This window comes from Lissotriton helveticus, chromosome 5_1 (genome assembly GCF_964261635.1).
Source record: "Lissotriton helveticus chromosome 5_1, aLisHel1.1, whole genome shotgun sequence".
Classification (NCBI taxonomy): Eukaryota; Metazoa; Chordata; class Amphibia; order Caudata; family Salamandridae; genus Lissotriton; species Lissotriton helveticus.
Window position 1 is genome coordinate 1,573,398,947 of NC_136065.1, and position 144,179 is coordinate 1,573,543,125.

At 45.2% G+C, this 144,179-nt stretch overlaps 1 pseudogene; it reads left to right on the forward strand.

Moving 5' to 3' along the window:
* Window positions 1-49,408: 49,408 nt before the first annotated feature.
* LOC144752698 (uncharacterized) lies at window positions 49,409-98,351 on the forward strand (annotated as a pseudogene).
* Window positions 98,352-144,179: the final 45,828 nt, after the last annotated feature.

A 144,179-nucleotide genomic window follows, 5' to 3' on the forward strand; every position in this document is an offset into this window, starting at 1 on the left:
TCTTCGGAAATTAGTGCCCGTTCCTCTGTGTGCGGACCCAGCTGGTGATATCCGCTTCCCATGTGGTAACCAGAGGAGGAGTCTTAGCCTTCAAATGGAGCGCAATTCTCCTTTTGGCCAGGAGGTAGGCCAGATCTACAAACCTGTGCCCCAACTTGCAGGACTTCAGTCTCGGAAAAAGGCCCAAAAGACAGACCTCCGGGCCGCAAGACAAAGTGCGAGACAGCACTTTATTGACCAAATCTACAATCCTGTTCCAATAATCGGACAGGACAAGATCATATGGCCTACGTCTGCGTCTCCTAATAGGCACCTAGTGCAGACCTGATCGTTTAACCTATATGGTGTGAGGTAAGTCCTATGAAATATGTTGAACTAAAGGGCCTTAAAGGCTGTATTTCTTGAGACCTTTTTCGGGCTCGCTAGGACTCTCTGCTATTCTTTATCCATCAATGGTCATGACAACAGTCCTTCCCACCTAACCCGGAGACCCGACAACGTCTTGGGCGTCAGTTCCCTTAGGGCCAAATAAAGTCAGCCCAACAGGTGTCCTGCGGAACCCAGAGTTACCACCGCTTCCAGTGCCAGATGAGTGTCCGGCTCGCCTGTGGCCGCACCCCAGAGTTCCGACACAGCACCTCAGAGATTATGATAGTTCAAGAATTGACCCGGGGGGGAGCTCATGATACATAAGAAAATCAGCCAATGGGAGCCATTCTTTGTCTCTGTAGCAATCACCCACCGTACACACTCCTGCCTCTACCCAGCCCTGCAAGTGTCGCTTCGTAAGGGGAGGGCCCAGTCCCGCCTGGGGGATGCCCACAAGCGGAAGGCTTGGGGCGTAGAGCAGTCTCTCCCGGGAGCGGGCTGCAGACCTGCCCCAGCACTTCGCCACCACTGAAATCAATGCTTCCCATATGTAGTATCTTCTGGCGACGGTCAAGAATCCTGGGGAGTAGCGTTCTAAACAATGCCCCGTCGGAAAGGGAGAGTGTAGTTAAATCTCTGCCGTCTAATCATCTCGCCAACCATAGGAGTTGAGCCGCCAAATAATACGGTTCAAAATCTGGGGCCCCCACACCTCCTTCTGTTAGCAGGAGACGCATGGTCTGCAGTGACACTATTATGACCGCCATCCCACATGAGATCGCTAAGAAGCCCGTCCAACGTCTTAAACCACAATTTCGGAATCAATACTTGGAGATTAACAAAATAATACAACACGATAGCGCTAGTGGAGCCATAAGTGGCAGCTGGAGGCTCACCAGAAGGTCACTTGTGATCGCAAAGCCCTTGAGGTGCCTCCAAGTTTCCCATAGAACAGGTCTGCCTGAGTGTGGTAGATTAGTATCCCCAGATATTTGACCGATACTGGTGCCCACAGCAGGGTAGCCGGAAGACTCAGAGGCCTAGGCATGGTGTGGTGCAATGGGAACACAAATGTTTTTTTCCCATTCACCCGTAGGCCTTACAGCACTGCAAATTCATCCAGGATGTCCAACACTAGATGGACTCCCGAAGTCCTGTTTCACAGATAGATCGGCACATCATCCGCGTAAAGCGAAACGATATGGGGAATCCCCTCAAGTGACACCCCCAACCTTTCGCATTCTCTCCACGCCCTCGCGTTCCATGGCAAGGGCGAAAATCAGTGGGGACAAGGGGCACCCCTGCCGGGTCCACCTGTAAATGGGATAGGACGCCGAGATCGTGGTCCCCGTTTGCATAGAGCAGTTGGATCCACTGCAACCACCCATCTCCCAGCTGTATGGTGCCCATGACCGCTAATAAAAAAGTCCCAGTGAGTGAAAGGCTTTTTTCAAATCGATTGCCACCACTACCGCATCAGAATAGTCACGCAGGTCAGGATGAAACATAACAGGATACAATCTTTTAAGATTGCTGGAAGTGGAACGTGAGGGGATAAAACCGCTCTGGTCATCATGCACCAGGTGGCGCATATGGGGTAGGAGTCTCAGGGCAAGTGCTTTACATAAAATGATTAAATCCATATTTAACATGGACAGTGGCATGAATTCTGTTAAACTGGGATGGGCCACTTTAGATTTGGGCAACGGGATCACTAACGCTTCCCTGAGTGAGGGCAGTAGGCACGAATCGCGGAGGGCGGCAGCATACATATGTTCCCGGTGCGGGTCAGAATGTCCATATAGGCACTCTAAAATTCGGGTGGGAGGCCATCCGGCCTAGGTGTTTTACCCCCATCCATTTCTCTAATAGCTGCTCTAATCTCTCCCGCCCTGCCAGCCTGTCCCGGGCCTCTTGGTTCAATTGCACCAGTCGTTGTTCATCTAAGTAGACCTGTAGCTCTTCCCCCTGGGATGGCCCTGGAGGACCGTATAGGGATTCATAGTAGGCCCAAAATGCGTCATTGCTGGACCTCGGGAGGAGAGAACTTGGCTCTGAAAATCTGTGACACTCACTATGTGTGAACCTCTACTCTCGGGTCTGATTAACCAGGCCAGTAGTCTACCAGCCCTGCCCCCCGTTTGTGTGCTGTGTGGCATGATATTGTTTAATATCTAGGGTTCTCAGTCTGACCCAGGTGGCACTGTATAGGATTTTCACTTCCGCTAATTTCTCCAGGTTCTGGATCTTCTCAGCAGTATCCCTATCTAGAGCCAGGGCCTCCAAGTCCGTCAGTTCCTGGGTGACAATCGTCGAGCACCAACAGTCTTGCCCAGGCAATACCCTGTGTCACTAATTTAAATGTCTCCCATTCCACCAGCGGGGAACCAGCGGTTCCCTGGTTGACGGAGAAATAGTCGGTCAAGGCGTCAGAAAGACCTTGGCGGAACCCATCGTCGTCCAGAAGCAATGGTTCCAGCCGCCAACGCCGCATCAGTGGTTGCTCCGGGACCAGGACTTACCCCGCAATTAAAGGGCTATGATCAAAAAGGTATCTGCCGAGGTATTCAGCGCCAGTCATCATGGGTGATAAAGAGGCAGAGCAAAAGAACATGTCCAGGCGTGTATGCAGATCATAAATATGTTAATAATAAGAATATTCTCAGTGTCCATCGTAATGTAATCGCCACACCTCATGCAGGGCCCAACCCGTGACCCAGGCTCGTAATCCCTTAGCGGTGGGAGCCCCCACAGTGCCCCGCAGGGGAGGGGTGGATCTATCTTGCTGGATTTCAAAAACACAGTTGAAGTCCTCGTGGGAAAACCCCACCAACACCCCAGATAGACGAGGCTTTCTGCTAGGACCGTACACACTGCCGAATGTAATCTCTCTGCCCAGCAGAGTGCCCGCAACCATTACAGAGTTCCCCTCAGGGTCGAGCATTTTCATGATAAGTCGGAAGGGCATCCCCGGTCTGATCCATATCAGCATCCCCCGGGAGAAGGCGGAAAATGTCGTAGCAAGGATTTGGCCCCGCCATCTGCGCTTCAGGCGAGAAATCTCCCCTTCGGTGAGGTGAGTCTCCTGCAGAAAAATCACTTGCGCTCCCCTTCTCTTGATATAATTATAAACATGATAACGCTAAGCTGGTGACCCCATGCCCCTAATGTTCCAGGTCATAATCCTAATCCCGTTAGGGCTACCTGCGGATTCAGCCATCATCCCTGCATACATACCCCCCCCACACCCTCCAACGCCCATCCCCCTCTCACACTGAAACCCCCTCCTGGCATAAAACAACAAAGCCCCTCAAAACGACTCTCCTTCCCAAGAGCGGTCTGACAAAGGCCAGCTGCCCAAACACACAAGCGAAATGCACCAAATCTGGAAGATCCAGGGCCAACAGCACTAGGATCTACGAGAGGCACAGCGCATCAGAGAACCCAACACATCATTAAAAAGACAATCATCATATGGTAGCAGCCGTAATAGGCCGCTCCAACCTGTACCCTGGAGTGCCTGCCTCGGGAGCCTACACCCCCCCCCCTTCCCCTTGATACACCCACAACATTTTAGCAAGGACCTGAGTACTTTCAAGAAATAATCTCGCCCAGCTACATTGCAAACGATATAAACAACCATACAAACAGGCTGGTGAGAGGAAGCAAGGATAAATCCACCCCTCAGTCTCCAGGGTTGCCAGTCTTACATATCATTAGAAAGCTGCAGAGTCACTATGGGCAGGGAGCCACCAGTGATCAGGGAGGCATCCGGATCAGTTCCTTCTTCACCATATTTCACTTCAGTCTGTCCCTGTAGAGGAGACCCCAGATCGCACCATGAGGGAAAACAGCCTCCAGCACTGCGGCTCTCTCCCTCGCCATCTGGGACGGCCTCGGGTTTTTGAGGTTAGTTTTCCTTCGGCGTTTCTGTAATCGCCTCCCAGGGCATTCCCCCCAAGGCGGTTGCCTCTGTGAAGGACCCCCCCCACGTGGTAGGACTCAACCCTGTCTCAGGCTGCTTTCGGGTCTTTGCAGAAATAGGTCGCCCCATCAGTATGATCTTGAGCAGGGCTGGAAACATCAGCGAGTATTGTATCCCCTCTACCCGCAAAGCTTTCTTAACTTCCAGGAAGCAGGTCAGGGGGAGACCAACCTGGTTTCCCCGCAGCTTCCCCATGGCTAGTTCCCCTCCGTCCAGCTGCCTGCCCAGCTGGTAACCACCACTCCAGGTTTGTGCACCGCCTGACAGGTCTTCCTGGTGCTTTTCCGCGGTGTACAGTGTAGGCCAGAGCTCAGTATAGACGGCTCCAAGCTCCACTCTGGGCCAACAATTATGGGGCAGGCGCCATCAGTTACTGCCAGGAAGGGCACTCGCAGGCCTCACAGCATCCAAAGAGGGCCAAGCCTCTGCTCCTCGGCACCCCTCTGGTTAGCCCAACTGCGTCAAACCCCAGCAACTCAGGAGCAACACACACCATTCTCTTTGCAGATTTAACTCTGGCGACCCTCTCATTATGTGATATAGAAGGCAGCCGAGCCAGAGTTTCCAGGAACCCCCAGCCACACTTCAGAAGCGCCACTCCCAAAAGGAATCGTGCCCGGTCCAAAGAACATAGGTCAGCACTCCTGCTGTTCCAGCTGCCTTCGTAGCCTCCTCCAGCCCAGAGACAGCGCTCAGAGGCAACGGGGTACAATCGTCAGTAGAGGAACAACTGGGCCAGTATTCTTCATAGTGCTACCCCATTGCAGGGATGACTCATTGCAGCGATCACAATCCCTCACCACACAGTCTCTGGTATCTCAGCCAGGCATCCCCCACTTCTCCTCACCTCACCCACAGGTGCATGGGACCCAGAGCAGCACACGTTTTGGTACGTCAAAGGGCTCACTGCATCTCGCTCTGTCAGAACTCCCAGCTACGCCCCTGCATGAGGCCGTGGCACTCAGTATGGCGTCCCCCACGGTCTAGGTCCAGCCCCAAGAGCTCCGAGGGGAACCCGCATTTCTCCGGACAGGATCAGCGCCTCAGGATGTCTGATCCAGCGGGCGTAGCACTACGGTGAGGTCTGCCACAGCAACGACGCAGGTCCATACCTGCACTCCAGCCACCAACTTTCCTCTGTCCCGTACACCGCTTCACTGTGTGTATTGGGGATTCCTGCAGGTGTTCCGGCCCCAAAAGGCGGCACCAGCGGCTTCAGTAGTCGCGCTCAAGGAGGGTAACCGAAGAAGCCCCCGAGCACCGACAGAATCACTGTTTGACAGGAGAAATTACTCGGCTGGTGCAGAGCTCCCAGCTCATATGTCCGCCATTGTTGGCCTCTTAGCCACGCCCCCTACTCGTATGTGCTTTGATATAATCCATCGCCACTTTGGGAGTTGTGAACATTTTTAACTTACCCCCTGGGTCAATTTGCATTCACATCGGTATCTTCTCTCCCTGCCGTTTCTTTTTCACTACCGTGAATTCTCTGCAGGCCCCTTGAACTGTTGCTGTAAAATCTGGAAAGGAGGAGACCTTGTTGCCCTGGTATTGTATTGTTTGCTTCTCTCTCGCTAGCCACAGCACAGCGTCTCGATCTCTGTAGTTTAAAAGCTTAGCCACAATTGGCCGCTGTGGCGCACCTGGTGGCGGAAGTGACATTATTATTTTGTGCGCTCTTTTGACAATCATGACTGTAGACAGTTGCTGAGTCCAAATATGACTTGCAGCATGTTTCTACATACTGTTCCATCTTGGCTATCTTCAGCTGTTGACAGCCGCTTCTCTGCCTCTCCAATTCTGTCCCCTTTTTTATAAAGTTTGGTCGACTTGTTGTCCATGAGCATATTTAACGCATCAATTTTTCCATCTATTGATTTCAGACTTTGCTGCATTGCTAGTAATGTTGCTTCTAGTGTCATCGTTCCCTGAGCCGGGGGGGCTTGCTCAGAGTCCGAATGGGAGTGCTGAGGAGTTTTGGCAAGTCTTTTGGTCTTGAATGCGAGCCGTGATTGCTGTTTCTCCACTTTCCCCATGTCTGATTGTGTGAACAGCTTCCCGCGTTCAGATTTCGTCCCCCTGAGCGTTAGCAGTACCAAGCTCTTCTGTCCCTCCTGTCCATGATGTTTATAGCCTGGCTTCACTTATGGCAGTTTCTTCCGAGGCTTAGCTGACCTTGCCTCAGGTTTTCTCAGATGGATCACAGTGGGCCTCTAGTCTCTCTTGCCTCAAAACTAGTGACAGTGTGTAGGAATTTTGGGGACATATGTAGGTAAAATAGAATTTGCGATTCAGAAATAGCAATTTTCCGCGAAACACAAATTCAGATGTAGGTAAAATATCCACAAAAAATTGCGATTACCAAAAATGTACAGAATCACATAGCGATTACTCAAAATGTGATTCCTTAATTGCGTAATCGCTATTAAGGAATCGCAATTCCGGGAATCAGCAATTCAGGTGCAGAATGATGACATCACAACCAGGAAGTGTGACTGTCCATGCTGCACCTGATTGCCAGCAGCTGTGGAAGAGTCAGAAGCAGAGAGCCTGTGTGCAGGGTTGGAGGTTTTTGCTCAGCAACTGAAAGCAGGAGTAATGGAGTCCCAGGGGAGTGAGAAGCAGCAGGAAGAAAATCCAAGAAAGAGAAAACTAAAATTTAGTGTGAGGGAGCTGTAGGGTCCTCACCCAGGAAATATTAAGCCAACATGAGCTCCTTTTTGGGAAAAATTTGCTACGTGTGCCAGAGGCAATAAAAATAAAAATATGGAGAGACATCCAGGAAAATGTGAATGCAATTGGCATCACACACCGCACAGTCGAAGACCTAAGAAAAAGGTGGTATGATATGCGGCAAAGGTTGAAGGAGAGGGTGGCCACAAGAAGCCAAAAAGACCGGAGGTGGGACATCGACAGCACCAGACCCAACGCCCCTGGAGGAGCTGGTGGAGGGCACCCTTCAGCCTGAAAGTGTGAGTGGCGTGGCTGACCTGGACAGCTCTGAACACACGGACACCACACAAGGTAAGATGCATGCTAAAACCCCCAAAACATAACCAGCCCACTCACACCCCCAGACACCCAACCTAAGTGCAACTCCAGAATTGCATTATGGGAGATGTAGTCACATGCACTTATACCTGGACCAGTGAGACATAGCAAGGGAGAATAGGGAGGACTCATTCAAGCAATGTTTAAAACAGACAGATAGTACTAATGTGAATAGGAAATTGTAAACTTTAATGCATTACAAATGGTAGACAGGACACAAAATGAATGTGTGCATTTTAATTCACAGCAACACCGACAACACAGGAAACCGTGGGAAAAGGAGTGGAAACACCAGGAAATGAGGACGAAGCAGGGCAGGAGGAGCAGGGCGCAGCAAGACAGGCAGACCCTGCGCCAGGCAGATTGCGCAACATAGTGTCACCACTACCACTGCTGAAGGCAGAGGCAACAGATACAGCATAAAAGGCACAGCCAGTCCAGAGGCAGCATTCAGGACAACACCACCGTCCACTGTATAACTTAGAGATGGGAGTGGGTCAGGACGCAGGGAACGGCCCTCCACCAGCAATGCTCCTTCCGATGAAGAGACGGTGTTCGAAAGCCTTGAAGGCAGTATGCTGAAAGCACAGTGCCTGCAAGTGAAAGGCATAAGGTCAATACAGCGCTAAGTAGCAGCACACAATCACAACATGGCAGAGTTGCGGCTTGGTGTAATGGCCATGACAGGTGCATTGGAAGGACTGTGCAGGGAGATAAGGAAAGACAGGGCAGCCAGGCGCAGGGAGAAACATCATCTACACACCCAGCTGGACTTGTACACAAGAGCTGTCAACGGCCAGACAACCGCCACATACAGGCCAGCTATGGTGGGAAGTCCTAGTGGCATTGTGGGCCTGTTTAAATAGGTAGCACCTGGTTACCACCTGCTCAGATTGGTGGTAATTGAGAAGTGCAAAATTGCGATTTTTTGCTACATCTCAAACTGCGAATTCGCATTTAGCGGGAAAGGTATTTGCGATTATCGCAAATACTGTGCTGCAGACTGCGAATTCGCAATATTATTTGCAGAATCGTTACGCAAAAATGTAATCGCTAAATTAGCGATTCCCATTTTTGCGCTGCGGAAATCTTTCCTACATCGGAACAGTCTGTTTTGCGATCGCATACACCCTGATTTTTGCGAATCGCTGTGTTTGCGATCGCAAAACAGCTTCCTACATATGGCCCTTGGTGTCTCTCTGCATCCACCATGCCCCAGTGGGCCAAGCAGATGGCCTTAGTTTATGCCCTTTCCTGCGCCTTAGTTTCTAATGCTTTGATCTTGCTGACGGCAATCTTGGATGCCTTTTATAGGGGGTGAGTACCTCATATTCCAGTGCAGTCTAGACTTAGTGCTATTTGATCTATTATAGCCTCTGATGTTTATTTGTCCCTCTTTATTATATCAACTGTTTATCTTTTTGTTCTTTTCCCCATTCGACTGTGTTCATGTGTGCTGCCCAGGTCTACTTGTGGCAAAGGCCCGGTCCGATAAACCAGCCTCTATCGGTGCCACACGCTCATTACGATTGTGGTCGGGCCTCCTCCCCAACTGGCTGCCGCCGCTGTTCCGCGTTTCGCTCACCTGCTGTCAGCTCCAGCGCCGGCTGACCTGTGCCGATTTCTGACAGACGTTCAGGCCCTATCGGTATCACGTTCTCTTTGCGGTGGTCCCCGCCACTGTCTTCGCTCGCCTTGACCGGGTCTTCCCCCCTAGCTCTGTGCGGCCCAGCTGTGATGTTTCTCAGGTGTTCTTGTTCTGTCCGTGAGTGGCGCAGCGCTTTCTCTCTGTCTCTACGGTTGTAATCTGGGTACCTGGGGTTGGGCTCCAAAGCAGCAACCGGCACCAGTTATCAACCCTCGTGAGCGGGCGCTCTGTTTCGCCGCATTCACGGACTTGCCTGGTTTATAGTTGATATTCAAAATCGTCTCACAAAGGTGGAGCTTTGGTAGTGATGGATAGAAGCTTCTATTTGATGAAAGTACAAGAACATGTTAAGGACACTTCAACATATATCTGAGCAACAGAAATGGAATGGATTTCCCCAACTACGCGCAGTTTTCTCACAGCACCATATCATCGGCGTCTTCGGTTATACATGTTGCCAAAGGTACACAAGGATTTACACAACCCTCCATTCAGGCCAATAGTTTCAGAATGTGATTCTTTATTTGAACCTCTCTGCAAATACGTACATCATTTTCTGCAACCATTTGCCCAAAAATGGAAATCCTACATAAAAGACAAAATGCACCTTTTACAGCTCTTGCAAGAACTTGACTATGGAAATCATAAACACTGAAATTTTTGCCCTATTGATGTAACATCCTTGAATACATCCATTCACTTACAAGAAGGGGTTGAGGCATTTATCTACAAATCAGTGGTACATCAATGGGTTTTGCCAGTACACACGTTATATCAAATTGTGAAGGACTTCACTAAACCAGCGGCTCTTAGCCATCCTATTAAATCCAGTCAAGAGCTATGTGAAGGTCTCTCCGACTTCTTTCATGAACAAATTATTGCCATCTTTTCCTCCTTTAATTCCGCTGAAAGGTCCGGCGAGGAGACCTCACCCCCAGCTCCGCATCCCCTCTAGCGAAAAGATGTTTTGCACCTTTAAAACAAACTCACTGGACATGGCCCTGCAAAAAATGCAGCGGTGTAAGTCAGGATCCCCTCTAGACCCTGTTCCCGCCCAGGTGTTCACGTCCGTGGCACCGATTATTATTCAACCTCTAATTGCAATATGGAATGCCTCCCTTCTTTCTGGCCACTTCCCTGCAGCGTGGAAACAAGCCACATTGATCCCTCTTCTAAAAAAGCCAGAGGCTGACCCTGCAGTGTACAGTAATTATCGACCCATATCGCTTCTCCCCAAACCAGCAAAGATACTAGAAAAAATCATACAAGAACAACTGACCGACTATCTGGAGACCAATGATCTTCTGCATGACTCACAATCTGGATTTAGGTCCGGATATAGTACGGAGACAGCACTACTGGAAGGCACGGAGACCATAAGGGAGAGCGTGGACAGAGGCAGGGTAGCCATGTTGGTGCTCCTCCACCTGTCTGCGGCTTTTGATACCGTCTCCCACTGAATACTGCTGGATAGACTCCATAATATAGGGACTTGTGACACTCCTCTGGCCTGCATAAAATCATTCCTAACGGACAGAACACAACAGGTGTGGTGTCGACCCTTTATGTCCAAAGATAAAAAACCCTTAGCTGTGGAGTCCCTCAAGGGTCGGCTCTCAGCCCCCTTTTCTTCAATGTCTACCTAGCACCTCTGGCAAAGGTTATAGAGGCATTTGGAGTCAGAGTGATCTCATATGCTGATGATACACAGCTAATTTTTATAATTTAGAGACCACTCTGACCATGGACTCGAAAACTTTAAAGCTTCTCTCTCCAACATCGTATCTTGGATGACTGTTAACACCTTGAAGCTAAACACCGACAAAACGGAGGTGCTATTTTTCAACCAGGCAGCCCCCTACAGCCATCCAAGTGGTGGCCGTTAGAGCTGAATCCGCACCCATACCCTGTTAAAGCTGCTCGTAATCTGGGCTTTCAAATTGATAATGAATTATCCAGACCCTCCAGGATATCGCGATTTCGCGATTTGCAAAAAAATCACGAAATCAGCAGTTTTGTAAAAATGCCGCGATTTTTACAAAACCGCCCGCGAAATCCGGCACTTTCTATTGGCTCCATGGCTCTCATCACCACGGAGCCAATGAAAAGGGGTCAGGGGTCAGGTCAAAGGGTCTCTCTCATCCCATGCGCCTGCATTACCCCCCCTCACCTGCTCCTGCTGCTCCTCTGGCTGCTGCCTCGCCTCCCTCCCAGGATTTTGCATCGCGGGGCTGGCTCTCCTCCTCTCGTCGGCTCTCCTCTCTGTAAGCAGGGTGGGTCATGCAAGGGTCAAGCAAGTTTTGATGTGGGGGCACGCGGCGGGCCACGGGGGCCATATTTCAAAAATAAATAGCTTTGCCTCGGGTCCCGCCGCGTGCCCTGTGTGCGGCGGGCCCGGGGCTACATTCTGTGGGGGCCCGCCGCACATGGGGCACGCGGCGGGCCCCGGGGGCCATATTTTTAAAAAAAATTGCTTTGCCTCGGGTCCCGCCGCGTGCCCTGTGTGCGGTGGGCCCGGGGCCACATTCTGTGGGGCCCCGCCGCACATGGGGCACGCCCCAGGGGCCATATTTTTAAAAAAGATTGCTTTGCCTCGGGTCCCGCCGCGTGCCCTGTGTGCGGCGGGCCCTGGGCCACATTCTGTGGGGGCCCGCCGCACATGGGGCACGCAGCGGGCCCCAGGGGCCATATTTTAAAAAATAATTGCTTTGCCTCGGGTCCCGCCGCGTGCCCTGTGTGCGGCGGGCCAGGGGCCACATTCTGTGGGGGCCCGCCCCACACAGGGCACGCGGCGGGCCCCGGGGGCCATATTTTAAAAAAGAATTGCTTTGCCTCGGGTCCCGCCGCGTGCCCTGTGTGCGGCGGGCCCTGGGCCACATTCTGTCGGGGCCCGCCGCACATGGGGCATGCGGCGGGCCCCGGGGGCCATATTTTAAGAAATAATTGCTTTGCCTCGGGTCCCGCCGCGTGCCCTGTGTGCGGCGGGCCCGGGGCCACATTCTGTGGGGGGTCCTGAATCTTGACCCTTTGTCATGAATTTTTACTTGCACTGTACTGAATTTTTTTCCTGAATCTTGACCCTTTGTCTTGAATTTTTACTTGCACTGTACTGAATTTTTTTCCTGAATCTTGACCCTTTTTCATGAATTTTTACTTGCACTGTACTGAATTTTTGTCCTGAATCTTGACCCTTTGGCATGAATTTTTACTTGCCATTGGGCCAGGTGCCGCAGCACACTGGTAAGTTTGGGGTTCTGAGTCCCTCTGGTGTGTTTCCTAACTCTTTATTTTGGTTCTTTTGCAAAGCATCACAGGGAAGAATCTGCTGTTGCAAGAGCCAATTGGGACAGCTGCCGCAGCGCACTGGTTAGTTTGGGGTTCTGAGCACATGTGGGGAATTTCATAATTGTTTTTTGGTTTTGGGCAATTGTTGTGTTCTCTGTGGGGAAAGGAACTGCAGTTTCACGAGCCATTGGCCCAGGTGCCGCAGCGCACTGGTAAGTTTGGGGTTCTGGGCACCTAGTGAGTTTCCTTACTCTTTATTTTGGTTCTTTTGCAAAGCATCACAGGGAAGAATCTGCTGTTGCAAGAGCCAATTGGGACAGCTGCCGCAGCGCACTGGTTAGTTTGGGGTTCTGAGCACATGTGGGGAATTTCATAATTGTTTGTTTTGGTTTTGGGCAATTGTTGTGTTCTCTGTGGGGAAAGGAACTGCAGTTTCACGAGCCATTGGCCCAGGTGCCGCAGCGCACTGGTAAGTTTGGGGTTCTGGGCACCTAGTGAGTTTCCTTACTCTTTATTTTGGTTCTTTTGCAGAGCATCACAGGGAAGAATCTGCTGTTGCAAGAGCCAATTGGGACAGCTGCCGCAGCGCACTGGTAAGTTTGGGGTTCTGAGCACCTGTGGGGAATTTCATAATCGTTTGTTTTGGTTTTGGGTAATTGTTGTGTTCTCTGCGGGGAAAGGAACTGCAGTTTCACGAGCCATTGGCCCAGGTGCCGCAGCGCACTGGTAAGTTTGGGGTTCTGGGCACCTGGTGAGTTTCCTAACTCTTTATTTTGGTTCTTTTGCAGAGCATCACAGGGAAGAATCTGCTGTTGCAAGAGCCAATTGGGACAGCTGCCGCAGCGCACTGGTAAGTTTGGGGTTCTGAGCACCTGTGGGGAATTTCATAATTGTTTGTTTTGGTTTTGGGCAATTGTTGTGTTCTCTGTGGGGAAAGGAACTGCAGTTTCAAGAGCCATTGGCTCAGGTGCCACAGCGCGCTGGTAGGTTTGGGGTTCTGGGCACCTGGTGAGTTTCCCAACTCTTTATTTTGGTTCTTTTGGAGAGCATCACAGGGAAGAATCTGCTGTTGCAAGAGCCAATTGGGACAGCTGCCGCAGCGCACTGGTAAGTTTGGGGTTCTGAGCAGTGGTCGAAGTGGGAAAACAAAAGTAGGGGAACTGTGGGTGGAGAATCAGGGGGCGGGAATAACCAAAGATTGGATCAGTGGGCGGAGTCAGGGGTGTGGCTAGAAATAGCAAAACATACCAATTTTTTGTACGTTTAGCATTTCACTGACCAGTTACAGCTTATAACATTATATAATTAAAAGAATGGATATGTTTATTTGAGGTTTAATTCAGGAAAAAGCAAACACGCATAGGGAATACAGGTTTATGTAAAGCATGTGAAATATAAGCAGGAACAACATGTAGCCTTAATGCTTTTACTCTCATTGTTCAGAAATCCATGATTATTTTTTGTCTCAAACATTGAGGACATGAATACAGGGCATCTCCTGTACACATGTGTTAAGCAGGGCATAGAAGAGAAAGGGACTCTTCAGGAGAATCTAGACTCAAGGAAACCCACAAAGGCTCCTTCATATTCATGCCAGCCAGCTAGCTGCTCAATCATAATATAGCAAAAAGAACAACTGGTGGACAGAATCCAGAACAATGTCATACATTCACCCCAGTACAGAGATCTGGGCCTAAATCCATTGTTTCTTTGCTCACCATGCCATTCCAGTTTGGACCCAGCCATATGCAAATCAGTCTTGATACTGCACCCAATGAGAACAGTCCAGCCCGAACTGCCAGGCCAGGTCCTCCCTGGACCGGAATCAAGCATCCTAGGACCGGTTTCGGGCTTTCAGCCCTCATCAGCCAAGATAGCTTGATTCCAGTGGCATGGAGAGCACGGGACTATTATCTGAGCATACCCGTCCCACTCGGAGGGACAAATGCAAAAAGAACAATTGATGGACAGAAGGCAGAACAATGTCATACATTCACCCCAGTACAGAGATCTGGGCTTAAACCCATCGTTTTGTGCTCACCATGCCATTCCAGTTTGGACCCAGCCATATGCAAATCAGTCTTGATCCTGCGCCCAATGTGAACAGTCCAGCCCGAACTGCCAGGCCATATGTATTCAAGTGTCCTTTCATTCGGGAAGTGAACACAAAGCAGTACCCACTGAACTATGCACGTAACATATTGCTCTTTGATATGCATGGTACATGTTCTTTGCAGCAGGCATATTACCACTCTGCACTACCTTAGATGAGTAAAACAGCCACTAGACAAAACATGCTCCCATCTCTCTCCAGCAGGTACATTGATCACCAAAGTTATCTTGGCACTTGTATTGTTGACCAAAACCTGCTGAATATACAAAGAACTTTGCAGTGTTTTTAAAACTCCTGCACTTGTACAAAACCGGTCCCCCCAAACTAAACTGGCCCCCTACCCTTCTAGTCGCCCTGGGAAACGCCTGCTCCTGCCCTTTCACTGCTCCTGTCCAGTCAGTACTCCTGCTCATGCTTGATCAACACTCCTGCTTCGTCAATTCCCCTGCCCCCTCCCTTTTCCTGGCCCCTCCCTTCTCCTGGCCCGTCACTTCTCCTGGCCTGTCAGTTCTACTGGCCTGTTTCCTTCTCCTGCCCTGTTCCCTTCTCCTGCCCTGTTCACCGCTCCTGCCCTGTTCACCGCTCCTGCCCTGTTCACCGCTCCTGCCCTGTTCACCGCTCCTGCCCTGTTCACCGCTTCTGTCCTTTCACCGCTCCTGTCCTTTCACCGCTCCTGTCCTTTCACCGCTCCTGTCCTTTCACCGCTCCTGTCCTTTCACCGCTCACGCCCGGTTACTGCTCTAGCTCATGCCCCGTCACTTCTCCTGCCCCGTCACTTCTCCTGCCCCATCACCTCTCCTGCCCCGTCACTTCTCCTGCCCCGTCACCTCTCCTGCCCCGTCACCTCTCCTGCCCCGTCACCTCTCCTGCCCCGTCACCTCTCCTGCCCCGTCACCTCTCCTGCCCCGTCACCTCTCCTGCCCCGTCACCTCTCCTGCCCCGTCACCTCTCCTGCCCCGTCACCTCTCCTGCCCCGTCACCTCTCCTGCCCCGTCACCTCCCCTGCCCCGTCACCTCTCCTGCCCCGTCACCGCTCCTGCCTCGTTCACTGCTCCTGCTTCGTTCACTGCTCCTGCCTCGTTCACTGCTCCTGCCCCGTTCACTGCTCCTGCCCCGTTCACTGCTCCTGCCCCGTTCACTGCTCCTGTCCTGTTCACCGCTCCTGCCCCATTCACTGCCCCTTTCCTTTCACCGCTCCTGTTCTTTCACCGCTCACGCCCGGTTACTGCTCTAGCTCATGCCACGTCACCTCCCCTGCTCCGTCACCTCCCCTGCCCCGTCACCTCCCCTGCCCAGTCACCTCTCCTGTCCGGTCACCTCTCCTGCCCCGTCACCTCTCCTGCCCCGCCACCTCTCCTGCCCCGCCACCTCTCCTGCCCCGTCACCGCTCCTGCCCCGTCACTGCTCCTGCCCCGTCACCTCTCCTGCCCCGTCACCTCTCCTGCCCCGCCACCTCTCCTGCCCCGCCACCTCTCCTGCCCGTCACCGCTCCTGCCCCGTCACTGCTCCTGCCCCGTTCACTGCTCCTGCCTCGTTCACTGCTCCTGCCCCGTTCACCGCTTCTGTCCTTTCACCGCTTCTGTCCTTTCACCGCTCCTGTCCTTTCACCGCTCACGCCCCGTTACTGCTCTAGCTCATGCCCGTCACCTCTCCTGCCCCGTCACCTCTCCTGCCCCGGCACCTCTCCTGCCCCGGCACCTCCCCTGCCCCGTCACCTCTCCTGCCTCGTCGCCTCTCCTGCCCCGTCGCCTCTCCTGCCCCGTCGCCTCTCCTGCCCCGTCGCCTCTCCTATCACGTCTCCTCTCCTGCCCCGTCTCCTCTCCTGCCCCGTCTCCTCTCCTGCCCCGTCGCCTCTCCTGCCCCGTCGCCTCTCCTGCCCCGTCGCCTCTCCTGCCCCGTCACTTCTCCTGCCCCGTCACTTCTCCTGCCCCAGTCACTGCTCTTGCCCCAGTCACTGCTCCTGCCCCGTTCACTGCTCCTGCCCCGTTCACTGCTCCTGTCCCGTTCACTGCTCCTGTCCCGTTCACTGCTCCTGTCCCGTTCACTGCTCCTGTCCCGTTCACTGCTCCTGTCCCGTTCACTGCTCCTGTCCCGTTCACTGCTCCTGTCCCGTTCACTGCTCCTGTCCCGTTCACTGCTCCTGTCCCGTTCACTGCTCCTGTCCCGTTCACTGCTCCTGTCCCGTTCACTGCTCCTGTCCCATTCACTGCTCCTGTACTGTTCCCTGCTCCTGTCCTGTTCCCTGCTCCTGTCCTGTTCCCTGCTCCTGTCCTGTTCCCTGCTCCTGTCCTGTTCCCTGCTGCTGTCCTGTTCCCTGCTCCTGTCCTGTTCCCTGCTCCTGTCCTGTTCCCTGCTCCTGTCCTGTTCCCTGCTGCTGTCCTGTTCCCTGCTCCGGTCCTGTTCCCTGCTCCTGTCCTGTTCTCTGCTCCTGTCCTGTTCACTGCTCCTGCCCCGTTCACCGCTTCTGTCTCCTTTCACCGCTCCTGGTCCTTTCACCGCTCCTGGTCCTTTCACCGCTCCTGGTCCTTTCACCGCGCCTGGTCCTTTCACCGCGCCTGGTCCTTTCACCGCTGCCCCGTCACCTGCCCTGCCCCATCACCTCCCCTGCCCCATCACCTCTCCTGCCCCGTCACCTCTCCTGCCCCGTCACCTCTCCTGCCCTGTCAATTCTCCTGCCCCGACACCTCCCCTGCCCCGACACCTCCCCTGCCCCGTCACCTCTCCTGCCCCGTCACCTCTCCTGCCCCGTCACCTCCCCTGCCCCGTCACCTCTCCTGCCCCGTCACCTCCCCTGCCCCGTCACCTCTCCTGCCCCGTCACCTCTCCTGCCCCGTCACCTCTCCTGCCCGTCACATCCCCTGCCCCGTCATCTCCCCTGCCCCGTCATCTCCCCTGCCCCGTCATCTCCCCTGCCCCGTCACCTCCCCTGCCCCGTCACCTCTCGTGCCCGTCACCTCTCGTGCCCGTCACCTCCCCTGCCCCGTCACCTCCCCTGCCCCGTCACCTCTCCTGCCCCGTCACCTCTCCTGCCCCGTCACCTCTCCTGCCCCGCCACCTCTCCTGCCCCGTCACCTCTCCTGCCCCGTCGCCTCCCCTGCCCTGTCACCTCTCCTGCCCTGTCAATTCTCCTGCCCGACACCTCCCCTGCCCCGTCACCTCTCCTGCCCCGTCACCTCTCCTGCCCCATCACCTCTACTGCCCCGTCACCTCTCGTGCCCGTCACCTCCCCTGCCCCGTCACCTCTCCTGCCCAGTCATCTCCCCTTCCCCGTCATCTCCCCTGCCCCGTCACCTCTCCTGCCCCGTCACCTCTCCTGCCCGTCACCTCCCCTGCCCCGTCACCTGCCCTGCCCCTTGTCACCTCCCCTGCCCCGTCACCTCTCGTGCCCGTCACCTCCCCTGCCCCGTCACCTCCCCTGCCCCGTCACCTCCCCTGCCCCCTCTCCTGCCCCGTCACCTCTCCTGCCCTGTCAATTCTCCTGCCCCGACACCTCTCCTGCCCTAGTACCTCTCCTTTCCTGTCGCCTCTTCTGTCTGGTCACTGTGGTCACTGCTCCTGCCCAGTTCACTTCACTCCGTGTACAACATTGACAAAGGTGTCAAGTTCCCCACAGTACTCTGCTTGGGGAAAGCTCCTCTCTAATCAACTCCGATCTCAGGGGCACTTGATATGTTAAAGGCAGAGGGCGGCCGCATTGTCATTCTAAAGGGGCTAATCTGCCTCAATCGGAATGACAATGGCCTGCCCTCTGTCTGTGCGAGCTCAGGGGGTCGGGGGCTGCTGCAGCCTCTGGAGTACAACAGAGAAGTGCGAGCAGCCCCTGGAAGCGGAAAGAAAAAATCATTTTAAAGTTGGACTATTCTTGCCGTCCGGGACGCTTTTTTGAAAGCAGAAGTAGGGGAACGGACTGAACAATTTTTTAGAAGTAGGGGCACGCCGTGCCCTTCCGTCCCCGCCCACTTCTATCACTGGTTCTGAGCACCTGTGGGGAATTTCATAATTGTTTGTTTTGGGCAATTGTTGTGTTCTCTGTGGGGAAAGGAACTGCAGTTTCACAAGCCATTGCCCCAGGTGCCGCAGCGCACTGGTAAGTTTGGGGTTCCCGGCACCTGGTGAGTTTCCTAACTCTTTATTTTGGTTCTTTTGCAGAGCATCACAGGGAAGAATCTGCTGTTGCAAGAGCCAATTGGGACAGCTGCCGCATCGCACTGGTAAGTTTGGGGTTCTGAGCACCTGTGGGGAATTTCATAATTGTTTGTTTTGGTTTTGGGCAATTGTTGTGTTCTCTGTGGGGAAAAGAACTGCAGTTTCAAGAGCCATTGGCTCAGGTGCCGCAGCGCGCTGGTAAGTTTGGGGTTCTGGACACCTGGTGAGTTTCCTAACTCTTTATTTTAGTTCTTTTGCAGAGCATCACAGGGAAGAATCTGCTGTTGCAAGAGCCAATTGGGACAGCTGCCGCAGCGCACTGGTAAGTTTGGGGTCCTGAGCACCTGTGGGGAATTTCATAATTGTTTGTTTTGGTTTTGGGCAATTGTTGTGTTCTCTGTGGTGAAAGGAACTGCAGTTTCACGAGCCATTGGCCCAGGTGCCGCAGCGCACTGGTAAGTTTGGGGTTCTGGGCACCTGGTGAGTTTCCTAACTCTTTATTTTGGTTCTTTTGCAGAGCATCACAGGGAAGAATCTGCTGTTGCAAGAGCCAATTGGGACAGCTGCCGCAGCGCACTGGTAAGTTTGGGGTTCTGAGCACCTGTGGGGAATTTCATAATTGTTTGTTTTGGTTTTGGGCAATTGTTGTGTTCTCTGTGGGGAAAGGAACTGCAGTTTCAAGAGCCATTGGCTCAGGTGCCGCAGCGCGCTGGTAAGTTTGGGGTTCTGAGCACCTGTGGGGAATTTCATAATTGTTTGTTTTGGTTTTGGGCAATTCTTTCACTTTCTTTGCACGTGGCTGACCGGGCACATTTTGGTCCAATTTGTCTGTCTGTTTGCTCAACGCCGTTCGGGGACTGGCATTTACCATTGCAGTTATGGCCCAACAAGTTTGTCACTTTACTTGTGCTTCAGGGTTACATGCATTTCTTATCATTGAGCACCGGCGCTTTCTGAACTTCCCATTCAACAATTGCCTTTCCCCCCTTTGAGATGCATTTAGTAATACCAACTATCTTTGTAGGTGAGTTAACTGACTGCGCCACACCAAGAAAAGCAGAATGGAGAAGTTTCTGCAGCCTGCAAAGGGTGTGAAGCACAGATCACATCTGCCCACCCAGATAACCGCAGCAGATCGGGCCAGAGACTACAGCACCGTGATGCACGCTGACGGTGGGGTGCTGTTTTGCAGTGTGTGCAATGTGGCGGTGGACCACATCCGGAAACACACTGTGGATATGCATGTGCGGTCCCAAAAACACTTGAAGCGCTGTTCAGATGATACTGACCTTCAATCCTCGCCAAAACGTGCACGCCAGATGACTGTGAACTCGCTATTCACAAAGAGTACTGCTGCCGGTGCCGCAAACCATGAAATGATAAGTGAGTGGGTTATCGTCTGCACCGCTTTGAACATTCCGCTGAGCAAAACCGACCACCCTGTGTTGCGCAAATTCCTACACGAGCGAGTACAGAATGGTGGAGCGATACCTGGGAGTCATCAGCTGCAAGAACGTTATCTCCCAGAGAAATATATAAGTGCCAAGAACGAGCTGAAAGAGCTATTGAAAGATCAGAAGATCAGTGTCATCTTTGATGAAACACCAGATGTCGAAGGGCGGTGTGTTTTGAATGTGCTAGTTGCCGTAGCCTCTCCGCAGGGTGCCTGTCAGATCCATACCCACCTGGTGGACACAGTCTTCCTATCACAGTGCAACCATGGGACTGTAGCGCAAGCTGTTGTAAAGGTGCTCACAGAGTACAGCATAGACTTCCAGAACGTTATTTCCTTTAACACTGACAACGCGGCATACATGCTCAAGGCCTACAACGCGGTGTTGAGGAATCTGTATACAAACTCCATACACATCACCTGCTTGGCACACATCATGAATCTTGTTGGAGAGTCATTTAGGAAGCCCTTTGTGGAGCTAAATGCTTTCCTTCTGTACTCCTCCCGCATTTTTTACATGGCCGATAGCAGAAAGAGAAGGTACCTGCACCATCTTGCTGAGAACCATGGGATGAAAGTACGGGTGGCACCTGTCCCTTGCAGTACCCGCTGGAATTCTTGGTTTGCAGCTGTCCAGTACCACTGCAAGCACTTTGAGGCCTATGCTGGGTTTGTGGAGTCTGAGATGCAACTCAGCAAGTCGCCCCCAGATTCCCTTGAAAATCTACAGAAGATTTTGCACAGCGACCAAAGGGAGTGCATTAAAGTCCAATTGGACATTGTATCATAAAAGTGCAAAACCATTTTAAACCTGATGGAGTTATTCCAGAGTCAGACACCAGTGACCATGAAGGTATATGATTATTTGGAGGACCTCCACATGAACCTTACCAACAATTCAGTCCTCACTGTGGAGTCACTGCAGCCATTTCTACAGACCACTGCAGGGGCAAAATTAGGTCTGGCACAGAAAAAAAGGATAACCGCCCAGCTTAATGACGCTTTTCAACATTCACTAGAAAAGGTGGGCAAATACATGGGGGAGGCCCAGCCAGGCATACAATTCTTGAAACAAGTGCGCATTTTTAATCCTGCGCGACTCTGCATCCTGCCTAATGAGAAGAGTGCCTATTCAGCCATCCCTGGAATGAGCGAAGTTCCCGATCAGGAGCTTTGCCTCTACTTTAAAAATGTAGGCCCAGAAGCAGTGCAGGCATCTGTTTCTGGAGTGATTGACACTGACCTCTTTTGGTGTGGGCTGGCTGACCGCATTCCAGCTCTTTCCCAACTTGCAGCTGTATACAAGGACTGTGTGACCAGTTCTGCAGATGCTGAAAGGAACAACAGCATCTACAAAATTATTCTCTCATCCAGACGACGGTCCCTTTCAGAGCAATCGATCCGGGCATTATTGTTTTTACATTATAACCAGCAGCACTGCTGCCCCGTCACTGCTCCTGCCCCGTTCACTGCTCCTGCCTCGTTCACTGCTCCTGCCCCGTTCACCGCTTCTGTCCTTTCACCGCTTCTGTCCTTTCACCGCTCCTGTCCGTTCACCGCTCACGCCCCGTTACTGCTCTAGCTCATGCCCGTCACCTCTCCTGCCCCGGCACCTCTCCTGCCCCGGCACCTCTCCTGCCCCGGCACCTCCCCTGCCTCGTCGCCTCTCCTGCCCCGTCGCCTCTCCTGCCCCGTCGCCTCTCCTGCCCCGTCGCCTCTCCTGCCCCGTCGCCTCTCCTGCCCCGTCTCCTCTCCTGCCCCGTCTCCTCTCCTGCCCCGTCTCCTCTCCTGCCCCGTCTCCTCTCCTGCCCCGTCTCCTCTCCTGCCCCGTCTCCTCTCCTGCCCCGTCGCTTCTCCTGCCCCGTCGCTTCTCCTGCCCCAGTCACTGCTCCTGCCCCAGTCACTGCTCCTGTCCCGTTCACTGCTCCTGTCCCGTTCACTGCTCCTGTCCCGTTCATTGCTCTTGTCCCGTTCACCGCTCCTGTCCCGTTCACTGCTCCTGTCCCGTTCACTGCTCCTGTCCCGTTCACTGCTTCTGCCCCTTCACTGCTCCTGTCCTGTTCCCTGCTCCTGTCCTGTTCCCTGCTCCTGTCCTGTTCCCTGCTGCTGTCCTGTTCCCTGCTGCTGTCCTGTTCCCTGCTCCTGTCCTGTTCCCTGCTCCTGTCCTGTTCCCTGCTGCTGTCCTGTTCCCTGCTCCTGTCCTGTTCCCTGCTCCTGTCCTGTTCCCTGCTCCTGTCCTGTTCACTGCTCCTGCCCCGTTCACCGCTTCTGTCTCCTTTCACCGCTCCTGGTCCTTTCACCGCGCCTGGTCCTTTCACCGCGCCTGGTCCTTTCACCGCGCCTGGTCCTTTCACCGCGCCTGGTCCTTTCACCGCGCCTGGTCCTTTCACCGCGCCTGGTCCTTTCACCGCGCCTGGTCCTTTCACCGCTGCCCCGTCACCTGCCCTGCCCCATCACCTCCCCTGCCCCGTCACCTCCCCTGCCCCGTCACCTCTCCTGCCCCGTCACCTCTCCTGCCCCGTCACCTCTCCTGCCCCGTCACCTCTCCTGCCCCGTCACCTCTCCTGCCCTGTCAATTCTCCTGCCCCGACACCTCCCCTGCCCCGACACCTCCCCTGCCCCGTCACCTCTCCTGCCCCGTCACCTCTCCTGCCCCGTCACCTCCCCTGCCCCGTCACCTCTCCTGCCCCGTCACCTCTCCTGCCCCGTCACCTCTCCTGCCCCGTCACCTCTCCTGCCCCGTCACCTCTCCTGCCCGTCACATCCCTGCCCCGTCATCTCCCCTGCCCCGTCATCTCCCCTGCCCCGTCACCTCTCCTGCCCCGTCACCTCTCGTGCCCGTCACCTCCCCTGCCCCGTCACCTCCCCTGCCCCGTCACCTCTCCTGCCCCGTCACCTCTCCTGCCCCGTCACCTCTCCTGCCCCGTTGCCTCCCCTGCCCTGTCACCTCTCCTGCCCTGTCAATTCTCCTGCCCGACACCTCCCCTGCCCCGTCACCTCTCCTGCCCCGTCACCTCTCCTGCCCCGTCACCTCTACTGCCCCGTCACCTCTCGTGCCCGTCACCTCCCCTGCCCCGTCACCTCTCCTGCCCAGTCATCTCCCCTTCCCCGTCATCTCCCCTGCCCCGTCACCTCTCCTGCCCCGTCACCTCTCCTGCCCCGTCACCTCTCCTGCCCCGTCACCTCTCCTGCCCCGTCACCTGCCCTGCCCCTTGTCACCTCCCCTGCCCCGTCACCTCCCCTGCCCCGTCACCTCTCGTGCCCATCACCTCCCCTGCCCCGTCACCTCCCCTGCCCCGTCACCTCCCCTGCCCCCTCTCCTGCCCCGTCACCTCTCCTGCCCTGTCAATTCTCCTGCCCCGACACCTCTCCTGCCCTAGTACCTCTCCTTTCCTGTCGCCTCTTCTGTCTGGTCACTGTGGTCACTGCTCCTGCCCAGTTCACTTCACTCCGTGTACAACATTGACAAAGGTGTCAAGTTCCCCACAGTACTCTGCTTGGGGAAAGCTCCTCTCTAATCAACTCCGATCTCAGGGGCACTTGATATGTTAAAGGCAGAGGGCGGCCGCATTGTCATTCTAAAGTGGCTAATCTGCCTCAATCGGAATGACAATGGCCTGCCCTCTGTCTGTGCGAGCTCAGGGGGGGCGGGGGCTGCTGCAGCCTCTGGAGTACAACAGAGAAGTGCGAGCAGCCCCTGGAAGCGGAAAGAAAAAATCATTTTAAAGTTGGACTATTCTTGCCGTCCGGGACGCTTTTTTGAAAGCAGAAGTAGGGGAACGGACTGAACAATTTTTTAGAAGTAGGGGCACGCCGTGCCCTTCCGTCCCCGCCCACTTCTATCACTGGTTCTGAGCACCTGTGGGGAATTTCATAATTGTTTGTTTTGGGCAATTGTTGTGTTCTCTGTGGGGAAAGGAACTGCAGTTTCACAAGCCATTGCCCCAGGTGCCGCAGCGCACTGGTAAGTTTGGGGTTCCCGGCACCTGGTGAGTTTCCTAACTCTTTATTTTGGTTCTTTTGCAGAGCATCACAGGGAAGAATCTGCTGTTGCAAGAGCCAATTGGGACAGCTGCCGCAGCGCACTGGTAAGTTTGGGGTTCTGAGCACCTGTGGGGAATTTCATAATTGTTAGTTTTGGTATTGGGCAATTGTTGTGTTCTCTGTGGGGAAAGGAACTGCAGTTTCAAGAGCCATTGGCTCAGGTGCCGCAGCGCGCTGGTAAGTTTGGGGTTCTGGGCACCTGGTGAGTTTCCTAACTCTTTATTTTAGTTCTTTTGCAGAGCATCACAGGGAAGAATCTGCTGTTGCAAGAGCCAATTGGGACAGCTGCCGCAGCGCACTGGTAAGTTTGGGGTCCTGAGCACCTGTGGGGAATTTCATAATTGTTTGTTTTGGTTTTGGGCAATTGTTGTGTTCTCTGTGGTGAAAGGAACTGCAGTTTCACGAGCCATTGGCCCAGGTGCCGCAGCGCACTGGTAAGTTTGGGGTTCTGGGCACCTGGTGAGTTTCCTAACTCTTTATTTTGGTTCTTTTGCAGAGCATCACAGGGAAGAATCTGCTGTTGCAAGAGCCAATTGGGACAGCTGCCGCAGTGCACTGGTAAGTTTGGGGTTCTGAGCACCTGTGGGGAATTTCATAATTGTTTGTTTTGGTTTTGGGCAATTGTTGTGTTCTCTGTGGGGAAAGGAACTGCAGTTTCAAGAGCCATTGGCTCAGGTGCCGCAGCGCGCTGGTAAGTTTGGGGTTCTGAGCACCTGTGGGGAATTTCATAATTGTTTGTTTTGGTTTTGGGCAATTCTTTCACTTTCTTTGCACGTGGCTGACCGGGCACATTTTGGTCCAATTTGTCTGTCTGTTTGCTCAACGCCGTTCGGGGACTGGCATTTACCATTGCAGTTATGGCCCAACAAGTTTGTCACTTTACTTGTGCTTCAGGGTTACATGCATTTCTTATCATTGAGCACCGGCGCTTTCTGAACTTCCCATTCAACAATTGCCTTTCCCCCCTTTGAAATGCATTTAGTAATACCAACTATCTTTGTAGGTGAGTTAACTGACTGCGCCACACCAAGAAAAGCAGAATGGAGAAGTTTCTGCAGCCTGCAAAGGGTGTGAAGCACAGATCACATCTGCCCACCCAGATAACCGCAGCAGATCGGGCCAGAGACTACAGCACCGTGATGCACGCTGACGGTGGGGTGCTGTTTTGCAGTGTGTGCAATGTGGCGGTGGACCACATCCGGAAACACACTGTGGATATGCATGTGCGGTCCCAAAAACACTTGAAGCGCTGTTCAGATGATCCTGACCTTCAATCCTCGCCAAAACGTGCACGCCAGATGACTGTGAACTCGCTATTCACAAAGAGTACTGCTGCCGGTGCCGCAAACCATGAAATGATAAGTGAGTGGGTTAACGTCTGCACCGCTTTGAACATTCCGCTGAGCAAAACCGACCACCCTGTGTTGCGCAAATTCCTACACGAGCGAGTACAGAATGGTGGAGCGATACCTGGGAGTCATCAGCTGCAAGAACGTTATCTCCCAGAGAGATATATAAGTGCCAAGAACGAGCTGAAAGAGCTATTGAAAGATCAGAAGATCAGTGTCATCTTTGATGAAACACCAGATGTCGAAGGGCGGTGTGTTTTGAATGTGCTAGTTGCAGTAGTCTCCCCGCAGGGTGCCTGTCAGATCCATACCCACCTGGTGGACACAGTCTTCCTATCACAGTGCAACCATGGGACTGTAGCGCAAGCTGTTGTAAAGGTGCTCACAGAGTACAGCATAGACTTCCAGAACGTTATTTCCTTTAACACTGACAACGCGGCATACATGCTCAAGGCCTACAACGCGGTGTTGAGGAATCTGTATACAAACTCCATACACATCACCTGCTTGGCACACATCATGAATCTTGTTGGAGAGTCATTTAGGAAGCCCTTTGTGGAGCTAAATGCTTTCCTTCTGTACTCCTCCCGCATTTTTTACATGGCCGATAGCAGAAAGAGAAGGTACCTGCACCATCTTGCTGAGAACCATGGGATGAAAGTACGGGTGGCACCTGTCCCTTGCAGTACCCGCTGGAATTCTTGGTTTGCAGCTGTCCAGTACCACTGCAAGCACTTTGAGGCCTATGCTGGGTTTGTGGAGTCTGAGATGCAACTCAGCAAGTCGCCCCCAGATTCCCTTGAAAATCTACAGAAGATTTTGCACAGCGACCAAAGGGAGTGCATTAAAGTCCAATTGGACATTGTATCATAAAAGTGCAAAACCATTTTAAACCTGATGGAGTTATTCCAGAGTCAGACACCAGTGACCATGAAGGTATATGATTATTTGGAGGACCTCCACATGAACCTTACCAACAATTCAGTCCTCACTGTGGAGTCACTGCAGCCATTTCTACAGACCACTGCAGGGGCAAAATTAGGTCTGGCACAGAAAAAAAGGATAACCGCCCAGCTTAATGACGCTTTTCAACATTCACTAGAAAAGGTGGGCAAATACATGGGGGAGGCCCAGCCAGGCATACAATTCTTGATACAAGTGCGCATTTTTAATCCTGCGCGACTCTGCATCCTGCCTAATGAGAAGAGTGCCTATTCAGCCATCCCTGGAATGAGCGAAGTTCCCGATCAGGAGCTTTGCCTCTACTTTAAAAATGTAGGCCCAGAAGCAGTGCAGGCATCTGTTTCTGGAGTGATTGACACTGACCTCTTTTGGTGTGGGCTGGCTGACCGCATTCCAGCTCTTTCCCAACTTGCAGCTGTATACAAGGACTGTGTGACCAGTTCTGCAGATGCTGAAAGGAACAACAGCATCTACAAAATTATTCTCTCATCCAGACGACGGTCCCTTTCAGAGCAATCGATCCGGGCATTATTGTTTTTACATTATAACCAGCAGCACAATACTGGTCTAGATTTGGAGTGCTCGGAAGAACTGAACGTACATGGTCAAGATTAACATGCCTTTTAACCAAAACAAATGGGCTGAATTGTAAATAAACAAAATGTACATCGCTCCATGTTGTAAAATAACTCAAACAATAAGATATCTGTGTTTGTTGTAAAAAAATAATAATAATAAATAAAATGCCGCTAAATTTCCTTTTTTGTGCCGCTAAATTTTCATTTTTGTGCCGCTAAATTTGCCAATCCATGCCGCTATATCCTGGGGGGTCTGATTATCCTACAAGACCCAAATTCATAAAGTGACTTCTGCCTGCTTTGGCAAACTGCGTATGATAAAAAAGATCTCCCCCTACCTGCCCATGGACTCTATGAAGGCTATAGTCCATGCCCTCATTACAGCACACTTGGACTATTCTAACAGTCTATATGTGGGAGTTCCAGCCTATCTCCTACAATGGTTGCAGATCGTTCAGAATGCTGCGGCCAGGCTGATCTGCAAGGTCCCATACCGCCATTCCATCTCCCCTCATTTGAAGAACCTTCACTCATTGCCAATATCCTCCCGAATCCAGTTTAAAGCCTTGGTACTTACCTTCAGGGCTCTGAACGGGAAAGGTCCGGGGTATCTCAGATGAAGGTTGAAGATAGTCCATTCATCACAAGCTCTTAGATCTAACCACCTCGGTCTCCTGCTCCCCCCCGCTTCCATCGAGCTAGAAAAGGTGGTAGAGTTTTTGCGGTGGTTACTTCCAAACTTTGAAATTCACTTCCAGTAAATCTTCACCTGGCTGAATCAGAATCGCAGTTCAGATGTAAACTGAAGACATTGCTATTTTCCAGCTGCTAACTTTAGGTTCTACGTCATTGCTGTCCGCAGCGCTGGGACACCCCGTGGGGGTAGCCGCGCGATTAACAAATGTCATAAATAAATAATAAATAATATGCAATGTTTTACATGTCCAAATTTGAGTAAGAACACATTTTAACGGACCCAAAATGGAAATCAAACTTGATATTTTATTGTTGCTTAATTGACAATATTTTTCTGATCTGGACCAATACCCAAGAAAAACTGGAAATGAAAATAAAGGAGTTGAACCAGAAAAATATTTGCATACAATTTACTCATGATACTAGCACAAAGAGTATACCTTTTCTAGATGTACAAATTACAAAAACAGACATAGTGCTAGAAACTTCTGTTTATCAAAAGAAAACAGACGAGAACAATTTATTAGCATTCAACAGTTTTTATCCCCCCCAACCTCACTCAGAATTTACCTTTCTCTCAAATACTCAGGATCAAGATAATTTCTTCTTCTCAAGACACATGTATGACAGCACAAGAAAGACAAAAGAGTAATTTTAAACAAAGGGGGTATCCTGAGACTGTAATAAACAAGGCAGTAGACAGAGCAGCTTCAATCATGAGGAACAAACTATTAAAGACCAAACCTAAAACGGATCAGGCACGGATGGTTTTTGTCTCCAGATATTCAACCAAATCTGTGATCATCAAAATGATCATCAATAAACGCTGGGAACTCCTCCAGCATGAACCTGACTTAAACAACTTATTCATAAATAAGCCTTTATTTGCTTATACCAGAAGTTGCAACATCAAAGAAAGCTGAACTAATTTGAAACCACAACTAAGCAATACTGAAACATGCTAACAAAATTTCATAATTGCATTCACTGTAATAACATTTTTCTGGGAAACTTAACAACGCACTCACTAACAGACAAACCAATCAAATTATGACATTCAACTGATTGCAATTCGGCATTAGTGATTTATTACATTAAATGCCAATGTGGCTTAATGTACATAGGGAAAACTGAACGTAAAATAAAAATCAGAATAACCGAACAGCACAATCAGAAATAAAAATGTCAAGTCCAATCTGGCAGCACATTGGATAACCTAAGAAACACAACATCCCTCAATTGAGGTACTTGATCCTAGAGAAACGACAAACTAGTCCGGACAAAGATAACTCATAAACTACTATCACAGAACGAAATATGGTGGATTAAAAAATTCAACACCATGATGACATCAGGACTAAATGACAAAATCGACATGAGTTGCTTTTTATAATTCCGGTACATCGTTCAAGGGCAATAACATATAGGCCTGTACATGATAGCTACACTTTTTCAAGGTGGGGCTAATCCACTGATGTCAACATAACAGTGACAGAATATCAGCAAAATTTGAGCAATATCGTTTTTAAACAAGTGTACATTTCTTTTTTTGACTTGCTCTCATCTAGCTCTTTTCTCCTTATTATCAACATAAACACTTGAATATGCACCAACTGAGTACTTGAGCACTCTTGATTTCATGATCACAACTAGGGCTGGGCGTAGTTTGCGAAATAGCGCTTCTCGAAGCAAGGCGAAGTGCACTTCGCACTACACGAGCTTCACGTAGCACTACGCGAACTGCGTAGTAGCATGTTCGCACTGTGCAAGATGCCGTTTTCAATGATTGCACAGTGCGGACAAGCATCCGGCATTGTGCAATAATTGAAAACGGCATCTTGCACAGTGCAGGCTGTAGTTTTCTGCCGCTAGAGGAGATTTTTCCTCGAGCTGCAGCTTCTCAACGCGGACTGGTAGTTTCTCATCGCGACCACTCGCAATGAGAAAACAGACTTCCCCGCGTTGAGAATTTCGCAGGGAAATGTATTTTCCACGCTCGCGATCGCCAACTTGATTTTGCTGATCGGGAACGAGGAAAAAGTCTCATCAAGATGTCATTTTGCTTGCTCACGGTCGGCAACTTGTTGTTGAGGACCGCGAGCAAGCAAAAAATTACCGCTACGCGTGTTCGCACTGTGCTACGTGCAGCGCGCGTAGTGCGAAGTTGCGCAAACTTCGCAAACTACGCGAGCGTAGCGTAGGGCTTCGCCCAGGCCTAATCACAACACTTTTTACTGACATCTGTCTCATTTGTCTGACTGTCATTCTTCTATTCTAACAGCAATGTCTTCTTTTTCCGGTTTTTGGAGTAACTTTGCATTCAGTACCGCAACTTACGAGTTTTTAGTTGTTGACAAGAATTATTCGCAATTGCATAAGTGGTACATAACACTGCCACTCATATCCAGCATTCTTTGTATTATTACTTTACAACATGGCTGCTATCTTTCAGCTAGTAGACAGTTTCGCAGGAGCATTTTGATTTCCATTTTCTCATACATCACTACCCCTCAATTTCCGGTGAGGTGTTTGATATTTATAGTTTACAGGTTGCGAAGCATTCTGTAGTTTACTTCATCCCTTAGATGTGATACTAAGGCTGTGAAACATGTTTTTAAACAATTTTTATTATTTTATGAAGCAAACACAGGGCACAAATTAAGCATACAGTGCATACTTAGAGAACGGTAATGAAATCATTCAATCATAAATACACATGATAGAAATATGTACAGTAAGGATTGCATAATGTCCCCATACCCAATCCTTGTTCACTCAGAGTCTTCCTCACTATCCAACATCGGCGGTTCGCATAATTACCCTCTGTATTCATTCCATGCCCCCCAAAGCCTGACCCATTTCCGGGCTGTGAAACATTTTTAATCATCTAGCACTATTCAGGGATGAACGTGTTTGCAAATTATAATTTTTTCTGTTTGAGCTATTTACTCGTACATTTTTTCATTTGCAATTTCCTGTTATTGGATCTTGATAGGAGCTAGTGATTTCAGTGTAGGTGTTGCACACTCGGCACACTTTTTTGGACAGTCATCAGTCTATACTTTCACCACACTATTTAACGACCAGTCCTATTTCTTTGTTCATTTCTTTAATACTAGTCTTAGTCTTCGGGTCAGCGTCCGCCTTGCACACTATACAGACATCGAGCACCATGTAGCTGATTTCCTTACATTGAGCTTTTCCGCGTTGTCCACGGACAGTCGTATTTCAACTTTTTTAACCCATTTCTGAGCCTTCGATAATTGGCAACAATTACCGAAACTTTGGATATAGATGGGGGAGACAGCTTGTGAAGTTTTGTACTATTCGGTTTAAATTGGCTGCTGAAAGTCGAAGGTACAGCGTGTTTCACTGAATAGTTCTTAACTATTGGCTTGAGTTGGTCACATCTAAGCATGGAGATTGTCATTTTCACATTTATTTTGATTAGCAGGTCGTGTTGATGTTTTAAGCATACCAAGCTAGCTGAAGTTTCTCTCAGTTAGTGGTTTAGTTACATACAGTTTTGGTGAATATATATTTTTGTATTTGATGGGAACATCTTTTGCCTCTGGGTTACATCTCAACTGATAACTTCAGCACATTCTTTCACTGCATCCAGCACTGTCATGCATGTTGTACACGAGTGGGTCTTTTTGCAGTATGCTTGGTGTAGGCACTTATACATGCATGTATATACGGGGCTCTATTGGTGAATGCCTTTTACAATGACTTTTTCCAATCATATTGTAAATCTGATTAACGGGTTCCTTCCTGTATATGTAATTTGTTTATTTTCTGATTACGTTTTCAGTACCCCTGAAGAAGGGATTGCTTATCCCAAAATGCATTGGGACCATTGTTGAGAGAAGATGAATGTTGTCTACATATGGAATATTGAATATACCATGTGTCAATTTTGTATTTGTTGTTTTGAAGTTATTTTATGAAACACAAATTTTGATTGTGAACCAGTGGAGAGGGATCTACAAAAATAAAAAGAAGAATATGTAACAGGATTAATAATGTGTGTGAAAGTATATACAATGAAGTAGAATTGTTGGTCGAATTTTGTGTGATCTTCTTTGAACAATCAAGGTAGCTGTGCGGCGATGTGTCAAGTGTATTGTCACACTTGCAATTTAGTCATTAGTTTACATGTGGCAGGCATCATCATTCCTGACTAGCACGCTAAAAAGTCAACCATAGTGACAAGCATCTGAGTTACAATACCACAGCGTAGAAATGTAGGTGTGCGCAACAACTTCATGTTTTGGTTCTATTGCTTGCCAACACCATTGCTGCTGCACCCACAGATAAACATGTCTTTCGAAGCCATTTCAAATCATACGGACAACCGTGCGGAGACGAAAACTTGTACATTAGCACAAGCAACTGATATTTATGCATTAATACAGGACACCCAATCTTTTAATATACAGAGAGGATCCAAAACAACTTAGGCAACTTGAATTCATATCCAGGAGAGTTTTAAATCAAAACCTGCATGCTTCCACACTTCTACAATATCATTACGTACTAAGAATTCTAAGAGGATTGGAATTACCCACTTAACCAATGCGGTTCAGATTTCAATTCAATAAAGTCTTTATGGAGAAATGGTACGCCATTTCAAACAAATGTTCATTGGACCTCATTCTCCTCTTAGTAGAGGAGCTCTCTCGTACAATCAAGGAATTGGAGGAAGAGATTGAAACTATTTATTATGATCCAAGCACAAGATGTGAACCAGAATTTTAGAAAATAACCCTCAATGAGTTGAATGAAAAATTGGACAGATATGGAAAAGAGATTCAAGAACGCAAGCTGAGAAAATTCAAACGCGACACTATAGATTACAAATGAATTGAGGTATACACCTGGGCCGAGGTATACGCCCACAGGAGAACCACCCCGAAACCAGCGACTTCACTACAGGAGAGTATCATATTAGATCAATAGCTAGCTAGCAACCAACCGAACATTGAGGCAGAAACAGCACATCATGAATCACAGGAAGCAAACAACTCTAATGCACAGCTGATGTCTTTTTTAGGCAGAGGCCAAATATCAGGAGACCCACCAGACTCAAGCGGACACAGAAAACACGTAGAGGGCCAGCAAAAAGACAAAATCAGGAAAAATCTCCAGAGCAAACCCAAAACTCAATTATAAACATATCATCAATCGCCTTAACTACACAAATAAAATAATTTTGAACAAAGGAAAATCGTTGGTTTCAAAACACAACACAAACACTTTGGAACTGGATGTGTCGGTGTATAAATTCATGAGAAAGTTAAGGCTACAACATTTTTTCACGAATACATTACCAGCTATGCAGAGGGGAGAACAGTCAGTAGCTGAATTACCTATATCAGAACAAGATGAGATGACATACAAAGAATTCAAGCCTCGCAGCACGTACACTGCACCAGTGTCCCACAAGGTGCTCGACGTGTTTGAAATTCTCCTGAAAAACAGTAGATCAAACAAAAGTGAATTTACAATCGAACCGATGATCAAATTTGACTAAACATGAATATCGAATTCTTTGGGAATTGTCCAACAACCAACAGTTGACATTCCAATTGGCTGACAAAGGTGGAGCTTTGGTAGTGATGAAAAGAAGCATCTATTTGATGAAAGTACATGTGAAGGATACTTCAACATATCTACAACTGGAACAAGATCCCACAGTTGAAATCAAGTAGACATTAAGTAAGATTTTAGAAAACCAACAGGAATGGATTTCTCCAACTGCGCACAGATTTCTCACAACACCATATCCTAGACGCCCTCGGTTATACATGTTGCCAAAGGTACACAAGGATTTACACAACCCTTCATTCAGGTCAATACTTTCAGGATGTGATTCTTTATTTGAACCTCTCGGCAAATACGTAGATCATTTTCTGCAAACATTTGTCCAAAAAAGGAAATCCTACATAAAAGACACAACACATCTTTTACAGCTCTTGCAAGAGCTTTACTTTGGAAATCATGAACTGGATACTTTGTACTATTGATGTAACATCCCTAAATACATCCATTCATTTAAAGGAAGGGGTGTGGCATGTGAATGGGTGTTACTGCTGCAGCCAGCAATGGGAGCAAACAAAGCTTTCATTCTGGAATTACTCCAGTTTTGTCTACAACATATCTATTTCCAGTGAAAGGATGAATTGTATCCAAAAATCAATGGTACATCGGGATGGTCAGAGCGGCAAGATGGCGTCCGACCCGGACGTTTGAGTTTGTTGCTCCTGCCGGACCCCACAGCAATGGTCATTGCGGCGAGAATAAACTGCGATTAAAGAGTTTATAAATCCTTTAACATAGTTTTTGTACCTGTGCACTGGACTCCTAGGGTGGTACAAGGAGTAGTATCTACCTGGGCGTGGCAGCGGTTCCTTCAGCGGCTTGGTCAGCGAGTACACAGCACTCGGCTACTGCCCCGGATTAGCTCTCTAACTCTGCGCACCTGGTGGAAGGCGGTTTCCCGCTTGCAGCAGGACAGAGCGGCTTCCGACATCACGGAGTCTGCGGCTGCAGTGTTAAACGTGGAGAGAGCTGCTGCTTCCAGATTACATGAGATGCGGCCGAAGGGAAGGAGAGCGCGAGGTCAAGGCGCTATTGCTGAAGCGGCAGGGAAAACGCCTGGGAAAACGCCAGAGACTACGGCAGTGAATACCATTGAGATTGACATTGCTGGAGGAACTCCCCCCCCCCCCTCTCCTACAGTGAGTACGAGCAGTGCAGGGCTGGTGCAATCAAAGGGGAGAGAGGGGGAGTTAAGTGTGCGCAAAAAAATACCTCAAATGTTCAGTGCTTTGAAGACAAAAGCGGGTGATTTAATTGTTTCCCAAAACTTGTGTGATTCAAATACTACACGCGCAGCTGCTACAGAAATGGAGGCTTTGACAACTGGGTCCGGAGAAGAGGCTTTTGACGTTAGCCAGGCTCCAAGTTTAAGAGTGGTGGCGGAGGTGTTGGGAAATGAGCATGGGCCTGTGGCAGATTCTAATACCCCTGTGAATACCGGTGCAGCTTTGAATGCAACAGGAGCGGCCGCACAAACACAGGCACAATTACTGGCACAGGCACAGGTGAACGAAGGGCTTCTATGTGAAGGGATACATGAGAAAGCAGGCTGTGTCGAGGCGACTCACTTAATGGCTGTAGACAATGAATCTGCGGATTTCTTTTCTTTATCGGAGCATTCTATGTCTTCATCTGAAAGCCTGGTCGAGTTGTATGCAAATCGAATGAGCATGGAGGATGAGGGCCCGGACGATGAGGTGGATGAAGAACTTGGCTGTAGTCTTAACAGTAGCCCGGGGGAGAATATGGATAAAGAGTCCACTGGCGCAAGCACTGTTCGAAGGCTTAGACTGGACAAAAATGATAAAGAGCTGCATCTAGGAGACACTGTCAGTGGTAATAAAGATGGAGAGCGCTCTGAGGATATATCATTAGATTTGATATATCAGACCATGATGTTACATAGGGAGGAGAACCGAGAGGACAGCATGAAGGTTCAAAGCTCATGCAAGAAATTACAAAATTCGGTCAGGAGGCTGGTTAAGTCACATAATGAATTTCTTACTAGAGCAACTGAAGCTGAAGCACGTATATCTTCACTGGAAGATGAGATGGGTCAACAGCGGAAAACGATTGAAACACAACTAGCAACCAAACAAGATATTAATTGGAAACTGACGGATATTGAAAACAGAGCCCGCAGAAACAATTTAAGATTTTTGCAAATTGAAGAAGGAAAGGAGGGCTCTGATACACGTGGTTTTATAGTTGCATTGTTAAAATCTGTTATGCTGCAATCTGAGAGATGGGATTGGGATAGGGAGGTCGAAAGGGCCCACCGATTCCCATTTAGGGTGAATCCCAGAGATAAAAAACCACGTGCAATTCTAGTAGCGTTTAATAGTTTTCAAGCCAGGGAGGAGATTTTTTTAAAGGCTCGCCCAGATAAAAAATGTAAAGGTCTTGACTGTGAATTTTTTGTTAGGCCTGATTTGTGTAAGCAGTCTGTGGAATTACGGTGGCAGTTTCGACAGCTTATAGCTCAGTTTCAAAGCAAGGGTGCGTTGGCTTATCTGATGTTCCCCGCAAAACTTAAGGTTACGCACAAGGAACGCACTAGATTTTTTACCACTGAGTCTGCCGCCAAAGAATTTCTGCTTTCAATTTGATATTGGGATATGAGTTGCAAAATGGCTAAATAATTTTGCTTGTCTGGATTTATGCCACTGGTAGTACTATCTGCAGTATTGATTAGTACTTTCCTATACTGTCGTGTATTTCTATAGGTTCTGATTCGATCCCCCTATTCCTGACCCTATTCTGGTTAAACTTACTAGCTAGTTAACTAACAGTCAGCCCATGAGGCAAGAAATCCCCCATGATGCAGATACCGTTATCTGACGCAGTCACACTACGGCACAGGAACGTGTTATCTGATTAGGTCATAACGCTTGAGATCTAATTAGACAAGCGATATTCCTCCAGCCCCTGATAAGGCATACGACGTTCTCATAACAAATCAAACCTATGACAACCTGGATAATCCGTGCGGCCATTGTTTTGATTTCACAGAGAACTTTAGTAAAGAATGTGCTAACGAGCAAGTCGTATGACATCTTTATTGACGTACCTATGTCCATCCTTACGTCAATCTCGGCACCTTTAAGGTATAAATATTGCCGACCTTGCCCTATGCAAACACACGCGTGGTGACAAGACGGAGCAGCCATACTTGCCGAAGCCGAGAGCAGAAGCAGACCCCGCAGGCAGCAGCCCCGCCTTCCTGACGCGCTGAGAGACGCGCTGCTATCTCAAGCCGAGAGACCCAGCACCGGCGCTTCTGGGCAGCCCTCGCAGGCAGCCTGGAATATCGAGAGCAGAGAAAGAGATACCATTCCTCATTCATCCTAAATTCCAGGTACAGAACTGAATAACCCCTCCTAGAGAATTCTTTAGTTATTCACTTGGCAAAAACAAACTTAAACTAAACTGTAACTTTCTATTCCCGCCCACGCATTAGACTTAGGTCAGGTACACGGGGTAGGCGTATTTAGAAACACCAGTTGAGTACGTTTAGTCAAATGTATATGTGTATGTAAATATATTTTAATCATTTTAAACATCATATGGCTCAGAAACCATATCAATGTTTTTACAGTATTATTTTATACTATTGCTTCTAATGTATGCACTTTACTTAACTATAAGTATTGCAATAATATCGATCCATTTCTCTTGTACGAGAAAAGAGACTGATCAATAAATAACATCTTTTATTGAACACGCCCGTCTCTTCCTTTTCTCTACATTCTGATGAGACTAAGAATGCACGTACTGACTGAGTAAAATAATTGCCTTGTGCTCACACGACTCTCGAGATTGACTCTTGATTAGGGGAGAGCAAAGTTGTCATGTTCTATGGTTGTCAGAAACTAAATCCCTTCTTGTCTAATCAGGGGAGTTCATCCTTCCTTGAACATTCGAGAAAGTTTCTAGCGAACTCTGAGCTTAGCTGGCAAACCCAAAAATTAAGTCTAGTTTCGACAGTAGTAGACCTAGTTAACGTCTGGCCTAGGCCTTTACTGCTGTAGGTACTATTCCAATGCGCAGAGCCTATTGGGAAAATAGGAGCTACACTACATGGCGCCCAACGTGTTTGGAAAGGGCGATAAAACTAACGTAAGACATTTAGAGTAACTCAGTCGTGCTTTCTCACTCAGACCCCTTCTCCCAAATACTCCAAAGACGTCTGGAGTGGGTGAAAGGTTATTATATCCTCCAAAACCTCGCAGGAGGGAACTCCTATGTATGGTTCTTGGTCTAGTCAACGTTGAAGGATAAAACAGTTCCAAAATATTGTGCACCTAATCTCTGTTTCCATAAAGAAACCTGATCTGCAAATAAAAATAATACCATCCTGTCAGTAAAATGGGAGACAGTGATGGAGAAAGAGAGGCAATTAGATTAGCTACTGAAATAGCAGATGCTGATGCTACCATGCAAACAGCAGACCCGGATATAATACTCATCCAGGTCGCCAAAAGGAGATCTATAACCTTAAAACTTATAGAAAATGGACTGACACCTAGAGGTGGCACAGTCATATTCGTAATTGAGGCACACGAATATCGGCAGACAGAGGTATACTATACATGGATACATTTTCCAGCAGCAAATGCTGTAACAAAGTACTTCCACTATTACAAAGTAGAGGAACCTCCTGAAACGTACACTCCTTTCGAGGAGGTGGAAGTACCACTCAAATTCCAAGAGCATTTGCTCTTATTTGATGGCGCCCTAAAACATAATAATCACACTACATAATCACATTACAAGGCTCGGTCCTTTAGGAAGACCAGGAGCAACGTGGCCGGTCTTAGCCGGATACACACCACATCCAGACATCGACGAGATGACTGCACCAGAGCTATTAATACAGCTAAAACAACTACTAAAAATTCACAGACAATTAGTTCAGTATGTAATGCGGACTTCAACAATTCAGCCAGCGATTAAAATTCCACAGCTGACCCCTCACCAGGGGAACACAAATAAAATCACACCACAGAACATCCAATCCTGCCTAGGTAAAGTTCCAGCTAAACGGGAACAGATACCATTCTGGTTGGCACAGAAAATCACCCAAATAGAGGCGGTGTTTCCTGACACCACCCCATTAGAAAAGCACAGGATTCTGACTATATGTCTCCCAATGGGAATCGCACCACACATTGAGGACTGTGACACTTGGGGTACGGTCTTTGCTTCAATCTACACAAAAACGCACGGTGTTCCATCCATTTCGGTAATACCAGATGTGCTAAAACAAATTCAAGATGAATATGGTCCAGAACCTGCTTTAACTCTTGGTATGAAATTACTGAAAGACTTCAAGCAGGTCTCGGCTATATTACTAGCCAACATAAAGGGTGAAGCAGCAAACGTGGCGATCCGCCAGAGGTTAAAAGAGACAGATATAGCAGACCAACCAGCTGAAATTGCCAGAATCATAGAAAAATCCTATGAAGAACTAGGCAGAGATAGTCTAGGTGGAATACCAGTAAAACCGCAACTGACTACAAGTCCAGAAAAAATATTTTTTAATAATAATTCACCAAAAAAGAACTGGGATGGAAATAAACAATCCAATCCTAAAGAAAAGAAATTCCAGTCCAGAGGAAGGTCTCCTAGGCGAAGAGAGAAATCTCCAAACCCGAGACAAAGGTCACCTCAGAGTGAACCCTCTGGGAATAGATATAACCTTAGAAATAGGGATAATATTAAAAAACCTGATAGATATCAAGACATTGATACACGTCCGTCTCAATCTTTTCAGAATTCCTCGCAGAAATCGGAAAGAAGAGGACGATCAGAAGAGCACGCCAAGTCCAAAGACAAGGAACCTGCTCAACTGAAAAAGAAATCACAATTTCCAAAAAAGAAGGTAGCCAGTATCAAGGTAGTTAACAATGCCGAGAATACTGAGGACACAACTGAAAAACGGAGAATGGGCTCAGACAATGCTAGACAGCGCAGCAGAGGTGAGCATAGCTCGCAAAGTCCTTATGAATCATCTGGAGACAGTGGACACGAATGAATACCTTCAAGTGGAAACTGCAGATACCAGAGTTAGCAAGCCCCACAAAATATACGAGATAACATTACGTATAGAGGGAGATAAGACTAGGAAAATAAGGGGACTATTTTGGGATAACCTATCCAAGGGCTATGACATCCTTCTAGCTGAAAAAGACTGGCCACCGGAGTTTGTCAGGGAGTGCCCTCATGGCGAAGAAGTAATTATGCCTGCCTTCTCGAATCAAATACCGATTCATAAAAAATACACACTTGCTAGAAAGTGGGCAGTGGCCTTAGCACCTGCTTTATATAAAAATCACGTAGGATGGGATGAGGATTCTCCTCCTCACAAAGTCCAGTTAAAATCACAACCTACTGCACAAAGGCAGTACCCAATTAAGCAAGAAGCTAAAAAACAAGTAAATGAAATACTAGATCAGCTAGAATACCAGGGGGTGATTGAAACTTGCACCTCACAAATGAACAATCCTTTGTTTCCGGTCTCCAAACCAGACAATTCGTACCGTCTAGTTTTGGATTACCGACACCTTAACACATGTTGCAAAACTTTTGCAGTGCAAAACTCACACAGTGCTGCACTAATGAATAACATAGTGCGCAAAAAATACAAAACAACCTTGGACATCTCCAACGGATTCTTTTGTCAAAACATAGCACCAGAGAGCAGATATTTAACTGCATTTTCAGTAAATGGCACTCAAAAACAATTCTGTCGGTTAGCCCAGGGGTACAAGAACAGCCCGGGGGTATTCTCAGCGAGAGTAACAGAATTACTACAACTATATGATGATGAAGCATTATCTTATGTCGATGACATTTACTTAACAGATGATGACTTGGAGACTCACTTGAAAAGAGTGAACACCATAATACTTGGTTTCGCTGCAGAGGGTTACAAATTCAACTTCAAAAAGTCCAGAATTGCCCATCTGACGGTCCTATTCTTAGGATATGAGTTATCAAGTGAAGGCAAAAGCCTGGCAGACAATTTCCTAGAGAAATGTGCCGTAATCCAAGCTCCTAAAACACTAAAAAACCTACAGTCAATTCTAGGCTTCCTAAATTTCGGAAGAACTTACATTGCAAATTACGCAGAAAGGGTCAAACCCCTTTACGATCTAATTAAACCAGACTTTAAAAGATCCAGTTGGACTCAAGCACACACAGAAATTTTGAGATCCTTACAAACAGACATGCTAATTAAAACAAAATTAGAAACCCGTGATAATACACGCAACCTTGTGATCCGAGTCATCCCAGGGAGATACGGATTCACATACCTAACCTCTAATGAGGGAGATAAGGTACCAATTGCATTCAAATCACATTTGTACACAAAAGCTGAACAGAGATTCAACAACAAAGGAAAAATTGTTCAAGCAGTTCAAACCGCAATAGCTAGAGAAAAAGACATAGCTGACGGTAGACATATCACAGTCAGAACAGCAGAATCAGCCTTTGAGGCATTAACAACACCGTGTACTTTACCAACAACAACATTGGATCCAGAATGGTTACAATGGGTAAATTCAATCACAACGGACAAAGTATATTACTTCTTTGATCCAGAACTAGAAGAATTAAAAAATCTAAAATATGAAAAAACGTATCCTCTGCCAATCGACATTCTGCCTCTACGACATTACGCCTGTGTAATCTATACAGACGGACATGCTCAACCCTCCGTTTGGGGAGAACATGCATACAATCCCACATGTGAGATTACAAAAGAAGTGTGGCACGGAGGTAAACTAAGACCTCTATTAACAAAATCACACTCAGTAGAAACTAATTCAGAACTACAAACTGAAATATTAGCTTTGAAAATGGCGCTAGATAATGCGGATCGCGAATTCCCGACACTTATAGTGTCAGATTCATATTTCTGCGTCAAAGCATATAACAAGGATTTGCAGACCTGGATTCAGAACGATTACAAAGATGACACGGATGCACCAATAAAGCAGAGACTGCTCTGGGAACAGGTAGCTCTTTTGAAAAAAGAACTACCAAAGACTCACGTGACACACTCACTGAGTCACCAGCGTGATGGCGTTCACGTTGTAGGGAATTCATTGGCTGAAACAGCCGCAGCGGCAGCCAGTAAACCGGCTCCCGTAGATCGAAAAAAGCGTACATTAAAATACATTGACGGCGAAACAGTGCTGGCAGTAAAAACGTCATCAAAAGGCGACTGCTCGGCGTTACCGATCAACTATCCACTCAATTACACATACATCATAGATGCAAACTCCATTCCTTTTGCTCGAATCCCTGGAGTGGGGGATAGAGTGATTCCAAACATGGACAGGAGAAACTTGTTAATCGCAGACGCACACATGGGCGAGGGTCTCAGACACCTTAAATTAAAAGATTCTCTGGAAGAATTACAATCACGGTACTGGTGGCCAGGCATGAGCCTGCACTACACCATGTTTGTAAAAAACTGCCCAAACTGCAACAGAGATCGCAGTGGGGAGAGAAGCAGTTTAATACCTCGTCGTATCAAGGCAGATAACATCACCACTAAAAAGAATGGCTTGCGATTAACATATACAGGCTAGTTCCCACTTATAATGTAGATCCACAGCACTCGGCTGACGTCCGGACTGTTATACAAGATTTGCGAGTCTAAATGGCATATACGCTAAGAGCATGCTACGTTCGACCATTTTTTTTTCTTTTTCTCAGGCAATCCAGCCTGGGGGGGGGAAAGAATGGCCAAATGAGCACAGCCCAGCGGGAATCTTCTCACTTCCTTCCTGAGGGTATGGGATGGTGTAAAGAAAAAACCAAGACAGAAAGCAATCTATAATAGAAAGGATATTAGGTTCGGGAGCTGGGTGGGTCAAACATCTAATAAGTGTCCAACGTAGTCTAAATAACTTGCCAAGAAATTCTCTGAAGGGATTCAGTCCGTACGAATTATTATTCGGAACTAGGATGTTGATCTCTGACCTTGATAGTCAGACTTCAGTGGTAACAGAAAAAAGCTTTGATGTCAAAGACCGTTTGGCTATTTTGCAGGACTTAAACAAAACAAGAAAAGACCTGAGCAACATACAGTTGAAAGAACAGCCAACGACCACTGAAGAATCACCACCTGTCCCAGCAAGACCTGTCTGGATTCCAAAAGTCGGGGATCTAGTCAGGGAGAAGATCGCGGTAAAGAAGGAATTTGGGCCTTCTTACAGAAAAGCAGTTCCTGTATTGTCTGTCAACGGGACAAGATCAGTTGTACTACCGCCACTTGCTGGAAAAAAGGAGAACCGAGTTGTATCCATCGACCTGGTAAAACCACAACATGTGGCCGATAACCAACAGTAGGCCAAGTGGACTCCCAATAAGTAGCAGAACACCAAGGTTTGCTACCAGTACAGAGGTCCTATCAAAGAGGCTCATCACATTCGAAACGCCTACAGAAGAACAACAAGGACTATGCAACAATGCAATAGAACTTAGACCTCTGAAAACCCAAATAAAGACATTTAGCAGGGACACACCAATCTATACAGAAGTACCAAGTGAAAATGCAAGAAACAAAAATCCTGAACCAATTGGAACAATTGACAGAACTGCATCCGGTTACTTCATCAACTTCGATGATTCCTCTGAAGGCTTCAGCGAACAAAAGACACAGCCATCATCAAAATCCTTTAAAGACAAAGCGAAGGAACTTTTGAAACAACTGAAAGAAACATATCTAGTTTCTCCATGGATTGAATTTTGGGTGGGTTTTGGTGCATTTATCCTCATACTTTGGCTCATCATGGTATTTACCTTGGGACGCTTCATTGAGGGAAAATATGCTAAAATGGACACAGCAAGTCAGAACATCAACTTGGTCCTCAAACCACACACATCTTCACACGTCGAGAAAAGAGAACTTTCTTCAGAAACTTTCTTCAGCCAACTTCACAGCAATTCCAATATCTGGTGGGGTAGCCTGGGACAACACTGACTATGAAATTTATGGTCCGGTCGAGATCCTGAAATATCCACACCAAATCAAGATCTCCTTGAGTGACTTTGCAAAACCAAACTCATTTGCTGATGATTGGGACTTTGAAAGTATAAACAATATGATGTCTGACTTAGTAATGTCTGCTAAATTTACAAAACATGATTATTTGCAGGGTTCTACAAATTATGACAGCATGTACTGCTATAACCATTATGGTAACCATTTCTTGCATAAATCTGCACAACCTAGAAATGTTTTAAATTTTAATCAATGGGAACATTGTGCTACACCTCCAAAAGGGAGCTCTAGAACCGTGTATGGCAAATATTCATATTTTTCAGGTTTTAACATAACTAATGCTGAAACATTTTATTACAAATTGTCAAACAAGACAGGGATGAAAACCATGATAACCAACACAAAATTGATATATTCAGATTCGTTCTTTGAAAAAATGAATACTTTTGGATTTGATTATTGGGACAAAAATGTTGATTTGAAAAGTGTTTGGGGTACAAAAGAATGGCAAGTACAGGGTTTAGAAGCTTTGTTTAGAGCCTGCATGATCCCAGAACAAATGATATTTTTAAATGACACCGTTCAACAAACCACCTGTCTTGGCTTAGCCAAAATCAAAGATTTAAATAACCTGTCTATTCCAAAGCCAACAATGTTTAGCAATAACTCTGAAACAGATGAAGAAATAGACATAAACCATATACTTAACCAAAACAGAACACATCCTGATTGGAAACAATGGTTGATCTGGCCCACAGATACAAATAACTGTCAAGATAGATTCCTGAATAAAACACAGGGTTTCAAAATGAACAGGCCAGACCCTAGATATCCCCAAAGACATCACCCAGGGATAATAACAACCTACAGTGTGGGCAAATTATGCCTTCAATGGCTACAAACTTCCACACTGCCTGAAATTAAGCAACACCTAACTTTACTTACTGATGGTGCTGACTTGCGTGATTTCATAATGGGACCACGCAAACAGCGTCAAAAGCGTTTCATAGCAGCCTCTGTATATGCAGCATACAATGAGGCCTGGAAGGTTACTCAAATTGAGACAGCAGAAAGAATACGGGAAATTGACCGTATTAATTTGGAAAAATCACTTTCTGTAGTGGACAATGGGTTAATGACTCTGTCCTCCAGAATTTTTTCATTGGACAGCATTGTGTCTTCAGCAATCGATATATTATCGCAAGACTTACTGTTATTACAACATGGTCAGTCACAATTGCGTTCTATTGTACAGCTTGGCTGGACGTTACAAAATCTGCGTTCAGGCTATGTGCCTTGGCGTTTAATCAACACAACGTCACTATTTCAAATCTTTAACCTTACTGATAGACAAATCGGTATGGCGCAGAAGGGTGCTGATTATACAATCTTGAGCATTGAAAAACTAGAAAGATTACCAATGACAATGTCAGAACGACCTGTCAGTGAATGGATAATCCACGGAATCATAAATATTCCAATCTCAACCTTCAGGTTTCAATACTGCCAAAAATATATACAGGCTGGCATGTACGAGAAATTGGGAAAGGGGTACCTTAAAACAACATGGAACCTGCCCTATTCACATGCATGTATCAGTAACAAAGGACAGAAAGTGTTTCTTAGTGGCATCAATTGTGCTATGTCACTAAGCGGCACGCTTCTGTGTAACGGTATTAGTTTGCACGGAGCCTGTGAAGGGAATTCATACAACCTTTCATGTCACCAGCAAGGCGCACCTGCAACTGAAATAGAACCATTCTTTCAAAGACTCTATAATGGGAGTTACATTCTTATTGTAGACCGCAGATGCTGTAGTCTTATGCCCGGGACTCCTTATCTCGTCACTACGACGGCGAAGGTCAAGTGCTGTGGACGTTCTTTGTTCCCCAGCTCCTTTCCAGACAGGGAGGCGAGGGCATGGCCCAGTTTGAAAATTACTTCTATTCGAATAGACACTTTAAGCAGAATGAAAACAGTGCTTCTTCAGACGCCTACAAGGCTCACGTCATCTAAAGAAACGTATGATCTACAAGTCGCAAGGACGACTGCAGAGATACATACATTATTATCAACTAATTCCCCCGTACATTTCGCGGAAATCCTGAGCGAAATCTTAAATATTTCTGATACCACAGGGGTCTCAAAGGTATTTAAGACAGTATTTTCGATGGCATTAACACCATTCAAAGCCATACTGGGTATTTTTCCAGACTTCGTCCATTCGATTTTTGGCGGACTTCCCCTGATCCTAGGACTAATTGCAGGAATCCTATTCCTAGTCCTTATTTTTCGTTATGGCAACCCATGTCACAGATCAAACTCTCGCGACAATGGAAGATACGATCCTAGCCATTGGATACCGGGACCGGATATCAAAAATCCTGGGACTATCCCGGCTTAGAGACCTAAACATGACTTGGTTTCTATCATTTCGACCAATGTGGCAAAGGTGTGTTTTACCTGTACTAAGGTGTCTGCTATGCGGAGAAGAATGCGTGTTAGACACCTGTCTGACGCTACAATCGGATGCGCCGGTGGATGCAGATACACTGTTGGTTCCTACCAAGGTTCACGCACTGTGCTGCCCTCAAAGGCTGCCAATTCTGATGACGGCATTCCTGGAATCTTCACCACTGCGATTGAAGAGTAGTGAAGTTCAAGATGAAAGCAGCATCGAACAGGTACGACCTTCTGTCAGCAATGCAAATCAGAATGTCAATGGAGACAATCATGCGCATGAATGCATGGTTACCCCTATTTCCGACTTAGAGGAACTTTCCCATGAAGCTGTTGACAGTTTTTTCGAAAGCCTGAATGATATGATGTTCTCTCCGGAACAGAAATAGAGACTTTTGAGTAAACTCGCACACGGCGTTCCCTGAATTCGGCCTTCAACTTTAAAAATAAAGTCACATGAACAATTACAATCCAGTTCACGGACAGCAACTTTTTTCAGCAAGCCCCTAAAATATTTTTCTATATATTTTTTCCCGGGACACTGATTTTCTGCTTAAAGTAAGAGACTATTCCTAGAGAACTAAGATTTCTATTTTAGATACTTTATAGACTTTATAGACTTTAGCTGCCCGCTGGTATGTTCGCAATAGATTTTATGTGATGAAATGGTTTCGACTTTTTTTCTGTATAGCCATATTAAGAGCCATTTCATGTGTATTTCTCATATACCAACAATCAATAATGCATAACAATGCGTGTTCACTTTTGCATTTAATTCATAGCTTAAGTGCATACAATATATATGACTGCAATTTTTCAGTATATTTGAAAATTTCGAAATGCATTTATGTATTTTGGGGTGGTAAGGTATACACTATACTCTATAGTATGTTGTACTATGTTATACTATGCATAGATTAGTAGATATGACCATAGTTAGCGTGGAGTGGGTGTCGTGTATTTCTATAGGTTCTGATTCGATCCCCCTATTCCTGACCCTATTCTGGTTAAACTTACTAGCTAGTTAACTAACAGTCAGCCCATGAGGCAAGAAATCCCCCATGATGCAGATACCGTTATCTGACGCAGTCACACTACGGCACAGGAACGTGTTATCTGATTAGGTCATAACGCTTGAGATCTAATTAGACAAGCGATATTCCTCCAGCCCCTGATAAGGCATACGACGTTCTCATAACAAATCAAACCTATGACAACCTGGATAATCCGTGCGGCCATTGTTTTGATTTCACAGAGAACTTTAGTAAAGAATGTGCTAACGAGCAAGTCGTATGACATCTTTATTGACGTACCTATGTCCATCCTTACGTCAATCTCGGCACCTTTAAGGTATAAATATTGCCGACCTTGCCCTATGCAAACACACGCGTGGTGACAAGACGGAGCAGCCATACTTGCCGAAGCCGAGAGCAGAAGCAGACCCCGCAGGCAGCAGCCCCGCCTTCCTGACGCGCTGAGAGACGCGCTGCTATCTCAAGCCGAGAGACCCAGCACCGGCGCTTCTGGGCAGCCCTCGCAGGCAGCCTGGAATATCGAGAGCAGAGAAAGAGATACCATTCCTCATTCATCCTAAATTCCAGGTACAGAACTGAATAACCCCTCCTAGAGAATTCTTTAGTTATTCACTTGGCAAAAACAAACTTAAACTAAACTGTAACTTTCTATTCCCGCCCACGCATTAGACTTAGGTCAGGTACACGGGGTAGGCGTATTTAGAAACACCAGTTGAGTACGTTTAGTCAAATGTATATGTGTATGTAAATATATTTTAATCATTTTAAACATCATATGGCTCAGAAACCATATCAATGTTTTTACAGTATTATTTTATACTATTGCTTCTAATGTATGCACTTTACTTAACTATAAGTATTGCAATAATATCGATCCATTTCTCTTGTACGAGAAAAGAGACTGATCAATAAATAACATCTTTTATTGAACACGCCCGTCTCTTCCTTTTCTCTACATTCTGATGAGACTAAGAATGCACGTACTGACTGAGTAAAATAATTGCCTTGTGCTCACACGACTCTCGAGATTGACTCTTGATTAGGGGAGAGCAAAGTTGTCATGTTCTATGGTTGTCAGAAACTAAATCCCTTCTTGTCTAATCAGGGGAGTTCATCCTTCCTTGAACATTCGAGAAAGTTTCTAGCGAACTCTGAGCTTAGCTGGCAAACCCAAAAATTAAGTCTAGTTTCGACAGTAGTAGACCTAGTTAACGTCTGGCCTAGGCCTTTACTGCTGTAGGTACTATTCCAATGCGCAGAGCCTATTGGGAAAATAGGAGCTACACTACAATACCAATGTTTAATAGTTTGGATTTTTTTTGGATTTTTTTGGGGGTTTTCTCACCGGCAGTATTGATCGGTTGTTTATTATAGTGTTGTGAAAATACTGTTGGGGGACGGCAGGGGAGGGGGGACAAACTTCTCATCTCAGGACCATTGGTTCCAAAGCCTCAGCAAAGGGGGGGGGTTAGAGTGGGGGGGGGGGTACTAGGGGGGGCTTCGGCACGGGTGGGTGTAATTAAAAGGGGGAAAAAATCTGGAACACGACTAGTGAGCGCAGTAAAAATTGACACAAGATATAGGGTGCGGAATTTGGACTTAGACATGTTATCATTTAATTTTTCTTTTGTATTAAGCCTGGTTAAACCATCTTGGATAAGACGGTCGAACTCAATATGGCGGGGAATTGTCTAAGGATTTGTTCTCTGAATGTATCTGGTTTAAATAATGTAATAAAAAGATATAAAGTGGCAGCGGAGTTAAAATATATTCAGCCTGATGTGGCTTGTATACAAGAAACGCATATCCCATGGAGCAAGAGGGATCTCTTGAAGGATCTTGGCTATAGAGTTGTATCTGTCTCTAAACAATCGAGTATGATACGGGGGGTGGCTATTTTGGTCAGAGACACCTCCGTGGTTGTCGGGCGCAAGCTGGAAGACAAGAAGGGGCGCTGGGCCATTGCTGAGTTGAAGTTTGGAAACAGACAGGTTACGCTGGTTTCGGTATATGGGGCAAATTTGGATGACCCTGAGCCATTGATAGAGATCAATCAGGAGCTTGTTAATTTTCAACACCCGATAGTGATCTGTGGGGATATTAATATTAATTTGAGTACGAGTGCATTAGGAGAAGCACAAATAGTATATCAGGGTCGCAAGCGTAAGGTATATATTGCCCTTAGGAATTTATTACAGGATCAAGGGATGGTAGATACTTGGGGGGTCCTAAGAAATATGGATTCTGGATATACATTCTACTCTTATCCACACAAGAAATTAGTTAGATTGGATTATTTTTTTCTACCCCGAAACTTGATTGAAGGTACGAAGATCAGAACTTTCCCCCGAATTTCTTCGGACCACTCTCCACTAGTGGTAGATATACACCACTTACCCAAAAGTAAGATACCAACTAGTTTTTCATATGATCGCAAATTGGGTGTAAATATTGAATTTATTTCACACATGCAGGGTTGGATCCAAACCTTTTTCAATGAAAATCGTGGTACGGCTAGCATCTCTGTGGTATGGGATACATTTAAAGCAGGGTTTAGGGGAGAATGTATTAATTTTGCTTTTGGCCAACGCAAGAAATTAAAAAGGGAAATGGATAAGCTATATGAGGTGCTGAGAAATGCTGAGTTTTCTTTAACCAGAAAAATTGCATCGGGTAATGTGGAATTGGTGGAAGAGGAGAATGGGGTTATTAAGGCCAGGTCCAACATCCTGGGATTCTGGGACAAAGAAATCGCCAGAAAGTTTTTAACGTCTAAAGTGACAAGCCATGAGTACGGTGAAAGGATAGGTCGGATTTTGGCGACAAAAATCCGAATGAAACAGTCTGTGGAATATATAAAGGCAATGGAAGACTCTCATGGCAATATATATCATGATCAAGAAAGTATATTGGGAATTTTCAAAACTTATTATGCACAACTGTATGCGAGGGAAGACATTGTAGTGCCTGAGGAGCAATGGTATGACAGGATGCTCACAGATTTGAAAAAATTAGACCCTGCCATGGAAGATGAACTTGAGCAACCGATAACTTTGGGGGAAGTGGAAATGGCTGTGAATAGTTTAGCTCTGGGCAAAGCTGCAGGGCCCGATAGGTTGCCTGCAGAAGTATACAAACGCTTTATGCTTAATATTAAGGATGAGTTACACCGGGTAATTTTAGCTGCTCAGAGTGGCAGTCCACCTGCTACATGGGCCGAAGCTACAATTGTAGTGTTTTGCAAAAAAGATAAACCTGCGGATAGGGTAGGGTCTTATAGACCTATTTCCTTGTTGAACGTTGACAACAAGATTTACTCTAAGATTCTGGCTATTCGACTGTCCGCGGTAGTGTCATCTCTAGTGTCCAGACATCAGCATGGGTTCATTCCTAGAAGAAGCACAACTGAGCACATTAATAAAGTTATTACCCTGTTTGATTTGGCTGCAGTACACAAAAAAAAATTAGCTCTTTTTTTATTAGATGCTGAAAAAGCGTTTGATCGGGTGGCATGGGGGTATTTATGGATTTTAATGGAAAAAATGGGTTTTGGTCCGAGATATGTCAAGGCCATCAAAACACTTTATCTCCAACCTAAAGCTAGGATATCCACTTTGGGCGGATTGTCCGATGTGATTAATATCACTAGAGGGACCCGTCAAGGCTGCCCATGCTCCCCTCTATTATTTGCATTATATATCAACCCTTTTATTGAGTTATTAAGTCAGAATATGTTAATCCCCCCCTTTATAGTTGCAGAGTTTTCTTTTTCTGTCTTCGCATATGCGGATGACATTGCAGTTGTGACGGAAAACCCGGAAACTGCCAGTTTGGAAATTGAGAGGTTAGCTAAAGAGTTCGGCAAGATAACGGGTTATAAGCTTAACGCTTCTAAAACTCAAATACTTTGCTCCAGTGCAATAACGTGGGGGGACGAAAGGGTGGTTGATGAAGTCACATATTTAGGAATACGCATCAAAACGGACATGGATGAGTTGGTCAATGTTAACTGGAGTAATGTTTTCCATAAAATCAAAAATTCATTGGAGAAATGGGAGCGGTTATATTTGACTATCATTGGTAGGACTAACATTATCAAAATGAATGTTCTTCCAAAAATTCTGTATTTATTTCGATCTATACCTTTGAATTTTCCGAAAACTAAATTGCAGGCGCTACAATCTCTTTGTGATAAATTCATTTGGCATCCCGGGAAACCCCGGCGGGCAATGAAATATCTTACATTACCAATTGAAAAGGGTGGATTGGGGGTACCTGATTTTTTCTTGTATTATGTAGTATGTTTTCTGTTAAAAATGAGATTTTTGTTAATAAGAGATGCTCAGGAGGATATGCATAACCGTCCCTCTATATTTGAGATTTTGATGGGGTCACAATCCAAACTAGTGTTTTTTAATGAATTAGATGGCAACTACTACAAAAGGACACGATTTAAGGTTCTTATAGGTGCTCATAAAGTGTGGAAATTCGTGGCCCGTCTCATTGATGTAAGAAAAGTCTCATATTATACACCTTATTGCTCGGCTAGTTTCTTACCCACTATATTTAGGGATGGAGTTGCTCTGAAATTACAAAGAAAAGGGGTATTTAGGCTGGGAGACTTTTTCTCGAATACAGGAGTATGTAAATCGTTTTCAGAAATGACAGAAGAATATGGGTTGACCAGGGATTTTTTTTTCAAGTTTTTACAGATACGAGATTATTTTAATAGACACAAAATCTCTTTAAGGGCACATAAAATCGTAGAAGGTATAACACAGCAAGTTAAGATAGGGGCTCTCTATCGGATGTTTTTGGAAGGCAAAACTGATGATCTGGATAAAGTACAAGGAAAATGGAGGGAACTATTGGGAGATAATGATATTGAGGTGGGAAATTTGATTTTGATGTCTAAAGATTTACTGATGTCCGCTAACTTGAAAGCGCAATTTTTCAAAAGCCTTTTTGATTTATATTATACACCGGCTCGAATGCTAAAGTGGGGAAGAGGCCACGATGGCAAATGTTTTCGCTGTCAAATGAATAATGCCGACAGTATACATATTTTTTTTTCTTGTCCCATATTAGGGAAATTCATTCAAGATATTGAAAAGTTTGTATCTATCATCTTTAAGGTCGATCTAAAAATCACTCCTTCAATGATGATGTTAGGATGGATGCCGGAGGATGGTCATAATAAGGAAATCACCGGCTCTCGACAGTTTATTTTTGTTATAATGACAGTCGCTAGGATATGTATTGCGGCAGAATGGCTTCAAGAAAAACCTCCTTTATTTCAACAATGGCAAGCTCGATTATATAAACTGTATAAGCTAGAGTGGAGTCTCTTCTCGCTATCTGAATCAAGACGGAAAAAAAGATTAGGATTGAAAATTTGGGGGGCTTTTTCTGATTTTTATGAGACTTAAGAATGTATAATGTAGCGGTTATAGTTGTGTATTTCTCCTATTTTTGTCCTTCATCATCCTCGTATCCGTTAGTTGCATCTTATTTGAGTTGGTTTGCTTGTGTGTTCTATCCCGCCCAGGATGTAAATTTGTTTTGAATTATGAACTCTGTAATGGTTATCTTGTGTATTCTGTATGTTCAAGGGCTTCTTTTTGTGTTCTCCTTGTTGTGTTCCAATAAAAAAAAAAAAAAAAAAAAAAATAAAAAAAATCAATGGTACATCAATGGGTTTTGCCGGTGCACTGGCGTATGCCAATGTTTTCATGTCCAAATTTGAGAAAGACCAAATTTTAACGGACCCAGAATGGCAATCGAGCTTGATATTTTATTGTCGCTTCATTGACAACATTTTTCTGATCTGGAACAATGCCCAAGAAAAACAGGAAATTAAAATAAAGGAGTTGAATCAGAATTTATTTTGCATACAATCCACTCATGATACTAGCACAAAGCGTAAACGTTTTCTACAAATTACAAAAACAGACATAGCGCTGGAAACCTCTGTTTATCAGAAGAAAACAGACTGGAACAATTTATTGGCATTAAACAGTTTATTCCCCCATTCCCCCAATCTCACCAAGAATTTTCCTTTCTCTCAAATACTCAGGCTCAAGAGAATTTCTTCTTCTCAATATACATTTATGACAGCCGTAGAAAGACTTTTGTCACTGTTTGAGCTATTTACTCATACATTTTTTCATTTGCACTTCCTGTTATTGGATCTTGAGAGGAGTTAGTGATTCCAGTGTAGGTGTTGCACACTCTGCACACTTTATTTGACATTCATCTGTCTACAGTTTCACTACACTATTAAAAGATGGCCACCATCTTGGAGTTAACGACCAGTCCTATTTTTTTGTTAATATCTCTAATAATAGTCTCAGTCTTTGGGTCGGCGTCCATCGCCATTTTGCGCCGCAGGTTGTTCATCCTCTTTGTGGGCGGCCCCCTCCGCAGCTGTCGATTTCCTCTGGTTTGGGCCTTCTCTTCTTCCACCCTAAATGAGGCCCAATGGCTTGGTCTCCCATTCTTCCTGCTCGTGTCGCGGCTCTCTCTCCGTCTCCTCTATTGTCAGCTTCATGCCGGCTGGAGGGTTCCAGTGCTGCCGTCAGCGCCTGTAGTCCGCTACCTCAAAAAGGACTAGTTTGCTACGCCCTTGTGACCTCACTGCACTATTGGTATAGAAGTTCTGACCTATAACCCCACCCCTTGATAACCACTTCTTTTAATAGATATCAGCAAATTGATTGAATAATCAAGGGAAGAGTGGTTTTTACAGAAACACAACATTCCCCTAACGCTAACGAAGTTGTAATATCCCGGGGTATTTGCTTTATGTTCATCGTAATCTCCACGCATGTGAAGGGCGGCATATACAAGCACAACCATTCACCTCATATGATACTCACTATCTTCCAGGTTATGCCTTGATGTAAACTAATAGAGATGATGCAACACTCTTTAAATGCCAATATAGAGTGGAACGCACAGACAGCTAGCAGCTATTGCGGTCGATTCAATAGGCATTATGAAGTATTATCCAGTCTAACAGAGAGGTCCTATCACTCCCTTTTAGCATACAATTGCTGTGAGAAGTTGGCCTGTCATATGTTGTCCATTAGTTCTAGTGGGCACCTTGCACCAGTCCAAACAATCCTTATTGATGATAGGTTGAAGTCAACCTTTATTGAAAGCTATACTAGTGGTAGCTATGGAGAGCAGCCTTCAGGCTAAGTATTTAAGGAGTGTAGAGCAGCTTGGTTTACCAGATTGTAATCTCTTGAATGGCTAAATGAAAGCAGAACCACACCAGATATATATAAAAAATATATGTATTTATTACTAAACACTCTCTAGTAATCTCTTTATGAGATTACATAGCAAAGTACACAATTTAAACACAATAGAACTTCAGTAAATAGCACAATATACAATGGGCCTCAGGGGGGAACCGAACCACATAATAAGAAAGTGGTATACGAATCACGACTTGACTAGACAAGACCTAGAGCCTGTAGAATCGCTGGAACCACAAGGAACCACCCAAGGTAGTGACACAGGGGACCCACAGGGGACGCATGCAGTGTCAGAACACAGCCGCGGGACGCCTTTCGCTTCTATGGGGAAAGTCGCGGTTGGAGTCCTAAAGAAAAAAGGACACTTAGGAGAGGACTTTGAGCAAACCCCTTTAGACTTAAGGGGTTCTAGGGCCATCAACCACGGGAGCACCAGAGTACTCGAGTTACCTCACCCAGGGAAGCCGGTGCATTGGTGTGAAATAGTGTTGGGAATCGTCGTTGATTTCAATGGCGATCCTCTACAAAGTGTTTTTGCCGTGGAGAAGAAAAGTGTCCGGTGTGATCCAAGCCTGGATCGAAGATGTGAGGTACCTGAAAGCAGAGGGGACAGAGACTGGGTCACTTGTCAGTGACCAGGGGCACGATAGACGAATGCCCACCGATGTCGGGTGCTCAGGTGCGAAGAGGTGAAGCTTGACTCTGCAGCCACGAGGACCAGGAGGCATCCACGACAACCAGGAGCTGGATTTGAGCTGTCCCACGAAGGATGTCGAGTGCTGCGGCATCGGTGTCCGGATTGGACACAACAAGCCTTGGCAACAGCAACCCACGCAGGAAGAGAAAAAATACTTCGGTGTAGACCAGCAAGGTCCAGGTGACTCACCAAGTGGTGGAGAGTCAGGGCACGTCTGGAGCAACCAGGGAAGCCCAAGGAAAGTAAAAGTTTCCCCCTCAAGGACCCACAGGCCAACAGACCAGGGATCGCGAAGGTACCTCGAGAGAAATCACAAGAAGTCAGCTCACGGAATATTCGTGGAGTGTAGGTCAACAATGTAAGGTGGAAATGCTGCTCGGGGTCTGGGCTACAAGTAACCCAAAGCACAGCCTCAAGGATTGCCAAGAAGCATATGCACTTGCAAATGTGCATGGTGTCCAGGAGTTCCGGTTCCACGGTCCCCATGAGGGGTACGGGTCTCAGCTTTGCTGGGAGCTCGGGCTAGCCTCTGCGAAGTCTGGAAACCCACCTCCTGGGTTGCAAAATCTTCAGAGTCCTGCGGGAGTTTCGGAGATGCAAACCGTTCAGATGCGTCTTTGGTGCCTGCCAAGCAGGGGAGTAACTCCTTTAGTCCAAGGGTCAGTCATCCAGCGTCGTGCAGGTCGTTGAAGTTCCAGGATTCAGTATTAGAGTTTCGTCCAGGTGTAATCTAAAGTGTTGTTGCCAGGGGTTCCTATCTTATACCCAAAGAAGAGGTGGGACAAACACTGAGGACCCACCTATGGGAGGGTTTGGAAAGAGGGGTGACTACACCCATTTCCTTCATCTAGTTTCACGCCAGTGCAGGAGCTGGTACCCCCTGCAACCAATTTGAACTGGGCCCAATACACTGAAGCCTGTCTGGGAGGTGGTGAAACCTCCCTGTGACGGGAAACCTATTGTCCAGGCCTCCCCTGCCGGAGTTTCGTCCAGACGCAGGAGGCCAGACTTGTGTCTGTGGCATCCATTTTGTGATGCCAGGGTTTTTTTTAAACTGGTACCGGGTGTACCGGTGTGGACATGTCTCTCCCTCTAGAAAGGTGGGATCATACTCCCGCCGCCAGGACTGGCGGGGGTGGGGAGGGTATGATTCCAAAGTGTTTGACACTAAACAAGACCTGTTTCCTTGCAGCCATTCCAAAGTTAGCATTTACCGCGAGGTTATAATGCACGTAAGAGTATATGGTCTGGCTGCATCACAGAACAACCCCGGAGAATAGATTTCGAAGGCTGCAGAGGGTCCCTGCTCATGCATGGGCACCCTCTCACACAAAACCCAGCACTCTGCCTTCAGGTTTGATGAGGACTGCCATAGGGGTGACTGATAGGTTTATATGTACAGTGATAAGGTAGATATAGAAAACCTATATCTGAGTGATGGGGTGCATACACCACCTTACACAGGCTGCTGTAGCAGACCTGTGGTGTCATTTTGGAAGGCTTTCCAGGAGTGGCATAATACATGCTGCAACCCCTGGTAGGCCTCTGGGGTACTTATGTCCTGGGTACATAGTACACCATATGATAAGGACTTATAAGGGTACCCCAGAATGCAATCTGGAGTGTACCTAAAGTACATGGAATCATTTTAGAGAGGAAGCAGGTAGGCTGGGGTCCTGGATAGCAGGGCCCCAGCCAGACTAAAGAGGAAAAACAGTGAAACATCAGCAAAATGTGGGGGTAACTATAAGAAGCAGATCCTACTCTCCTACATAACCCCCCCCCCAACCAAACGCAGGGACATTAAACTAACCTTGTCCACTTGAGTCTTTCATGCTCTAAGTGGAAATATCTGGAGAGTCCATCAGCATTGGCATGGTTACTCCCAGGTCTATGTTTCACTGTATAGTCCATCCCCTGTAGGGAAATGAACCACCTCAAAAGTTTGGGGTTTTCTCCCTTCATCTGTTTTAGCCATACAAGGGGCTTGTGGTCTGTCCGAACAGTGACATGAATGCCGAATAAGTATGGCCTCCGCTTCCTCAGAGCCAAAACCACAGCAAAGACCTCTCTCTCAACATTTTTTCTAGTTAGTTCTCTTAACGGCTCCATTTTTGAAGCAAAATCTTTTATGAATTAGCTGTAATACTCACAAAGTCATGAAAAAGACAGAAGTTTCTCTTTAAAATCAGGAGAAGGTGCTTTAAGTATAGCATCAACTAGTGACTTCTTTGGAACAACTCCTTCTTTGGAGAGTGTGCGTCCTAAGTACTCAACCGAATCTTGGAAAAACTTGCATTTGGTTCTCTTTAAGGTAGGTCCATAAACCTTGAGAATCCCACATACTTTTTTAAGATGTTCCAAATAAGATGCCTTTTTTGGTGAGTAAATTAAAATGTCATCTTGGAAACATTTTACGCACAATTCCATTTATTTAAACAAAATACACATGGATCTCTGAAATACAGATGCTGCAGACGCGAGTCCGAAAGGGATCTCTGAAATACAGATGCTGCAGACGCGAGTCCGAAAGGCATCCTCTTCAATTGGAACAAACCCTGTGGCGTGATAAAAGCAGTCATATGGCAAGAATCTTTGGCTAAATCAATTTGATGATAAGCTGACCTAAGGTCCAAAGTGGAGAACACTGTGGCCCCTCCTAGCATGCTCACTACCTCATTAATATTCGGTAAAGGATGGCAATCTATCAAAATGTTAGCATTAAGTGCACAAAGATCAACACACAGCCTAAAAGAATTGTCAGATTTTCGTGCCAAAACAATTGGAGAAACTAACTTTGATGACTCCACTTCTTCAAATCACACCTTCATCAAGCATCCCTCTCAAAAGTTTCCCTAATTCATCCCTCACGTTAATGGGCACATTCCTAAAATTTTGTTTAACCGGAGAGGTTCTTTCTTTAGCTTAATCTCATGAGCGAAACCTTTGAGTTTCCCTAAAGTATCAGGAACTGAACCATTAGTTTTAGTTATAACACCAACATTATCACTCCAATCAATAATCATGACAGGTTCTTTGTTACGTGGGTTGAGAAGGATACCTAACCTCCATTGGTCCCGCCATCCTAAAACATTAACACCCTTCTTAGCAACATACACCTTTATAAAAGCTGTCCTTCCTTTGAATCCAACTTCTGAAGCCACATAACCTGCCAGCCCAATAGTAGTACCATCAAAACTCTGAGCCAAAATATCAGAAGGGCGCAAATCCTTAACAGACATGACTGTCGTACTTTTCTTCAAAATAACCTTCAGTAATAATGGTCCACGGCTAACCCGAATCTGCCATAAGATCCAATATTTCATTCAAAAATGTTAACACTACACTTAGATGAACTCAAATTCTCCTCTAAAGAACATACATCAATAATAGAAACCGCAATATCTTTCTCACTAACTCTTCATCAGAATGGTTAACCCTCTCACAAATGAAACATCATTACCTCTAGAACTTATGTTTTTATGTGTATCAATAGTCCTTCTACGGTCATCTTTACACGCCTTAGCAAAATGTCCAATCCTTCCACATTTTATACACTCTTTTCCTATGGCAGGACAAAATTTAAACAAAGCTACGTGGTTAGTAATCCCCCACCTAAAACAAACAATATTTCTAGTTTCTCTATTGCTCTGGTGATGTGTCTTGGTAAACACTTTTTTCACTGCACAAACTTCATCGATGCATTTACTGCTGTCACCTTTAGCACCCACATCTCAAATAGTTTTTCTCCACTTATCAGACTGCTTGAAAGCTTTTGCTGTAACAATTGTGTCATTCAAATTAGGATTACCTAAAATCCACAACTGTTCTTGGGTTTTCTTGCTCTTAACATTGACAATAATTTGATCTCTAATCATTTCATCACCCAGACTGCCAAAATGACAAGAAATTACAAGACTCCTGAGAGCGGTCAAAAAAATTATCGAATGTTTCAGTTTCCCTTTGAGCCCTAGTGTAGAATTTATATCTGTTGAGCGCAATACTAGTTGTAGGTTTGAAACAAGTCTCCATTCTCATGAGTGCCTCTTCGAATGTACTAAGTTCACCAGATGCAACAGGTAATGTTCTAAAGACAGCTTGACCTTCTGAGCCTAAGCAATGCAATAAAATACTTTTTTCCCTCTCATTACCCACTGTCTCCCCATCAATCGCTTTCAAATACGTCAAAAATTCCTCCTTCCATCTAGTCCATAGAATGGAGGTTCACCTTTTGATTGTAGGAATTTCGTGGGTGGATCAAACTGCATACTGATACTTAAAATGAAAAGTTATAAATGCACACCAAGTACCAAATGAATTGACACGGTAAGTAAATACTACAAAAATATGTGCCCCCAAGAAGAGTTGGGGGCACATATTGCTACTTAAATAAATAGCACAATATATTACATTTTGTAATGTCCCAGCTGTGTGCATCAGCGTTGTGCACCAAATACCTTGGAACTTAATTGCGCTGCCGTGCGCATCGGCGATGAAAAGGGTGGTTTTACAGGCACTTTCCAATCCAAATTATCGATGCCGGTATTAAAGTCAATATTTTGCCGTGTGCATCGGCGATGCAGTACTGAAGGAAATTAACTTGCAGTGCACATCGCAATGTTAAAAAGACGCGGTGAGTATCTATGGAAACCGAAAACAAAATGGCCGCAAACGTGATGACGTTGACGCGGTGGTGACGTGATGTAAACAGGTAGCACATCAGTCTGTCTTCACTTTTGAGCGTCGTGAGTGATTCATTCCAGCAGGCAGTATGGAACAATGATGTCCTTGGCAACGCGTGCTCGGAGAACACAGCGCGTCTAATATCACCGAAGAATCCTCGAGGCAGGTAATGAAGCGTTTGAAAGATGCCAAAGCCAATAATCACTAATTTGTTCAAAAAACAGTTCCCAAGTGCAGAAACAAGTTATGAAATCCGGAGAAAAACGGAGATGAATAATATTGGCTAATTATTCACGTAAAGCATACCAATTCCAGCTGCGGGCAGATTAAATGAAATAAATGTTCCAAAGAATGATCCCAAAATGAATAGTATCGCTCCTGTGCTCCAATAGTAGCTCGTACAGGGTCCCTCGTCACCAAAATGTAGAATTCCAAAAGAAGTAGACTTGAAATCCAGGAAAGATTAAACTCCAGTTTAATAGGATGAGCACAGTACTGCTGTTGCAGAGGTTCAAGCAAAGAATGTCAGATAAACCATTCTATGTGATCTAATCACAACTGCAATGCATGTGCCATAATTAAAAATACACAGTACAATTAAAAGGGCAATGAGTAATTAAAAGGGAAATATAAAAACAGCTATACATAAATGTAGCAGATTGGCCTTGTGAGAGTCTAGGCCCATCTGTCCCCAAGGGGGGCAGCAGCCATTAGACACCAGGGATTGTTTTAGTGTTGTTGGGGAGCGGCCCCTTCGGCAAGGGTCTCTCCCCTTGGGGTAGCAATGTTTTAGGGGAACGGCCCCTTTGGCAAGGGTTGCTCCCTTTTGGGAGCATTTATTTGGGCAGTTTCTGACCCCTTGGAAGGGCAGATCGACCCAAATAAACAATTAATTTTATTGTATGCCCACTAGGCCACCAGGGATTGTTTTTGTGTTGTTGGGAGCGGCCCCTTGGGCAAGGGGTGCTCCCCTTTCTGGATTATTTATTGTGGTTGTTTCTGCCCCTTTGGGGGCAGATCGGTCATATGTTTTCAGGTCCATCTGTCCCGTAGGGGGGCAGAAGCCACTAGACACCAGTGCTTTTTAAATTTTGGTGTTGAGGAGTGACCCCTTGGGCAAGGGTCGCTCCCCCTTTAGGAGGGAGAATTTTTTGGCTGTTTCTGCTCCCTGTGGGGCAGATCGGCCTTATGCTTTTAGGCCCACCTACCACCTTTGCTTGGCTGTTGGATACTATGTGGACTAGTGCATTATTGGCATTTGTGATTGTAATGTTTTAGCTCTCCTTTCTATTCTAGAGTAAAGCTTTTGATTCCTGTTTGCGGTTTCGGCAGTGTTTGTTCTGCAGTTTTGCGTAGTTGCATTTTTTGGTGAGAAAAACATTTTTGTTGTATTTACTCCAAATTAGTATTATTGTCATGTATGAATTAATTTTTTGTAAGTGGTCATAATGGCAGCGTATTTAGTTAGTGTTTTGAGCATGAAATTCTTTGCAATGTGTTTTGCATTGCCTTATGTGTCATTTTATTTTCTTTTTTAGTGGGATATTGTTGATCCTTACTGTGTCTGTGCAGAGTAGGTGGTGATGAGTCTAGCTGCTTTTGGCAAGTGAGTTGTATCGTTTTGGAGTACATAGGTCTTTCTGATAAGACACATTTTCTTTATTACTTATTTTACAAAGTGTTTGTTGTTGTTGACTTGTTTGACAACTTACCTATATTAGTAAGGATTATGGCTAGCCGTAGAATGACTGCTCAGCAGGTGGTTGGTATGCTTCTTGAATCTTCCTCTGAGCAGGATTATGAGACTGACAGTGCATCTGAGGGAGAGGAGGGAGGGGAATATTCAGGCAGTGAGCTTTCTCTCCACATGGAATCATTGGATGATGAAGCTACTCTCAGTGCAGATGAAGCTACTCTCAGTGCGGATGAAGTGCCTGTTTTAGAGGGGGGCATTTATGTGCTGATGGTGCAGCAAGAGACATCGGTAGTGCAGCCTAAGGCTGCAAGGCTTCCTACTAGAAGTGCGGGACTCTGGGTTGATCCAAACATGGTGCATCCGGTGTTGCCTGCCTTTAATGGCGATGCAGGGTGTAGAGTGGGTTGCAATTTTTTTTGCCTATACAGTTTTTTTAGTTGTTCATGGGTGATGTATTTTGGCTGAGATTGTTGAGCAGATTAATTTATATGCTGAACAGTTTTTGAGGGACAATAGTGCCAGACTTATGCCAAACTCTAGAGCTACCCGGTGGACTCCCACAAATCTGGACGAGATTAAGAAGTTTTTGGGTTTGACATTTTTGATGGGCTTGAAGTCGTCCATGGTGTTGTAATTCAGCAGCGATTAGATTAAGCATTAGCAGAAGACATCTTGCATTTAGAGATTATCTTGCCCGTTTACCGAATCCATTTTGTATTTCTGTCGGCCATTTTGTATGCCATGTGCTCTGTCCTACCTACCTTCCTGTCAACTGCTCTTGAAATCTGCCTATTGACAAGATATGTTTGAGGTTTAATAAACTCTGTCTTTTCTATTCCAGTTTCTGTGCCAACTTCTTATTATTGGTCTAAGGACTCTAAGCAGAAAAGGGCGAATCCCTTGCACGAGTAGGCCTGGCTGAGGCTTGCTACCACAACGGCTTCACACTGGTCTACCAGCCCCTTGATGGCAACGGTCATATTTCCTGCAATTAGGACCCGAGATTGGTATTTACTTTTGCTTCGGATGCTGCATTTTGTTAATAATACTTTGGCGTTGCCACGAGATCACCCTGACTGTGACCGTCTTTTTAAGATGCGGCCTGTTCTTGATCACTTTGTAGATCCAGGGAAATAAATATCTATTGATGAGTCTTTGGTCCTGCTCAAGGGCCATTTTGGTTTTTAGGCAGTACATTCCTAGCAAGAGGGCACATTATGGAATTAAGCTGTATATGTTGTCTGAGAGTAGGACAGGATATGTTTTTAATGTCTGGGTGTATACTGGTAGAGATTGGACTATTGACCTCCCTGGTTGTCCGTCCACTTTTGGAGTTTCAAAGAGAATTGTGTGGGATCTTGCTAGAGGTCTGTTTAACAGAAGCCACCATTTGTACCTTGATAACGTCTACACTGATGGCAAGTTCATTTGTGATAACAAGTTTTACATAGGGCAATGCAAAATGTTCAATTGTGTTGCAGATGGACAATGTGTCTGCTGTGAGGTATGTGAACAAGTTAGGCGATCCAAAGTCAAAATATTTGGCAGATCTGGACAAGGTGTTTTGGGATTATTGCTTGATACAGAACATTGTAGTGCAGGCAAAACATATCCCAGGTTTGAGAAATTCGGAAGCAAATTGGCACTCAAGGAGACTCAAGCAACTGGACTAGACAGAGCAGTATTCTTAAAATTGATGGAAATTTGGGGCCCTTGTCAGGTGGATCTGTTTGCGGACAGGTTGAATACCCAGTTGAAGATGTTTTTACAGCTGGCGTTCTGATCCGGAGTCGGCAGGGAAAGATGCTTTCAGACAGGACTGGAGTGGTCTGAAGGGCTATGATTTTTGACCATTTTCAATGATAACTCGAGTAGCTATGATGGTCTGCAGGTGGAAGCAGACCGTGGCGCTGGTGACACCACTTTGGAAGTTACAAGTATAGTAACCTACTTTGCTACAAATGATGATAGATTATCCAATACTGCTGCCAGGGATTCTAGAGGGACCAACAGGGGAACAACACAATCTGCTGTTAGAGGGACAGTTGTGAATGATGGCAAGGAGGATTTTAGGAGAGTATGGGAGGTGCCAGGACTTTCACAAACAACATAAAATCTTATTAGGAATCTTGGGCACATGGAAAATGTAAAAGATATAGGATTGGCATGGAAAAGATGGATTTGCTGGTGTGTTGAGAAAGATTTTGATCACGTTTCAGTGGATATCGTGACGATAGCTAACTATTTGTTAGAGGATTGCAAGAGAATTGTCTTGTAGAACAAATAATGTTCACCAATCAGCAATCGCGGCGGGTCTCCGTCTCATCAATGGCATTTCTGCGGGGCAGGAAGACTTGGTGAAGAGACTTATGAGGAGTATAAGGATATCAAAACCGCCGGTTTCAAGATATAACTCTGTTTGGGATCTGACAAAAGTGTTAAAGTATTTAGATGGATTGGGGAATAACAATCTATTAAGCAATCTATTAAGTCTTTATCCCTAAATGATCAGTCTTATTATGCCTAATCTCCTTTAGAAGAGTAGCAGACGAGAATATTGTGTGTGTTTTTATTCAAACAAACGCACAAAGACAAATTCTCATGCTATATTTTACCCATATTTCGATAACCATGAAAAATTGTTTGGTGCGTTGCGTAGAGAGTATGAAGCGAGAACGCTACATTTGAGAGCGTCAGATGTAAAACAATTGTTGATTTCTTTTAGAACTTCTCATAGGGGTGTGTCATCTCCAACTCTAGCGAGATTGGTAAAAGAGGCAATGAGGAATTCAGGAGTGGATGCGAGTTTGCTTGGAGCACATTCTGTGAGAGGTGCATCGGCTTCACAAGCATTTATGTCAGGGGGCACATTACAGAATATTATGAGATGTGCTGTTTGGCCAAACAATACAACATTTTGCAAATATTATTTCAAGCCTGTTGAAAATGCAACATGTTGTTTGCTAAAAAAAAACGTTGAACTTGCAATAATGTTAGCTTCTGGTCTTGACATAAAATGTAGATTTCACCCAGCTTTAATGGTCAGAAAATCTGGATTTTATTAAAGACAAGGAGGCTAATATTACCACACGAAACCAACCCAGTTTATTCATGTGTTTATATTATATTGTATGACGTGGTCAACAATAAACGGAGAGGATAAGGAGGAGCGAAAGCACCAATGATGCGGACCATTTGGAGTATTGGTGTTGACTTCTTTTAAGGAGGAAGATTATAAACTTGTTTTTGGTTACTTGTTCTGGAAAAACATGTTTATGATAATATCAGATGTTTCAAGATAAGAAAAAAGAAGGATGAGGGTGGAAGATTCTGGCCTTTTAATGGAAAAGAATTCTTTTTTTGTATGCGTTCTAAATTCTTTGAAGTGACTGAGCGGTAGGCAATGAAAGGAAGATTGCAATAATATTAGCCTCTGTGTCTTTAACTAAAATCCAGATTTTCTGACCGTCAAAGCTGGGGGAAATCTACATCTTTGATGAGAAAAGTGTGCATGCTGGTGCAAGAGTCATAGTTACCTTAGGATACCCGTTATATTTACTTGTGATAACTATAACTGGTGAATTTCAGAGGATTGGAGAATTTAAACAGTTACGTTAATACTGAACATTTCATATAAAGTTACTTTTTCAGTGAGTATATGGCGCAAAAGGAGTACAAGAGGAGTGAAGTCTCCTCTTGCCGACTTGGACTCACTGGAATTCTGTGTAAAGAAACTGAAATAATTTGGGCAGCACACTTTGAGGATTTTTAACACATGGAATGAAATTGCTGTGTGTATCACATATGACATTTGGATTGGAATATTACAGTGCACTTGGATCATTAGACTGTGATTCAAGACGCTATCCAGTATAATTTACATATCACAGTTTAGGCACTTGGCTAATATTTCATTTTGGACAGTGCTATAAAGACGCTATCCAGAAGAATTCTCACTCTTAGCACAGTTTGCAAAAACAGTGTAGGTGCATGATGGGAATAGTGGGATGCTACCTTGTCACGTGATTAGTGAGATTTAAGCCGTGCAATTTTACTGAATGCGATTTGCTTCACCTGTGAACAAAGCCACATCTAATGGCCGAAAGGCATCAGGGTTGATGTACTGCCACTCTTATGACACATTAAAAAGTGTTATCAAGTTGGGTTTCGCTTTTCTTCTTTGGTGTGCCAAGTTAGAGGAGATATATATATTTATTTATTATAGATACGTTTTTGCTTCCAAAAATAAACAAGTTAAGAGCTCTTGGTAAAATGAGAATGGACAACAAAAACAGCCACAGACATAGTAGACCCGACTCTGGGACCCCTAGATCCAACTACCAAGCCAAGAGTGTATTTTGGGTGGGGGGGTGTAGGAGGGGGGCACTCCCCAAACACCACCTCGATGCTTCGTCCCTGCCTGGGTATGGAAGTTCCCCCTGGGCACTCATGATTGTCATGTACAACACAGTGGCCTGGAGTCTCTGCCATGAGATCTCTTCTTATGCATTTTCACTGTGCACACTCTTCTTCATCTCTGCTGAGAGACACCTTGATTATAGAGTGGTCAAATCGGTAAATGTAGGTAGGGCTTTGTGTTTCCAGTACTCTTTTCCAAATCATTTTATCAACTGACTGACAGCCCTATGTACTAAGCCAGAGTCGCAAATAGAGGAGGGCGTGCCAGCAAATTATAGGGCAAGCCGAGCCAGAGGCAACCCAAGGGTCTGGCAAGGCACCAAGACTCCATGCATATACCAAGCCATGAAAACTTTAGCAATATATATTGTACAACAAACATATAAAAAATATGATACACTCACTTAGAAAATCATAGAAGTGTATTTCTTTAACACCTTGGCTGTGGGGTGCTTTCCCCCCGCTGTGTGTGGGGGGGCGCACGCGGCGCCGCTGTGTTGTTGACGAGCTGAGCTCGTCATGAGGCACAGCGGAGCTGCCCTCGTGATGAGCTGAGCTCGTCACACCACACCCGTTTTTCAAACGATCAGCACAGCGGGGTAATTATCCCCACGTGCTAACTTTCCAACGGCTGTGACGAGCTCAGCTAATCATGAGGGCAGCTCAACCGTCCCTCATGACGAGCTGAGCTCGTCAACAGCACACAAAGGGTTAACATGCGGAAGCATTTCACCTTAGCATACCAAAATATATAGCTACAAGTATAGAAATGTATTATAAGTGATAGTTTTTCAACATGAATTTATAAACATTACGTGTGCCCCCATTGGCAATAACATCCGTAAACAAAGAGACAAGTTGGCAGTCATATAAATCCTACATGAGGCCTAGATTTTTTATTATAGCAACATTGTAGACTATTACATAAAACATAATAGATGCTTGTACAGTGCACATCTTGAAGTCAAGTATTAAAATGTGCACTCATATGTGATAATAATGAGTGTTTGCCTAGATCACACAATTTGGACAAGCAGTGAAGCTGGTATCGATTCCAGGTAATCTGGTTTTACATTTTGAAATTCAACCACCAGATGTATCACTTTCTGTTTTACATCCAAGATTGCTGCTTTGTCTTCTATTCATGGCGCACAATGAGAAAAACTGACACACACAGCCGATCAAACTCAGGGCACCCACAGAAAACAGGGATACTATGCCTGGGTATAGAAAGACATAGGTCAACATGTTTCGCGCCTGCGTCGCCACTGGGGCTAGATTTTATTCAGCAGTTGAGTCTGCTCAGGGTAAATGATTAAAACAATTGCTGCATGGCTACCCATTATGAATTTCACTTTACACTTGCACGCACCTTTTATTACCCTCAATTGACCCACCACCCCGCACACCCGCATGCACCATCCGGCAATCCTATAAAAGATCTCCGATAAAGAGACCCTTCGGGGGACCCGTAGGGAATTGCAGCGCCGGCCCTACGAGGTGCAACTGCCCGATGATGAAGCATGACACCTTTCGAGGTGTGTGAGGGCAACTGAGGACACAAAACGGTTTCCCTGTTTTCTGTGGGTCCCCTTACCTAGGGATTCTGTTTCTTCTTTCCTTTTTATTTTCCTTTTTTCACATATGGGTGACTTTAGCACCCTCATACATTGGTGACTTTTTGCACCCTGCATTCGGAACAGTGTCCCTTTTTTGGAAATCAGTGTAAAATAAGGAGCATGGACACTGGACCTTGTAATAGCTCCTTGGTCCCCCCCTCTCTCTTTTGTATAGTAATTTGTGAATATCTGCACATGAGAAACGGCTGTTTTCGACATCCCTAGACTTACATCGTGCCCCAAGTCTGCACAGTGAGTGCTGAAGCCGTCAATGTTATCATAACAGGGTAAATGTTGTTCGACATCATCGAGTAACGCGGTTAGACAACAATTTGGCAGCTGTGAGCCAACTAAGATTCTGGCGCCCTTATTATTGCACAGTTGCCATCATTTCACACTTGGAAGATTTTTCGTTTCCAGGGATGCAGAGCGCTTTGGCTGATCCTGATGTGATTTACTCTTACTGAGCGGAAAGGTAATGGCGTCCCACAAGCAAGCCTAAGAGACCTTCTTTAGTTTATAAACATAGTTCCTATATAGTGAGGGTGTTAAAACTAGGCGCTATAAGACCTGTTTTCACCATCATTATAATATGATTTCTCCTTTTGTATTTTATGGAATTGTAACAATGCTGACCATATTATTTCTAATCATATGTCTGCTTATGATGGCTAAAATACTGCACCTGAGAGCACGTTGTTAAAATAAATATTTTAACCTTGCCCGTGTCTCTTATTTACCCCTCTAGTGGACTGGTATGAGAGTATAACGAAAGTGTTCTCCCTTCCCACCATTCCTGAGTTTTTCCTAAGTCGCATGTTCTAGGTTTTCTAATCATTGGTTTCTTTGCTATAGGACAAAGAGCTAATGTGACACTGATGCTAGCTGGTTGGGGTTTTTCTAGGTACTGAGGTGATTTTCTGGTACACCACAATTCACTGATGTCCTGGGTCTCTCTACACAGTTCTGTGTAAGAGCAGGATCCTTGCAGTACGTAATGACATTCTGAGTGAATTTGCATCTTTGTGTAAACTGTTCCCAAAAAGTTATTTGACTACTGTTGAAGCTGTACAGTTTGCAAGAGCAAATATTGGCCAAATTAAGGAACAGTATTTGGGGGACACTGTCTTTTGGAGCAGTAATGTAAGAGATCTGATGGTGTTGTACATGGAAAGGCAACAATTTGGCAGTGGGACTATTTTGTCCTTTGTTTCCCTTCCTTATGAGCACATGCAAAAAAGGTTCCCTGAAGATGAACTGAAATAATGGGCAAGTTTTGAAATCCAGGCAATAGCAACACAATCACATTTTGAATTTGGGACTGAGAATATACAAAGACTTGTTGAAAAGTATAAAAATGTCTTGGTCCTGGGTGATTGTGAAACACCAGAAGATGTTGTTCGACAATACAGAGACTAGAAATATGTGGTGGCAGAACATGTAAAGAGTGGGTTATTTACCACCTTTCAAGACATGGTGAATTTCACTGTACGCAATGCTGCTCAGTATAGTGTGGTGTTTCAGCTTGTTGATGTCTGCGCAACATTTCCAGCATTTCGTGCACATTGTGAACAAGGATTCAGCCTCATGAATACTATCAATTGTAAATTGAGGAATAGACTAGAGAAGAAGCATTTGGATATGCGGATGAGGACAAAGGACGACCTCCTGAATGGGAAAATTGACCTCAATAGAGTTTATCAGCATAGGAAAAATGGCAAGGATCGCAGTGAGAAGCAACCCTGTCACCCATCTAGTGATGCCACTTGACGTGTCTGAACGGCCCTCTCCCACATTCCATGTTTGCCTGGATGTCAGAGTTTTACAAACTATCTCTGTCGGGATAGTCCAACATTACTCAGTAGCTTTCACATCAAATTGTAAATATGTTAAGTAATTTTGTAACTTATTGTGTCGATGTGATATTTTATAGGCTCTCAACATTGCCCCACTCAATGAACAGTGCTCCAGTTAAGATTATTTAGTAAAATCTTGTGATGGTACCACCGGTGGAGTCTTGTGCTGTTCTAAACCTGAAGTGTACTTGCCTGTGTAACCAATTAATGTCATGGCGTGTTTATTCAATTTGCAAACCAGCCTTTAGACCCTTATTGTGACGCTGTATGAGTGAAAATGCACCGTCTTTTCACTTTTTTAAGCAAGCGTTTGGAGTGACATTTGGCACTGCACACGTGCGCAGTCTGGTTCTTGGTGCATATAGCAATTGTTGCAGCGCACAGAGACCCTCCCCTGCCGCACACAGAGGAAAAGAGTTAGAGGGGACATTGGTGGTAAACCCCCTCCATATAAATGTATTCTGTAGTTATTAGTTGCACTGCTATCACTTTCCACTGCCACTTAAGCCCCCTCATGTCCTTCTTCACAAATAATTTATGTTTACAAGCTATGCAAGCGAGATTGTTGGGAAATCTAAAGTTTAAACCACGCCACAACCCACGTATTACTGAACAAGCCAGGCCTCTGAAAATACTTAGTCAAGTTTGTGCTAAACACTAGAGGAAATGCTCAAGGAGGGAAAAACTAAGCGTTAACATAACAACAATAATACAAATTGATACCCTTTACAGGCTCATTTATAGAATGTTAAAGTAGAGGTCCTCGATAAACCACGGCTTCCATGCTTAAAAGATGTGATTACCATGTTAAATTGTAAGTTCTTCTCAGTGCAATGTTACTATGTGATGTATTAATGTCACAGCTTCCAAATATTACATTTGCTTTAAATTGTGAAGAAACCTTTTCATATTTTGTAATGTTTGTATGATTTACAAATCAAGCAAACAATTTCAGGGCTCAGCTCTATCCGTTAAGTTGCTGGTTTGTCTGCAAGTCGGAGTTCTAAGTCTTCCATATCTCAGATGTTCACTGGCCAAGGGCTGAAAGGGGGCCTCTGAAGGCATCACCTCCACATGCCACAGAACCCCACCCCTAAGCAGGGGCTGAAAGGCCTGCGTTACACCCCTGGAGTCAGGGTGCCTCCATCACTGCTGCTGCAAAAAACACAGTTGATGGACAGAATGTAGAACAATGTCATACATTCACCCCAGTACAAGGATCTGGGCCTAAATCCATCGTTTTTTTGCACTCCACACCACCCTGGGTTAGACACTGGCTATATGCAAATCAGCTCTGACCCTGTGCCTCATGGAAACAGTCCAGACCGAACTACCAAGCCATGTCTTTCCCAGACCGGAATCAAGCATCCAAGGACCGGTTTCTGGCTATCAGCCTTCATCAGCCTGGATAGCATGACTCCAGTGGTGTGGAGAGCCTGGGACTCACGTCTGAGCATCCCCAGCCCACTCGGGGTGAAATTGCAAAAAACACAGTTAATGGACAGAATGTAGAACAATGTCATACATTCACCCCAGTACAAGGATCTGGGCCTAAATCCATCGTTTTTTTGCACTCCACACCACCCTGGGTTAGACACTGGCTATATGCAAATCAGCTCTGACCCTGTGCCTCATGGGAACAGTCCAGTCCGAACTACCAAGCCATGTCTTTCCCAGACTGGAGTCAAGCTATCCAGGCTGAATGAAGGCTGATAGCCAGAAACCGGTCCTTGGATGCTTGATTCCGGTCTGGGAAAGACATGGCTTGGTAGTTCAGACTGGACTGTTCCCATGAGGCACAGGGTCAGAGCTGATTTGCATATAGCCAGTGTCTAACCCAGGGTGGTGTGGAGTGCAAAAAAACGATGGATTTAGGCCCAGATCCTTGTACTGGGGTGAATGTATGACATTGTTCTACATTCTGTCCATCAACTGTGTTTTTGGCATTTCTCACCCCGAGTGGGCTGGGTATGCTCAGACGTGAGTCCCAGGCTCTCCACAACACTGGAGTCAAGCTATCCAGGCTGAATGAAGGCTGATAGCCAGAAACCGGTCCTTGGATGCTTGATTCCGGTCTGGGAAAGACATGGCTTGGTAGTTCGGACTGGACTGTTCCCATGAGGCACAGGGTCAGAGCTGATTTGCATTTAGCCAGTGTCTAACCCAGGGTGGTGTGGAGTGCAAAAAAACGATGGATTTAGGCCCAGATCTTTGTACTGGGGTGAATGTATGACATTGTTCTACATTCTGTCCATCAACTGTGTTTTTTACATCCATCACTGCTGCAGCATGGAAGTTACAGTTCAATTGAAGGGATATTCGCTTTGTATGGCCAGGTTCCCAGCAGGTTTTTACATCCCATTGAGTTCCTAACTCACCAGCAACTACTGAGCAAACAGTAGGCTGCTGTGCAGCTAAGGCAGAACAAGGTTCTCAGAGGTCAAATGTTGTCAATTGTCATTCCTATTAAGCTAGATTGTTAGATAAGGCATCTCCAACATTTTCTATAATAGGAGTTACTTGTGTTCTATGAAAATCCTCCTGAGCTACTAAGATTAAAGCTGCAATAATAATCCCATCAGACAGGATTCCATTGATGGGCACCCTATGGAAGATTACCCACAGTAGTCACCTCAGTGCAGTGCTGCCAGCAGTCATCACTCCAATGCATCAGGCAGGGTCATCAGAAGCAAGGTTAATAAGGCTTTGTTAATCTGGAATCCCTTTCCATGGGTAATACATAGGAGCCATATATGCAATGTCCATGGCACCAAGGTAATAGTAAAAAGTCTCCCACAATGCCACATGATTTATCACTTAAATGTCAGCTCTAAAAAGGTCTTGTAAATTCAGCCATTTTAAAATTTACATTTTGATTTACATTACAGTCTTGCCTCAGATTTCACTAATAGTCCATGTTTCCCTAATGTCTAGCGATGGCGGTAGGTTAATACAGGCACATGCATCATTGTTAAAGTTTGCGATTCCTTATTTGCGATATTTAAGGAATCGCAAACAAAGAATCGCAAAAGGCGATGCAACAAAAGAATTGCGATAAAATAAAGAACTGCAAAAAATAGCAAATAAAGTACCGATTTCGGTATTTGCGATCTGCCTATTAGCGATTTTGCTATTTGCGAAATCGCAATTACCGAAGTCGCCTATTGATGCAACTTGATGACATCAGAACCAGGAAGTGAGCAGCCCAAGCCTCATTTTCAGTGCATAGGCTCAGGTAGAGGAGGGAGCTGACTCTGGGAGCTGAACAGGAGTGGGACCGAGAGATTGGAAACACCTGGCATCTATCTGAAAATGGAAGCTGCACAAACAGCAAAGGACAGCCAAACAGGCAGGACAAGGAAAATTACATTTTCCTTAAAATTGAGGAAGTAGTCCACAGCCATGATAAGCTGTTTGGCAAAGCATCTTTAAAAGCAGGAGAAAAGAAAAATATGGATATGGATCCAAAGCAGGGTGAATGCCATTGGGGTGACACACCGCACCACTGAAGAGTTGAAAAAACGATGGTATGATTTGCGCAGTCAGGCTAAGGTGCGCATTGCTGACCGGTTGAAGGAGGTAATGAAGACAGGAGGGGGAACACCAACAGACACTGGGAACACTCCCATGAAGAACTTGGTGGAATCCACAATCAAGCCTGAAGCTGTTGTTGGTGTGACACAGCTAGACACCTCAGGAGCAGCACACACATCTGAAGGTAAGATGAATGCATGTTGCCATTGTCCCAAATAATAAAGTTAGAACCTGAGCTCAGTAGAGCATAAGTGCACACTTTTTACCATCCAGTACACGTTTTCAGAAAAGGAAGTGCCTTATGAGAGATGTAGGCAAGTCAAGCAGTTACAATGAAAAACACACAAATATGTGAAAAAGAACTCTAAAAAGTGTAATATATCCTCAATTTAATAACAAATCAAATAATTGATTACTGTGACATGACAACACAAGCATGAATTAATGCTGTTTTGCACTGTTTAACCTCACAGATGCAGAACGTGTAGAGCTGAGAATAGTGATGTCCAGGAAATGCAGGACTCCAGCGCAGTTGAACATGTGGACACACCGGTTCTGCCAACAAATCAATCATGTGCACCAAACTCACGCAGGGCAACTGTCCCACCACTGGTCCCCATGGATTCAGATGATGAGGCCAATGCAACACCTGAGGGCAGCCATCGCCAATCTACTCCCATCTTGAATCCACAAGCACAGGTCCGCAGAGGCAATATCAGAGTCGGGCGTAGAAGACGCAGAGCACGCAGAACACAGCAGGTGGAGCAACCAAATGAAGTCTGGGGTCGTCTTGAGGGACAGATGCTCCGTACGCAGCGCCTGCAGACCAAGAAAACACGTTTAGTACAGATCCAAATCGGAAAGATGGCAGACAACATTGCAGTACTGTCCGATAGTGTGCAGCAACTGACCAAAGTCATGCAAGAGAGACATGCATCTCAGAAAATACACCATGCAAACACAAATGTGCCATTGGAGCGGGGATGTGGCTAAAGCACTGGACCAGGTGACCAATGCAGTGGAAATGATTAATGCATCCACTAGTGCAGCCAACATGTCCAGGCAGTTAGAGGGTAGTGAGGGTGCCTCAAGCATGAGCAGTATAGTTATGCCAGTTGCCACTGCAGTAAGATGCAACACACGCAGCAGTACCCCCTCCACTTCCAACAATAGGGATGAAGATGCTGGCTCTGACAGGCATCTGGGTGTTCGTGGGAGAAAGCGATAGACTACCATGTAAAATGAGATTCCAATATGGTGACGTAACCATTGATGCAATGTGACCTTTTGACTGACTTTCAAGTCATCCTTACTTTTCATTCCATATAGGTCCATTACTTAGACTCCTGTGCCACTGGTCACATTGAAAGTGTGCTTCAACACTCATGTCATTATTTCTTTACATAAAGATTACTTTGCTTGCAATATACAGTTTTTGTGTCATAATTACTCAACTCAGAAGAAATTTTGTGTGATGTTCAATCTTCTCCTGCGCCCTTCTGCTGAGCTTGCCCCTTGTGCTGCACGGTGGTGTGGCACTTGCTGGTTCCCATCCTCCGAGTCGCTGTCAGAACAGCTCGATTTCCATTCCTCCTTTTGTCGCAATATTGTGCAGCATGGCACATGCTGCTACTATCTAGCAGCATTGTTCAGCTTTGTATTGAAGTGCTCCACCGGTCTTATGGAGGCATCTGAATCGGTTCTTCAGCAGCCCAAATGTGCACTCTACGACGTTCCTTGTTGAGATATGTGCTTTATTGTACCTCTGTTAGTCGGCAGTTGTAGGATTGAGGTAAGGTGTCATAAGGTAATTACGCACGGTGTATGCCCTGTCACCTACATGTGAGAAAGCAAAGGGGGTCAGTGGTAGTTTGACATTGACATACGTACAATGACTGTGAGATTGTATTACACATATTTACCAACCAGATGTCCCTCTCCAAATTCTCCCCTGACAAGACGGTGTGAATGCCACTTTGCCTGAATACATAGGAATCATGTGCACGTCCTGGAAATTGCGCCACAATGTCAGTATTATGTTTTTGGCATTGCAGACAACCTGAATATTGAGGGAATGATAACATTTCCTATTCCTATATAAATATTCCTGTGCTGCAGGGGGACATATTGCCACATGGGTGCAATCAATACAACCTAAAACATGTGGGAAGCGAGCAATCTGGTAAAACTCCCGTTTAGTTTTAGCAAGGTCATGCGCTGTGGTAGGGAAATTGATGTGTGAGCCTATACGGAACAACATGATACAAAAGGGGCTGATGGATGGAGCGTTTCAACAAATCAAACACTCACCCCCAGTCAACTGATCTGGGTTTAATCCATCACCATTCTTTAGTTCACTCAGCCACCCCAGTTCAGACATGGCTAGATGAAAATCAGTCTGACCCTGTGCCTCGTGGGAACAGTCCATGTCGAACTGCCAAGCCGTGTCTTCCCTGGACCGGAAACAAGCATCCTGGGACCGGTTTCGGATTCATAATCCTCATCAGCCAGGCTATCTTGAATCCAGTGGCCAAGTGAACAAGGGACTCACGTCTAAGCATACCCTGCCACACTTAGGGCGAACAAAGCGATACAAAAGGGGATGATGGACGGAGCGTTTGAACAAATCAAACACTCACCCCCAGTCAACTGATCTGGGTTTAATCCATCACCATTCTTTAGTTCACTTAGCCACCCCAGTTCAGACATGGCTATATGCAAATCAGTCTGACCCTGTGCCTCGTGGGAACAGTCCATCCCGAACTGCCAAGCCATGTCTTCCCTGGACCGGAAACAAGCATCCTGGGACCGGTTTCGGATTCATAATCCTCATCAGCCAGGCTATCTTGAATCCAGTGGCCAAGTGAACAAGGGACTCACGTCTGAGCATACCCTGCCACACTTAGGGCGAACAAAGCGATACAAAAGGGGATGATGGACGGAGCGTTTGAGCAAATCAAACACTCACCCCCAGTCAACTGATCTGGGTTTAATCCATCACCATTCTTTAGCCCACTCAGCCACCCCATTTCAGACATGGCTATATGCAAATCAGTCTGACCCTGTGCCTCATGGGAACAGTCCATCCCGAACTGCCAAGCCATGTCTTCCCTGGACCGGAAACAAGCATCCTGGGACCGGTTTCGGATTCATAATCCTCATCAGCCAGGCTATCTTGAATCCAGTGGCCAAGTGAACAAGGGACTCACGTCTGAGCATACCCTGATTTGCATATAGCCATGTCTGAACTGGGGTGGCAGAGTGGGCTAAAGAACGGTGATGGATCAAACACTGATCTTTTGACTGGGTGAGAGTGTTTGATTGGTTCAGATGCTCCGTCCATCACCACCCCCTTTTGTACCGCTTTGGCCGCCATAAGTGTGGCAGGGTATGCTCAGACGTGAGTCCCTTCCTCACTTGGCCACTGGATTCAAGATAGCCTAGCTGATGAGGATTATGAATCCGAAACCGGTCCCAGGATGCTTGTTTCCGGTTCATGGAAGACATGGCTTGGCAGTTCGGGCTGGACTGTTCCCATGAGGCACAGGGTCAGACTGATTTGCATATGGCCATGTCTGAAATGGGGTGGCTGAGTGGGCTAAAGAATGGTGATGGATTAAACCCAGATCAGTTGACTGAGGGTGAGTGTTTGATTTGCTCAAACGCTCCGTCCATCATCCCCTTTTGTATCGCTTTGTTCGCCCTAAGTGTGGCAGGGTATGCTCAGACGTGAGTCCCTTGCTCACTTGGCCACTGGCTGACCTGGCTGATGAGGATTATGAATCCGAAACCGGTCCCAGGATGCTTGTTTCCGGTCGATGGAAGACATGGCTTGGCAGTTCGGGCTGGACTGTTCCCATGAGGCACAGGGTCAGACTGATTTGCATATGGCCATGTCTGAAATGGGGTGGCTGAGTGGGCTAAAGAATGGTGATGGATTAAACCCAGATCAGGAGACTGGGGGTGAGTGTTTGATTTGCTCAAACGCTCCGTCCATCATCCCCTTTTGTATCGCTTTATACGGAACAACATGGCATCAAGGATTGCTTTGAATATTCTTGAAAGTGCGCTTTACGACACCTCCAGCTGCTGCAACTACTCCCTGAAAACTGCCTGACACCAGTAGATGTAGGCAACATATGACCTGCGCATGCGTTGGGATGGCATTGGTCCTACGTGTCTGTTGTGCAGGATGGGGTCCAATTCATTGATGAGATCATGGATCATTGCTGCATTTAGACTATACTTATCGTATATCTCATCCTCTTGCTGTCCTAGCAAAGTTATGCGGACTCTGAAAATGCGCTTATTTATTCGCCTCCATCTGTGTCCAGCAGCCTGCAGCCTCATCCTCCCCGCCATCAGGTAGAACGCTGCCATTGTGAATTGTGGTAGCTCATTCTGGGTGTGTTTAAATAAGTTTGAGTTGATTTGCAGCTGTATGTGATTTGCATTCATGATTACCACCTGGTTGTGATCCCTATTTTACGCTAGCAATATTGCAATTTTCTGGACAATCGCAATTTGTGAATTTTAATGCATGTTATTTGCGATTCTTCATTTGTGATTCTCTATTTGCGAGGCGCAAATACAGAATCGCAAATATTTTCGCAGACTTTTTTGCGATTCTTTATATTTGCGAAAATCAGTGTTTTTTGCAAATATACCGTTGATGCATTGCTATACTGTATTTTACGATCGCAAATGCCATTTTTTTGCGACTCACAAACTTTGCGATTTCTTAAACGCTTGATGCATGTGCCTGTTTGTATCTACCAACTTCTGGGAATTGCACAGCTTGTTCGGGGTTTTTGTCATGAGTTTTTTGTAACACTCAAGGTAGTAATATCAGATAGAGAGAGCTTACTCCAGGGTGCAGTAGAGGGATTGTGACTGAGATACAGCATAACAGAGTAATGTCATATATATTCCTCTTCTAGAGACTGGGGGCATAATTTACAGAGCAGTGTGGAATTAAATCCTCAAAATAACTCAATAACGACACCATGTACATTCAGCCCTCTGGCATACCACAGACCATACTTTTTGACACTTGAAAAAATGTTTGAGTACACATACTTTAAACTGTTTGTGTACATTAGACTTCCTGTTCTCTTCCTGGTTTTCACTTTGTCTCCAACTTCCCTCTATGCTCTTGGTGCCTCGAAGTAGCTAGGTCTGGTGGCTTAGTGGAATAATAATTATTGGTCACTGATTCAAATTCTGGTTGGTCCACTCACCCCTCTGAGGTGGATAAAATGAGTTCCAATGAGTTGGGTAACAATAAACATGTTATATTCATCGCCAAGATGCCCTTGGGTGAACATATGGTTTACAAATACACGTTATGTTGAAGTTACATGTAGTTGGCATTCAGTACTTTGTGAACGGTACCACTAGGCCCAACTTATCAAGTATTTCTATGGCATTTGCCACACTGCCTATAGTCTCCAAATATGTCTTTGCTCCTGTTGCCTTGAGCTTCAAGTGGTTTGCGTATGGGGCAGATACATGGGAGTTCCCTTGCTCCAACTACCTTTCATTCCAAGAAAGCCCCACTCCAGCTTTTTCTTTTCCAGCAGCCAGCCTCATAAGTCTTTTCCCATAGTCCTATGAGGCACACAGTGGACACTTTCTACGCTTAGAAGCATGTGATGGAATGGATGAGATGGGCTCTGGTTATGGTGTGGACAGCTGTTTTGTGGTACCAGCAACGCCGACTTCATTGCTTTCTGCAGAGTAGTAGGATGGCAATAAGGCAGATTATTGCAGCTCAATAGGCATATGCCTACATTTACATTATATTAATTAGAATCTGAAGTACTGTTAGTCTAGTAGCCACATACGGGATATTTATGCTGTTTCCTCAATACCCAACAGTGGAGACCTAAACACTTCTTTGTATTGCAAAATATGCTTATGTTCGATGTAAACTGCACTAGGTCCGTATACTTTTTGTGATGCTTTTCTCCAATTAAATAATCTAATAATTACTTTATGATATGCTCTGTATCATATCTCTGAAAAGTAAACCAGTCACAAACTAATTCCTGATTTTTGTATCTGGCAAAAGACTATCAGTGCTTCATTCAATTACCTATTCTTTGCTTGCGAACAATCAGTTTGTGTTAGAAAAGATGGAAAATTTCTCCTTTTGGACAATCCCGGTGAAGTTCTTAGTAAATGGCTGGTTTTAAATATAGATGAAACTGGTCGGCCAATCCTCGAAGCCACATTGCAAAGCTATGATTCTTTTCCAATCATCTAGTAAGCAAAATAAGTAAAAACCTTCATACTGGGATCGTTAATGGTCTGAGGCAATCAGGAAAGCGCAGGAAGACTTAAGCGGGTGTTGGGTCTACTCCAAGACAAAAAGATTGCAGATGCAAGGAAAAAATAAAGCCAAGCTGAATGGGCAGGATAATATAAGAGTTGCTAGCCAAGCTTATGCCTAAAGGACAGCATCTTAGCCATCTTAGCCTGGTGATGTGAGTTCACAGATTAACTTGCAGATAATTAAATCCTGGATCTTTTATCAGGGATGGCTAGTGTCCCTCATCCAAATTCTACAAGTAAATACGATGTAGTAGACTGTGAATATGAAACTTTCTTGGAGTCGCCTCTTAGATTAAAGGATCAAGGACGAAAATATGCTTTCCCTTCATCACCTTACCAGTTAATACCCCAAAAAATATTTCCTACACTAGACCTGGCAGTTTCGAGCAATGGAGTAACACCTACTAGACCCTGCAAACGAGATCACAAAATGATGGTACACTTGGCACCAAATATTTTGACACTACAAAGTTTTTGGGCTCAGTCACAGTCACACAGCCTGGCCTACAGTGAATTTCCATCTGCAGCAATAGTCAGAGATGTGGATGTGAACCATATCCCTTGCCACAATGGCACATTTTCAAGCAACAAAAGCGGTGACCATGAGGTAAGAAGAGCTGACAGAGTGCTACCATTATACACAATTGGCAAATAGTTAAGCATGCATGCCAGCCCTTTTTTCTTGGTGACCGCAACGTGCCTTTTGCTGCCGAAACTTGTTTTTAACAACTACATAACTTCTGCCTGTTATCACTGCAAACAGCCTTGATCCTTATTAAAACATAGAATTAATATGATGCATTAATTTCTTCAATAAGGCACATATACATAACTTTTAAAATGTGATTTACTCTTACAGAGCGGAAAGGTAATGGGGTCCCCCAAGCAAGCCTAAAATACCTTCTTTAGTTTATAAACATAGTTCCTATATAGGGAGGGTGTTAAAACTAGGCGCTATGAGACCTGTTTTCACCATCATTATAATATGATTTCTCCTTTTGTATTTTATGGAACTGTAGCAATGCTGACCATATTATTTCTAATCAGATGTCTGCTTATGTTGGCTAAGATACTGCACCTGAGAGCACGCCGTTAAAATAAATATTTTAACCTTGCCTGCGTCTCTTATTTACTCCTGTTGTGGACTGGTGTGAGAGTATAACGAAAGAGTGTTCTCCCTTCCCACCATTCCTGAGTTTGTCCTAAGTCGCATGTTCTAGGTTGTCTAATAATTGGTTACTTTGCTATAGGACAAAGAGCTAATGTGACACTAATGCTAGCTGGTTTGGGTTTTTCTAGGTACTGAGGTGAGTTTATGGTACACCACCATTGACTGTTGTCCTGGGTCTCTGTGCACAGTTCTGTGTATGAGAAGGATCCTTGCAACACCCGTGCAGTACTTAATGACATTCTGAGAGAATTTGCATCTTTGTGCAAACTGTTCCCAAAAAGTTATTTGACAACTGTTGAAGCTGTACAGTTTGCAAGAGCAACGATTGGCCAAATTAAGGAACAATATTTGGGGGACACTGTCTTTTGGAGCAGTAATGTAAGAGATCTGATGGTGTTGTACAAGGAAAGGCAAGAGTTTGACAGTGGGCCTATTTTGTCTTTTGTTTCCCTTCTTGTGAGCACATGCAAAAAAGGTTCTCTGAAGATGAACTGAAATAATGGGCACGTTTTGAAATCCAGGCAATAGCAACACAATCTCAGTCCATTTTGATTTTTGGACTGAGAATATACAAAGGCTTGTTGAAAAGTATAAAAATGTCTTGGTCCTGGGTGATTGTGAAACACCAGAAGATGTTGTTCGACAATACAGAGACTAGAAATATGTGGTGGCAGAACATGTAAAGAGTGGGTTATTTACCACCTTTCAAGACATGGTGAATTTCACTGTCCGCAATGCGGCTCAGTATAGTGTGGTGTCTTAGCTCGTTGATGTCTGCGCAACATTTCAAGCATCTCGAGCAGATTGTGAACGAGGATTCAGCTTCATGAATACTATCAAGAGTAAATTGAGGAATAGACTAGAGCAGAAGCATTTTGATAAGCGGATGAGGACAAAGGCCGACTTCCTGAATGGGAAAGTTGACCTGAATAGAGTTTATCAGCACTGGAAAAATGGCAAGGATCGCTGTGAGAAGCAACCCTGTCACCCATCTAGTGATGCCACTTGACGTGTCTGAACGGCCCTCTCCCACAGTTCATGTTTGCCTGGATATCAGAGTTTTACAAACTATCTCTGGCGGGATAGCCCAACATTACTCAGTAGCTTTCACATCAAATTGTAAATATGTTATGTAATTTTGTAACTTATTGTGTATATGTGATATTGTACAGGCTCTCAACATTGCCCCACTCAATGAACAGTGCTCCAGTTAAGAATATTTAGTAAAATCGTATGATTGTACCACCGTTGGAGTCTTGTGCTGGTCTAAACCTGAAGTATACCTGCCTGTGCAAAAATTTCATGTTATAGCGTGTTTATGCAATTTGCAAACCGGCCTTTAGACCCTTATTGTGTTGCTGTATGAGTGAAAATGCACCATCTTTTCACTTTTTTAATTAAAGGTTTTGAGTGACATTTGGCACTGCACACATGTGCGGTCTGGTTCTTGGCACACACAGCCATTGTTGCAGCGCACAGAGACCCTCCCCTGCCGCACACAGAGGAAAAGAGTTAGAGGGGACATTGGTGGTAACCCCCCTCCATATAAATGTATTCTATAGTCATTAGTTGCACTGCTATCACTTTCCACTGCCCCTTAAGCCCCCTCATGTCCTTCTTCACAAATAAAATATATTAACAAGCTATGCAAGCGTGATTGTTGGGAAATCTAAAGTTTAAACCGCGCCACCCCCCACTGTATTACTGAACAAGCCAGGCCTCTGAAAATACTTAGTCAAGTTTGTGCTAAACACTACAGGAAATGCTCAAAGAGGTAAAAACTAAGCGTTAACATAACAAAAATAATACAAATTGATACCCTTTACAGGCTGATTTATAGAATGTTAAACTAGAGGTCCGCAATAAACCACAACTTCCCTGCTTAAACAATGCGATTACCATGTTAAATTGTAAGTTCTTCTCAGTGCAATGCTACTACGTGATGTATTAATCTCAAAGCTTCCAAATATTTCACATGCTTTCAATTGTGAAGAAAGTTTTTCATATTTTGTAATGTTTGTATGATTTACAAATCAAACAAACAATTTCAGGGCTCAGCTTTACGGTTAATTTGCTGGCTTATCTGCATGTCGGTGTTCTAAGTCTCCCTTATCTCAGATGTTCACTGGCCTAGGGCTGAAAGGGGGCCTCTGAAGGCATCACCTCCACATGCCAAAGAACCCCACCCCTAAGCAGGGGCTGTAAGGCCTGCGTTACACCCCTGGAGTCAGGGTGCCTCCATCACTGCTGCAGCATGGAAGTTATAGTTCAATTGAAGAGATATTTGCTTTGTATGGCCAGGTTCCCAGCAGGTTTTTATGTCCCATTGAGTTCCTAATTCACCAGCTACTACTGAGTAAACAGGAGGCTGTTGTGCAGGTAAGGCAGAACAAGGTTCTCAGAGGTAAAATTTTGTCAACTGTCACTCCTATTGAGCTAGGTTGTTAGATCAGGCATCTCCAACTTTTTCTATAATAGGAGCAACTTGTGTTCTATGAAAATCATCCTGAGCTACTAAGATTAAAGCTGCAATAATAATCCCATCAGACAGGATTACATTGATGGGCACCCGTGGCAAGATTGTGCAGGGCTTGCAGCGAGTTGCAGGCGCAGGACTTCAAGTCCCAGGAGCGCCTGCCAGACCCAATTGACAGCACCTGGGCCGCTCTCCCTGCATGCTCCTCCCCACCATCGCATTTCAAAAACCTTTGCCCCAGGATCTTTGTTGGGACGCTTTTTTCTAGTGCTCACGCTGGGACTCAGTGTTGCTGAAACTCTCCCTGTTCTTACAGCTACTGCTCGCGGGTCCCGCTTCGTGCGGGGGCTTTGATCTTCAACATCACCAGCCAAGCCTAATTGTGGAGTTCGTTGCCTCTCGCCTGAGGCTGTGACTGTGGGTGCTTGTATTGTGCAGGGCTGCGAGCGAGTTGCAGGCGCAGGACTTCAAGTCCCAGGAGCGCCAGCCAGACCCAATTGACAGCACCTGGGCCGCTCTCCCTGCATGCTCCTCCCCACCATCGCATTTCAAAAACCTTTGCCCCAGGATCTTTGTTGGGACGCTTTTTTCTAGTGCTCACGCTGGGACTCAGTGTTGCTGAAACTCTCCCTGTTCTTACAGCTACTGCTCGCGGGTCCCGCTTCGTGCGGGGGCTTTGATCTTCAACATCACCAGCCAAGCCTAATTGTGGAGTTCGTCACCTCTCGCCTGAGGCTATGACTGTGGGTGCTTGTATTGTGCAGGGCTGCGAGCGAGTTGCAGGCGCAGGACTTCAAGTCCCAGGAGCGCCTGCCAGACCCAATTGACAGCACCTGGGCCGCTCTCCCTGCATGCTCCTCCCCTCTTACACTTATTATATAATTACAACCATCTAGTTCCGCTGCGCGGGAGCGACCGGGAGAAGCCCGGGACAAGGGCGGGTCCGTCTGCGGCCGTCAGAGGCCGAAGGAGGCTGGGCTGGGCCCACCCTCTGATATTGTGCTTCTGACGACCCGACAGAGTTTGTCTCTTGTTGTTTGAGAGCTCATATATTTCTGTTTATTGACTGTTGGTTACAAAGTATGTCTTCTCCCTCAAACATCATTGCCCAGATCCCTACTCAGCCTGAAGTGGGTTTAGCTATTTCGGGCCCCCTAGACAAATATTTTAGTCGGGTAACCCAAGATATCGATAAAGAAATCGCCTAGGCGGAGAGCCGTGCCGAGCGTAGGTTATCTATTGAACTTCTAAAAATTCCCTTGGAGAAACGGCCACCGCCGGGTTTCCCGGCACTTGCATTGGTTCCTCCCCTGTCATCTTTAACCCTGCCAGTTGTATTGGAAACGCCTTATGCCTTTCCCCCCCCATCAGAGCTGTTGGCTAGCTTGTCTGTGGATCTTAATGTGCCCATCTTGTCTTGCACTTCGCCTTTATTACCAACCGGCTTATCTACAGGACTGGTAACCACTATCGAACCAAGTATGATAACTTATGTAGATAATACAAAAGCAAGTACCAAAAGGAAAAGAAGCGTTGCCACAAAGAAGTGCAATCTTCCAAAACATCCGATAAAAATAAGGAAGGTTGGAATATCTTTGCGCCCGTCTTCTAAGCTCACTGGGGCTGCCTCTGGTGGAGTCGAGATTAATAAGGAGGGAATTGTTCCGGCTAGTCCTGTATCTAACACTTACAACCATCTAGCGATGGGACCAGCTGAGACATTATCTTCTGTTCCAGCCCTGCTTCTTGAGGTGGAGAAGTTGATGAGGGCTCTCCTGATTCCTATCGAGGAGCGAGTTAAAAAATTAGTTGATCGGTTAGACCATTTTGAGCAGGCTACCTTAGACAACTTTTTTTCCACCAAAGCCCTGATCAAGTCCCACCCTAGGATGGGGACAGCACTAATACTCCGAAACTAAATGGCCAGGCATGTGGCGTGTCCGCTACTGTGCCCCCTCCCCCCATAGTTAGCATCTTAAGTAAACCCCAGTCGAAGGGACAAATCTCTAAGACCAACTTAGATTTGTCGGACCGCCCAGGTACTAGTGCCACCAAACAATCTAAGTTGCCTGATACTGTGACGAAGGGCAATAAAGTGAGTTCTAAAAGTGCCAACCCTATATCTAATGGCTCCCAACCATCAACAAGCAGTTTAAAGCCCTCTCTTGGCGTTTCTGCTAAAGGTAACAAAGATATTTCCAAAAGTAACAACATGACATCGAATAGTTCCCAACCACTACCCAGTATTCCAATACCCTGTCCTGCTGCTTCTGCCACTGGCCTGCCCAACATCCTTCCAATGAAGGTACCCCGTAGGATACCCCCAATGGATCTTACCCCAGATTCCTATCCCTTTGTGGTTGTCCTCACCAATGTACCTCCTCTGTTGGCCGGCCAAAGAGAATCTTTCCAGATGTTAAAAAACAAGGTAGTGCACTGGTTGAAGGCAAATAGACCACTGCCCGGGAAAGTAGATGGATTGATTATTGGAGTGAGAAGGACAGACTGGATAGGTTGTACTCCGAAGAGCTTGGGGGGGGGGGGAGTGTATAGTTGTTAATTTCCAAGATCCCAGGGTGGCACGTATACTTACGAAACAAAATTGGGGCACAAGCAGTGGTGGGATTGGTGTGGTTGATCTCACATTTTTTTATCCAAGACGAACAGGAGTCCAAGTTGGTAGGATCAATGAATTGGGTTACCGTAATAATTCCCCTTCCCCTGGTTCTGATGCTCTCCCTGTACCATCACAACGGAGCAATTTCTACAATGGACCAATGTATAATCATCCCAATGTAATGCAAGATCTAGGATGGGTCCATTGACAGAATTTTGACTATTGCCTGAATAATAGGGAAGGTATGACCCTCTGGGATACATGTGAGAAGCTTGTGCCAACTGTTTTGTTTAAAAATGTGGAAACTAACGAATTAAGAACTGGTTGGAGGTCTGTAATTACGGAGGATACTTGTGGGGAGTGTATTCCAATTTCTGGGGTCGCCGAAAACGAGGAACCAATCACATTAAGTACTATTGGTATTCAGGAGGCTGACCATAACACAGAGGATACTACCCGAGGGAGGGAGGGGCATGATGGTTTTTCAGTAAACAACTGTGGGGTGCCCTGTTTAGGAGTAGTACCCAAGGACGGTCCCAGTTTGGGGAAGTTTCTTTCGTGGAACATCGCAGGGCTGAGTAGCAAGTTGACTTCCCCTCATTGGATAGATTTTATCAACGAATTTGAAGTTTGTTTATTCCAGGAGACATGGGCTTGCGACCCTATATTTTTTCCTGGATACTTACATTTTTCAATTCCGGCCAGTAGAGGCTCTAGGGGATGACCGATGGGAGGCCTAACTATTTGGGTAAGACAAAGTCTTCAGATAAAAACTAAAGTGGTGGATTTGAGATGTAAAGACATCCAAATGTTAAGAATAACCTCTGAAAAGGGGGGAGGGATAGATATATATAATATCTATGCTAGGGGAAGCACCAATGGGAGTTCACCCATCCTCGAGGCCCTGGCCACATTTTTGGAGTCACAGTGCTTGGGTAATAAAATTGTATTAGCTGGTGATCTAAATAGGACTTTCGAACCATTGGATAGTTCGGAGGACCCCTTAGGACAAGAAGAGGATACTCAATGGGGTGTACCGACTTTACATCTGGCTCCTGTCAAGCGGTGGACGAAAGATATATTACAACTGAACGCCATCTGCTTGGAACATGGGTTGAGAGCCTTAAATGGGAGGACGAAGGGTGATAAGGAAGGTGCATTTACATTCGACAATGGTCACAACCAAAGTCGGATAGACTATGTTCTATGCAGCCTTAATCTGTGGCAGTCGGTACGTGACATGAAAATTGAGGTTAGACTGGAAAGTGACCATAATCCCCTCTGTGTGACTCATGATTGGTGGATGGTCATACCAGGGAACACTCAAATAAGTGATGGTCTACTGCCCACAATGGCTAACGACATGCGCAGACTTAATTGGCCGAGTGTACTGGCAAACGCAGAGTCCATGGTTTTTATAAGTTCTGAGGTGGACACTGCAATTACTGCTATGGAGGCTGTAAACTCCGTAATCCCAGGCTCTTGAGAAATAACGGATATACACAATAACCTCTTCTCTCTTTTAAAACCGCATTTTTTGAGGTCTAATAATGCAAATAGGAAAAAACCACCGAAACCAGATAGGTGGTTTAATCGCCAGTGTAGGGCAGCTAGGGTAAGTTTGGGAAGAGCAATTAGGAACAGGGATAAAGCAGTGATCGGTGAGGCTAGGAAGCACTACAAGGCTAGTGTATTACTAGCAAAAAGAACATGGGATGAAAAGTATTGGGCAGACCTAAAGGAGGCCTCGGGTGCTAAGGATTCCAGGTTATTCTGGAATATTGTCAAGTGGGGCAGAGGTGGATCCCCAAATAAACCCGACAATAATGTCGCAGAGGGTGCCTGGGTGGAGTACTTCAAACCCCAATATGCGGAGAATACTGAGTTTAATGATGTGGAGGTAATTCCAGCTGTATTCCCAACTGGAAATTTATTTTCCCCTAAAGAAATTGAAGCTGCAATCTGTGCTGCTAAAGGGGGAAGGGCTCCAGGTTTAGACGGGATACCCTCTGATGTTTTTATAAACGATAAGGCGAGGTGGGCTAGGTATGTTTTCCTTTTAGGAAATGCAATTGCAAAGGGAACGGCAGTCCCAGAATTATGGAAGGGAGCAACTATTATACCCATATATAAACAAGCATTTGCAATGCAATAGGTCTCGCATTAGGAAAGTTTGAGCTATTGGTATTGTAAATGACACATTTTTTATTCATGTTTTGTTTTTGAAAATAGCGAAAATAATAGCTTTGTCATTTACAATGCCAATAGTTATAATTTTCGCAAATGTGACACCTGTAGCATTTGTAATGCAATATGTGTCATATTTACGTGACTTGCATGTATTGATATTACAAATAACAATGGCTTTTAATGTTTTTAATAATTAATACTTAAATCAAAGTTATTGTACTTTATAATGGCAATAGCTTAAACTTTGTAAATAACTGTTGTGAAGATTATGTTCAGTGTATTTTATTGTTAAGAAAATCCAAGAACAGAAGTGAAATATTAACATCTTTTTGTTACATTTGTAATATAGCTTGAAACATTAAGACAACATATTTGAACCAGCTGTTGTTGAATAGTTGCACAGATTGATGCTGTGGTGGCGCTAAGTGATGTTGTGATGGCGAACGAGTGATGCTGTGGCGTTCAGTGATGCAGTGGCGGCGCATTGTGATGTTGTGGTGCCCCTGAGTGATGCTGTGGTGGTGCTGAGTGATGCTGTATGCTATGCTATGTTTTGTTTAGCTATCCTATGCTTTTATTTGTTATGCTATGCTGTTTTTTGTTATGCTGTGCTATGTTTTACTATGCTATGTTTTGCTATGCTATGCTTTGTTATGCTATGCTATGCTTTGTTATGATATACTATGTTTTGCTATGATATGCTATGTTTTGTTGTGTTGTATTATGCTATGCTTTGTTTTGCTCTGCTTTGTTTTGTTATGCTATGCTATATTTTGTTGTGTTTGGTATGCTGTGCTATGTTTTGCGATGTTACTATATGTTTTGTTTTTCTCTGCTATGTTTTGTTGTGTTTTGTTAAGCTATGCTATATTTTGTTGTGTTTTGCTATGTTTTGTTATGCTATGTGTTGTGTTTTGTTATGCTATGTTTTGGTATGTTATGCTATGTTATGCGATGCTATTTTTTGTTATGCTATGTTTTGTTATGCTATGTTTTGTTTTGCTATCCTATGCTTTGGTATGCTATGTTTAGTTTTTCTATCCTATGCTTTGTTTTGTTATGCTATGCTTTGTTGTGTATTGTTATGCTATGCTATGTTTTGTTGTATTTTGCTATACTATGCTTTGTTATGCTATGCTATGTTTTGTTGTATTTTGCTATACTATGCTTTGTTATGCTATGCTATGTTTTGTTATACTATGCTATGTTTTGTTTTGCTATGCTTTGTTATGTTATGCTTTGTTTTGTTATGCTATATTTTGTTATGCTATGCTATGTTTTGTTGTGTTTTGGTATGCTATGCTATGTTGTGTTTTGCTATGCTACGTTTTGTTATGCTATGTTTTGTTTTGCTATCCTATGCGTTGTTTTGTTATGCTATGCTATGTTTTGCTAACCTATGCTTTTTTTTGTTATGCTATGCTGTGTTTTGTTATGTTATGCTGTGTTTTGTTATGCTATGTTTTGTTATGCTATGCTGGTGAGGGTGTGTGAGAGTGTGAGTGGTGGTGTGTGAGGGTGTGAGGGTGGGTGAGGGTGAGGGGTGTGAGGGTGAGGGGATGTGAGTGTGAGGGTGAGAGGGTTGTGGGGGTGAGGTGAGTGAGGGGGTGTGAGGGTGAGGCAGTGTGAGGGTGAGGGGTTTGAGGGTGAGGGTGTGTTAGGGTGAGGATGTGTGAGGGTGAGAGGGTGTTTGAGGATGAGGGTGTGTGAGGGTGAGGGTGAGTGAGGGTGAGGGAGGGTGAGAGGGTTGTGAGGGTGAGGGGTTTGAGATTGAGGGTGTGTGGGGGTGAGGGGGTGAGGGTGAGAGGGTAACTTATGTATTCTAATTTTTATGCGTAAGGTTGTAGGTACTACACACTTCAAGACATGTCGCACAACGTAAAGAATTTTACTTGCACTGAAAACATAAGTAAATGCATTGTCAAGTGTAATCCGAACTTTGTGAATTAAAGAAGTGGTTTGGAAATTGCCTTGTGAAAAAAGTGTAAGCTTGCAGCAGGCAGAACGTGTTATGAGGACTTCCACAGTGCTTAATTTGTAAAATATTAAGTGCAGGTGCTCAAATGTTTCTAGGAGGCCGCTCACACTTTTCCACCGGCTCCTCCCACTTCCCCCGCTGGTTTCACCCACTTAATCTATTGGCGCCATCCACACTCTCAATTCACACTGCTGAAAGCCAGATGTAATACCCATTCTGAATTTCAGCAAGGGGGCCTTCCTCAAGTAAGGTTTTGATAGGAGGTTCCACCTACTCTGCGAACATTTTGAAAAAGATGAACTCAAAAGTGCATTTACAGCACAATTTTGGAATAAATTGGCTAAAATGACTAATGCCTTAAAAAGGGACATGTGAAATATTCCAGTGCTCTATGTGATGATTTTGGGAACAATACTTGGGTATGTACAAATGTGCTTTGTGTTATTTTTTAGCAGAGTCTAATTGTGTGTCACAAGTTCAAAGATACAACTTTTACATATCTTACGTGAGAAAAATAAACCAAAAGGCTCTGTCAGAAATCAGGATCTCACCACCATAACCGCACCTCTCAAGTGCCTACTTGATTTAATCTCTTGGGCTTTTTTTGAGAACATTTTCATGTGTCCATTACAGAAATTTTAAATTTGAATTAGCTAAAGTGGGACTATTGTTTTGTGAAGTGACATATTGATTTAAATATATAAACTAATGTATTTATCCCTTTTAGCACAGGATGTATGTTTCATCTGTCCTCAGCAATTGGCAGCACAAAAAGCAGGATTCATAAATCAGTGGTTCCATAACATACTATATCGTGTCTTTGAGGCACCAGCAGTGCTGCAGGAGCGCCACCCCATGAAGTTGCATTGAATGTCTTGGTGTTAGAAATACCTCTACCACCACATCTCTATGTGTGTGTGAGTGTTTATTCAGACTGCTCCAGATCTTTGCCCCTCTCCCAAAAAATAAGATCTTATATTCATAGTTAGTCCTGATTATGGCGCAGTCCTTCCGCATAGTATATGGTGAATGCAGGCACATTACAAGAAGCTGAAAGTCGGGGGGGGGGTTATGACAGGCATCAGTTGCTTTATAAAAACCTTGACCCCCAAACCATGGTGTTGTGCTTTGCACCACTTTCGCAGATACCAACTCCAGAGACCACAAACCATCGTCCCACATAGCAGGTTTTACATTACTACCTCACATTGTTCCTGTCCATGCATGCCCTAAATCGTATGTCTTCCTCCCTTGTAGAATACCATATAAATTAAAATATGCATTGTTTTGAAGATTCTATTAATATTCTAACTTCTTAACTTGAAAGATAGGCCATAAAGCAACAAACGTGTATAATCAGTATTTTAAAAATCAACCGGAGAGGGGCTTGACTGCATTTATAAATATTTATGAGAATAACCTTGTCAAGAGTTATAATATTTTAAGGTAAGAAATCCTGCTGCGCGAGGTAATGGCTCTCCATTGTGTTCAGAAAAGAGAAAACGCTTTCATTTCCAATTCCAAGGTTTACTGACCAACATGGCTGAGCACAGATGACATTGTTGGGTTCCCTTGTCCTAGGAAGTGTTTTAGTTGGCTGCTAAGTGTGGTTGCTAAGGTCAGAGATTGCGCCTACGCTATTCACTGTAGAGGGAACTAATCTTTACATGTCCTTTATGCAGCACTGGGACATTTGCAAGAGTAGAACAAACCTCTTGAACAAGGCTGTGCCAAACTGGGAGTCCGTGGATGGGGGCTGGATGAAGACACTGTTGATAGGTAGCTAATAGACCAGCAGCAGGAAGAGAAGTGGATCTCCAACGTACAATGTCCAAAAAAAAGCCCTAAAGGCAGTGGAATATTTTCAGGCCCCCTCTGAGTCGGGGTAAAGATTTTGGGGAGACAGAGTGATATTGGGCAGAGGAGGGAAAAAGAGTAATGCATCCTTAAGAAGCTTGATAATTTGTCAGCAGTCATCCCTGTTGTAGAACATGAAAACCTAACCCAAGACAGCAGACATCAAAATTGCAGCCATGGTTGAGATAAATGGATCTGAGGGGTGGACCACCAACATGGAAACAGATCTACAATAGCAAAGTGTGGCAAGATGGTGAGTGTGGAAAACGCCCATCAGAAAGCAAATCTGTGGGTAATCAACCCCCTGTGATTCTGGGCAAATCACTTAATCTCCCCGTGCCTAAAATTAATGCGTGTCCTCATGTAACGTAACTGGTACTATGTAAAGCGCTCTGATACCGGATTCAGTTCGGGTCTGGTTCGCGCTATATAAAACTCTGCAAAAAAAATTCCTGCCATCAAAATCGATGTTTAACTAGACTATTTTAGGCATGTTGAATGATTTGCATCTCAGTAACCAATTGGAGAAGGCTTGGAGATACATCTTGCTAAGAAGGGTGTACAGCCGGACCCACACAAGACGCTAATGAACACGGTGAGAGTTCGTTCATAGTGGTGCATAACTGTGCGTATGCAAGATGTCACATTGAGGAAAGCAACCCTAAAGAAAAAATATTTGGCTTTAATTGCGCAGCTTTATTTATAGGCCGGCGGCCGACCAAGGCCATGCCTCACCCTCACCTGGTGAGCAGAGCGATGTACTGCCTCAGTAGTCTACTCCACCTCAACGCAGCCAACCTCAACGTCGTCCAGGTTCCGATTCCCCCTTCTTTGAACGGCGGCGCGATGAAGTTCAACCACCAGTGGATACTCGGTGCGGTGGTGAGGTGCATGCGGCCTTGTGGGTATGCTGGGGCGTGCCGTGTCAAGATTAAAGCGAATGCGCGCGCATTAAAATGAAAAATCTGCGCGCGCATCGCTGCCTCTGCCTGCTCACAGCCCCAACCCCCCAGAAGAAGACCAGCCCGCCCACTGGGCCTGCGGCGGCAACACTGATCCGCGGCCGGAAGTTGAAGTCATTAAGAGTGAGGACGGAGAAAATTTGAAATTGAGAATCGGAGTCAGTGAGTCACGTCAGACTCAGACGTCACCACATTTAAGGCAGTAAGTGTTTTACACCAGTACGCGGTAACTAAGTGACAGCGGCACCTACAGTACTACAACAGCAGAGCACAGCACACGCTCTCTATGCCAGTGCCACCCACGAATCATTATAAATCAAATTACTGACGGTGCCCTTCTTAATGCGTGACTGTAGACCCGGCCCTAATAATTAGGTGCCGGTGCTAAGCACCGGCACAAATTAAGCCCTTCCGCCTCGGTGACACTCCGCTGATCACGGACAGACTCTTGGCAATTAGAGTTTTGATTGGGAGCACGCTTTTAGTTGTCATGTGGTGTCTGATACTTGAATGGGTTATTTAAGTGCCCGCACTCACTTGCATCACTGGGGAAAATGTATACTTAATATTGTATTTGATTTCTGTTTAAAAAAGAAAAAAATGGTAGCGGACCAGAGAGGGAGCATCTCTAAAAGGAGTTCTGCCTCCTGATTGGCTGTAGAGGAGCCGACGCGGGAATCCTGATTGGCTGTAGAGGAGCCGACGCGGGAATCGAAACCTGTGGTGCGCGCGCACCAGAGGAGCGGGGGCAAGGGAGCGCGAAGACGCCGAGACGAGGTAGGGGATGTGCGTGTAAGCGCCTGGGGTTCTCTGTGTATGTGTGTGTGTGTGTGTGCGTGTGTGTGTGTGTGTATGGGGGGGTTCTGTATGTATGTATGTGTGTGTGTATGCGGGGGGGGCTGTATGTGTGTTGTGCATGTGTTGTGAAGAGCCTGTTGATGCGCGCGACCTGATCCCGGCAGGCTGCTGCTGCTGCTGCTGCGTGCGCGTGACAGTCTGTTGTCCTCTCCGGCTCCCTTTCAGTCCTTGAAAGCCGGAATGATAACAATAGTCTCGCTCTGCGACAGCAGGCCTTTGGCCTGCAATCGCAGGGCGAGACCTAAAAAGGGGACCGGTCCCTTCCGGCCAATTATAGGCCGATAAGTTTGATTGCCACCATTCAAAAAGTGGTGGGGAGGATGGTGGTTAACAAGCTAATGGATTGGGTAGACGAGTACAACGCCCTGTCCCCGTATCAGGCTGGATTCCGGCGGGCTACCAGCACAGTCGATCAGGTGTTTCGTTTTGCTCTGCTGCAGTGGGGGACGGTGGTGCTAGGCGAGGGCAGCCTGTATGTTGCCTTTGTCGACTTGCGGGCTGCCTTCGACCTGGTTCCAAGGAGAAAGCTCTGGGCAGTCTTGAGCGAAATAGGCCTTCTGGCAGAGTTACTTACTCTGATAATGAGGTTGCACGAGTGTAACTTTGCTAAAGTCCAGTGGGGTACGAACGGTGAATCTTCTGCCGACTTCCCAATTGGTCGTGGAGTACGACAGGGGTGTGCCATGGCCCCCCTGCTTTTCTCCCTATTTATTAACAGAATTGTGGCTCGGATGCTGGATGCCAGTGTCGATGCACCTTCGTTGGCGGGACTCAGGGTTCCGATCCTGATGTTCGCCGACGATACTTTGATTTTATCTAAAACACCGGCCGGCTTACAGCGAGCTTTAAACATCTTTGATCACTTCTGTGGGGAACATGGCTTGGAAGTGAACGTGGGTAAGACCAAGTTAATGGCCTTCTCACAGAAACGTAGACCGCGGCCTAAAATACTCCTGAACAATTATGTGCTAGAGGTTGTTACTGTATTTACCTATCTTGGTGTGCAGATAGCTAACAATCTAAAATGGTCTCAACACATAGAAAAGGCGGTTCTGAGGCACCAGCAGATTTCGGGGGCTCTCCGGCTGGAACATAAAAAATCAAAAACAAAGCCTATAAAACCAGTCCTGGCAGTATACGATGCCAGGGCTATTGGGTCTGCCCTATATGGGGCCGAGCTGTGGGGCTTTGACAGGCTTCTAACCTTGCAAACATCGGAGAATAGGTTCCTTAGGGGAATCACGGGTCTCCCCCAGAGCACACCACTAATCCCGCTTGGCCTTGATCTAGGGAGAAGACCAGTTAGTGACCGAGCGTGATTGCGCCCGATTCTCTACTGGAGACGTCTCTGGACTACTCCAGAGATAAGGCACTATGCTGAGGGGTTCCTTGCCATAATTGAAGCCGACACCTTCCATAAAATTGTATGGTTAAAAAATCTTAGGAATGCACTAGGTGACCTCGGCCTTTCCCACCTATGGGATAATCCATCTGGGGAACCCTTTCCAAGTAAAAATATAATTAAAGGTTTATACTGGGATTGGATAGATAGCAGACTTTGGAATAGTACGAGACCAGATACAATGGCGGGGCATTTCCTAGAAATTAAATTGTGTCCTTTATTGGAACAATACTGGGATAGCATTACCAACCCAGGGGATAGGAAGCTTTTCTTCCAGCTAAGATCAGGTGCCCTTCCCTTGAGATCTCTGACGGATAGGTGGAGGAATGCAACCACCTCGTGCTGCCCGGTTTGTGGTGCAATTAAGGAAAGTATAGGTCACTTTTTATTCCTGTGCAAAGCTTACGCCACCCCCAGAAGAGTTTGGTTAGCTCACCTTTGCAGAAATCAAGGGACATCTAGGGGTGTTGAGGCGTTACAAATTATTTGCACAACCACTGATATGCCTATTGTTCTAGGAACAGCAAAGTACTTGGGGTGGGCATGGTCCATTAGGCGGAGGGCAATCTCCACTACTGTAATTTAATTAGGGTTTAGGTGATTGCTGTGTAATGTATATGAAAGATTTATTTTATTTTTATTTTGTATGTATGTAAAAATGTTTTAAAAGTATGTATAATCAAGGAAAATTGTTTTTTTGGGATATATTCTTTTAAATGTATGTTTGTGCTTTTATGAGTTTATCCCTCGAATAAAGCTTTGAATACGATTACCCAAAGTACTCACCTCAGTGCAGTGCTGCCAGCAGTCATCACTCCAATGCATCAGGCAGGGTCATCAGAAGCAAGGTTAATAAGACTTTGTTAATCTGGAATACCTTTCCATGGGCAATACAAAGGAGCCATAAATGCAATGTCCATGGCACCAAGGTAATAGTAAAAAGTCTCCCCCAATGCCACATGATTTATCACTTAAATGTCAGCTTAAAATAGGTCTTGTAAATTCAGCCATTTTAAAATGTACATTTTGATTTATATTACAGTCTTGCCTCAGAGTTCACTAATAGTCCATGGTTCCCAATGTCTAACGATGGAGGTAGGTTGTTTGTATCTACCCACCTCTGGGAATTGCACAGCTTGTTCGGGGTTTTTGTCAAGAGTTTTTTGTAACACTCAAAGTAGTAATATCAGATAGAGAGGGCTTACTCCAGGGTGCAGTAGAGGGATTGTGACCGAGATACAGCATAACACAGTAATGTCATATATATATATTCCTCTTCTAGAGACTGGGGGTATAATTTACAGAGCAGTGTGGAATTAAATCCTCAAAATAACCCAATGACTCACTGCTGACACCATGTACATGCAGCCCTCTGGCATACCACAGACCATACTTTATGACGCTTGAAACAATGTTTCAGTACCCATACTTTCACCTATTTGTGTACAGTAGACTTCCTGTTCTCTCCCTCGTATTTACTTTGTCTCCAACTTCTCTCTATGCTCTTGGTGCCTCGAAGTAGCTGGGTCTGGTGGCTTAGTGGGATAATGGTTAATGGTCACTGATTCAAATTCTGGCAGGTCCACTCAACCATTCACCCCTCTGAGGTTGATAAAATGAGTTGGGTAACAATAAACATGTTATATTCATCGCCGAGATGCTCTCAGGTTGATCAAATGAGTTGGGTAACAATAAACATGTTATATTCATCGCCGAGATGCCCTTGGGTGGAAATATGGTTTACAAATACACGTTATGTTGAAGTTACATGTGGTTGGCATTTAGTGCTTTGTGAACAGTACCACTAGGCCCAACGTATCCAAGTATTTCTATGGCATTTGCCACACAGTCTCCAAATATGTCTTTGCTCCTGTTGCCTTGAGCTTCAAGTGGTTTGCTTATGGGCCAGATACATGGGAGTTCCCTTGCTCCAACTACCTTTCATTCCAAGAAAGCCCCACTCCAGCTTTTTCTTTTCCAGCAGCCAGCCTCATAAGTCTTTTCCCATAGTCCTATGGGGCACACAGTGGTCACTTTCTACCCTTAGAAGCATGTGATGGAATGGATGAGATGGGCCATGGTTATGGTGTGGACAGTTGTATTGTGGTACCAAGCAACGCCAACTTCTTTGCTTTCTGCAGAGTAGTAGGATGGCAATGAGGCAGATTGTTGCAGCACAATAGGGATATGCCTACATTTACATTACATTAATTGGAATCTGAAGTACCGTAGTCTAGTAACCACATACTGGATATTTATGCAGTTTCCTCAATACCCCACAGTGGAGGCCTAAACACTTCTTTGTATTCCAAAATATGCTTATGTTCGATGTAAACTGCACTAGGTCCATGTACTTTTTGTGATGCTTTTCTCCAATTAAATAATCTGTTAAGTACTTTATGATATGCTGTGTATTATACCTCTGAAACTTAAACCAGTCACAAACTAATTCCTGATTTTTATGTCTGGCAGGATACAATCATTGCTTCATTCAATGACCTATTCTTCGCTTGCGAACATTCAGTTTGTGTTAGAAAAGATGGAGAATTTCTCCTTTTGGACAATCCCGGTGAAGTTCTTAGTAAATGGCTGATCAAAAATAAAGATATAACTGGTCGGTCAATCACCAATGACACATTTCAAAGTTATGAATCTTTTCCAATCATCTGGTAAGCAAAATAAGTAAAAACCTTCATATTGGGATGGTTAATCGACCGAGGCAATCAGGAAAGCGCTGGAAGACTTAAGAGGGTGTTGGGTGTACTCCAAGACAAAGAGATTACAGAGAAAATATGCAAGGAAAAAATAAAGCCAAGCTGAATGGGCAGGATAATGTAAGAGTTGCTAGCCAAGCTTATGCCTAAAGGACAGCTTCTTATCCTGGTGATGTGAGTTCACAGATTAACTTGCAGATAATTAAATCCTGGCCCTTTTATCAGGGATGGCTAGTGTCCTTCATCCGAAATCTACAAGTAAATGCAAAGCAGTATACCCTGCAAATGAAACTTTCTTGGAATCCCCTCTTAAATTAAAGGATCAGGGACGTAAATATGCCTTCCCTTCACCACCTCACCAGTTAATACCCCAAAAAATATTTCCTACACTAGAGCTGGCAGTTTCGAGCAATGGAGTAACACCTACTAGACCCTGCAAACGAGATCACAAAATTATGGAACACTTGGCAACAAATATTTTGACACTACAACGATTTTTGGCTCGGTCTCAGTCACACAGCCTGGCCTACAGTGAATTTCCATCTGCAGCAATGTGGATGTGAACCATACCCCTTGCAACGATGGCACATTTCCACGCAACAAAAGTGGTGACCATGAGGTAAGAATAGCTAACAGAGTACTGCCATTATACAAAATTGGCAAATAGTTAAGCATGAATGCCATCCTTTTTCATTAGTGACCGCAACATGCGTTTTGCTGCTGAAACTTCTTTTTAACAACTACATAACTTCTGCCTATTATCACTGCAAACAGGCTTGATCCTTATTAAAACATAGAATTAATATGGTGCATTAATTTCTTCAATAAGGCACATATACATAACCTTTAAAATGTGAATAAACAAATGGAAAACGTTGACATGTACACCAGTATAAATGATGGCCTAATGGTTGCCTTTTTTGTAGTTGTTCCCTTATGACAATGAGGAATACTTACATTTGTTAACTGAGGATAGTCCATCATTTCACAATGGGGTAATGTTTTATTATTTTTTAAGTTGCATAGAAAATTTAATTTCCACTTGTATAGACTAATTATGATTTACTTTCTCTCCAAGGAAATGCTATATAACTCATTGTCCATTATTAACCAAAATGAAAGATACTCTGTTGGCCCTGGTTCCTCTCTGAATGAAGTGTGTGTATGGTTACAAGCAGAAATGAATACTTTACAAGCAGAAAACCAACAATTAAAAAAGTAAGTGATTGATATTCTACCTAACCAAGTAAACGGCAATAAAGTTCCATTAACAACCTTTTTTTCTCAGTATGCTTGTGGTATATGTATATTATATTTATTATCTGTTGCCTTTAGCAACTCTATGTATTTCATTGTAGCACATTAGCATGGTACTTGCAACAGTGAGTTTGACATGTTCAAGGAACTTAACCTAAACCGCAGCATAACAAATAGCAGTCGATCATTCACGGTACAAAAAGTTACTTGTTTTCTTTCCCACTCTTTTGGCATACTATTTGTGTTGTAATTTGTAAACCTTTCTGCACAATTAAAGTTTACATAGGACATACCTTATACATTTCCTGCATAAGGAGATTTTCATATCTTTCTGCAGGGAATGTGTTTTAAATATGGCTGCTTTATATTTATGGAGCTAACCCAGCAAGTCTTAGATTGTTAGCCATGTACAGATGCCAAATTAACATACAAAAGCCACCACTTCACAAACACAGCGTGTTTTTGTTAGTTATCTGGAAGGAAATTCGCAGTGGCAGCCCCCTGTCAGGAAGGAAAAGCACCCGGCGTGAGGTGGTATCAGCAACGCTTAACGAGTCAGAGGTCCCACGAGACACAGCAAAAACCAATGGTAAAACAGTGCTAGAAATAAACAAACCAACAGGTGGGGAGGTGTGCGAGTAGCAGGCGCTGGGCAGAAACACAAGAGCACCAGATCTGCAACATTGTCATCCATAATATTAAAAAGGAAAGCTGTGGCAGAAGCGTTATTTCTAAATTTACTGCAGGTTACCACCAATAAAAAGAACGGGACACTAGCTGACACTAAGGGATCAAACTATGCAAAACATTGAGGACACTTGAAAAGAATACGAGAACTAAGTTCTACCGGCCACTGATGTGGAAACCCTGAAAGCACTACAAACACTCGTGGATGAGGATGAACCTCACAACACGGCCATGTTCACTTAACAAGCAATGAGCAAAGCAGGCAGTGACATTTCAGGAACACTCTGAAGCCCGTTCAAACCAGCCTCAACATTTATGGCAATGATGCCCAGGGATGAGGTCAACATCTTTAAAAATAGAGTTGTAGATGAATTTAAAAAGCTCAACCGAAAAACTAATAAAGATAACAGAAAATGTAAACATCAGGAAAGGCAATATAACAACCTAATGCAGAAATTGAGCAACAACAATGAAATTATTTTAAACAAAGAGGACAAAGGCGATAATGTGGTACTCTGGCGGGAGACGGAATATCTCAAAGAGGCTTACAGGCACTTATATGATAAAGGATGCTACAGAAGATCTTCACTACAGAAAGTCAGGGCTGTCAAATCTGCAGTAAAAGAAGATCTGGCTCAGTAGAGGCGAGAAGGGCTAATTTCAAAGGATGACTTTTTGTTGTTCAACAATGAATTCCCGGTGTTACCAGTGATTTACTTCATCCCCAAAGTGCAAAAAGGAACTACACCAATACCAGGGCAGTCAATCATATCGGCAAGAAAGAAACTCTTTTAGAAAGTCTCTTAGTACGTTGATTATTTCTTGCAATAATTTGTCACAAGCTTATCATCATATATTATTATTATTATTATGGTGGATTTGTAAAGCGCATGGCTGCCCTAAGGTAGGTAGGTTGTTCAAAGATATTGCCTGAACAGTCACGTTTTGATTCGCCTCCGAAATTGCAGTTCATTATCTAGTTTTTTACATTCTGATGGAATGGAGTTCCAAAGTTTGGGAGCTAGATGTGAAAAAGCTTTACCCTCCCCCCATCTTTCTCTTTTGACCTTTGTTTGTGTCAGACGATCTGCTCTTCTGGACCGCAGTGGTCTGCCTGGTATATATGGCGAGATAAGCTTCTTGATCTTCCATGGTCCTTTATTGTTACGTGCTCTGTGTGTGATAATTAGCGTTTTGAATTTTATTCTTGCCTCTATCGGTCCAAATTTGCTAGGTGTTTTTTTACCGGTTCCAGACTGGGGATGTTACAGAGCAGTCTAGTTGCAGCATTCTGCACGGTCTGCAGTTTCAATAGTCCAGTCGGGAGGTGACTAGAGAATGGATCACTGTCTTCCTTAAGTGGGTTGGTACTCTATCCAGGATTTGCCTGATACTTCTTAGTAGGCCAAAAGAGATTTCAGCTACCTTCGTAGCTTGTGTCCGCATAGATAGATCGGGTTCCAACCAGAAGTCTAGGCTTTTGATTGTATCTATTGGCTTGGGTATCTTACCGAAGCTCTCTGGCCAGGCAAACATGGGGCTGGGTGTTAGTTTATTCCCAAGAGATAATATATCTTTGTTTTTTCCCCCATTTAGCTTCAAACAGCTTTTTGTCATCCACTCTCTGACTTTTATCAAGCAGGGAGACAGCTTCTCCCCGTCTGTGCTGTTTTTCAGTCTAATGATATCACTAATTGGGTATCATCGGCGTACAAGGTCATTGATAAATTGAACTCTTGTACGATCTCTGTAAGGGGTTCCATATAAACATTAAAAAGGGTGGGGCTCAGGGCCGATCCCTGTGGAACCCCACACTCTAAGTTCATGGTTTCCGAGAGGGCAGAGTTTTCCTGAACTTGGAAGGTTTTTTTGTTCAGGAATGATCGCACACACTTAAGAGCATTACCCTGTATCCCGATATTGGCTAACCTTCTACCTAGTATATGATGATCCACCATATCGAAGGCGGCGCTCAAATCCAACAGGAGGAGCACAGCGGATTTCCCCTGGTCTAAAATGTTTGTCTCAGTACCTCTACCATGACCAAGAGTGCAGATTCCGTACTGTGCTGTGCTGTGCTCGGAAGCCCATCTGGGTTGGATGTAGACAATGATTGCTTTCCAGATAATCGGACAAGTACCTGTTCACGTGCTTTTCTAGCAGTTTGCCTGCATGAGGTAATTGGGATATTGGTCGACAATTTCCCAACTCTCCCAGATCTGCATTAGCTTTCTTTAGTAGGGGCTTTATTACTGCATGTTTCCACGTTCCTGGGAGTTCCCCTGACTCTAGGGATTGATTCAGTATTCTCAATAGCTTGGTGTGATGACGGGTGTGACAGTCTTAAGAAAATGTTGGTAGGGCTAGGTCTAGCAGAGAGCCAGATTTCACCTTTTCCATCAGTGCTATAACCTCCTGAAGTTCCATAGGAAGGGGAACTGTGTCAAGATTTGTTGTAAGGGTGTTGACTCTTTGTCTTCATCCTCCTCTGAGACTGTCTCTCACGTCCTTGAAATTACTAAATATGTTTGTTATATTCGAGAGAAAGTACTTAGCTAGCTCATTACATGTCTCTAACGATGTTTCAGTGGGACTAGAGGTGGGATTTATATTAGATAGTAATTTAATTACTCAAAATAGTTCTTTTGCGGAATTGTGGACGTTGTTTATTTTTTCCTCAAAGAATCTTGCTTGGCTACGTTCTGGTGATAGTTTGATGGCCTTTTTGTATTCGACTTTTAGGGATGGATAATAGGTTTTCCTCCATTCTCTTTCATGCCTTCTGCACTGCTTTTTTCATTAAAGGAGCTGTTGGTTGAACCATCCCTCGGCTCTTGTTCTAGTATTGAGTTTTGTCATTAATTTAGGGGCTACTTGGTCCAGAGATTTGTCGATCCATGCTTCCCATCTTAAATAGCCTTCTTCCACTGATCCTAGTTTAATTGTATCTGGACTGACTGGATTTGTTAGTATTCTTTCCCATTCTGGCTTAATCTTTGCCCAGCATCTTTTTTTCCATTTTTTGGGGGGCTAAGCTTTCATCGTTATGTCTTCCTGGCTTTTTTAATTCTATTGGGATAAAGAAGTGATCTGACCAGGGGACTGGTGTTGGTGAAGCTACTTTCAGATCTGGGTTATTTGTGATTACCAGATCTAGGGAATGCCCTTTGTTGTGGGTGGCTGATGTTACTAATTGAATCAATTGTAGACTTTCCAGGTCTGACAGGATGCGTTTTGAGCTAGTGAGTTCCTTCAAAATTGTGACTCCCCCCCCCCTAACTGTCCAATTTAGTCTAATCTGTGGATTTCATACTCTGGCGGGAGGGCCATGACTATATCAGGCAGGGATTCTTCCTTTAGCCAGCTTTTAGTAATAAATAGTGCATCAAGTTTGGTTTCTTCTAGTAAAATTTGAATTTCAGTTGTGTGCTTTGGTAGTGATCTACTATTAATCAACCCTAAGTTCCAGCCATGTATATTGCTCTTGGATGACGTATTGGTTTTCGTTTCTGTGTTCCGGTTCGTTATTTGCCTAAGAGTGTGTGTTTCACACTTCCCTGATGTGCCTATGCCTGCAGTAATAATAATAATATTAATCCACATTTGTAAAGCGCACAATCACCCGTAAGGGTCTCTAGGCGCTGGGGGCCGTCGGGAAGATTAAGCAAGCAATTGCCCAGAGTCACATGGTGCTGGGCTAACCTGCCGCCGGAGCCGGGGATCGAACCCTGATCCCCAGATTCCAGCGTCAGTCGCCCTGGCCGCGGCGCAGTGATGGTATGCTCATTGGGATTCTCCCCATCACTACTTGTTTTATTATACTTGTACATTTACTCCCTGGTATAGGTGATCTGTGGAATTTGTGCAGGGGTACTGGCCCCTGGTCCCGGCTGGGTGCCGGCAGGCTTGCCTTAGGCGTGCCAGCGGCGCGTCCACTGCGGTTCCGAACGAGCATGGATTTAAATCCACTCTCCCCGGAAGTGGCGAACAGCTAGAGCGCGACCCCTCTCCTCCCAAGATGGCGTCTCTCCGCTCTTTGAAAGACAGGAGATTATCTCAAGAAAAATACACAAAATGGCCCGGACTGATGATTATATCCTGATAACAATGGACATCACTTCATTATACACAAGAACAGAACATAGGGATGGTCGAGCATTTTAATAAGAAGCCAATCTGTTTTTACAATCATAACCTAATACTGCTAAAAATGATCAAATTATGTCTCACTAACACCCATTTTTTGTTTGGTAAAGAGATTTTTCAGCAATTGAAGGGGGGTGGGGGGTACCCATGGGAGCCTGCTTCTCCCCCACCTCCACATGTTTACACGTGGGCTGGAGGGAGGAGCAGGTCCTTAAGGTGAATAAGTCATGTCGTGAGTTAGTGGCGTTTTATAGACAATGTTTTTATTATCTGGAGGGGATCAGAGAAAAGTGCTGTATTGTTTGTGGAAAACATCAAGAACGCCACATTGAATCTGGAGTTTACAGCACAGATTAATAGCCAAGTAATCGAGTTCCTGGATGTCCAATTCTGTCTTAAAAATGGTTGAAAGGAATCCAAACTGCACATCCCTGGGTAACCAAGATCCTCGAGAAACACATTAACATCGTTTTAACTCAGTTTCTCGAGGATAACCATCTGCTTGATGTGTCCCAGACGGGTTTCCAGCCCAAGCAAGGGACAGAGACTGCCCTGCTGGCGGTGACAGAGGAGACGAGGCGGATTCTAGATCGGGGAGGATCAGTGGCAGTGATCCTCCTCGATCTGAGTGCCGCCTTCGATACGGTAAACCATAAAATCCTCTTAAGCCGCCTCGCGGACCTAGGTATATCGGGAGAAGCCCTTGTCTGGTTCAAGTCTTTTTTAACTAACCGAACGTTCCAGGTCTTTGATGGCATATCTGTCTCGTCAAGCAGGCCTCTGGGCTGCGGAGTGCCACAGGGCTCTTCATTGAGTCCTACGCTCTTCAATGCATACATGAGGCCGCTGGCTGGGATTGTTCATCCGCATGGTATTAACATCATCTCCTATGCGGACGACACCCAGCTAGTGGTCTCCCTTGTGCAGAAGAATGGCCTCCAATCATCGCCCAATCTAACAACTTGCTTGGAGCAGGTCAAGAGCTGGATGATGAAGTCCTGTTTGAAGCTCAATGACGATAAAACAGAGCTAATGCTCCTGGGCCCGGCAGTCCCTTCCACTCTGGAGCTGTTGTGGCCTTTGAGCATGGGGACAGCTCCCACTCCCAGAGATAACATCAAAAGTCTGGGGGTATGGTTAGACAAATCATTGACCTTCAACATACGGGCTACCAAGGTGGCGGCAACCTGCTTTGGCCTCCTCAGGATGATAAAGAAGATTCTCCCACTTCTTCCTTTTGAGGCCAGGCAGATAGTGATACAGGGCCTTATCCAATCTTGCCTTGATTTCAATAACGCCTTATATCTTGGGGGGTCAGAGTACAGCTTACAGAAACTCTAACGAACTCAAAACTGTGCGGCCCGAGCTTTGCTCGGAATTTCACGCAGAACCCCAATAAGGCCTGGGCTAAGAGCTCTGCACTGGCTCCCCATTAGGGAGAGAGTCAAATTTAAATCCATGTGTATCGCTCACCAGGCCTTTTGGAAAGCGGGTCCAGAAATTAGCCATTCCCTGATCTCACCGTATCTGCCCAATAAAACTCTTCGTTCTTCATCTGCGTTCTTGGCCAATGTTCCCAGAATCCAGAGAGCGAGAGCAGGAGGTTGATCCTTTTCTTATAATGCCTCCAAATTATGGAATACTCTCCCCTTGCATTTGCGAACTAATTCCAACTTGTTGAGCTTCCGCAAACAACTCAAGACTTTTCTTTTTGAATGAGCAGTTCCTTGCTTCTTGCTCTGTTTCTCTTGAAGGCACTTTTTAGTTCAGCGCCTGGACGCCTCAGGGCAGCTGTAGCGCTTAATAAATTATTTTTTCATTTCATTCAATTCATTTCATTTCATTTCACAAAAGAAACGTCAGGAAACTCAATCCTTCACGCCTCTAGTTTTCACCCCGGAAATCTCAGAAGTATTCAAAATGGGGAATTTCTCAGAATGGGTAACATCTGTAGTTCAGAGGATGATCTGGGGTTGTGTCAGAAGGAGGTAACTGATAGATTTTTAGTTTAAGGCTCTCATCTGGATACTATAAATCAAGCAAAAGTAAAAGTCAATGCAAAACCCAGGGAGTCTATTCTTTTTAAGGTCCCAAGCAGTACTAAACACAACAATGTAAGTGATCCTATGGCTCCGGATGAATCCGATATCAGGAGGCTAATCATCATTTTTAGCAAACGGGAGAGGTAAATAAGTCTATTGTCAATAAACAATGGCCCATAGTACTCCCAGATATCACATTCGGTCAAGTCCTCCCCGAAAAACCCACCCTGACTTTTAGGCTAGCCCCATCTATGAAAAACTCTTTGGTCAGTAGTAACCCTGAATTGGGATCCAGCCCTAACTGGCTGTGCCCAAAAATTGATTTTTCAAATGCAGTTCATGTCGTGCATGCACATTTGGTGTTAATATGACCCGCTACAAGCCAGCATTCAGCGTAAAACCAGTAAATATATATTTATTTTTTTATAAACAAGTTTTTATTGACTTTAACAAAAAATACCAACCAATCACCAAGGTTCCATAATGGCAAAGGAATGCATACAATGGTCTTGACAATCCAAAGGTCAAGTGCATACAAGTCAAAAGGACAGCATTTGGAGAATCCCCTACAAGACTGAACAAAGCCCCCCAACCACTTCCCCCAAACCCTACGATACTTCTTGGGGCAATCACGTGCTGCATACATTGTTTTCTCTTGTGCGGTGTACCAGTCGACCCCTGCCCGCCACGCCCCACTGTGGGAGTGTCAGGGCTTTTCCAAACAGAGACTATATCCCTCCTCGCCACCGCTATTGCTGAGGTATAATTCAGTTTTTCATGTCTGGACCCGTCCAACCCATCTGTGATGCCTAAGATCGCATGCTTCGGATCATGAGGAATCTCCCACCCCAGCACCTCAGTGAGCTCCTCCTCAATGTCTCCCCAGAAGCGCGTCAAGCGTGGGCACGACCACACCACGTGGAAAAAGTCAGCCGGCTCATGGCCACACCTCACGCAAGCGGGGTACGGCTAGAACCCTGCGCGGTGCAGACGTGCAGGTGTCAAATAGGCATCATGAAAGAAGTAGAGCTGTATCATGCGCAGTCTGGCGGAGGCCGTGACTGTCCTAGGTGCCATAAGGTCGTCGCGCCAGTCTTCCTCTTCCAGGGAGCCCACCCATCGGGTCCGCAGCCATTTAAGTGACGTGGGGGTATTGTTAATGAGTGTCCGATAGATGCGAGAGATGCCCCCCTTCACAGGTCCCACACCATGATTTGTGCCTCGGGCGGGCTGTGGTCCGGAAGAAGAGTGCCAGTCGTGAGATGCACCTGAAGAGCGTGACGCAGCTGGAGGCTTGCTCAAAAAACTGGAGGATCCGGAGGCAGTGGGGGCCCGAAATCGCGGGGTCCGCCAGATAAATCAAGACGTCGTCCATGTAGAGGGCGATTTTGTCCACCTCAGTATTGGGCCAATCCCAACCCCGCACCTGTCCGCTGGAGCGTATCAGGACTGCCAGGGGCTCCATCACCAGCGCAAAGAGCAGGGTAGAGAGGGGGCAACTCTGCCTCGTTCCCCTACAGATCCGGAAGAGATCGGATAGAACCCCGTTTACCATAGTACGTGGACGAGACCACGAAAGCGGGGTCCGAAGCCCATCAATTTCAATTTCAAATGTCTTTATTTCGATTGTTTCATCATAAAAGACAATACCATAAAAAACACATCATGTAAAAAACATACAACAATTTATAAAAAAGTTTAAAATACAATTATATAAATGCTTTTAAAAGAAGTATGTTAAAAAAAAATATATGGATTTCTAAGAATTACAATCTGAATGATCAAGCTAGGACTGGGTCGAGTCATTTCACAGCTTACTACTTTACCCTGATAATCCACACCCAGCCTAGGAATTTTACCACGGCAATTACAATTGGTTCACTTGTGTCGAACCTCAAGATTCTTATGGCTGCAGACGCTACCCTTGTGCCCATATTACGGCAGATGGGTTTAAGCCATTTGGCCCTAGGGGCAGCGTAGGCCGGGCATTCAAAGAATATATGGCAGATGAATTCCCTACGGTCTGTGCACCAGCGACAGGATTCGGACTCCTGGCCCTTCCAATTTTTTGTGAATGATCTAGTAGGAAGGCTGCCGACCCTTAGCTGATGGTAAAGTTTCCTGTCACTGGACCGGCTGATGGTATCCCAATAATCTTCAAGGGAGGGATCATCTTTAAGCTCCAGGAACATACCAGACAAAGAGGTGGACGAAAGTTGTCTGCTATATTTCTGGCTTATAATCGACCAATATAGACTTTTGAATAGTTTCTTGGGTAGAAAAGGATTATTAGCAGGGTCAGTCCACAGGTTTCCCAGGCCCATGGTCTCTAGGAGCATTCTAATTTGCTTAAACCATTGTATATTACTGGAACCCATAATGGATCTAACATCCATAATAGCCTTAGCGTAAAGGGCTAGTTCAGGGGTGGTCCAAATCCTCCTCCATAGAGCCACTGGTTTAAAACGAGCAATGTCATCTATGGAGTGACAACCCAAATCCATTAGCAGTGGTTTCATGGGGCTAGAGCAGGGAAGACCTGTAAGATTCCTTAGGAATTTATTTTGTATTTTTACCAACAGAGATAGGTCGGCAAAACTCCAGAGGTCCGCACCGTACAGGATCGCTGAACCTATCCTAGAGTTATAGATCTTCAAAGCTGGACCTATCCTTTTGGTTTGAGACATTCTCTGTTCTATGACCAACACCCTGAGAGCCGAACAAACTTAAGAGATAAGGTATCTATTTGGGGCTTCCAACTAAGTTTACTCCCCAAGACAATCCCCAGATAGGTCATGACATTTGTCTGCTCTAGCTTTGTATTATTCAGCGTGACATGACCAACCACTGGCCTACCTTTAGAGAGAATCATGAGCTTTGTTTTGGTGACATTAACCTCTAGGTCATGATCTTGGCAGAATTCTTCAAACTTATGAAGGGCTGTCTGCAGGCCTGCTTGTGTCTGCGATAGTAAAAGGGTGTCAATCGCAAACATGAGTAGCGGAAACTTGGTGCCACCCAGGGATGGGGCGTCTGTCGATAAAGATGAAAAGTACTGCACAACCCTGTTGATGAATAACAAAAACAAGGTTGGCACTAGGACGCACCCTTGCCTGACACCCTGTGACACTGTGAATCTATTTGTGACCTGCCCTTGCTTACCCCAACGGACTTATGCAAAATTTGCCATGTGGAGCTTAATTACAATGTTCAGGAGCTCCGGGGGCCTCCCCATATTTCTCAAAAACCCCCACAGTTTGGTCCTAGGAACTAGATCGAATTCTGACTTAAGGTCTACAAAGGCGGCGTATAGGGTACCACTGCCTAAGCTTACTGTCTTCCAATAAATCAGTTGGAACCTAAGGACCTGATCAATGGTGCTAACACATGATCTGAACCCAACCTGGAGGGGAGATAATATGTCCTCCAGCTCAATCCAACTCTGAATTCTTGCCAGGATCATCCTGGCAACAATTTTTTGGTCGATCAAGCTGATTGGACGGTAGTTACCCGGGCTTGAGCGATCTCCCTTCTTGAATATTGGCAATATCTCAGCTCCACGCCAAGAGTCTGGGATATCAGCCCCCTTGGCGATCGCATTGCCCAGAAATGCAATATAGGGGACTCAATTTGTTTGGTCATGTTTGAAGAGGTCTGCCGGGATGCAGTCAATACCCGGGGCCTTGCCACAGGGAATCTTACTTAATGCAACCTCAACTTCTCTACAATTGAATGTTAAATCATGTGTGTTTGGCGGGTGGCTCAAATCATGGGGGGGTATTTCATCAGTCAAGTTCAGCCTGAACTGGGACTGAAAGTGCTCAACCCAGGTTTCTGGCGGGACATGGTTTGTGGGAACCAGCGAATCATGAGTGTTGCCCCATTTAACTATATGCCAGAACTTGGTTAGATTTTTTTAACTTTCTGGCAGCAAGAAGGTCTTGCCAATGTTCGTTATCCCAATCTTGTTTAGCCTGTGATCTGGCTTTACGATAGTTTAGCCTATCTGATCTAATGTCAACCATAATTTTGGTTTTAATGGCTGAGACCAATTTACCATAGGATTCCCGGCACGATTTGTTATACCATAGTTTACGCTTTGGTTGCCCAGTTGGATTCTTAGATTTGCTTGGTTTAGAGAAATGTGATTTTTAGCCATTAAATAAAGCGTCGTGGAGTATGGTTATCTCCCTATTGATATCTTCCTGTGTTGGGAGAGAACACAAAACTCCCAGAGTCTGCGTAACTTTTAGGCTAATCTCAACTAGCGCCCCAGATCTATGGCGATCCTTGCCCAACGCACCCTGCGTAAATCGTTGGTAAGCAAGGCATCAGCGGTGACTAGCTCTGTTTGATTTTTGCACCTACAGTCACTGCTTAGGTGTAGGCTCACTACAAGGGGGTTGCGGTCACTCTCAGGCCGATCCAAAATCACCATGTCTTCTAAGGTAGACCAATACTCTATTTTAATGAGGACATGGTCTATTCGGCTTTTATGTAAGCCGTTGTCAAAGGTTGCCCTACCCATTTTGTCAGAGGCAGTCTGTCCGTTTGCCGCCCCAAAGCCGCGCTCTAGGCAGAGGCCCATCCACTGTAAGGCAGATTCAGTCCATTTTTTGAAGGGTATGAGGTCAAGAGGTGGGATGTATTTCCCCATCAGTGATAAGAGGCTCAAACAAGCATTTTAGATCCCCTGCTATTATTATGTTAGTGTCAGACCTTACTGAGTCCAAAAAACTATCTAATTTTACGAAAGTTCCAGTGGCACGACCGCCGGGCTGTCCTCTATTGTACACATTTACGATGAGGATGTCTGCGCGGTCAGGCAGGTGTAGCTTTATTGCTAGCAGGTCCGGGCTATCAACATCAAGTTCTGTGGGTCTGCAATTGATTGTTTGTCTGACCCAAATACTAAGACCTCCTAAGGGTCTTCCTTTAGCTCCTCTAACTGCTTCTTTATAGAAGTTTAGGTACCCAGGTTGGTGGATGGGGTCCACTGCCCATGTCTCCTGGAAAGCCAATATATCATATTTCTCCACCAGGTCGGACCACTCTACTATGGGGATTTTGTTTCTTAGGCCTGCTATATTCCAGAAAACCAAGGTGAGCGTATGTACATATCTTACTATAGGCTTATGGAGGGGAGACACGACCGTTAGGGAGTCCGAGCCTCCAATAATACCATTTTTTTTACACCCTATTTCGGGGGGCGTAAGAGTCATAATCCTATCCTCACCTTTTTCCATCTTGTCCTCCCCCATAGGTGCCATTACCACTTGTTTCACGGACTTCTTGCAGGGCGGGTTAAGGTCAGGAGCGCTCTCTAAAGAAAGGGGAGGGGACTTGGTTTGAGACCTCGCAGCCTACACCATGTATCCCCCCCTTTAAACTGCTGCTAGTTAGTCTCTCCACCCGAGCCATACAACCTTTTTTCTTGTGCCGAGCTAGACTAATACCCCTTTGGCTGATACCCCGTCAGTCCACCCACTCCAAGCTACTTAGTGGCTCGAAGCGATTAATCAGGGGAAAGCGGAACTCATGGCTATGAGCTCTATAAGGGCGACTAGGAATAGTTTACCACCTATCGTACTGGGCAGGGGTCTCACCATAAGAGGAGCTGGGGTAAAAAATAGCGCAGATCAAGAGATTGGATTCCACTGGCACCCGCATTCCAAAGTCATAACAAATGTGCCTAACCACTCTAGGATCCCTTAAATGTATGATCCTACAATCGCCCTCCAAGTCCTTTGTTCTGCTACCCAGCCAGCTCACCCTTCTTACAAATAAAATTTCAGCGTTCATGTGGGATGGGAGCGATCTGTTTCCATGGAGCCAAAAAATCACCTTGTTGTTAAGCTCTCTATGTGACTCTATCTTCTCATGTTGGATCCCTGGAACGCCGGCTAAGATTACCGTGTACAGGGCAGACTCCGGGGGTAGATTGATACAGGGGTGCTTCAGTAACTTGCCCTCCTTCCGAGGAGTGTTATGCCCTCTAAATTTTGGTTCTATACTGTAATCTGTGATTGCCGGTTTCTTTCTACCATTTTTAGCTAGAGTTTCTGCTTCCTCCATAACGCGACCAGTAACAGATGTATTTACTATGCCTTGTGTGGTGGCAATAGGGTGGTGTAGAACATTTGGGCTAGTTGATATAATGTGAGAAGTGGCTTTTGGGGGTCTCTTTTGGTCCATCAAGGGAGGAAGGGGCCCAGATCCGTACGAGGACTCTACTGCTTTTTCCAATAGTGCTGAGTTGGCCGATACAGCACTTTCTAATTTCCCTACATTCTCGCTAATTTCTTTAACCCTCTGAAATAGTGGTAGCAATAGAGATTTTAATAGATGTTCTAATGTTTCCAAAATGCCTTTAGGAAGTTGGTTAGCTGCGGAGTGGCAGGGTGTTTGCTTAGTAATCCTATTTCTAGAATCATTTTTTGGTGTTTGGTGATCTACTATAGGAACAATTAGCTGGGTTGGGGTGGTGGTTTTGATTAATTTAACACATCTACCCTTTTGAATCCCTCCCCGCGCTTTCTTTTACCTACAATGGATTTAGGCTTGTTGACCTTTCCCTTATTTGGTACTGATGGTGCACAATCTTGAGACGGGTTAGGGGTGATGATGGAGGTAGGTACAGGGTGTCTGATGCCTAGGAAAGATATACTATCTGAACTTGAAACCAATGAGGTACTAATGATAGATGTAACTGCCCCCCCTCCATGCTTGGGCCCAGGCTACGGTCACTATCAACCTGCTGCAGCTGCTCTGGGGATACAGCTGCCATGATTTTGCCCAATGAAGATCTTTTCGACAATAGCTCTGGGGACAACCTTTTTTCAGTAAGCACAATTTCATGTTCCAATACACTTGCTGCCCTAGAGATAAACACGTCAAGGGTACCAGACACAGAGCCCCCAACACGGCCCTGTGCAAACTTCCTCCCATTCCTTGAGCGAAGCGCCATAACTAGACGCACCGTTAATGTTATAGAGAATGGAGAACCAGTTTAAATGGTATAGAAGTACACAGAAGTACACAGCCAGCAGCTAAAGGTAAGAACAATGAGAAGCAGAACACGTGGTAATAAGGACAAGAGTGTCTCGCTTCTTCCGAACTCACTAATTAGGGGGGTGGCCCTGCCCGGCCTTTGCCGGCCGCGATGGTCCCGCCCTTGTCCCGGGCTTCTCCCAGTGCGTCCTGGCGGGACAAGGGACCAGGCATGGCTTTATGCGCCTTCTGGCATGCACTGATGTTGTTCGTGCCCCGGTGGGATCCTGGGGGTTGTAGGCAGCAGCAGCAGCGTGACTGGCGGAGCCAAGCCCAGCCGGTCAGTGTCCACAAGAGTCCCCAGTGAGTGAAACAAGAAAGGAACAGGGGGGTGGAGCCAAGCCCGGCCACGGCGAGAAGACAAGTGATTCTAGCTTTCACAGCCACCCACGCTGATTCCGCAACAGCAGGGGACTCGGCCCCAGGCGGGGCTTTATGCGCCTCCTGGCGCGCACTGATGTTGTCCGTGCCCCCGTTGGATCCTGGGGGGTTGTAGGCAGCAGTGGCATGACCGGCGGAGCCAAGCCCAGCCGGTCAGTCAGTGTCCACAAGAGTCCCCAGTGAATGAAACAACAAAGGAACAGGGGGGCAGAGCCAAGCCCGGCCACGGGGAGAAGACAAGTGATTCTAGCTTTCACAGCCACCCACGCCGATTCCGCAACAGCAGGGCACTCGGCCCAGGGCGGGGCTTTATGCGCCTCCTGGCGCGCACTGATGTTGTTCGTGCCCCGGTGGGATCCTGGGGGTTGTAGGCAGCAGCGGCGTGACCGGCGGAGCCAAGCCCAGCCGGTCAGTGTCCACAAGAGACCCAGTGAGTGAAACAACAAAAAAACAGGGGGGCGGAGCAAAGCCCAGCCACGGGGAGAAGACGAGTGATTCTAGCTTTCACAGCCACCCACGCCGATTCCGCAACAGCCAACATAGTACGTGGACGAGACCACGAAAGCGGGGTCCGAAGCCCAATCCGCCAGGACGTAGTCCAAAAACCCCCAATCCACTGAATCAAAAGCTTTCTCAAAATCTACTAGAAGAAGTGTGATGCAAGGGGTGAGTAAATAGCTATGAGCCCGGGCTGAGAGGAGCCTCCGCAAACAGTGACGGAGACCACGGGAAGGCATAATCCGCATTGGTCTGGATGGACCAGCGTGTGTAAGTAGGGTTTGAGGCGCTGAGCGAGTATCGGGCGTGCAGTTTTAGCTCTGTGTTAATAAGTGAGATGGGTAGATAGTCCGCGCACCGAGACAAGGGTGGCTGGGATTTAGGCAGAACCACAATGGTGGCCACGTCAGTCTCCGGAGGGAAGAAACTGTTCTCCAATGCTTCTTGGAATAGCTGGGCAAGATGTGGAATCAAGGTCTCGCGGAACAGGGCGTAGTATTCTTGGGGGGAGGCCCTCTGGACCCTGCATTTTGCCGGACGAGACAAGGGAAATCACCTCCCGATCTCATCACGGGTGATGGGGCAGTCCAGATCCACCTGCACTGCCAAATCCAGGTGAGGGAGCCGACCGTCTCCAGCTCGCAGCATGTTTGAGAGAGACAGGGAGGGAGTCCGGGTCATATAGAGCTGGCGATAATATCGAGCGAAGGCCTGGGCCATGCCGGAGGAGGAGGTACATACCGAGCCGTCTTGATCTATGATTTCGGGGATTATACAGTTCCCTCTGGGGTATGTGGCTAATCTGTGGAGGAGGGAGCCGTTCTTATCTCCGCAACCGTACACCCTAGCAATAGAGGAGCGCCAGAGGAGTTTAGCCGTGTCCATCGACAATTGTCGGATCTCTTTGCGTGTGTGGGCGAGGAGTCTCACGTCGAAGGCGTCAGTGTTTTGGGCGGTGGACCGTTCAAGGCGTAAGGCCTGTGCCTCGCATGAAGTGAGCTTGTCCAATTGTGCACACCGCTGGGTTTTGAGTTGCCCCTTGGCCACTCCACGGATCGTGGCCTTGCCAGCTTCCCACAGAGTACCCGGTGACGACACCAACCCCTCATTGGTTTGGAAGGAATGTTGGAGTTTCTGTCGCACCACTTTCCGGAAGTCCCTGTCCAGGAGGAACCATGCATTCAACCTCCAGGTCTGACGCATTGTGGCAGGAGGGGGACCCACGGTGAGCATTACTGGGGAGTGTTCGGATATACCCCGTGGGAAGATTGTGACATCCTGGAACCGAAGGCAGTCGGTCGAGGGAATGTAAAGAGAGAGAGAGTGTGTGTACGTGTGTGTACGTGTGTGTACGTGTGTGTGTGTACGTGTGTGTGTGTACGTGTACGTGTGTGTGTGTGTGTGTGTGTGTGTACGTGTGTGTACGTGTGTGTACGTGTGTGTGTACGTGTGTGTGTGTGTACGTGTACGTGTGTGTGTACGTGTACGTGTGTGTGTGTACGTGTGCGTGTGTGTGTGTGTGTGTACGTGTGCGTGCGTGTGTGTACGTGTGCGTGTGCGTGTGCGTGTGTGTACGTGTGCGTGTGCGTGTATGGCTGAAGTGTGAGTGAATTGCCTAGATTGCAGGTGCAATGTACGCCATGCATCGCAAAGGCCTAGGGATTCAGCACAGCTTGTTAAGTGTTTCACCTGCGCCATTCTGCCATGGGAAGGGGTCCCAGTCGTGTCCAGGTCCGGGGAAGGGACTGCATTGAAGTCACCCCCCAGGAAGGGGGTGCCCGGGGGCAAGGAGGCCAGGAATCCGACGGATGCGCCAAGGGTCACGGCCAGCCGTGCTAGAGGGGAGTATAATGACACCAGGTTAAGGGGTATACCATTCAGCGTACAGGATAGGGCCAAGAAGGTGCCCTGGTCGTCATGAATGACACGTGTTGCCACAAAAGGAAGGGAGCGTTGTAACAGGATAGCAACCCCCCGAGATCCGTGTGTAAAGCCTGAGTGCCAAACCCTGCCGTACCCATAGCGTGTTAAAAAGGGGGCAACGATTACCCAATGGATGTGTCTCTTGCAGCAGCAGGACTTCGACCGCAAGACGCTGCGCGTAGCGAAGTACCACTGTGCGCTTGAGGTGGTCAAGGAGGCCATTGACATTCCAGGACAACATACGCAACGATACCACTTGCTGTAGTATGTCAGCCATAATCATTGTCTGTTTCAGAGAGGGGGGGATTGGGGGCCCCACGTCAGGTACAATGACTCCTGATGGATAAAGTGTGGCTTCCTGCAAGCGCTGATGTGAAGGAACAAGGAAGAGGTGGTATAGTGAAACAAAAAGGCAACTCAGAACAAAGAACAGAAAACTGTGGACAACAGTCCCCCCACCTATTTCCTACCCCTACCCTATACTTCAGGAACAAGCATCTGTCATCCTAACAAAACAACAGTACAGGACCAAACTAAAACGCTTGGGACCATACAAGGCATAGAGGACCCCTCCTCGAGGCAGGATGTCCATAGTTAAGTCCAAGAACAGTTAAGTTGGATCATGCCTCCGGCCGCGGGGCCAGGTCCAGCGGGCGGAGGCAGACTCAAGCTGGGTTGCTGAGAAGCGTTGGGCTGCGGAAAAGGTCAGTGTCTGGAAGGTCAGGCATGGAAGAGGCAGGCGAGGCCCCCCCGCGTCCCAGGCGGCCAGAGGAACCAGAGCACCTAACAGCCTGGCCCGTGGCGCCTACGTGAGCGGTTGCGCTGGGGTCTTGGTTCCGGAAGTCCAATATGAGGGAGTTCGCTCTCCACACCACCCTGGAGAGGAGGTTGGTCAGTGGGCCGAATGGGACACCACTCCGTGGCCCAGGTCCATGCATCCGCCAGGGAGTCAAAGAACAGAGTTTTATGGGCAAACACCACCCTGAGGTGTGCCAGGTAGAGGAGTTGATATTGGATATTGAGGGCCCATAGCTTCTGCTTGACCTCCCCAAACGAGCGGCGCTGGCCCTGGACCTCCCGAGTGTGGTCTGGAAATATCAGGATTGAATGGTTCTCATAAGGGAGTCGTCGCTGCTTGCGGGCTTCAGTCAAGATGGAATCGCGATCCTTGTAGTTGAGGATTCTCATTATCTCTCCGGACGCCCCTGCTCACCGCTCCCTGCAACTGGGCTCAGAGGGTCTCAGCGCTACAGAGTGCGGCGGTCAATACGGCCGTGCCACCATCTTGGGTCAGCGCCCAAGGAGCCTGTGATTCTCCCCCAAGATGGGACCTCGTCGCCAAAATTCGACCACCAGGCAAGCAGCTGGGTGCACGGCGTTTCTGGGGGTGATAGAATGCAGGTAAGTGGCTCTCTTCTTGGCCGGATGGCAAGCGAATAGTGGAGGAGTCCGGGAGCGCACTTAAGGTGCGACCGCCATCTTCGCACTGCAGACTCCGCCTCAAAACCAGTAAATATTAGGGGTCACTACACATGTAGGACTGAGTTTGCTGTTTATGTGCTTGAATGCACTTTTTATTTAATGTGCCTGTACCTCTTATTGCCCCCTTTTCCCCTTGAATAGTTTGGACAGGCTTGTTCAACTAGCGGAACAAATGCCGCCTTGTTGTTGTTTTTTGTAAATAATTGAATTGTATATTATAATTGCTTCTGCATTTCCTTCTCTTCACTTGAGCACCCCTTTTTCTCAACTTTGACTATAACTCCTCTAGTCCTTGCGCCGTATATTAGTAGAATTGTTATTTGATTTTGTAAATAACTGTATTTGTTTGTTTTTTGATAAATATAAATTCGAAATGTGGGTTTGGTGTTCACTGCTCATTCAATTAATCTTCTCTCCCATGTAGCTTGATTTCATAAATGCAGATTGAATCGCATTTCCTAATCTAAAAATGTTTTGTTGATAAGGTCAATCTAATCAATAGTCCAGGGCCATTGTTTTGCTTATATCGTTTATACCCAGGTCCTTTGATTTTGTGGGTGTTACCCCATTGATTTCATGAATGCTCATGTGGCCTGAAATACGTTGGAAGCACTAAGCTATAGGCAAACAGCAGAATAATACAGCACCTCAGGGCCATAGTAAACTCAGATTCATCCTACCCTGTGCACGACACTTCAAACTAGTCCACAAAAACAATTTAAGTAATCTTAAATATTTTGTGATATGGGCAGTACCAGTTTTAATAAGAAGAGGTAACAGAGAAAAAACGTTGAGGCAACTTGAAACTAGATTTTTTCTCGAGCAGGATTCCAAGATACCGAATGGGCTCTATACTAGTGAAGACTTACATGATTTTCTATGATAGCAACATTGGGCTAAATTAATTGTGGCAGAGGCAAGTTAGACTGTACATCAGTTAACAATTCAAAAGATGTATTCTGTTAAACTGTGTCATAAGAATTTAGAAGTAATCTTATAGATTAAAGTTTTTGATGTTATTTGGCACGTCACTTTATTCATGAATAAGCACTTCAAATTAATTAAGGGCAAGTAGAAAAACCATAAGGGTACTATTCTAAAAATAAGATTTAAGAAGAAACAATTGTACTAAGATACAAACTTTCTTGTACTCAGCACCTTAATATTAGATAGTACTTGCGTCTACCTAGGATAAGCCACCTTACAATAGCATTAGTACTTTAGTAATTCAAAGCAGTGAAACAAATGAATTTATACTTAAATGTTAAGGATGAAAAAGCTACGTTACTATTAGGCTTCCATACTTGAGCACTTAAGCACACTTTCTGCACTTTGTTGGCACATTGCACTTTATGAGAAACTATCTGTAGGCATCAGGATAATAGGTGTTTCACATCATTTGCATGTATTAAATTTAGTTTGACATTCTTTTAGGAGTAGTTCCTGTCAACTAAAAGAAAAATAAAGGAGGCCCCCTTACTATAACGGTCTGGGACCAGGGGAAATACAAAGAAAACAAACAGTGTCCCTCACAAATGACCAGACTCCGTAAGTAGTCCAACCAATTAAAAGCAAGTGATTACAAGTTCAATAATAGAACCCTTACTATTTGGCAACCTAGAAACAAGGGAGGTGAACTATGCTAGTGTTGACAGTGTGAAAATAATTTATGCAGTAGGTTATTTGTGACAAGTCAAAAACGTTTATCAAAGGTTTGTTTGGAACATAGCATACAACATTTTGTATTTCATTACATACAGTTGTATAAACAATTAACATCTTATTGGTACAATAAAATCATAAATTGCATAAGAATTGATCATTCAAAAATACACGTAAATAGTATAAAAATTAAAAACATTAAAAAAAGGTTCAAGAGAACACGTGTCGATGCGGCGTTTCGGTGTTTTGGGGATATATGCACCTTCTTCAGGACAGATTCTACATAAAAAGACACAGAATTACCAAACAATCGTAGTCACAATGCAAAATAGTTACACAACAAGAAGCAAGCTCCTTAGTTCTATGTTGGTCACTATTGGTTATACCATATACTTTCTTTAATGGTATTTTTAATATAGATTACATTTAAAACACATACTCAACACTGCAATAAGTTCACTCTATATCTCCCTGTTTACACTGTGTCTAGGTACATAGGATGGTAGCCAGACCCCGGAATTAACAAGTTGTTAATCTGGGTATTCTTTGAAAGAACCAAACACTATTATAAATCTAGGAAACATACCTCAAATTTAAGAACTCTTGATTTCCTCAGAGTACTTGATATTTCTAGATCGCAATATGGATATACGAATACAATGGAGTCCCAGGCTTCAGTTAGTCTGGGTACGTGTTCATGTGCACTATCAATAAAGATAATATCAATAAAGATAATATGAAGTGGCTGATTATTGATATATAGTCCCCACTACTTGAATTTGAAAGTGTGTAATTAAATTTAAAACAACAGTACCTTCAATTAAAGGTATTCAGGTGTTTTTACTGTACAGGGGCGCCACCGATTTAGATGAGGTTCTTCAACTGTCATTCTAAAAGGGATAATATGAGTTAAATAGTTAAATACTCTGTCTCGTGATCCTCTGTCATGTTGTGCAGACGTAAATTTATAGCGCTGGACTCACCAATTCAAATTGAAAAATAGGAAATCGCTGCAGCCGTAGACCTTGTTCCCCTCATCCTTCGGCATTAAAATCTCGGGGGTTGACCTCCAGTCTTTTTGGCGATAATGTTACCGATCTATTAGGAGAGTTAATATCTCTGTTATTTCTATTTATAAAGATAACTGGAATCTTCTTTTCATTAAACCGACTAAGCTTATTCTTATCCATTTATCTTCCTCATTGATCCATCATTAGTCTCTAAGTATGCTTTGAGCAATGCGATCGTTACTAAACGGTCCTTGTGATAATGGCAATCTTTACATTTAGTAAAGACCGGCATTCCTAAATGCCAGTACTAGTCGCGGTATCGTCTAAATTTCAAGAAAACCTATACTTGTCAAGGAATCATCTTAGTTTTTTTTTTTAAAAAGAAACATTGGCCTGAATTAATCATGGGGTATCATCTAAGTTTGTGCTAAGTATAATATTACTCATCATGATCATGATTAATATAATCTTCAAAAGGTAGTGATACTTGTGCTACGACGTTCTGTAGGTATTGTTATTATGGCATTAGAGTAATAGCAGATTTAATATTATGCCATAATTTTTGTGTGCCAACGATGGGAGACATTTGAATAGCTGAATTGGGCTTATGAATGACGTAGCTGAGCCTCAAATTCAGGTAAAAACTTCCGATGTCCTAATGTTGATATCTATGTTGCGGTTTATCAGAATGTCTTTTAGATACCCAAGCATATCTTACGGCTACCACTGAAATAGCAATTTTGCATTTATTTAAGTCATTGGATGTTAGAAAAACATGTATATGTTAGAGTTAATTTCACATACATTGAGCTAAAACGATGCGGCAAAGATCTAAATTAAGTATGGGGCCTTTTATGGAGCTCCCGATGTGCTACCGATGTAGCCGGTAACGTTTTCAGATAGTTTTACATTACAAGAAATCTATCGGGGAAGAGGCTCTACAGAATAATGGGGACATATTAGTTAGACATCCCCAACCTCCTTACCGTTAATAATGTGGTCGGCCTCCCTGCTCCTCCTGATACAGCGTCTCCGGTCCGATTCCGTAAATCAGAGCGAAACAAGCGCGTTGTTTGAGATTTGCTCTTAAGTAGACGTTGGTAACTGATAAGATGGACCTGAGAGCGGAAGCTATTGGCTGAGTTGCCACACGTGACGGAAAGACTACTCCGTGGCGGCACTCTCTTGCGTTTTTTAAAAATAATATTAGTTTGTCAATACGAAACTTTATATGTTTTGAAGCTTAATCTGCCAGAATATTAATTTATATTCTTCGCATCTATGGAGCGCTATTCGTAAAAAATACAATGCCAAAATACAATGCCAAAATATAATAAACTAACCTTTTCGGTGGTGTTAGTTCATTGGCGTTTCCCAGAGGCACCTCTCTACATATATGCAGAGCTTTATAGGTGCATTAATAAGGCATTACAGTGTGGATTTCTCATACCCACAGCTGTATTGCAGAATAAAACCTGCAACATAGAAGAATAAGCAATTTAGGTGTCTTGGTGCTGTGAGGCCAGCAGGTGGCTTGGGGCATAGCAAGGATCATTGCAGTAAAGCTGATCGTGATCCTAGAGCCATAATTGTGGCACATATGTTTTGACAACTATAACATCTCATGTCAGCTAACATTAGTTATTGTAATATTTGATGATAATAGAATTGCTCATTGATTGGGAAATGTTCCTATTTCGCACAGGTCTCGCCATTGTATTATACGTTCCCAGTCTTCTCTACTATTAAGTCCCATTCTGACACTGTTGAATTTGGACATATAGAATTGCGCTCGTCTCTTTCTTTTTTTATTGATGTGACCACCTCTTGCGTTGATCACTACTGTTTCTAGACAGCACCATTTAAAATCGTCAATTGTGTGGCCTGTTACCTTCCAATGATCAGTCAGTGGTGCCCCCTTCTTGTTGGTTCTAATCGCTGATCTGTGTTCGTTCATACAAATTCGAACCTCTCTGGAGGTCTCACCTACGTAGATGAGTTGGCACGGACATTTAACTAACTAGATTACGTTTTTGGTACGGCAATTCATGAAGCCCCTAATTTTAATCTCAACTTCCTTGTTAGTGATGGTACTTCCTTTGATGATGTTATTGCAATTTGCACAACCACTACACGGAAAAGTGCCAGTCGGTAGGGGTGCATTATTTATGCATGGCTGAGTAATGTTTTCATTATCTCTGAATGTATGTACCAAACTATTTCTGATGGTACGATTCCTTCTAAATGAAAACATGAGCTTGGGTAATTTCTCTTGCTGCCTATTGGTTACTAAATGCCAATTTCTGTTGACAATATTTTTTATCTTATTGATCACCGAGTTATAGTTAGTGACAAAAATTATAGGCTGGGACTCTGGGACAATTTTATCTTTATTACTAAATAGATAGTCTCTATTAAAATACTTAGCCCGTTTATACGCATGGCGAACCATACGCTTTGGGTATCCTCTGCCAATAAATTTCTGTTTTCAGAATTTGGGCATGGTTATCATAGTCTTGTATCGTAGTACAATTCCTTTTGAGTCTTAGAAATTGGCCATAGGGGATATTGTTTGTCTGACAAGGGGGGTGGTTGCTGTTAAAATGAAGCATAGTATTTCTATCTGTCGGTTTAGTATAAAGCTCGACATTAAGGCAGCCTCCTGTGTGTTTTATTATTAGATCAAGAAATTCACATCTTTCACGGTCACTATGAGACGTGAATTTTAGATTTTTATCTCCTAGATTTAGCCAATTGATAAATTCTGCAAGGGTATCAGAGGGCCCTGTCCAAATAAAAAACACATCATCGATGTATCGTGACCACTCTGATATATTTTCGTAAAAGGGTGCCAAATGGTTAAAAATATGTTTTTCTTCAAATTGTGAAACATAGAGGCAGGCCAGGCTAGGAGCGCATGTGGCTCCCATGCTGGACCCCTTCACTTGTCTAAAGAGATCTTTATTAAACAAAAAAAGGTTATTTTTAAGAACCAAGGTAGCACAGTCTATGATAAAAGTATGATGGGCTGTGAGGTCTCTACCCTTGTTGCTCAGCAGAGATTCAATCATTTTAATAGTGTTGTCCTGAGGGATATTGGTATAGAGTGCCTCTATACCTAATGTTACATGGATCTGTGTTTCTGGGTTGAAGGTGAGGCACTCTATTTTCTGGATAATGGCCGTAGTGTCCTTGATGTATGCTTTTTGTTTGGTGACTAAAGGCTGTAGGAATACATCCACATATTTGCTTAGAGGTTCTGTCAGAGACCCAATGCTAGATACGATTGGTCTCATGGGAGGGTTAGAAATGTCCTTATGGACCTTTGGAAGGCCATACAGAGCTGGAATGTTGGGATTTATATTGTTTAAAAACGCGAACTCTTCATCGCATATGATCTCATCATCTTTCGCCTGGTTTGATAATATGGTAATAGTCTCTTTCAGAACTATCCACTCGTTTCTATCAGATCGTTTGTAATGATCTTTATTATCTAATAAGAGATGCATCCTTCTGTTGTAGTCTGAAGTATCCATTAGAACTATCCCTCCGCCTTTATCTGCAGGTTTTATTATTATATCTGCACATTGTTCCAGATCTTTCAGGGCCACTGCCTCTTCTTTATTTAAATTATGGCTGACCCAATTTTTCTGTTTAAGGAGATCATCTACACTTTTATCCACTATGCGTTCAAACGCCTCGATGTCTCTGTGTACCGTATTAATATTAGGGGGTCCCGGATGATTTATTCCTAAGGCCTGATTTGTTTGGTCTAATCTGTCTTTCCTTACCCTCGAAGAAAATGTTCAATCTTATTTTGCGAAAGAAACTCTGTAGATCTCTTTCTAACGAGTATTATCTATCATTGAGGACACTGCAAAGCCTTAACCTTTCTCAAGTAATTTAATTTCAACAGTGGATAATATACGGTGGGAAAGATTAATTATAGGTGCTTTTTTGGTGTTTATTGTTCCCAGTTCTTCGGGCTCCTTGTCCGTGGAACGAATTGGGGTTGGGGATTGTAATTGCCCCTCCCCCTCCCCTTCCCTCTTGGTTGGCCAAAGTTCTGATGGAGCTGTTTAAAAAAAGAGAGCCCTTCCCTCATTGGGCCAGCTTTCACTTCTCTTTCTTTGTTGTTTCTGCCCTCATTTAGTGTATCACCTTCTGAGTCAGAGCTGGTGTAGGATGTATCAAAGAATCATGCCTTTTTTCGGGGGAAATTGCGGGGCTGCTGTTGCCATTGTTTGCGTGCTTGAAAGTTTTCTCTAGGTCTCTCACAAAAATCTTTTTGTAAATAAGGGTATACAAACTCCTGGGTATAATTCATTATATCTATCCTCAGTTTGTTCGTTTTTTTATTTACTAAATAATCACTATAGCCTGCAATATCTATTTGGATCTCTTCAAGTTTTTGTTTTGCATCTAATAATACTGTGTTGTCACTCAATTTTAGTTCTAGTTCTTCAATGTCTTTACGTTCAATGACCAAGACTTCGTAAGCTGTTTCTATGATGAGAGAGGGAGAGCGAAGAAGCCTCGGAGATGGTTCAACGCCCCAGGGGAGCGGAAGACCCGCAACAACTTTTACCAATGGTAGCCCCGTCCTTGCAAAATGCCCCTGAAGTAATTCCAATCTTCACCCTGTCCAACCATATACTAGAACATTCTGAATTGGAACTCTTGAAGAAGGGACTGTCTTTTGTCCCCACCATTCGTCCAAATTTCATGGAATTGCAGACTGAATTACTCAGATTCTTCAGACTTATCCGTCTGAAGGCTTTCTTTCAGCTGCACCCCCCACCAGAATCCAATCGTAACACACCCTTTAGCCCTCCCTCCACCTTCCTGCCAACTGCTAGTATGGTCCCATCTGAAATCGTGACTTTCGAAAAATTGATTATTAAAGATCTAGAATCTTTGGAGAAGAAAAAATTATTCATCCCTTATAACATCCCCAAGAGTGAGAAAGAAGCAATCAGCGCACTTAAATCTAATGCTGATTTGATTATCAAGAGTGCAGATAAGGGCGGAGGAATTGTTCTACAGAACATTGACTCTTATAAAGATGAAATCAACCGTCAATTGAATAACAGAGAGCACTATTTAAGATTAGGACGCAACCCAACCAATGATATTCAAGCACAAATTAAAAAGCTGACCTCAGATGCCAAAGACGAAGGCTACCTCAGTAAGAAGGAATATAACTTCCTGAATGTCAAATGCCCGCGCCTACCTGTGATTTACACACTCCCAAAAATTCATAAAAACATTGTAAATCCACCGGGAAGACCGATAGTGTCTGCCTGTGGCTCAATTCTGGAGCCACTGGGATCCTATGTGGACTTTCACATTAAGGATTTTGTGCCATCTACTTGCTGTTATGTCCGTGACAGCATGGAAATGATAAACTTGGTGGAGCATTACCCTTTTGATCCAGACTTCCAAACACTCTGTACCTTGGACGTAGAGTCGCTCTATACTAATATCCCCCAAGGAGCGGCTCTACGGGTCATTCAAAAAATCCTTGACTCCAGGCCCAGACCCCACAGAGTACCGACACTCTTCATATTACAGCTGTTGGAATTGTGCCTCACGAGGAATTTTTTTGTCTTTGATGGGGTATTCTTCCAGCAGATAAAGGGTACATCTATGGGGGCTATTTTTGCCCCCCACCTGGCAATATTGTTTATGGACGCGCTCGAGACGGGCACGATCCTATCGGATATGAATCCATTTCGGTCTGGAATCGCCATTTGGCGACGATACATAGATGATATTTTTTTAATTTGGAATCTGGACGAGAAGATTTTAGAATCTTTTTTGCATTGGTTAAATAATAACTGTGATGACCTGCAGTTTACTCTCTCCCACCATAAAACAGAGATCCCTTTCCTTGATTTGACAATTTACCATGAGGAGGGCGAATTACTGACTCGACTGTACAGGAAACCGACCGAACGCAATACGCTGCTGAGGTATGACAGCAACCATCCCAAAGCCCTCAAAGATTCTCTCCCCTACTCACAATTCCTCCGCATTAGGCGTAATTGTTCATCAAAACCTGACTATTTCAGAGAGGCAGATATTTTGTCATCCAAATTAAAAGCATGTGGATATCCAAAGAAATTAGTCAGGAATGCCTCCAAAAGAGCATGGTATTGCCCCCGAGACGTCTTACTTGAACCAAAAAGTAGGGAGAGGACTGCAAGAATTGCCTGTGTCACCACTTTTTCCCCAGTCTCAAATAAAATTCGCAAAACAATCCTGCAGCATTGGTCAGTCCTGAATGCAGGCCAGTTACATTTTGAAAAGCCATTGTTTGCCTTCAAAAAAAGCAAAAATATAAAAGACCATCTTGTCCAGGCGGCTCTACCTACACCGCCCGCAAATAACACAATCGAATCCAACTGGGGCTAACCACCTGTAACAGGGCATGTAAAGTGTGGGCAATGTATTGTGTGTGAGTTGACACTGGAGGGGCGCACTTTCAGTCACAACAATGTCACAAATGAGATGAAAGTCCTAACAAACTGCAACAGTTGTAATGTAATCTATGCGGTTTTATGCCCTTGCCCGAAAATGTATGTGGGGCAAACCACACAGAAGGTGAAGACGCGCATAAGCCAACACCGGAGCCGCATAAGATGCGGGACTCTCAACGCCCCGTTAGTGGAACATTTTTCATCCCTGAAACACACGGCTGATGACTTGAGATGGACAGTCCTGAAATCGGTGAAATTACCACCAAGAGGTGGCAATCTGCAACAAATCCTGAATCGGGAGGAATTGAAATCAATATATATATATATATTTTTATTTTTTTATTTTTTTTTATTTTTAGCATGTAACCACACATTATGCTAACAGATGATAGTTGTATTATTTTGCAGACTGATGTGCAGCAGTTGGTGAAGGATTCAAATGATCCTTCATGGTTCAGAAATGTTCTTGTGTGGAAGAGAATTGCATAAACTCTGAGGAAACCAAGGGAGCCCGGGACAATACAGTTTTTCTTCGAAATGATGTCAGTGAAATACTTTTTTCACCGAAAGAACTTGTGTCTGCAAAAGGTATAACGAAGGCTCGTGCTGCAACAGCTGTCCTTGATAAGAAGGTTGATGCATTATTTGGTAACATTAAAAATATTCAATTTAACGTTCAGTTGATCTAGGATTCTGAAAGTACTTTTTTATACAGTGTTAAAATATGTTTGAATATGTGGTCCTGTATCACATTATTGTACAAGGACTCCATCACGCTTAACAGCTGTCTTCAAAAGAGAAATGGGGGGGTCTTTTATTGTATTACCAGTTTGTGCTGAGTTTGAGCTACAAATGGCAGGCAAATCCGGCACAAAGATTTGAGTTGGGGTTTAATTTCTAAATCTGTAGGTCCGGGTGAGGGGCTCAAACTGGATGAATGGGTGCTGGAAAACTGCACTTATAAAAACACTGTGCTCACAGCTTTTATTTAGACCTGATCAACTCTCCCAATAATGAGATCAGTTGGCCTGTTCCTAGCACTTGGTTGTAAGCTCCTATTTGGGTTTTTGGTCAGTTTGGTAGTTTCTTGGGACTGTTTTCCAAATATGAAGATTGCAAGTAGAGTTCAGGCTCAACCTGGCTGCCTCCACAATGGTTTTGTAAATTAAATCTGATATTGATTAATTTGTCTGCTGAGGAAGTGTGACAGTGTTTGGTGAACATGACTATGGCACATGTTTGTTTCCACTGATCTACATCGTACAATCTTTCATTCAAGTACCCTAGCATTTCAAAAGGATGAAAAAGGCAGAAAAGACAGGCTGCTACTTTGGGCTGGAAATATTAGTTCAGCAGGCACAGTTGCATTAGGGCCCTGGAGCATGAGGGGTTAAACAACCCAGTTATATGACGAGGTGTTTTGTGCTCAATTTCTGTTGTCAGTTAGTCGTGTTTGCTCTTTTATAATTTTCACATTTAGTGCAGATTTTGAGCTACAAACAATACCCCTACTCTTGGATATGCCCACTCCTGCTGCCCCAAGTCTTGTATGAAGATTTGAAGGGAGCCCAACTGCAAAACATTTTACATCATTGGGGCTCATTGCACAAAGGTTAAGATTTGTTGTAGGTAGACCTTTTCTGTCCTCTTCCTCAAACTTCAACTGATTTCGTGAATCCACAACTTGCTTCTTCACCCTTATGGTCATAAAGGAACATTTTCTTTCTTCACCTTCTGCCACAGTCTTCATAAATGCCTTGCTCTCACCTGTGCCTCTTTAACCAAGTGTGCTTAATGTTATACTTATGAATCCCTGTAACCATCTCTTATCCGTCACACTATTTGAAAGAATGAAATTAGAACATTTTAAAGGCAGCCCATCCCCATTAAAAACCTAAAATAATGGTGGTAACAGGATACTGGTGCATTTTTTCCTCCAGAGTTTAATAATATATGTGTGTACGGCCAAAGGCTGGCCATCACTGGACAACAAAGGTATGAAAAGGAAACTGGCTGTAAAGATTTGCAATTCTAGAAGTGGACTAAAGAAAACTCAAACTCGAGGGGAAAAAAAGTTGGTGTTCATTGAGCCTTTTAGTAGTATTCTGGCTTTTTTCCCTCTTGTACAGTGTCCTAGACTAATGTTCTCTTTTTAGGTATCCTGGTCCCCATGGGCCACATGCGTGCTTTAGATCAATAAAATTACATGTCGACATATTCCTTTTGATCATTTTTTCCTTTAACCACTGTTTGCCACTTGTCATCTTGCAAAACAGATTCAGATAATTCCTTGTACCTCAAAGTAAGGCAAGTTCCAGTGAGTCAAAAGCATGGGAGTAGCGACACAAGTTGTTAAGCTTCTCTGAATGAAAAGTATAACATTGTTGCAGATTACTACTTTTTTACGTAGGTGTTTGTGGTATTTCTACAGCACAAACCTAGCAAAAAAGAACGTTTCTCAGACATATTTTATACAGATGCCAGCCTCTCACGGTAGAGTTTAAAAAAGAGTAAAAAAGCAGGAGACTATTGATCTGATTATGAGGACTAGATTAATGGAAGTTTTGTGTTTGGTTTGCTTATGTTTTATAATGCACACCCAAAGCCAAATCCTGTTCGGGATTTAAAAATCAAAGCAAATTGGTATTTGGTACAACACTCATCCGAAATAGGAAAAGTTGTCAAGTTTGCCTAGGGATAGTATTATTTTGTACTGGATGGGGACCCTTCCAGTACAAAACATAAGCTAGACTCTCGCAGACACCTTTCCACTATAGTGCAAATGTGTGTGCATGGTGCTCGGCTGTCTAATGGTGCAGTGGTGCGAGGGAGAGGGGTAGATATAATGTGGGATACTTGTAAAGCGCACTTTCCTGTTCTCTCACGGTTACGCATGCAGCAAATTTGGGTGCTGCGCTGAATTAAGTGACGGTTTTGTAAATCTTGGCCTTACTTTAGAACTCATGGCATTGTAAATAATTTATGGCATTGTGAAAAGAAGGCATATTTCATCCAAGTGGCCTGTAATCAACAATAAGGTCCATTGAGGAGGTGGTCCTCTAAATGTTTCCCTAACAGCAAATCCATATTCCTAAACCGCTAGTGGGACTCTGCAAGTGAATACTGGCAGTCAGCTAATGTGCTCATAACAAGAAATTGCCAAGATGTAATCCAACCCTTAATGATTAGTGATCTACAGGAATTCCAAATTATTCCTTAAATTATCTGGGAGTAATCTGCAGTTGGCATAAAATCATCCAAGAGTGTTTCACAGTCATCTGAAAGACCTTATGTAGCCATTTTTTAGTAATCCACACTCATTCTGTAGTTGTCCTAAAATAATCATTCGTATTCCACTCACATTATTGAGTGGTCATTAAATCATCCTAGAGCACTGATCTTCAAACTGTGGGGTCCATCCCCCAGGAAGGGAGCCCGTCATCTCTGGGGAGCACGCATTTCACCGGAATACCTCACCTTCTATTGTATACTTTCCAACGTCAAAAGTACGTTAGTTTCCTTTCCTTTTTCCAGCAATATCCAATGGAGCTCTCCGATTGGAGGATACGACAGAGCAAGCAATCATGAGCCATTACCATTAGTCATGATGTTGCACCAATCACGGTGAGAGCAGCACTGTAGGAGACGGAAATGCGGCAAATTGTGGCTTCTTTAAGCTCCAGAATGCCAACTACTTTGCTGTCAGTGGCACTTCTCCACTGCTGCCTTTCACCTCCAGTTTGCTACCTTTTGCTTCCTGCTTGATGCACTTTCCCTCCTTGTTCCTGTCAACACCAAAGCTTCCATCCTTCACTACCTCGCTGGTTCCCGGAAAGGAAGAGAGAAATTAATTGCAAGTAAGCCTAAGGGTGGGGGCTGGGTTTGTTTGTGGGGGGCGGTTTGTATGTGCTAAATTCAACTTGAGTTTCTGTCATCCCACATGTTTAGAAAAAAAATGTCCAGGGTTTGTTGGAATGTTTGCCATGTAAAAGTACGATTTGCTACTCGGGTAGCCTGATATGACTGCAAGCAACAGGTTTCTGGTCAGTGAGGCTTGTGGGCTTGGGCCAAGGTGTGTCTTGTTCTGCTGAACACAATATTGAGGGGCACGTAACAGTTTTGTAGTAGTGCACCAGTTTTAAAAGCCCCGCAAAGATCCTTCTCTATTGAGCAATTTTTTCGGGCATCAATAAAAGTGTCAAATTACCCCGGGTGATTAATGTACCTGCTAGAAGGAGAAGTGAGTTGGTTAGTGTCCGGTTTTACTCATTGAAGGTAGCCCTCCAAAGAACATTTAACATGGATATAAAAGAACAATATTTTATGTGCATAGCTCAGTGAGGTACTGCTTTTGCCAGAGAGGTTATTTTCTTAGACCAGTGCAATTACTGTGCAGTTCATAAGATACAATTGTAATCTAAAACAGTGAGCTATGAACTGCCATGAAAGCGCTGCATGCAAACTACATGGTACAGGTTAGAAAGTTATGTTTTTCCCAGTCTTTTATTATCCTGATGTGGTTAAAGAAGTTTGTTTGGGTAGAAATAAATTCTTATTAAAGTCAGCCCTAACCACTGTGTTAAGTTCTGAATCATGAGTTAGCGCTCCTCTAGACTAAGCACTTTTAAAAAAGTGCCTTCCAGTATAGATGACATGTGAATTCTACACATTATCCTCTTCGAGGCTCATGACGAGCTGAGCTCGTCATGAGCCACGGCGCTCCGGTGCTCATGACGAGCTCAGCTCGTCATGAGCCGTGGAACGCTCGCATGCGGGGATAATTCCCCTGCTGTGCTGAGCGTTCCACAGCAGGTCATGCACCTGTGACGAGCTGAGCTCGTCATGAGCATAAGATGCCATGCCTCATGATGAGCTCAGCTCGTCATGAGCATGCGGGCGCTGTGCGCGCCCCCCCTCCCCCCAGCACAGCGGGGGATTAACCCCCGCAGCGAAGGGGCTACAGTCCACTTTGTCTTATGTAACATTTTCTGTAAACTGATTTACACATGTATGAATCATTGGCTATGTATGTGTGTGTAATGTAAATTGATCCAATAGCCTACCCTGGTATGAGAGGTGAGTAGTGAGGGAATAATTGAAGAGCCCCAAAAAGTTTGTTGTATCTGAGTGCACAGTAAGATCATCTTTTACTATGCCTTAAAAGCTAATACAGTTTAACATATATGGACATTTGTTGTAGCATGCACAGTTTTTCCCCAAACTTTTCTTGGGGGAATGAACCTCTCTCCCCCCCAATGCCCCTACCTCTCCCCCGCAGTAGTTAGACTCCCAAGCTACACTCTTATTGCCCCGTACAGGGACTGGTGTGACAATCTGTCAGGACTGGAATGGAATGGAATAAAAACTTATATTGCGCGACTTTGACAAAAGGCATCAAGGCGCTTAGAGAAAAAATCATAAAAGGCAAATCCAGAGACTACGGGTAAGCTTTGGCAAAAAGCCAGGTCTTCAAGGCCTTTCTAAAAGATTGCATTGAAGGCAAAGTCCTAATATCCCAGGGTACAGTATTTCACCATCTAGGAGCAAGGCTGGAAAAGGCTCTGCCCCCCCACTTAGCTCTTCGAACTCGGGGAACTGATAGAAGAAGTTTCTTTGAGGAACGAAGGTTTCTAGGAGGAGCATAGGGAATCAGCAGGTCTTTTATTCCTCCTAACTCTTTTCTAGTCAAGGCCCCATATACCAAACAGAGAACCTTGAAAGAAATCCTGGCTTCAATTGGAAGCCAGTGCAAGGATTTCCTAGCGGCAGTAGCTGATGACCTCCTGGGCAGGTCCAGTACAAACTTAGCTGCGGCGTTCTGCACAATTTGTAATCGCTGCAGCAGGCACTTATTTATTCCAGCATATAGGGCATTGCAATAGTCAAGCCAAGAGGATATCAATGCAACCATAATTTGCTTACGGGCTTGTACGGACAAATAGTGCTTGATCTTCCACAGGATCTTAATGATGCCCCAGCAAGTAGAGATTGTCCTATTGACTTGATGACCCATCGCAAGGGCCGGATCGATCATGACCCCCAGGTTACAGGCTAAGAGGGTAGGCACAGGGCAAGTCCCCAGAGATAAGGGCCACCATACCGTCGACCAGATGTCATCCTTCCCGCCGAACACGAGGATCTCTGTCTTCTCGCCATTCAGCCTCAATGAATTGTCAATCATCCATTGAGCAACTGCCTCCATACAGTGTCTAAAATTGGGGGCAGAAGAGCTGACGGACTGGGCGAGAGACAGCAAGATCTGCGTGTCATCGGCGTAGGAGACTACCTTCATCCCGAACGATCTAATAAGCCTGGCCAGAGCGGTCACATAGATGTTAAACAGGGTCGGACTTAACGCCGACCCCTGTGGGACCCCATACTTGACCGGCAGGGATGGAGATAGGAACTCCCCCAGCTTCACTCTCTGTTCCCTCTGGTCCAAGAAGGAGGCCAAAAGACTAAGAGCAGGCCCCTCCACCCCTATCTCCCTCAGTCGAGATATTAACACGAAGGGAGATAGATCTCACGGCTGCGTTTGATACCCTAACAGGATCAGCAGGGTACTCGTGCCCTTATCCACTGTGGTGCGTATGTTATCAAGCACCACAGTAAGGGCCGATTCCGTGCTGTGGCCCTTCCGAAATCCGTGCTGCGAATGATCCAAAAGACCCGAGGTTTCCAGAAAAGATGCAAGATGCTCGTTAAGGTGGGTTTCCAGCATCTTTGCTGGGGCTGGGAGCAACGAAATGGGGCGGAAGTTTTTGAAAACCTCCGGGTCTAGGGTAGGGTTTTTCAAGAGGGGTTTAACCACCGCTCTCTTCCACTGGGAGGGGAAGATGCCATCCCGCATTGCCCTGTTCATGATCTCCAGAAAAGAGGGCAGAAGGGTATCCTTACACTGCTTGAGGAGTTTAAGGGGGCGAGGGTCGAGAGGAGAACCCGACCTAGTCTTGGCCAGGAGGACATCCAATTCCTGGAGGGAAAGGGGAGGGAAACTAGACAATTGGACCATGGTAGCAGGTCTAACAGATACTTGAGGGGGAATAATCTGAAAGGTGGAGGGAGATATTGAGGTCCTTTGTAACTCTAAGGCCGAGACGATATCAGCAATTTTGGAATGAAAATAAAGGGCAATATCGTCACACAGCTGCTGAGTGCAGGTGACCGGGTCCGGGGTCTGCAGGGTGGTCAATGAGTCCACAATCTTGAAAAACTCTTTCGGCGAGGTAAGAGCAGTGGTAAGATTCGAAAAATATTCCTGTTTAGCTTTTATAACCTCAGCATTGTATTCCCTCAAAAGAGTTTTATGGGTTTCCCTATCCTGTGTATTCCAACTAGCCCTCCAGAGTCGTTCCTGCTTCCTGCAGCCCTGTCTGAGATGTCTTAACGACTCCGAGTACCAGGAGGCCGACGGCCTTTTTCTGGCAGAGTAACGAAGGGAGGCAGGTGCTAATTCATCCATGGCCACTGTGATGGCGCTTTCCAGCTTGCACACGCTGAACCCACATCCTCCTCCAAAGAGATCGCCATGGTGGGAATTAGGGGGCCAATAAATCATTAGTTATCCTCTTCAAGTTTTGCCTAGATTCCATTTTGCTAGGGCCCCTCGGGATATTATTTATAGGAGTAGTATCCAATTTCAAGGGGACTGCAGAGTGATCTGACCAGGTGAGCGGGATAGGGGCATCAGTGGTCAACCGGCTATCATTCGAAAAAAAAACGTCTAACGTATGTCCCGCCTGGTGGGTAGAGCCCTTAACCAGTTGCTGCAGGCCACAAGCAGATAGGGTATCAAGGAGAGAGAGGGTTTCATTCACCTCTAGATTTTCAAGATGGAAATTCAAATCTCCCAAAACCGTGACATGGTCGCAGCCAAAGTAGGGTTCTAAAATACTGAGCAGATGCTGTCCAAAATCTACACTGGGCCCAGGAGGTCTATATATGAGAATGCCCATAAACGGAACAGCATATGATGCATTGATAGAAAAATGTAAAGCCTGAACGGTGTCGTGAGGGGCTGATAGAGGGGTGACACGACACGAATGAGAGTCCCTATACAGAATTCCCAGCCCTCCGCTTGTACGACCCACTCTGTCCTGCCTAACTAGGGTATAGCCCTCCGGCACTGCCTCTACCAAATCAGGTCCCGAAGATTCCTTAGCCCATGTTTCTGTAATGAAGACCCAAGAGGGTCTTCTGTCTAAAACGAAATCCTTAAAAGAAACATTATTCTTGATCAGGGATCTCGCATTAAGCAAGAAACCATAGTCCCTACTTATGCTAATTGGAAGCTTGCCTGTGGAGCCTACCTCCAAGGGTCCAGGAGATAACACCGCTCCTGTGGAGCATAACCTAAAGCATCTACAGGCGGGCGAATCTTGAAGAGCCTCGGGGGTACACGAGAAATGGCACGGTAACCGGGAAGGTTTACATTTCCGAAGGACCTGATGTGAATACCTGATGCGGCCGCGTCCGTTCCCCGTATAACAGAGCGCCCCCTCGTCCAGCTCGTCCTTAGCGCGGACGGGCGCAGACGGGCTGGACTCTGGCGTGACTCCGGCGTTACTGCAGCACACGCGCCGTGCGCATGCGCCGTGCGCCTGCATATTCCGGGTTATGTAGGGCTCTAGCCAGTAAGCCTGACTGCTAGAGCGCTAACCCCAATGGCGTCGGGCCGGCGTCCCCTTCACACCCCCAAGATGGCGGGAGACTCCACGGGAGCGCAGAGGAAAGCCGCTGAAACAGCGGTGTGGGACACAATTATGGTGCAAGGTTGTGGCGAGATTTAAAAAACAGGGTGACAGGAATATATTTTAAATAAAATACAAAACGGGGATATTAAAATACAATGCGGCGCTCAGTTTTCAAAGCGTTTACGCGCAATAAAGAATATGAAGACAGTTAAAAACAGGGGCTAACAAATAAAATATAATTAAACCCAGATACAAAACGGGGATTTAAAATACCAAGCGGCGCTGAATTGTCAAAGCGTTACGCGCAGTAGTGGGTTGCCTTGTCAAGGCTGACCCACCCTTCAGTCTGTCTTTATGTATGCCTCTCAATCACCACTAGCCAGTCAGCCTGACTGCTAGAGCGCTAACCCCAATGGCGTCCGGCCGGCGTCCCCTTCACACCCCCAAGATGGCGGGGAGACTCCACGGGAGCGCACAGGAAAGCCGCTGAAACCGCGGTGTGGGACACAATTATGGTGCAAGGTTGTGGCGAGATTTAAAAAACAGGGCGACAGAAATATATTTTAAATAAAATACAAAACGGGGATATTAAAATACAATGCGGCGCTCAGTTTTCAAAGCGTTTACGCGCAATAAAGAATATGAAGACAGTTAAAAACAGGGATTAACAAATAAAATATAATTAAACCCAGATACAAAACGGGGATTTAAAATACCAAGCCGCGCTGAATTGTCAAAGCGTTACGCGCAGTAGTGGGTTGCCTTGTCAAGCTGCTTTGGGATCCCAGTCCAGCCATCATGTCCACTTCTAGCCCTTGCCAACTTGATCTTTGTTCCTGGCGGAATAAGCAGGGGCAAGAGAAGAGGTGACTTTGGTTGCCAAGGATACCCCCTCTGGGCTCATCCCAGTGGTTCACAAATGACCCTCTGAACAGCATGCATCACTCCAAGAACCACCCTGGAACGGCACTCATTCAAGTACCCTGTGCCACGAAGTCTAATGCAGTAACAAAAAGTTCACAGCGAGTTGATGAAGGGTAGTAAAACACTCCCTACTGTACAGCTTGTACCCGAGCACTCTTGGACCAGATGTTCAAGGCTGCCCTTGCAGTCCACTTGGTATTCAGAATTCCTCTCCCTCTCCTGTAAGCACTTGGCATCCGGAGTCCATTGGTATTGTGGATGGAGAGTTAGTTCTGAAGGACATGCATTCCTCCTATTGCTAGAATCCAGACATAGGCTTTAACTTTTACTTCACAGAGTGTTGTGGTGAGCCTCAGCTAGGCCTACCAGTGCTAGGGGTTCGCCCTTCTCTGCACAAGTCCTCAGACCAATAGAAAAGAAGTTGGCACGGAAACTGAAATACAAAACAGGGTGCTTAATTAAACTCAAGAGGTGGAACTACATTCACACAACACTCTTCGGTAGTGTATGAAGTAGCACACTGAACGGAACATGCTTCTTTTATACCCACTCAGGAGCTCAGAAGAAGGCGGTACAAGTACAAAATAGAAGGTTTACATACATAAAAGGTCATTGTGATGGGACCGCAATCCCTACCTCGCCGATGCCACGCCTCCCCTCCCGGTCCTGGCAGCAGTCCTCCGGAGCACGGGCGTCCATAACAACCAGGACTCCACCCCTTTCTTCTTCCTTACAGGAACCAGTCCCGACGAAGGAGAAACCGGAAGTGCTTTCCCATAACCCCGGAAGTCCCTCCCCCTCTCCAGAGGCGGAACACAGAAAAGCCGGAACAGCAAACAACAGGGCGTTCAAGCAGGAAGACTCGTGGCAGGAGACGGCGTGCGACGAACCCAGGAAGCAGAGCGAGGAACTAGAAGCAGGAGACGACGTCTGGACGGAGGACTGGTGGAGGCCAGAGGAGGAAGCTGGAGAGCGGTCGCAACTCGTGGACGGAGTTGCGGCGGGCCAAATGAGTACCCGTTCCCCCGTAGTGTAAATAGTACCGCCTGTAAATATAGTATCTGTATAGTAGCTCCTCCCTCACCATACACCTCGCACTGTGTAATAGTGTATGTATCCGTCTGTGTGTCACTATCACGATTGCGTGTATTGCCCCTCACCTACCGGCACAGAGTCACCCTCCTCCTTACCCGTGCTGCCTCTCTCCCTCTCGTACCTGTCCCCACCCTGCCTCACGGTCCCTTTCTTTCCCACACACCCGGTGAAGGTAAAGGACAGAATAGTAGTTCTGACCAGAAGAACTAACGGCCACTTTTCTCTCTCCTTTCACATACCTCCGAGGAGCCACCGTCCCGCGACTGAACCGACCATTGCATCAGCAGACCAGCCAACCCAGCTTACGACCCGTGACCGTCCCCAAGCGAAGAACCATCAGCACAGAGCCGGAACCAGCCGCAATCCAGATCCCTCTTCTCCCTTGTACCTCATCCCCTGAACACTGTACTTTAATAAAAACCCGGCTACGAGATAGCCCACTACATACGGCCTCCACGCCTGTTATTCCGGTCCGCCCCCACTCCACGCTTACAGTCATACAGAAATGCAGTCAACAGTAGGGTGGAGCTTAGCAGTTTACTAATTACGGTAAAAATACCCTGACAGTTACAAACTAGGACATGTGTGAACAGTTACAGTTTCCTCTGCACATATGCAGAGTAGCAGAGCCTAAATATAGTTGTCTATAAGCAGAGTACAAGAGCAAACGGCAGAAAGGAAGGAGGGAGCACATGGTGAGCACATGGCAGACAAGATGGCTGCCGAATATAAGAAGGGTTCAGCGAAATGCTACCCCCGATCGCTGCCAAATTACAACAGATGACCCTTTTAGCATTAGTTGAAGACATTCGTTCATTTGTGGTAATCTAGATTCACATCTTGTATAATAATATTCATCATTTCAGTGACCTCTTTATTTAACATACATTGGGCTTTTATTTCTGCAACATTTTGCTTAGCAGGTGTACAGGCAGAAATGCAGACGGAGAAAAGCATTGGAACACATTGTATACATACACAGCATGTAAATAGTATCACTAGTATTACACATAGAATGGTCAATAGCTTCCAGGCAAAGAGTGTCCAGAACCAGCTAGCAAAAGCCCAGGTGCCAGTCTCTGGGTGAATTTTAGCAGAAATCTTATGCAGTTTAGAGATTGCATCAAACACTGAAGGTGAGTGGTCAGGAATGTAGACACAGCAACTACTACCGATGATGCGACATGCACCACCTCGATCAGCCAAAACCACATCTAAAACCATACGATTTTGGAGTGCTACGATTCTTGCAACTCTTCTGAAATGTTCCCAAGTGCAATAGCTGTCTGATTGGTAACGGCTTCCACAACACGAGTTAATAGTCTTATCTTTCTGCTGTTTAATGCAGCACCCACAAAGAAAAACAAGCCCAAGTTGAAATCAGCGTATTGTTGCAAGGTGGTATCAGTCTGGTCCACCTCATCAGTACTTGTTGTCCTCTTATATCTGTTCTTAGAGATATCGTTATATAACTTAAAGTCCTTATGATATGATGCAGGTGCCAGACACACAGGGGGCAACAGAAAGGACACATAGCATACTCCAGACCATCCAACAGGTAGTTGGTAATATCCCTTATTACCGCAGACAAAGTAGATATTATGTGAGGAAATGAAACTACTGTTATTGGCACCTTCAATAGTCAGAACCACAGTACACTCACTTCTCCCCACTGGAATTCTCACAACACTACCTATACACACGTCTGCTTTAGCTCTGGTAACAGAAATCACAAATGGCCCATTGTTCTTAACAGTTCATATTTTGGAAAACATATGGCATCGAAATATTCTCAGGTTGATACTCTTCCCATTCCCATTTACTCCCTTCAGCTCGCGGATAACCATCTTCATCTGGATAACACACTTTATGGAGAGGGTAATTAATCCTTCCTACTGCTGCCTTTCCAGAAGCAATTAAAAGCGCAAACCAAGCTTGGCAAGAACCATCATGCTAGAAAGGAAGAGGAATAAAAGGTGTTCCTCCTTTCTTCTGATGAGCAGGTATCATTTCACACATCCAACAGTCAGTAGTATTTGAGGCATTGTGAGTATGATGCAGCATCTGAATAAACGTGTGTTCAAGTAGGATTGTCGATGCTTTTGCTCATGATAGGGAAGCATAAAGTAATGATGCTCAGCTGGTACTGGAGTAGTAGCGAAATGCAGTTGCCGAGCAGGAGCCACTTTCTCAACAAACCAGGTTGTCACTGCTACAGCTACCAAAGTAACAACAAATCCTGCAGCACAAATGGTCTTTCTTTTTATTACAGATCTTAGTGACAGTTGATCTCCCTGCAGACATGATCACTTCGTCGTTGAATCAATCTTGGAGCTCTAAAGTCCTGGGCAGCCGTTGGTTTCTTCACCAAGGGTCAAGACTGGTGTCACTATGCAGGACTGGTCCCCCCCTTGCCACATCTGCGCCGTTTCACCAACCCAGGATGGTAGCTCAACCAGTCTTTTTCAACAATGCATACTCTTTCCTCGGTCTCAGTTGGTATCGGGATATTCCAGGGATCGTGTGGTCCAGGAAGACTTCCTCAGATTCGTCAGGTGAGATGGTGTGGTGTTTCTCCGTATCCAGAATCTCTCTAGCAGGGAAAAGTAGAGATTTCTTTGCCACAAAGTTGCGCTAGATGACCAAACAGAAAGAGAAGGTGAAAAATGGGGCATCCACCCCATCTAATGCCTTGAAAGCTTCATACCAAGTGGCATACCACATAGGCAACAACAAAAAACTGTTTACAAATGGAGAAAATGTGATTCTGCCAGTAATTCTTGATATGGCTAAGACAATGCTTAGCAAAAAAGCAGTAGAGCAGTTAAGAAAAATACCAATCTCAGACAAGTCAGAAGGCATCCAAGGACAACTCATAGCCATGTTGAAACTGCTTTGCAGTTGGATTAAGCCACTGACTGGACAAAGGAAGCACATTTAATTGCTTATGTGCGATATTGTTATGAAACTGCAATCCTGGAAGATTTTCTATTCTGCGAGATAATCAAGGGGCAAGCAACAGCATCCGACCTGTTTGACAGGGTCTATGATTTCCTTGGTCTCCATGGCTTAAAGTAGGAAAACTGTGTTGGGATCTGCACGGTTGGTGCTCCTTCCATGTGTGATGATAGGGCTGGCCTAAAAGCTAAAGTATTGAAAGTGACTCCACATAGTCTGTGGACCCACTGTATGATACACTGGGAAGCCCTTGCTGGACCAAACCGGAGGATGCACTGCATTCTGGTGTAGAAATTGTTAATTTCATTAAGATTCACCCCACAGGAGCATGCCGGTTTGTAATTTTATGTGCGGAAATGGGAGCTGAACACAATGGCCTGCTGCTTAACACAGAAGTCTGTTGGTTGTCCCGGGGGAAAAGTACTGAATCACATTTTTTTATTACGTTATGGAGTTCAGCAATTTCTTCTGGATTTGGACCCCAGCAAAGCAGAACTACAATGTAATCCCTGGTGGCTTGTTCTTTTAGCATACCTTGCTGACATTTTTGAGAAGTTAAAATCTCAGAATCTTTCTTTGTAAGGACCTGAAATCACTTCTGTTATGATGAATACAAAAATATCTGCATTCAAGAAAAAGCTGGAGTTATGGAAAAAATATAATTGAAGCTGGCCTCTTTGAGTCATTCCCATGTTTAGCAGCTGTTCTTGAGGAAACCGAATGACAATTCAAGTGTTGCTGAGTTAATAAAAATGTACAACATCTCTTAGGGACAATTTACAAAAGTATTTTCCTGAGGACAATGACCACAAGAATGATTGGGTCTTTCAGCCATTTTTGGCAGTGGTGGGGATCCATATCCCAATTCATATGCAGGAAGAATTAATTGAGCACCAGAGTAACTGTACACTGCAGATGCAATTCACCAAATTCACTGGGGGTGTTTTGGCTGAAAATGCCTGCAGAACACTCAGCTTTGACAGAAATTGCTGTCAAAACTCTCCTGCCTTTCGGTTCGTCATATTTATGCGAAACTGGGTTCTCAGTTCTTGCGATATTGAAAACTAAGTATCGCTCAAGATTGGTAGTAGAGCACAACCGGAAGATCGTAGTATCAAGAATACAGGTACACCCATCACATTAGTTTAGAAAGGGTTTGTTTTTATCTATATCCTGTGAAATTATGTTTTACGTTGAAAACAAAGCAACAGTGTACATTTTTGGACAAGGGTTTCTTGGAAACTTCAACTGTGTGATAAGCCTCAGTCATCTAATGACAGGCACCAAGAAATTTTCAGTTTGGTAAACAGTCATGTTTCATACTATTAGCCAAATATAACCAGATGTGACCTGGGATATTAAGGTGGGGATGGTTGTTGATGCAGAGTACCAGCGTCCAGATATTGTCCTCGGGAGGTAGTGAGGGAAGGGGGCCCGTCACCAGCCCCCACCCCCAAAAAATAAAATTGCTAGAGGAGGCTCGGATTAAAAAAGGTTTGAAGACCACTGTCCTAGAGTAATCCACACTCATCCTGAAGTTGTCATTGGATCATTCCGGTGTAATCAACAGTCATTGTGAAGCGGTTATAAGATCAACATGGAAGACAGTCATCCTGAAATTGTTGTAGAATCATCCTAGAGTAATCCACAGTCATCCTTAATTTGTCTAGAGCCCATCCTGGAGTAATTCACACTCATCTTGAAGTTGACAATTAGTAATCGTGGAGTTGTAAAAGGTCATCACTCCCTGCCAGTAGAGGTCATCAGAATACCATCCTAGAGTAGTTTTAGTGATCCCTCTCAAGTCATCATTTAAATACTTCGCCCTATACACAATTTAGGATGGTTTGGGGAGACTTCCCCAGATAATTACAGAAATAGCTCACCGTAAGTCATCAGATGGCTACAGAATGACTAAAGGAGGGTTTTCCTTTTTGACTTTGGGAATCACCTGGACAGTATTGCACAGAGTAAACCAAAAGACAAATGTTCGATATACACTCCAAAGTCTATACCATTCTTGCCAAGAATACTAATGCTGAATTATAAAGCCAAAACAGACTTCAAGCCTTCTCACAAGAAAAGTACTCTGTAATTCAATTCAACTGGAAAATTAAAGCCACTAATCTTTATTTTAAATCCTCCCTTGTAAGCTGCCAAAACTTGTACATACGTGACAGCGTGTTTATGAGTCACTGTTTTGTAGAACACGTGTTCTGAAGTTCATGGAGCGGTACATAATATTTACTTAAGATTACACATTCTGGTCTAGTGGAAAACTGTGGTTTCATCCGGTGTTTCCTGGACACAAATTCAGCAGATTCAACCAACCCTGCCAAGTACCACATATCAGGTGTTAAACTAACGCATTTTAATGCTGGTGTCTGCATCATCACATTAAAATGCTTTGGCAAGGCATATATAGCGCCTTGACATGCTTTGGGGATCATGAGGCACACTAAAATTACCTTGTGTGCAGTACCATATCTCTGTACTAAACGCTCTGCCTGGGAAGGCATTAAGCCAAGAGTCGCTGCCATGGTGAGACAGCACACAGGGATACATTGTATTTTTCTAATGAACAAAAAACTGACTGCCAGCCCCACCGGCATCTCGGAGACCCATGTGGGGCTTCTAGATTTTTCCGAGTGGGCAGGGCTGCTGATTGGGGTGTTAGGCTACAACCTTCACACCTTGTCCTCATGCTGACTTCAGTGGCACTTTGAAAAGGGCTCTCAATATCTGTAAGTGCTTTTCGTTTGCTGACAAGAGCAACATGTCTTTGAGTAAAGCACAGATTAATTCCCACCTGTATATATATGTTCAACACACCAGCATCTTAAAAGCAGTTCCCTGGCATTTATATACTACATAATTGCTCTCTTTGCAAGGTCTAACAGCATCTGTGTACATTTATAAAAACTACTAACAAGGAGTGAAATAAAAGGTACCCAGCCACTATATAATTTACAGCACAAAACCGAGACAGTCATGTTAGCTCTTTCGTGTGCACTCTTGCCCACTCTGTCTTATCCAAAAACGCGGCCTCGTCCTTGGCGGCTGCCGCCGAACAACTCAGCAAGGAGCAACCCGAGGTGAGAGCCTCATGAGACAAAGGAATCAGGGAGAATGTGAGAAATAACTCGCATGAGTTCAGTGGCAGATTACAGAGGGTAAAACAGTACGTTGGGGTAAGTATGAAGGACAGACTAGTTAGAGGCTCAGGCCAGTGTCTGACAGGTGAGGTAATCGTTTCACATGTTTTATTTTTATGATAATTACTTCGTATCGTTTTCAGTGTGTAAAAGCTAAGCAGCACTACATATAGCAATGGAAAAGAAAAACACAGGCAATCTACCTACACTCAGTAGGATAACTTAAGAGCTTCACCTGTAACGGAGGCATCATTACAGTGGCCACTTGTATTCTATGAAGGACACCTGTATGCGGCTAAGAAGGAAGAGTTAATAAATGGGTCTCAACTCCTCGTGTTGGAAAACACACTAGGTGCTTTTTAGTGTAGGCATGGATGAGACTAAAGTGCGGATTTGTTACTGTCCTAAATGGCAAAATATTTCTTTATGTTTGCATTTTACCTCCAGTGTCCTTAAATTGTAGTAGTCTGATCTTGTACGTTCATATGTAAAGCGGTGTGTGCATATGCAAACGAGTTCGCATTTTAGAAACAAACATTATAGATGGATACAGATGAGCTTATATTTCACAGTGTGTGGACCAGAGGACGTGTTTTAGACATGTGCATGTAAATTAAGAGTATCACACAGCAGGTGCAGATGTGCTTCTCTGCCTTTTTGAAAAGCGGTTTTCTGCATGTCACAGGGGCAGACACTGAAGAGTGCATCCGTTGTCCCCTACTGCAGAATTCAAAATTTGCAAACATTCGTGACAAGAATTTTCAATTCTATTAAGGACTAGGAGGCGAGGATTATGCTAGTCTCATTTCTTTATTGAAATGCCCAGCAGCCAAGTAAAAACTACATTACCCAGAAACACTTGGGTGATAACCATAGAGTCTCGTAGTATAAATAAGCACACAGACAATACCACATCCTCTTTCTTTGGTGAGGAGAATCCAGGAAACAGCAAAATAGTTCGAAACAGTCAATGCAACAGCAAAGGCAGTCCATGGAAAAGACGGCAGCTGAGAACCCAAACAGCCGAAGGCAGAACAGGAACAATCTTCAGAGACGAAAACAGGTACTCCTACGGTGAACCGGAGAGACATCACTTTGGATCAGAGCCTGAAAAGAGACACAAAGCCGTAATACACGTCCAGTATAACAGGAACATGTCAAAACAAGGGTGGGAAAAAATAAGGCAATAGATACTGTGGAAAAACAGAATAATGCATAAACAAGTGTCATTATACACAATGTACAATCCATGGGTGGGATAATCCTCGCCTCCTAGTCCTTAATAGAATTGAAAATTCTTGTCACGAATGTTTGCAAATTTTGAATTCTATTGCAGGACAGGAGGCTCCGATTATGCTTGTTCAAAGCTCTTCCAACACCACAGATGCAACCGTAGGTACAGGTTTAAAGTAAAAGGTCTTAAACACAGAATCAGTCGACCAATCAGCAGCCTTCATAATGTCACTCAAGGTGACTCCCAAAGAAAAAGCCTTAGAGGCCATGGCCCCACGAGCAGAATGAGCACCAAAAACAGAAACATCAATACCTGCCTCTCCCATAAGCCACCGTACCCAGCGAGCCAATGTAGCAGGGGTAACGGGGCGG